Here is a 144,179-nt window from a genome sequence, read left to right as displayed (position 1 = left end):
CAGAGCTGAGATGAGGTCTTTCTGTAGGTTTATTAAAGATAAACAACCATCAACCATTTATATTTTGCTAGATTTTCATTGTCCCATTTCAGCCATTAATGCTCATGCACAGAAAATAACTAGAACAGAACGTGTAAAAATAGTACCAACAAATGTGTCAGCATCTCTTGCTGTGTTTAAAAAAATAAATAAAAACATTACCAGTTTGGAGAGTGCTGCAGAGACAGTGTAATCCTGAAAACACACTGAAGGCAGTCCAGAGAACAAGATCACAACAGCTTAGTTTATTTGTAGCCCTTTCCCTCTGATTTCATGCCTTGTCAACTACTTGTGGGGTTGCCCAAAACATAACAAAATCTGTATTTCTGTGTACACTTGGTCTGGTTCCTGCCTTCCTAGTGGCACACTGCCAATTCACACAGGCCATCAACAGAAGGCTTTTTCCGTTTCGATGTACGTCGCATTTTAGCCAGCTGTGTGTTGTCATTTTTTCTACTAATCACAGACACGTCTCCTCATTATTCCCCTCTCGCATCACATTTGGAGACCCGACATGATCCCTGGGTTAGCCCCGTGGACTGACTTTATCCAACAGTTAAACTTACAATTTAGTTTCTTCATGGGGTGATTGATTTACAACAATAACTGCAACCCCTTTGGTCTGATTTACCTCCTTTATTATGTTTTGGTGGATTTGGGGGTTTAACTCGAACTGTGTTTTGCTTTATAGAACAGGAACTGTAATCTGTACAATCGACAAAATCAGCTATATAGCAGTAATGAAAAGCAACAACAGATATAATATCAGACAGAACTGTTGTGTCGGCACATGCATCTGAACCAGCTTTATGTAGGATTAGATTTGTTAGCTGATTGGAAAGCCTATGGCAGCAGACGCAGGTTGCACCAAACAAAGAGAAGTGACACATGGAGCATACAAATTGACTAAACAGTCAACTTCAACTGATGCATGGTGAATAGCAAATGATATCCAGCAATGTATTTTACAGAGCAATGAACATTTACTTGGCACAGGCTCCTTCTCTCTGCCTCCCTTGATTTTTCAGACACATACATACACAACTTGTGCTCACAGCTTGGTTATGTATTACATTAATTGTGAAAGTTTTGTCTGCTGGGTGTTTATGCCAAAGTTTTGCAGCTTTAGCTTATACTGTTTGGTTTCTTAAATTATGACACAGAAGTGAAAGATGGTAACTATTGTTGAATAAAGTTGTATTTCTGTTCTTTTAAAATGGTTCACAATTATATTGTATTCTTCAGGGATGAACAAATTATGGAAGTTGATTATTGGCTTTTTTTAGATGACCTGTATCTGTATTTTTATTGATCAACTATTAATAAATTAAATGTGCTACTTCAGGTCTGATGCAGCCACCTCTCTCTGTCTGTCGTCTCAGAAATGTCTCTTAAGGAGAAACAAACATAGAAGCATAAGCCGTTGCCACAAACACAAATCAGGAAATTACCTTCTCTCACCGTGGCTAAGGCTATGCTAGTGGCTAAGGTAGCAGGCAGCCACAAATTACCATGAAACTGCATCTGGAAAATTTATCGATCTGGACCTTATTGAGCAATAAAAGTGACAGAACAGTGACAGATTAAGAAAATACCACATAAACAGAGGAATCACTCCTATTTTTATTTTACATATTCAGTTAAAGTCATTGTTATTAATGAAGAAACTGAGTTATGAGTGACAGGTTCTCTGCTATCACATGCTGATACAACATTATTTTTAATGTATAGTGGTTCCAAATAACAATTATTGGTCTTTCCTGATTCCCAATAGTCAAGGTTGGCCCACAAACCCCCAAATTGATCAATCCCTAATCTTTTCCCAGTAAATTCATTGGTGTAGTAGGTGTTCAATTTTGCTTGAATTTCACACTGATTGGATGTAAGGTGCAATTTAGGAGCGCCCCACATTTTGGGATATCTCATGAAATTTAAATACATTTGGTAATTTTCTGGAACCATCACCCAAGAGTTAACACATTCTTTTAGAATGTTTGAAGTCAGAAGCAGGTAATCATTTTTTTTTTGCTCCAAAACATCCATGTGAGACTCAAAAAGAAGAACTGAATCTATTACTCCCAGTCCTGCTGGAAGAAACAGCTCAGACTAGACTGAATGATAATATCTGTACTTACTGCGAATTGTATAACTTTGTTGAGGTATGAATTCTGGCTTTTTTTCCATTCAGGTGGAGTTATAACATGTGTGAAGAGTTGGTGTTTTTGTAATCTCTCTCCCTCAAAACTTTATTCTGCTCTTTTTTTTCCATATGAAATCACCCTAAACAAGGAATTTCCATCTGTTTGATGTGTGGCTTCTCCCTGTCTCCCTCCCACTTCTTGCATCTCCTTTCCATATTAACAGAGTTTCTCTCTCTTCAGTCTACCTATCTACATAGCGAGCTGTTCCTGAGGGAAAGCATGGCGCTCCAACACCTTGTGCTTTCTAAGTTAAAAATAGTGCTCTTCAGCAAACGAAAAGGTTATCCAATTAAAAGTAATTGCCTGAGAAGACGAATGGATGCACTGTTCTTCCAGGGAAAAATAAATAAATAATGACAACAAGAAGCCCGTGGTGTCTGTTACTGCATTATTCAGCGTGATGTCCCCTCAATCTACATCCCCCCTTGGTCCTTCATATCTTTCTTGCCTCACATTTTAGCATAAAAATCAACACATCAAAGATTTTTTTCAACTCTTAATTTAGAGAAAGATGATATGAAACAGGACAGAGAAGATAAGGGAGACTGTCAGATTTTTTTTTTTGGAAGATGGTGAATAGGCCCATAAAAAAAAAAAAAAAAACACAAGCAAGAAAGTTGATGGTAGATTGAGAATGAAAGTCTTGATTCCAGTCTGGTGCAACACACTGAATCACATGCATCACCTGTAGCTTCAAAGCCTCTCTTCTATGTGTTATTATAATAGCCTGCACCACTGGCATTCACTCAATGTGCCATCCCTGTAGGTATGGCTGTGATGACCTTAACATATGGCCATAGTTCTGCTATAAAGTTCTACTACTAAATTGAGTACAGGATAGGAGAAAACATTTGTCCATTTTGCATAAACCCAGTGACATTTTCTTAGGTAAGGACAAAAACCACATTAAACAGCAAACTTATTTTCACAACTCTCCATCTCATTTACTTTTTTACAGGTTGAGAACCTCATAATACCCTCTAACTGCATTAAGTGGATGACTAAGCCAGCTGCCCTGTTACCTACTTAGTTTTGCTGGCTGAATGATGCAATAAACAAGCTTTTCAGCCTGCCTGTGTAATTCTACACTAAGCTTAGCTGTTCTGGCAGTTTTCTGAACTTCTACACACTCTATATACATAAAACACTGTTTATAGGTCACAGTAAAAGGCTATAAAAATCCAACCACATGGACTTCTGGGTTTGGTCTACTTTCACTAACCATTTACCAGACTTCACTGAGTTTATGGTCATTAATGATAATTGCATATAATTTCTATTGCTGATCTCTTATGCTAATCACTAGCATTAAACCCCATCACATACGTTTGCCTGCAAAGTGCTGGTGCTAATCGCTGATGCTTCTAGCACATCCACCAAAGGCTGCAGGGGTGCCAACTCTCACATGTTTGGCACGAGAGGGCCGCTTTCAGGCTACATGTTGTGGTCTCACACCATCCAAAATAAATCTCAAACAGAAAGCACCAAAGCACCCTCTTCTACAAGTCAAAGATCAAACTTTTTCCCCAAGTTTAAAAGCCCATCATTTGTCCATAAATGGCTTAAAGTGTGCAGGACATATTAATGACAATCCTCAGCAAATCATACTCATCATTAGCTGGTGTTTTCTCTCACATGCACAGGCTTCAGGTCTTGTACTGGTCTCTGAATGTGGCTATAATACTCAGATAGTATTCCTACACTGACTTTTTTCATACTAGGATGGAGTCATGTACACTTGAAGAGCTCTACTTGTGAAAAGCATTTGTTTTGCCCTGTCAATATGTCCATATGGTGTTTTCTTATTTCTAGAGGAAAACATATCATGAGTGATATTAGCTGTGAATGTCAAAATGAAGCATTTCCACCCTGACGCTGCAGTGTACCAATGAAAGTTTATGTCTCAGACTTTCAGGATTTCGCAAACCTAAATAACCAATCTTGTCAACTGGTGGGGTGTGGTGACATTATCCTTCTTCAGAATCATTTTGTGGTTCTAATGTACATTTGTGAATTACTCTAATTTTGCAGCTTTATGTGTCACATTTAGTAATTAAATTAGTAATTTTAGAGTAGTACAGTAGCAGCGGCAGCAAATAGGGAGTGCTGTGGAGAGAGACGGAAATTTAATAGATCTGTGCATTCTAGAAGAAGCAACCATGTGGCGTTACATCTTAGTCATTTTAAAGCAGGTGGGGATTATTTTCATGGAGAAAATAAAAGTTGATCATGTAACTGTGATACACAGATGATTTTTATGGGTTGAATCAAGGGCCGGAGTGGGACTTCAAGAGTCTATGGTGCTATCATTGGCACAAGAAATACAGAAAAAAATGTCTTCTGATACACATTCAATTTTGTGCAATTGGTTTAGATCCATCATGCAACATTATCAGGGTATTGCAATCCTTTCTGCAAATTCCTCCTGCAGCATGACGACAACCTCCAAACATACAGCCAGAGTCGACGGCATAATAGGCAGACGGCGTAAATAATCATAAATAAAAGCGCAGCAACTTCTCCCATATGATTGGAACAATCTACTTGTCAGCTACCTTGAAAAACTGTGTAACGTCACTGCTACTTTATTTGTCACACTAGACTTTGTATGCGTTTCAATGTCCTCCATCCAACACTGTGTTTACTTTGTTATATTTCCATGGCTTCTGAAATATGATGGACGAATCAAAACAAACAACACAGTAGAAGGCACACAGACGCAGACGTGCACAGAGATGTGAGGAAATTCTCAGACACAGTCGCCAGCTATTATTTTCTTTCTCTGACATACACAGAGTTAATCAAAACACCACTTAAATGGTCAGCAGACACGCTAAATCAATAGGTCTGTCATTTTAGCCATCACTGCGTGGTCGCCAAACAAAACAATGCATGTGAGGATTAGGAATGCACTGCAGGATGAGAGGAGGCACTTAGAGGCAGAGGGGAAACGTGGAGTCAGCAAGGGCCAAAAGACGCCCCGCGAGATAAGAAATGCAAAACGCAGACCAGGGTATTGAAATAGGTGTGACTGAAAAGCCACAAACAATTGAAAAACCACAAAAAAAGCAAGACACATCAAGAATGACAACAAGCTGGGATAAGGAAAGAAGAAAACATGGCAGAGGAAAGGAATAGCAATGCTGTCCTCTGTTCATTCTCTGCTCTGCAGCCTTGTTGCCAAAAGTGGAACAGAGTTGTTGCCTCCTAGATGCTCTGTCTCCACTTCTTTCCTGCTTCCCTTTCCCACTTCCACTAAGTCTTGCTTTCTCAGTGTTCCTGTCATTTCTTCCATTTATCTTGCATTTTCAGCTCTGTGATCCCACCTTTCCTCTATCTCCTGTGTTTCTCCCATCCTCTCCCGCATTGCCTCTTATCTCTATTTCCATCCTCCTTTCTTTTCTCTGTCTGCCTCTCTGTTCTTTCTCACATTTGTCTCTGTAACCATGTGTTCAACTCTGCTACTCTTTATTGTTTTTGTTTTCATCTTTCTCCTTCCTCTGTCAATCATCTCTACATCTGCCTCTCCCTTTTCCTTCTTTCCGTTTGTTCCCCACTCCCGCTAGCCTGTTGCATTATTCAGATGTGCATCTTTTATTTGTTTTTCTCCCTCCACCTGCTTGAGATTTCTATAGGTTGCCAGAGGAGAGTGAATGGACGGTCCGAGGCTGCCGTCTATCCTGATTTGCTGTCAAAGATCTGTGTGCTGCCTATTCAGGATGATGGAGTGGGGTTGATGGGATTGGGGAGGGCGTATGAAAGGAGAGAGATGCGTCGGGTCATGGAGTCAGAGGACATCTTGTCTTTATCTCTCTCCACCAGATGTCTGTCTTTTGGCTTGCATGTCTTTTAAAAGCGTTAGAGTTGAACTGCAGTGCCATCAAGACATGGCGAAGGAGTGTGAGTGTACAGCAGAGAATGGGGGCAGTATATGACTTTCACATGGGGCACATGTGTTTTATCACCGTCATTTAGTTGCTTTGTGGAAAGGTTGGAAAAGTCCTCCTGTCTGAGAGATTATTCTCTTTCTAGTCTGAGTCTCTTTGAGTCTGGGATTGACAGACCCAAATACGCAAGCAATAGTGACCGGAATGGCACATACCTGTTACAAAAGCTAAAATGCTGGCTACACGCTGGACACACACGAGCGCACAAGCACACACCTTCCCACTTCAGCACCATGGCCAGTGGCAGCCTCAGTAATACAGCCAACGCCAAGAGAGCAGCTTAACTCTCAGCACCTTGGACAGCACTCACTCAAAAGCTTACAGGGCAAGAGCATGTTTGTGTGTGGATGTGTGCCTGCATATATGTGTGAGACCAAGCCATTTTCTTATAAGCTGCTATGACAGGCATGTATTGAAAAAAGACCTCTATGCTGCTGGTGCATACAGCTGCAGTAAGACATCAGCAAACTCATAATAGCTATAGATGGATAGATAAATAGATACACCCGGGAGAAAAGGTTTGCAAGATGGTTTTTGCTAGATATGAAGAGTAACAGTTTATTAAATTCTCCCTTTGCATGCTTGAAATCATAATCTCCTTCTGTTTTAGGGTTAACATTTTTCTGTATTGTATATCATTCAAATAAATATCTCTCCGTATGGTGTTTTTGTTGCTAGCAGCAGCATCCAAATTCCCCAAAAAGGATTCAGCCTCGCTGTCTGCTGTTTGCATTTATAACAGAGTTCATTAAGTTACTGCAAATTTAAATTCAACATTTCCTACTGTCACCGTGTCACATTTAAAGCCTTCAACTGGCAAAAAACACTGTGATGCAGCCTCAGGAAATGTTACGTCTGTCACTGCAGTTAACCGTAACCATGATGGTCATCTAAAATGCCTCTATAAAAAAAATAAAATAAAAACAGTTGTTTTCTGCACGTTTTGCTTAAATTCCTTTTTCTTTTTTTCTATTCTTTTTGCATAGGAAAAAAAACTGAATAAGACGCAGCGGCCACCGTAAGCTGTTCGGAGAGCGGCAGGAGAAAGACCACACACGTCCAAATGCTCAGCAAGGTAATCAGCTTTACTCTGTCCTGCTATTGTGGGGAAACTACTACACTGTGCACAGCATGAAATCAGATTGTGGTTGCAATTATTTTTGACTGACTTCTTCATTAACAATGTGAGTTTGTTTGGTTGCACTGTAAAGAGATACAGAATTTGCTTCTCCGCTGTAATTCTGGTGGGGTGGAGAAAAAAAATTGCCTCTTTGCTGTAGTGTTAAATTACTTTTGCTGTTATGGCAATAACCACAGCTATTGTCAGCTCAACAAGGACTGAAATCTTCTTACGAATTACAACTTGCATGTTGTCTTCATCATTAACAATCTCTTTCAGCTTTAAAAATTGTGTTGAAAAACAAGAGCAAGGCAATTACACTTTCTCCCAATCTCCAAATTTTTAGCTTCTAAATGTAAAGTTTTGAGGAGCTCAGAATTTAATTTGCAGTTTGACGTCAACTGAAGTAGATATGCATACTTCATACAAAACTGTATGTGAAATACAAATCCATTCACCCACAGTCCAACATTTCCATCTCTTATTCATGGACCCTGTGCACTAGCATTTGCTTTAGCTGTTTACCTCCACTCTGACATGCAATTACCATTACATGTTAGCTTTTATCTCACAAAAACCACAGCTGCATGCATGGCACCGTTTCAAGTAAGACTGCACGTGTCACATCCATTGTGCTTCCTCATGCTGAGTGCACATGATCACTTTGACACCCTGTTGCCAGTGAATGTTCCTTCCCAGTTCACCACTTGGTTCAGTCCAAATACGCATGCAAACATAAGCCTCTCTCAATTACAGTGTAAGTGCAGGAACATATGCTCATAATTCTTGTCGCATCAACAGTAATACACAACCCTTCACACCAGTTATTTTCCCCCTACAGCTGATTACTGCTCCATATAGCAACATATGCACTCAGTCAGTCTGAAAACATGAACTGAGTTCAGTGGATTCTCATGCTTCGTTTGCACTAGCAGACATCAAGAATGTTGGGCAGATGGTAAAAGCATGATGAGTAATATTAACACCAGACATGTAAACAGGGCAAAATAGACCGCAACACTTTAAAAATAGGACAAATATGCCGAATCATGAGTCAAAGACACAAAAACTCACTACACTCTTGTGATTGTACACACAAGGTACAAGAAGTAAAAAGAAAAAAAAAACGCTAATTACTTATCAGTGATTGATCAACTCTAAATTCACCTTTTCTGCTTGTTGTTAGCAAACCGATAATCAGAGTCTACTAGACCATGAATACTTTTGGCATCGGCTTGAAATATTTATCGAATATACTTTTTTGTCTTGTCTGATTTCTCGAGCTTAATAAAATTAATGTACACTCACACGCCCAAGCCAAAAACGCCTGAGTGATTTCTGATTTGTTAGTATTGGCAGGGTTTTTTGTTTATTTCAGTTTAAACACCATAAAATATTTTGTTGTTTTTGTATATAGACTTTGTGTTTTGAGCATATTATCACACCTCTAGAAGCTAAGACAAAAACGTGTTATATAGTCTTCTTATGTAACTATGATACAATTAGTGGAAAAAAGCTTTACTGTTTAGATGGGAGTTCTAAAGACGTCTCACACAATTATCACCCATATTACTTTATTCGTGTAATATTGTGTGATGTGTAAGCTTGTGCCCATTTGGAAGAGATTATATCTTGCAATCTGACATATGCTGGACTTTTTTTTTAAATATCACAGTCTTTATTTCTTTCAATTTAACAATTTTCCTTTCTGATTTTCCATTCCTTTTTATAAAAACTGTCTCTCACTCTTTTTGTCCTTCTTAATTCCACCTCCTTCCTCTATCCCAGCTGTCCCCAGCATTATGCTAACACATTTAAAGGCAGACTCCTGCTGTGCCAAGTAATCCTTCAGTGAAGCTGCATTTGCTTAATATGTTGGGGTTAGATTCTTTTGAAAACGATATCTGTCGGATGACCCCAGGCCCCAGTGTGAAACCAGGGTTGCACACACATGCTTTACATTTGTATTCAAGAGTGCACTCACACTGAATATATTTTCACACACATATTTCATAAAAATGTTGGTGTGTCTTTTTTTTTAATTGATTTTTGTCAGTTATGTGACAGAACTAAAAAGACATGTTTAACTGTAATTGTTATGTGGATCTAGCATAGGTTTAACCGTATACTCAAACAACGGCCTATAGAAACACTTGCATTGGGAACTATTCATGCATGAAATTATGCGTATGCATCCAGCCTCTATAAACACACAAATAAGACTTTTGTCATGAAGCCAAGCCTGTAACTCCGTAAAGACAAACATCGTTCTAGTGGTCAAACATCAACATTGGCTCATTGTGTCATACAGCATTATTCAGTTGCGTTACTTTCTCTCTTTCCCAATTAGAATTAACAGCCATTAACAGCCGTCATTGAACCTCCATCATTATAGTAAACAATAAAATATTGATTTGCAAAGTTTGAGCTGTATATCCACGGCCATTTCCACTTTATGATCCTTTGATGTCACAGTCACCTTTAGGAAAGACTCGGTCATCATCCACGTCTAAGATACTCCGGCTATTACTTCCATCAGGACCTGAGACAGCCAAGGTTTATGTGATGAGGATGTTATTGGACTGCCTGGTGGAAGGAACAGAGGTGTAGGACAGAAGATCCTGCAGGGGTTCAATTCCAGGAATAGCAGTGAAAGGCAAAGCTGTCTTGTAATGTACACACACAGGCAATAAAGGCAGCAAAGGGCACTTCTTCCTGTGCTTGATAGCATTCATGACTGGTGTGCAGTGATGGTGTTGTTGGCAGTGAGCGATGTTTTGAAGCTATTGTATTCCTGAACGCTTAAATAAACACATCTTCACATCTGTCATAGAAAAACATTGGTTTCAAATAGTAACAGCTGGATGTATCCAGCACCAGAAATTGAACCACAAGCAACAGCTGAAGTCCAAACAATAACCATCTCCAGCCACAGCTTCACCATGACAGCCAGACAGAGCAGCTGTGCTCAAAACCAGCAGCTGGATACTGTCGGATGTGGGCTTTCTGAATCATATAATAAGGAATAAATGCATCATGTAAAATGTCACAGCATCTCTCCCTTCTGTAGCATCTTCAGAGGGTTTCTCTAAACCAGCAATGTGTTATCACTTTACCTGACCAATATACTGACTGTTTCATGAATTAATGTAAAACTTATTATAAAGGAACTTAAAAGTAGTCCTCTTTTTTTTTTTTTTTTTGGCTGGGACTTCCAGAATGCCCTGCAGGGTTCCATATGACAAGTGCTTCTGATGTTGTGTAAAGGATGGAGGACTTCCATGCATAAGAAGCCATGCTGACCTCCTTTGCGGTTGCTGGGTTTCCCTATGCAGAACTTAAGGAGGCCTTGAGAGTCATTTCAGGAGTCTGGGATTATCTCTCTCCTCATACCTGATTCCAAAACAGCTCTGCATGAGGGGAATAGCAAATAACTTATTGACCAAATTTTCTTTGATTTCAGGTCTGATCATGTAAGAGAAGCCCTTGTGAGTCTGAACACTTGAATTTCCCTCAATTTGGGCTTCTTTAGAGCACATTAGGCAGCCAAGCCACAATCATTTGAAGTTAAGCGAAAAAAAACAGTCAAAGGTTTTAAGTTACCCAGTGTTCTTCTAATGTAAATGTTATATTTCCAGGTGCTAAATGTAGCCATGAATGACAGTGATTGAACTGAGTTCTTGGAACCCGAAGCTGCAGTTTCTGTTCTGTAACTTTTCGTGGTCACTCAGGCTTAAATCTGATGTCACGAATCTATGTCTGCACTCTTTCAAATATTGTAGACTGAATAGCATTAGCATTTGTTTATGCTTTCTCAGTCCTTCTGTATAAATTCATGCAAATATAACAGTGTTCATCTTCATGCGCATGAGTGTACACAAACTAGTCTCGTTTTCCACTTTTAATGTTGACTTGTGTGAGACTGACCATATGTGTGCACAGCGCCACTGCTCTTTTAGTTCACTATGTGTACCTCCTGTTAAACCTCTGGGTGCAGTTTTGAATCAAAGCTAAGCAGGTGTCACTCTGGCAACAGACAGATGGGAAACCTCATGCTGAAACCAGAATACTATCTACTCATCTATTTCTCTGATCTCTCTCTGTTTGCTTTCCTCTCAGGTTTTATCCTTGCATCAGTACAGGTTGGCTTTTCACTCTGGGCTTTTTTACACTGACATTTTTAAGTGAACCTGGATGACTTTCCCTGAACCTAAAATAATACATTTAGTGCCATAGTATGAATAATTTTTTGAGAAGAAATCCACAAAACTAAATGAATCTGTCTGAGATGAGAGAGAGAGGTTGCACAAGGCCCACATGTGCACGACATGGCAGCGTTAGCACTGGCATTCTTGCATGTGTCACTGTGTCACTGTTGTATGCCCTGTAATCTCCATCATACCTATAAGTGGTGAAAGGTTGTGGTTTGATGTTTTTTTAAGTGAAATGAGCTCTACTATACTGTAGAAATGTCCAGTTCATGCATTAAAAGGTACTATAATAAATGTGTTAGTAAACAGTTGCACATTCTGCAGACACAGAGCAACATATGGGAATATCAGGAGTTTTTCTGGCCATCTGGCATGCAACATTCACTCTTCTTTATGCTGTATCTTAGTCACCACCTAACTATGGAAAATTCTTGGTTTTTACCTCCTAAGTGCTTCACTTTGTTCATCAGCTCGTTGCTAACTGTGTCTCTCTGCCATCTGCTGCTGGGCAGGCAGTGATCAATGGATTTGTCAGAGTGGTTTAACTGAAAGCAGCTTTCTGCTTCAGGTTGATGAAAGCAGCAGGACTGGACCAGTAAAGTTGCAGTCATATACCCAAAACAATGAGTTGAAGGATGTTAGCAGGCTAAAAATTGGAGAAATTGATGGAAACTGCAGAGTTGAGTGTTAGTTATTTGACACCTTACACATAGTCCTATTTTTTCCCCGCTGTTCTATTGTTGGGGGAAAAAAACACTAGTGTAGTTTTAAGTAAAAGAGAAAGGATATCAAATAACCAGAAACAAACCACTGAAATTTTCAGTGTGATGTAGATATTTTCTTGAATGGACACTTTCAGGTTGATATATAGGTGTTATTATTGATGTTTTAATGCGTTTGCAACATTAGCTTGAGTGTCAGGTGATTTAACTATTGAATGGCCTATTAAAGTGGTCATACTAATTGTATATGAAATCCTAAAATGAAAAGTAATAACTACAGTTTGCACATCTCTGTAGCAGAGTAAAAAAGAATGTACTGGTGGAGCAGTTAAATGTGATAGAAAACAGAAATGCTCATGCGCACTCAGAAAAACGAAGGCGCTACCTGCAACCAAGAATGGTTCTTTGCAGAGATGCCATGAAGAAAATCTTTCTAGTTCCATAAAGAACCTTTTAGCAAGAGCTCTGTTAAAGAACCATCTCTTTAAAAAGAAACCTAAAGGTTCCTCAAAGAACTATTAAAAATTATCCATTTAGGTACCATTAAAGCTGCTCCAAATAAACTTTGACAAATATATGTTCTTTAAGGAGCCTTTTTTTCTGGATAGTACTTTACGCAACCAGCTGATTCAGTGACAACCTATTTTAACCCCTCAAGATAATTTTTTTTTTTAAGGTTTTAAATCAAATTATTTTGTTTAGGTTGAAAAGCAAGCACATGAACATAGTTGTTGGCCATTTACTGGCTTCTTGTTTGTGACTGACTTACTTGCCAACCACAAACATAAAATCAGTCACTATGTGTGGGAACAAAGACTCCTCAGGCTTTAATTTGACATGTGTATGCAAATTAAGAGTCAACCTAAATGCATTTGACAGCTGGAAACACAGTTTTTATAAACACTTGTAAATGAATTATAATTAATGGAATTTGCAGCATTTGGTGGTCTTCTATTATAATCCATTTAATATTTGGGGTTCTGGGTGGTTTGCCAGACAGAGCAATAATTCACAAGATGTCATGGTGGGATTTTGGAAATTGTGATGGGCATTTCTCACTGCTTTCTGATTATCAGTTGATCATTTGCAAATACATTCTACAGGTAAATCAATAATGCAACTAGCCAGTTATTCAGTTACAGCTCTGATTCCATGCTACAACCTGCCACCAAATAACTGTAATCAAAATGAGGAACCTTTAGTAGTTAAACCACATAAAGTACATGAAGAACCATCCCTAAGTAGAGGTTATCCAACTGGTGATGATGCTTTGAAGAAGCAGAGAGTCTTCTGATGCTGAAGAAACATTATTCTTTTTCTGAGAGCAAAGGGAATCCATGTCAATATTAAGGCAAGACTTAAACCAGGGGTCACCAACCTTTTTTAACCTGAGAGCAACTTCAAGAGTACTGAGTAGTATGAAGGGCAACTTGATACAAACTTCCTAAATAGCAAACTTGCATCAACACATTTTAATAAGAATAATGATAGTAATAATAATAATATGTAAAGAGACTGTCTGATCATGGAGGAGTCCCATCTGTCGTCGCTGAAACAAGCTTTTCTAACGGTACATTTTTCTCCACGAAGAAACTTTTCACCGCGTTGCAGATGTCAATTCCCCTCGTTGTTGTCTACAGGGGCAAAAGTGTCAGGAGTTCTTCTTTTGTGGAGAAATCATCAAACACCATTTGGATAAACATCATCAGCTGAGCTGTACTGCTGCTGTCCACGGACTCGTTGCACTGAATGCTAACCCACCTGCACTTAGCCAGATCCCGGCCCAGCTGCTCTGTCAAGTTTTCGGATATAGCCGACATTCGTCTAACCATCGTACTTGCCCCCAGTTGGACATCGGAGAGAGTAGAGATGGCATCTGGACCATTCTTCTCATCTTTGAACACTGTTTGCAACTATCATCATTGCTTCTTTCAAGACCTCCCCGTCCGAAAAGGCTTTCTTGTTCTTTATCAAAAAATCTGCAGCTCTAAACGAAGCCTCAGTTGCTTTGTGTGATTTTATCGCTGGCCTCGTGAAAATAGACTGTTGCTTGCCGAAGGCTGTCTTTAAGTCCCGGACTTTTCTGTCCGTAGAGCGCTACCAGGTGGCTAGTTACCATGGAAGCTTTGTGGCGGGTAAAGTAGCATCTCTCCACATTGTGCCACTTTGCCGTCGCAATAGTCGCCCCGCAAATGAGACCCACATTTATCTTTCACTGTCGTAACAAAGAACTCTTCCTCCCAGTCATCGTGAAAATAGTGTTTTCTCTTTCCCTTCCTTGCCATGTTTTTTGGGTTGAAAACCACATCTAGCTTCCCAAAGTGTCTGCTCCCGGAAGCATTAGCAGAGTGACCTGGTGGTTTGACATGCACAGTGAACTCTGACTTGGACAAGGTCAAAGTTCATTTACACCAAATTTTGTTTTAAAAAATGATATTTAATATTTTTCATTTAAAACCTGCATTAATGTAAGTATGTTTGATTCAAAGAGAACAGCGACTATAATTTTTTTTTAGGAGTATCATGGTGACTAGTGTTATTTTTAGAACGTGTTGCGGGCAACTCACATGGTCCCTGCAGGCGTCGTGTTGGCTACCCCTGGCTTAAAACATACCTTCCAATTCCAGAATAACTTCCTAGCAATGGTGATATATGACAGCAGTTTGATGAAGAGAGCATTCTGTAGCTTTTCACTAGCTCCATTAGGGAGGTTTATTGAACTCACGTTTGAACTGAGAGTGTCTCTCAGTCAGCTTCCCTCTTCCTCTCAATATTCCCCCTTGCTAGTCACAATTCCATCATTTTTTTTACACTCTGTTGCTTTCCTTGCTATGTAGAGTCTTGATGCTGCGTTAGTCAATTCCTCAAATTACTCTTTTTTACCCTTTCTCTCACTATGTTTTGTAAGATCCTTCCCATCTTTGTTTCGGTCCATTCCTTTATCTTCTGCAGTATGTCTATTTCTTTCTATTACTTCAGAGGTCTGTCTCTCCCATTCTCCTGTTCACCATATCCAGCTTACATTTTGTATGTGTCTTTCTATTTGGATTTTTTCTTTCTCTTGATATCTCTCTCTTTCTGTCTACCAGCACCGTCTCTCTCCTCTGCTTGATGAGGCCAGCCCCTCCATGGTGATGAGACCCGCAGAGGGTGATTAAAGTGGTGTCTCATCTGGTGGGAAAACTGACCTCAATCAGAACTATTCTACCAAGAAGACACTTCCCTCCTCTCCGTTTCCCTCCATCCAGGCCTCCCACTCAGTGTATTCCTGACTCTCATCCGCCATCCTTTATTCTTCCTGACCCGCTCCCTCACCATGTCAGTGCTCCCCATCTCTCATCTTCCCCCTCTGGTGCACTACTCTACTTTCTCATCTTCCCCCTATACACTCTCAGTGATCACGCTCAATTTGTCATCATCGGGCTGTATTGTTCTGTGATGGTAATCTGTCCTTCTGTGGAACTTTTAAAGTTTGCTATCATCAGCTGTGTGCGAAAAAGCTCATATTTACAAAAAAAAGGAAAAACAACGACTTTTTAGGAAGGAAAACTTCTGGATTGTCCTCAATTTGAGTGCAAACATTGGATTTGTTTTTTCATTGCATGCACACACACACGCCCATCTGTGAAATGTAATGTAACAACATTGTCTTATTTTTAAAAAAAGATTATACATGTTAAAACAGTGATTATTCCACTTCATGTTTATTGCTGACATCATAGTATGTGGTGGTTTTAATTACATTCAAAAGTGGTTATAATGTTTTGTCCATGCAATAGTAGGGCAAAATATTAGGAACATCCACCATGATCACTATAATAAACATAAAGTAGCATTTTCTGACATCAACAAAAATTGGAAATGAAAAACAGAACCTGTGTAAAAGTAGAATTCATTGTAGAACTGCTGCATCGGAATGCATTAGATTTTACAAGTGTACTTAAAGCGACCTACACATTGTACATGTGACTTCACTTGTCTTCAAAGTTGTTAACCTTGTCGAAGAATACTTGGAATGTAATAGCGCTATAAACACAGTGTGGTATTTATGGTGTTTATGTGTATGTACACTGCATGCGAGGCTTGAAAAATGAGGAGAGCAATCCAAGTGTGTCCTTTATAAATGTCACTCTGGTGTTGTCATGGCAACATTTACCCACAAACTAAATAAAACGCATTCCCGTTTTAGCTATGCAATTACTACCATGCATCATGACTGTCAGCCTTTTGCTACAGTCTTCTACTTGTCCTCTAAATGTAACATGTCTTTCCCACAAACATTCATTAGCCTGAGCCCACACAAGTGTGTGAAGTGTGTGTGAATGAATCATGTACGTGTCACTTTCTGTGGGTGATTGTAATCTACAGCAAAGCTAGAGGTGGTGCTTCAGACCCCTTCTTTCTATTGTGGTACTGTAGCTAATAATAATAATAAAATGCAAATAAACAGCACGAATTTACCACCCTCCCTGTGTATATGAGAAGAGATTATTCATTCATTTATTGGTCGTTTTTTTTCTTGTCCCCATTTTATCAGGTGACAGCGACAGGGAGCAGCTGAGATGAGGCAAGCTCAGTAAGAAAATTATAATTTAGAAGTTAAGGCCAGTACGTTTGACTCTTTCTATATTTCATTTGTAATTAGTCTGATGTTTTCATACAGCTTCAACCCTCAAGGGCAGAATGCATTTAGTAGAACTACATATATCCTTGACAGCACGACTGGATGAGCTTGATTTGAGTTTTTGGTGCGTGCCGGGTGATTTGTGACATTATGCATACTATCTGGAGTATCGAATTACTTGGCCACCAGAGGCATTTGACTAGCTCTGCTGAACCGGAAGTGATGCAATCACACTGGCCCCATTTCCAGTGATATTTAAATCCTTTTCTGCATGGATGCTCTGGCCAATTGGCAAATTGTTCCCCCTCCTTGCGTGCCCTATTTTTGATTTCATTTGTAAGGAACGTTTGTGTGAGTGTGTAAGTGCGTGGGTGTGCCGTTGTGCCATTTGAATTGATTTGTAAATTTGTGTGCATGTGGCCATCCGTTGGTGCTTAATCCACAATCTGCAGCAAGAAATACTTTTTTTTCCTCTCAGTGCTTCATCTGAAAAAAAAAAAATCTTTTTCAATTTGCACTGAATCATAAACTTGTAGTTTCACTGCCCTTTGGAGCAAAGCCTAACAGAAACATCTGATCCATTGTTATTCTTATGTGACTCCACCTAAGGCTTACAGTAATCTTTGTGCGTAATTGGTTGGTAAATGATTTCAAAGCAAACAGAAACAGTTGGTGTGTTGTTCACCCACCAGCTAGAGTTACAAACTGAACAGTATCACTGCTGTTGATGGCCTGACACTGCTTAGTTTTGGTGGAAAAATTATAATTTTAACTTTTAGCAAGTCAGACAAATGAAGCATAAACATGCATTTTAAGGAAGGGGTTACTGTGCACAATATCCATGTATTAGCCATAGGCCAAATTCAGGTTTTTTTTTGTACCATTTTATTCAAAACATCTTCTCCTTATTGTGTTTATTTGATGTGGCTCATGTGAAAGAGGTAATGTTTTTGTTCTCATACGAGGCATTTGAAGAATGCTAACAGTGGTGATCATGATCTTGATGGTAATGGTCGGAGTTATGATTGTCATGGCACCTGAAGGGCTAGCACAAGTGTCGACAGATGTCTTTTAATGGCATTTATTAATTATAGCCATCCACTAAAAAATAAAGTGGATGCTTTGTGCTGTCTGCAGTTTTTCCCTCTCACCTTTTGAAGACGAACCAAAAGAGAACATCTGCACTTCTATATTTACCTTGATTTCCTAAAAGGTCTCCTCAAATGGTTCACTGTCCTGTTTTTATTTAACCATCCTATTATGCTGAAAAAATTACGTCCATTATGTTTTCGGTCTGATTAAATGCATTTACTAGGAAATAAATAATGGATTCACTACAACAGCATTTGTGTTATGACTTGTTCAAAAAATTGGAAAGATGGAACATAATGATGATCTGTTATATGGACTTTATATTAACCCTCTGAACCCCAAAACCCAAGGGTCAGTTTAAAAAGCATGTTGCTTTCAAAACTGTCAAAATTACAGCATTTGACAAGACTACATAATGTTTTTCTGATGGTCCTTGTGGGCATAATTACCCAAGACTACTCCTAATATCGAGATTTGTCCTAAAAATCCCTTTATTCAATGTGTTTTATTGTAAAAATCATCAAAAAATAGACATTTGCACCAGATTATGTGAAAAAAATGAAAACAAATGTGAATGTTGATGTGTGGAGTAGCGTGAAAAATGTCGAGACTGTAGACAGTGTAGAAATCTAAGTCATAAAGTATAATTTTATTCATGTAGAACCATGTTTTTTCAGTGTTCATGTGTGGGAACAAAAATGCTGTACATGCTGATTGCAGGTTTTTTTTTGTAATTCTGTGAAATGGATAATATAGGACTTTATACTGCAGTAAAAAAAATGCCTACAATAAGTGAAAATGTGATAGAAGAAAAAAAACAAACAACAAACAAGCAAGACAAAATAAAAACAGAAAATGTCAAAACAAACTGATTGGAGTGAAGAGGGTTCATAAACATTCCATCCTTTACTATCTGTGGTGCTAGCTATGGGGTGGACATAATTCTGGGGTTTTCAGTTTCAGTTTCTATTCCGTCATCATACTGTCTAAATGTAAGTCAGGTAAGTCTGATGATAGCACTAGAGGAAACGTCAAAAGATCACTGAAGTGATTGTAATTCATGTTGAAGGGAACATGGAATGCTGGACCAAATTTTATGGCATGAATCCTAAAAGTCACAAATATGAACTTCACAATAGCACCAAAGGAAAAGTCACTAAATGAGCAGGAGATTTTTGTGGCAATCCTTCGGGTAGATGATTTTACAATAAGTGAAAAGTTTGACCTGCTGGTCAAATGTCAATGTCAGACGATCATCAAAGTCGGTATGATTCATAGCCTGAGTACTGCGGGCGTCACAACCATTTCAACCCTTGTAGTTTTACTGTTGATGTTTCAATCTGTATCATAGCAGTCAGCTAACAGGCCAACAGTGACCTGGACAAAGCCATGTGGGTAACATGGATGAAGCTAAACTGTGAAACACTGCGATACAAGAAAAGAAACCATGTCTGAATGGCCTTCTTTACAGGTTTGAGTTTAAGCAGAGACATGTTTCCACCTTCAGTCTTGTTTATGTGGAGTCTTCAGCACACTGTCTTGTTGCACAATAAAATACAGAACAGTGGCTTTTTACCTCAGCAATCCAAGCAAATCCACTGCATAGAATGAAATCAGTTATAGATTTCACTGTGTCTGTAGAACTATTACATGAAAGCTTTACAAAGTAACTGCATCCACATCACATGTAACGTCATGACTTTAAATGTGAAAAGGCCAAATAACTTCCGAAAGGAGGTAGCCAGTATTTCATGCAACTCAGGAGTGAGTCGGGTCATCTTGACCTGCAACATAATAGCAAGGTCAATTTCTTCTGTTTGGTTAATCCTTGTTGCTCTCAGTTAATACAGGCAGTCATATGATAAGTGTTGTGTTGAATAATTTATATACAGTATAATCCTACCACAACCTGTTAACAGGCTGCATATGTGAAGTATCATCAATCTCAATGTGACTTAACTAGACTCAAATTAAACAGCCAAGTGGAACAAGTGGAAATAAAAGTGCCGCAGGTGCTATCATTCTGTCATCAAGTTAACTTTACAAGACTTCCATCTGCAACCAGATTCTTTTTTATTAAAGGAGAAAAAAGGCATTTCAGCCAGAGATTTATGCAGCATATTGAAGGAACGGGCCAAAAACATTCTGTTTTCTTTAAGGATATGCTAAAAAAAATAAAATAAAAAATAACATTGGGGTAAAAAGAAAAAACAGGACGACGATGCCAAAAACTGGCAGATGCAAATCATCCAAGGTGAGTACAATACAAATATTTCATAGAAGATTTTTCCATTTCTTTCTTTCTATTTTCCTTTTCTTATTTTTTTTTACCCTTTATGCCAATGACCAATGCACACCAGCTGTTGAAGAAAGGTAGATTTCTTTTTGAATTGCCTCTCCTGAGGTTTCTTTTTGTATATTTTTTTTTCTTTCTACATTATTTTTGGAATGAGTTTCCTTTTTTCTTTGGTTGTTTTTTGGTGAGGGTCAGAAACCACTAATGCTCTTTTAATGCTGTGCAAAAACACTAATTAGCATAATAGGCTCTCACCGGGCAGGTGACTCGCTGGTGTGCATGACTGCCCTAAATAAGCGGCAGATTAGTGAAGGTGAAGGGAAAATTGCATAGCTGCAGTGTGGTGTCAAACACATGACATGGCTCCTGACAAGCAGGTGACACTTTTTACACGGCGTGTGTGTGTGTGTACATGTGTTAGCGAGACTGTGGGTGTCTGTCAGATGGTGAAACTGCTGTGAGGATCTGCTGCTAACTGGGCTGTCTGCACAATGACTCTTTACATGAAACGAAAAGATGACAGAGAAATGTGTGTGTTCATGGGTAAGAGAAAGAAAGAAAGAAAGAAAGAAAGAAAGAAAGAGATGTGGGACAAGGCCACTTGTAATATTCTATACTTGCATGAAATATGTATATTTTGTGTCTGAACATGTATGGCAGATGATCTTATATTATCCAAGCTGCAATCTCTCTTCCAAATGTGTGTGGATTAAAGAATTTAGAGCCAAGTGGCACCCAACACACATAGATTTTTTTTATTTTTATTTTTATTATATGACTGTTACATAAGCCAGAGCACAGCTGCACAGCTTTTATCATCTCTGTCAGCATTTGCAACCACTTAAAGGTGACTTTAATTTTGCAAAAGCTCCTCAAAGGTCCAATTCAGGGCACATGCACAAAGACATGGAAGAACGTGCACCAGCATCCAGCGACACGTTAAGAACACGTGTGTATGCGCCCACACACCTGTCCCATCTGACAGTCTTTGATGTTGTCAGTGTTTTCTCGCCGTCTTTCATGTTGTTTTATCTTTTTGTTTCCCCCCTTCATCTGTGACACACTTGTATCTGTCAGTCAACCCGGCAACAATGATGCATTGTTACTGCAACTCATTTAAAGGCATGTTGTCTGCTCAGATGGGTTCTCTTTCAAAAAGTCAGAGAAAAACACATTGATCCATGCATAATAAGATGTAAGTGAGACTTTCTGTGAAAAATGCCACATTATTTCTCGGTGCAGACAGAACTGCATTGAAGAATTGTAAAATCATGTGCAAATCAACCTCGCAAGATTGAATTGCAGCTGGACTTTCATACATTTTGAAGGCCAGCTGTATGTTCTGTATGCATTTAAATGCTTTGAAAGAACGTGTTTGAAAGAAAACACACTGTTGTTGTAGTTTTTCTCCAAAAGATACCTGTAGATATGCTCTATTTGTATAAATATTCCATATAACATAATGTTTACCTGTACTATTTGCCTTTTTTTTTTGGTTTAACCAAAATCTGCTTGACCATTTTTGCTGCCGTTGTCTATATCATTACTAACTTTTTAGTAACGTTTATTTGAGGTTGCAGACTACTCAAATAGATGGGATGAATATTGGGAAGTATAAAATTCACTAATCAGTGCATTAATAAAGTTAATAAAATTGAGCCAAAAAAATAATAATTAAATAAAGCAAAACATGTTAAAGCACCAACAGATCTAAGTGTTGCTTGATGTCTCAGAAAAAAGACCAAGCCCCTGGTGCTGTCGATTGAGGCAGTTTTTTTTTGTTGTTTTTTTTAACATATTTTTGACAGAAAACATTTTGAAAGAAACATGTAAAACACTTACACCAACAAATGATGGCAATATCAGGGGCCATTCATTATGAAATTTCTTTCTTTGGCAAGATTAAAGATGAAATGTTATTTTTTAGAGCAACTGATCAAACCAGAAACCACCCGGAATGTAGAAGAAAAAGATTAAAGGCCCGGTTGTTTCAGAGACGTCGCTCTTTGGTTTCCTCCAGCATTATGACTTCAGTATAAATCCAGGAAGGAAGGATGACTTGTCACATCACCAGCTCAATTAGTCCTGTTGGCACCCATGATTGAGGCTTTGTTGTGGAAGTCAAACAAATCTGACTTTTCTCTTCAAAACCACGTTTAACGAGGAGACAGGAACTGGAATTAATCAGCACCTATCTAACTTTTTGGACACAAGCAGATAAAACCCCCCCCCCAAAAAACAGATGCAGATCCACCGTTCTGCAGAAACCCCCTCTATATGTTTCTTTCCGTGGAGTGGCGATTAGAGTGGAAATCAATTTGTGGTGCCCATGGCTAAATTGATATCATTACATTTACTGCAGGCTGAATAATGGATGACTGTATCATTATATGGGGAGGTAATGGGATGAGACAAAGCACAGGTAGACAGCTTGCCGCAGGTGAGAGCTATAATTAGCATGTGGCACGCCCACACAGCCACATACGTACAGATGCACTGTGGAAGCGAACACGTGCCAGAACACACTACTAAATGACACAAAATGCAACAAAAAGCCTAACGTTAATAACACATTTTATTGTTGCTCTGAAAGCATATATCTCATGAATCAAAAAGTTTCCTCTTATTAAAAGCAGACTTCTTAATTTTGCACGTTTCCTTCCTCTGCTCATTAGTGTTATTTTATTATAAACACCTGTTCACTCATTTTGCACAGCTGCTGGTTGCCTGCTGATGCTTCTGTGATGTGAAATAAGGGCCAGGACCATTTTATAAAATTACAGTACTCACTCTGCATGTGTCGTGGACTCGAGCTAGTCTGACATTTCTTTTCCCCGTTATTAAATGAATCACATGGCAATAACTCAAATTTAGAACAATATTTTCGAACCTAAAATATAGTTTAGATTTAAAGAGCAATGTGCAGATTAGGTGACTCAATGAATTTACACATATATCTGGAGAAGAACGTATTTTTTTCGTGTGTACTTTATATTTATATGAAGAAATAAATGCATATCAAGTCAGAATTACTTAATAAATTGTACTTTGAGCCATTTACCCCAAAAGCTGTGGAGTCCAAATGGCAAGTCATAACTTTTATGTTACTTTCAGTTACAGCTGCTGAAAGTAACATTGTTTTATTCTAGTTATATCCACACACACAAAAAAAACAGCACGTGTATGGTTGCAAGAAACAACTTGATTTATAACAGTCGTTCTATTTTTACTCTCATCATTTGAAAGTGGATTTAATGTCGTGTGTAACACATCAAAGCAGCCATCATTGTTGTTGCAGCAAGACACATTTTATTAGGAGATTCAAAGACAAAATGAGAACATGTTGTTTCTTTTACATTTAACATAAAGGCACTGCAATTTACAAAAAAATTAAAAACACCTTTTGGATTAGATTGGTCAGCTCATCACATTAAGGTTTCAGGCTTCATAATTTATATTATACTATAAATATTAGATGTTAAATATATGTTATTTTCTTCATTAAGGCACCATTATTTACAGACACATTAGATGTTTAGCAGTGAAGCGCAGTGTTGCATTGCATTTAGACACCGGTCGTCCATGTGATGGTAAAACGCTGATTTATTATAAAAGACTTGGAAGTGGCATCCATAATCAGCTCCTATAGAAAGACAGAGAGAGAGAAGGGACAACTTAACACTTGTGGATATTGAACTTTGCCTGTACATCCAGCAGATCACAGTGCTGTATGTGCATAAATAATAACAGGTTCAAAAACAACCATTTTTAAAAAAATTTTTGCAAAGGCTTTAGTTCTCCATGACCATGCACAACATACGTGAGTTAACTGTAGATGATAATTTGCCCCAGGTTTTGTTAAGTCCACTAAAATTGACAAATGGACAGTGCATTCCTCCTGTTCTATATATCATTTAAGGGACAGTATTCCAATTTTGCTCATGTAATACAAACAGTGCGAGTCCTTGCTAAATTTTGACAAGCCAACTCTTATACATGTGAGGAGATACTGTAGAGGACAGTAAGAACAGGCCAATATGTCTTCAGGATAAAACATCTTGTCCTGCACCAGACAGAAATAACTCTCCCACCTCACTGTATTTAAATGGCACAGCACCAGCTGCTTACTGATTCTTTCAAGTTGTTACCCTATCAGACAATGCTTAAGAAGATGAATGGATCATCTCACGCTGAAACACCACTTATTACCATGCACACACTGTGTCACCCTCATTCCCTTTCTCTCGTTCCTCTCTGCCCTTTTCCTCCCTTCCGCCCATCTTTCATTCTTCCTGTTTATCTCCTTTACTCCTCTTTTCCTTTCTCGGTGATGCATTCTGCCTGTCCGCTGCACTGTCAGTCCTTCTCTCCTTCCTCAAGATGGACTGTCTTTCTGTCTTTTCATTATTCTCAAGCCATCCTTGCATCCCCAATGCACACACAAAATCCCTCTGTCATTCTGACTTTCTTCATCTGCAATTCTGGCCCTCTCGTCTTGCTTCTCTCTGTCCATCTTTTCCAAGAACAGTATAAATCTAACGCTTCTGGGCTTTTTCACCTATGATTATTTATGGAGGTGCTGCTGCTATCATTTTCATGCTCCTGATAAGTGCACTGAGTACTGTACACAACCTTGACAAGAATATTTAATCACAGGCCAAATGAGGAGAAGTAACATCCTCGTAAACTTGGCTTCGTCAATCCTTTTTCTTCACTCATCCTCCACTTCGATCCTACATTACCTCATCTCTTCTTTCATACTCCCATTTGTGTATTTGCCTTTTGGCAAACTTATTTCTTGTGTGTCATCAAGCTTTCGAAGAGCCATCCCCCAGCTCAAGCCATGTTTTACTAAACATCCTACAACTGAAGTGTTGTAAAAACGTTGAATCCCTTCTAGCTCCAGCTGAACCTTGGTGACCGTGACCCTCTGGCTTTAATACAGAGAACTACAGAGGAGGTTCATGAACAACCACTGTGGTATATGCCTTTGATGTAAAGAACTGAGAATAAACCAGCATTCCATTTTCACCGTGGCCACTAAAAATGAGAGCAATTGTGGCACTGCAAGGCACGCTGGACACAGGCAGAAGACTTGGCTTTGCATACAAAAGTTCTCATGATTCTCCGTCAGGTTCCTGTCTGCTCAGTCACTGGAGCAGATGATGGAGAGAGCAATACGAAATGACAGTCATTTCACATGAGTAGCTTTAAAATCACTGTCCTGAGTCAAGTCTTCAGCTCTGTGTTCATTACAAAACAACAGTGTCAGGGGGAATGCAGAGTTGATTACAGCTATTAGCGACAAAGTGCGGCACAGCAGGGGATGGGCTGTGAACCTGAGGTTTTTTAGTTTCAGTGACAGTTTCTGACTCACAGGGAAATGCTCAATCAACTCAAAAGCCGGGGTGTGTTTATGGAATGTGCGCAAGTAATTCTAATAAAAAAAGCTCACTGAGCTATGATATATACGCACAAAAGAGCTATTAATTGACTGAAAAGATTGTTTGCATGTCACACAATGATTAATATGGTTATTTTGAAGTTATTCAAGCAGAAATTTAGCTGAGTTTATGTGTGCAGCAGAAAATGTATGCTCGTAAACATACAGTTAGAATTGTTCCATTGCTATCGAAGTTTCTCATTTTTACCAGCAGACACCTTTGTTATTTGTGTTCCTAAAGATCACTCAATAAGGCTTTGGGGTAAAAAAAAAAAAGGAGAAGGAGAAGAAAAACACAACAGCTGTTATTGAATTGTGTGTACATTGAATTTCCCATCATTGCTGTGGGGGCAATGCACTGTGAATTGGAAAAAGTAAAATTTTCCATATTTTTTTGTTTGATTTGTTTTATTTTATGGCTTTAAAGCTGCAGCTTGGTATAGTTTGCTTAATGGTAAATTAAATTGAACACATAAATGAGTAATACCATTGATTTTTTTCTGTGTGTACAAAAATAACCCCTATTTGCCAGAAACTTGCAATTAATTTATGTTCAGAGCTTTTCCAGTCACTGCCCATTGTCTTTATTTGACAATATCAGTCTTCTGCAGTGAACTGTATTTATCATGTAAATCTTGTGCACAGCAGTGGAGAACATTAAGAACATGTGACAATTAGAAACCTTTGAAGGACTATGTCACTTTTCTACCAGTTTTGATTTAAACTGTGTTTGTATACTGTGTATTGTATTACCTGTAGCTGTACCTCTATTTAATTCAGATACACACAGTACTAAGACAACTACATTAATTTTATAATGACTGAATTACTACAGAAAGTGAATGAATAATGAACATTCCAAAACTCTTCTGACCTGATTTGTAATGTTGTGTTGTGGGGTAAGTGAATGACTCGTTCCAGTTGCGTCTTGTAGGGTTGCTCCTGTGATCTTAACGTTGCCTGCACCCCAAACCTTCACCACACCGAGGGTCAGCTGATCAGCCTGGACCAGACCATTGTGAACAATGTCACAGGACAAGGTGTTCTGAAAGAGAAAGTCATTACAGGGCCATTAGAAACAGAATAAACACAAAAGAGATCACATATTTGATTTGTATGAATGAATATTTACTACAACATGATTCATCCCTTTCATTTATTTTACAGTAGTACCTGTGCGCCAATGTTCAACTTTGCGTTTGTGTTCCAGTATGTTAAGCCACGTGATTCTACACCCATTTTATAGTCTTTTATCCAGTGCTTCATCACTGTACTGAGTGAATATTCTGCAGTGATTTTCTGATTGTCAGAATAGTTTCAAGTCTGTGCTCATATCATGAAAAACATGTGCCTTGGTACGCACATACATTGAAGGCCCCTGATTTTCCATTAGGCAATGTACTGAGGAGAATGAAAATGTTCTCGCTTTGTAGAAACGGCCTCGCTCTAAATGTCCAAAATGCATATAGAGCTGAAGGGACACACATAAACACAGACACACACACTTTTCTATGCTCAGATAGCCATCCAAAATGGCATACGATCTGCTAATCTGCCAGGCAGCACTGGCCTCATTGCCCAACTTATCCTCATCTTCTCACATCTGCCTGTGCACACATACACCCACAAGCGCACACACATTCACACACGCAAACGCACACACACTTACACTCTCTTCCCCTCTCTCTCTCCCTCTTTGGCTGTCAGACGCTGTGCCTGTTTTATCACTGTGTGAAATTGCTCTGGATTGAGCCTGATGGTAGGCAGAGGACAGCCACAGATGTTTGGCTATGGTAGCTGTATGTGTATAGTGTCGATGTGTGCATATATGGATGTTTATGTGTGTATGTTTGCGATTTAATGTGTTCATTAATGTGTGACTGTGGGCTTTTGCCTGGCAAAACGGCAAATGGAGCTGGGTTAGTCCCATTAGTCCCAGCGATTAGGGAGTTTCTGACATGTGTGTCTCAAACTGTGATCAAACTGTGGGCTCGTAAACACTTGGTTCTTCCTGAACTTAGCCGTAAGTCTTGTGAACACACAGCATGGACTCTTAGGGCTCCATGTTTGTTCTTGCACAGTGTCAGCAGCAGTATAAACACAGATACAACTATATATTTGTTGTTTTATGTGTATTATAGCTTGACCGGAAAAGTCAAACAAGGCATGTGTCCAAGGCCAGTGGAGTGACAGAACTGATGTATTGATCAGTTTACACAGTACACTTTTAGCATCTATTAACCCTCTGAACTCCAAAACCTGCTGGCAAGTATAAAAGGCACATTTTCTTTTTAAAAATGTGCCAAAAATGACAACATTTATTCGAGAAAAAAATCGTTAAAAACTGAAAGAATTGTCATATTTTTAGCTTTCTAATGAATACATCATGTGTGACGGACCTTTCTGTAAGCTCAAAATGAGCTTAAAATCATAGCATTTAAATAAAATCACTTTATTCCATTTGTCTGGTCCTAAAAATGACCAAAAACAACCCGTAAAAAACCCACCACCAACAACAAAAAAGCACACTCCATGGCACAGCTTAAAAGCCTTGAGTGGCTCAGATGCAACCAAGTCTCACCAAAAAAAAAAAAATAAATAAATAAAAAAATAATAAAATCTGTGACTCTTTAGCTAAGCTGCAGCTTGTATTTACTAGATATGCAGACACAACAACAGAGATTGGGAAGAAAATTCAACGCTAATCAACAAAATTAGTGAAGCATGGCTCAGAAATGGTTAACGGGAGCAAGTTGTTGGAAGATACATTCAGCATGGTGAAATATCTTTCTGGAGGTGTGTGAAAAAACATCCAGATTGTAGAGGTTGTCAACATATACATAGGACTGTCAAATAATCTATCTATTGCAGGCATAGCCCAAATATCGGTAACACCTGTCGGCAGTTGGAAAAACGTTGTACTATGGATCTCTTTTTTTGGATTTTTTCCTAAAACAAATACCCGAGTCAGCTGTGCCATACTGCCCAAATGACATCTGTGATGTATTTCCACTTCTAGTGGCTGTGCTGTTTCTGTAGAGGTGCAGAACATTATATTGCTCTAATAAAATAATGTTGTATTACATAGTTACATTTAACTAAATTGAGAAAAGAAGTGAGGAATACAAGAACAATGCCTTAATGATTGTTCTTGCTGAAACAGTAGTGTTGTGCTTGCCTTTAAAATAACATGTTCAAAATTAATGGAAGCTTCCGTGGAAATAGGAATTATATCAAATTACTTATTTGCTATTTTTCTGTGGCTTGCTGAAATGTCTGCTTTGGAAAAATAAAATTTTTTGCCATTAAATCAGCATTTTAAAATTTAGCCAGCAAAGCCTTTCTGATGCATGTATACAATGCATTATTACTAATGATCATGGACCACCACAGAGTGTACTTTACTCCCACTGGGAGTTGTATTCTCTCACACACCTAGGTATGTACTAGGTGAAAGAGGCAAGTCAGTATCAAGTACAGTGCAAGTGTTTGAGGCACTTTAGATGTTTCAACTCGCATCCATCAGGGAATTCTCTGATTGGTCCCAAAATGGTTCTGCAGAATGACAGTGACCCTAAGCATGTAGCCAGTCTAGGACTAGATCAGTCTTCAGTGACAAGAAGAAAAGAGGAGTTGTGCAACAGATGGTATGATCCCCACAGACTATACCATCTGTGATTTCAACATCACACAAGTTAGTCTGGGATTACATGAAAAGACAAAAGCAAATGAGACAGCCTAAATCCACAAAAGAACTCCATGCAACAACCTCCCACCCAGTTGTTTTAATTTAGGTTTAAAGGCTATAATATTCACAACACATGATGAGTTGAATACTGTTAGTGTTTACTGCACTTCTGCTACTGTATGAAATTAATTGATAATTAAAAGCTTTTATTACATTATTTTTGAAAGCCTTCTTACTTTAACACATGAAAGGGATTCTCTTTTTTGGCATTTTGAACTCAGTGTTTGTGCTTTTGCCAACTAAAGCCCTAAAATTGCACTTTGTTTGCGATGAAAGGTTGTCTGAGCAGGCACAAATGTAAGTGCAATTCTGTGCTAAAACAACTACCAGAAATGCTCTGTGATCTGCATACACAACCACAGTTGTTCCACTCGTCCTCTCCAGTCACCCTGTGTGAGCACGTTAGTTTTCAGCCACAAAAATACCAGACAGCTGCATGCACAAACCCCATCCCCCCAAAAAAACAGGCTTACACCTGATCAAAATTACATTGCGGCTTCATTAAGGCTGCTGGCTTGGTGATGGCACGGAACTGAGATTCTTTTGACTCTTTTTCACTCATAACATCTTTCAACTCAACAAACTGGCTCAGTAGTGCCCTACATTATTTATTTTTTCCCCTTTTGTTCCCTCTTAAAATAGTAAAATCATTTTATATTATTGTCACCTGACATGCGCTGCTAAATTGTACATGAAAAGCAACAAGGATAGGAAAACAGTAAAATAGTACACCATTAAAAATCTGTGCCATCTGTGTGTGTAAATCCTCTTTACTATTTAGGCTGCATTAAAGAAATAAATAGCTATTGTTTAAGATTTTTGCAAATTGTGGTTAACATTTAATCAAAAGCAACCTTCTCTCAGGTGACTGTAATGGTGCTAACACGTAAAATGATTTAACATGTGAAAGCACTTGTGTGTCATTATATTGATAGGGATGTCAAACAATTTTTTTTAAATGAGAAATTTGTCTCAGTGAAGGTGTTAAAAACTAAATTCAAATCAGCACCCCAGAATTATAGACAGATCCTTTGCTAATTTTTTCCGACAGCCTTTGACATCCGCCTACCACAGGCCTGTTGAATGGTAACGCACAGATGTAATTGTCAGTCTTGCTGCATAATAATAATAATGACGATATAGGAAAAAAAGGGACGTGGCATGTAGTTAGCCCTTGAACTCACCCCTGCTGCACTGAAGGAGGTCAGAAGATATTGGTTTTTCTCCACCGTATCTGAGGAGAGAAAATAAGGAGAGTCAAATTCATACAGAGCAGAGACATGGAGGGAAAGACAATGGTGTGTGACTACCTGAATGAATGACAGGCACAGAAAGATAGTGAGAAAGTCAATAAATAAGTTGATTGACCAAGAAATGTAGTTAATATTCCTATGACTGACAAATAATTCAACATCTGACGATGCATGAGTAAGTCATGTAACTGACTTATTAGTAGACCATTTATAAATTGCCTCATGGTTGATTTCATGAGAAAACAATCGAAAAAAGGGTAGTAAAATAAATCAACTAGCTTTGCTGCTTAACTGTATGAAAGGCTGAAGAATGAATTGGAATACAGAACAGGTTGACTGAATGTGGGAATAACTGACGAATGAGTAACGCACAGATGACTCAGCCTGACTGACAACAGAGTGAACATCTAACCCTCTGAAGTTCAACAAAAAAAATGTAGAATTCCAAAAAATATATATAATAAATAAATTCAGAAAGCAGATAATACAGGCAAGCAGGTGCGATGCTGAGAGGTAAAGCAAACAAGAAAGACACAGGGAGGCTACAGTACATGGCAGACAGACAGGGAGACGCAGAAGAGAGGAGCGAGGGAGCAGATAAAAGAGGAGTGATGGAGAGCATATCTCCAGGCAGCGACACGAGGAATTACTGTAATAGTTTCTGTCACTCCCCTTCTCTGCATTCCTCAATCGCTTCCTATCGCTCTCTCTTCCTCCTTTGTCCCAACACAAACTTGCCTTTCACAGAGGAGTGCATCTCCTCACAGAGGCACTTCAGAGACTGTGTGTGTGTGTGTGTGTGTGTGTGTGTGTGTGTGTGTGTGTGTGTGTGTGTGTGTGTGTGTGTGTGTGTGTGTGTGTGTGTGTTTGTGTGTGTCTAAGAATGAGTGAGAAAGTGGTGAAAGACTATGTTGCAGTCGACTATGTCTCCATAAAGTAATCCATATTCAGTGAATAATTCCACATGCTTCCTCATACTGTACTTGTGTATTGTACTGTACTGGGGTAAAAGGCAAAGCAACTTCTGTCAGATGCCATTTATACTTTATATTTATATTTATGCCTCCAGCTTCAACATAGATCCGTGCTGGTGACAGCTGTGCCTGGAGTATGTTTTTTTGTTTTCCGCATGTTCTTCCATACATTCATCTGTAAATTCATGCATCTCTTGTCAATGTGATATCTCACATCTCGAGGCCTTGAGGGGATTTCTTTAAATTTGGCACAGACATTCACTTGGATTCAAGGATAAACTGATTTGAATTTGGTGGTTAAAGATCACTGTGACCTCACAAAACTTTTTTTTAAAGTCATAACTTAATAATTCATACGTTAATTCTACAAAATTTTACACAAATGTCTTCCGGAAAAAATGAAGCTGTGGCATTTTTATTCCAAAGGCTTAGAGTCACCTTCACTGTGGCATAATAACATTCTGGAAAAACACTTTTCTGGCCATTATTTAATGCCACAACACAGAAACAGAAGGAGAAATTGTGATTGTATTTCACATTTGGTCAGGTACTGGATTGTTGACACTGATATTGGGTGTTCACATCGAAACTGTGGTTATTCTGTAGATCCTCTGTGCTCACAATGATAATGCCAACGTGCTGAGGTTTAGCCCCATTTAGCTAGCATTCACTCATTAGCACTAAACAAAAAGTACAGGTGATAGGAATGGGGTGTGTTGTTAGTCGTACAGGTGGTCATTAACTGAAGCAATGGGCAAATAAGGATTGAATTTTATACAATCATTGTTGGTGAGAAATTCATGTCTGTTCTGGACTTTATGTCAGTGCATCCAATAGTTGTAGAGCAACTCAGAACCATGAATGAAAACCACAGATGTCAGCATCATGGTATCGCTAGACGAAGGCAGAGAATCAGAGCTCAAATCTGAGGGACAATAAAAGTAAATTTCTTGTACCATCTAAATAAAATAACCTGTACTACCTCATGACTATTGTAAACAGTCACTCCATAGATACATGAACAAAGCATGACATACCGTGCTATTCTGTGCGTCTGTGTGAGGTGACGAGTTATCTTTTACTTACCTATACCTTCTCCGTCATCCCAGAAGAATGATCCTTCAGCGGTTCCACTTTCACTCATGGCGACGATCAGTCCTAAAGGATTCTTCCGACTGAAACAAAAGGGACAGAGAGTCTTATAGCAGATTGCTGAGGGCCAGTGTCTATTTATACCTGCTGCTGAGAACAAATAAATTAACATTCCTGCAGGGGGATCCACCTGATGTCAGTGTGGCTCAGACACAGATTACCACCTGATAGTCTCTCTCTCTCATTCTCACTGCCAACTTCCAGAGTGTGCAATGACGATCATATAGATGGCCCTTATTTTGATTAATGTTGGTCCTAAATGGCAATATATCTGCCATGATGGTCAATATCTATTTGACTTTCTCTTTGTAGAAAAGAAAAAAAAATCTGAAGCATTCATACGCAGCAGTGATACCATCCACTACCCTGTCCTCCAGGCATTGAGTGGCAAACAAATAAAATAAACATACACAGTTCACACAACACACGAGACCAATAACTTTGTCAGACAAGGTGTGTGTGCACCTACCTCAGTTGTGTATTTCTCTCTGGTTTCTGCCAGGGCAAGATGTATCCTCCTCTGATATGAAGGTTAATATGGTCAAGGGGTGCAGACAGTAAGTAAGTTCCACTCTGCACAGGGAGGAGTTCAGCCTGATGGAAGCAACAAGTACCTGCTATTAAACTGCTACAAATACTACAGGTAGTTAACTTTGCTTAATTTTCTTCAAGTCCTATGTAGGAACAATGTTAACAGTACAATTTGTGCTATTTGTAAAGACTGCATCTGAAAGATGTCAGAATCATTTGAAAACTCTGATCTAGTCCTAGGGTGGGGTGGGGATTTCAACGCTGTCTAACAGATGTGGAGTCCCCTAGCTAGAAGAAAGAGAACAAGTTTGTTTTTATCATTATGTGCCTTCTGCATTTGCTGGGCTGCAAATTCTTAATTATGTGGCTAAATACTTTTCTTGACAATATTGCTAGTATTGTTATTTTTTATTTGTATTCAGGACTTTTGCTTCAGACACAAAACATTTTCGATGCAGTGCTTTTCTTCAGCCCAATATGTGATGTACAAAATTAATGTGCATCTAATCAACCACTCAGATGTGTTTTCAGTGTTTGTCTTCATCTGCAGTATTTCTGCAATGCATTAGAAAAGACAGGGGATTTTTTGGGTTCAATGAAAACTTTGTCTTTCTAATTATTCCCTTGTTATCACAGACAGGGACTTACCGTGTAGTAGTCATACCAGCGTACTTTAGGAAAGTAGCCCAACACCATTGTGGATGTCTGTCAGTAAGAAAATTTGTTAAAAATAATGAGTCCCACCAAAAACAAGATAAATACAGGTAGAGCAGCGAGCTCACAACTCTTCTTGAAATGGTCAAAAAGTCAAAATTTTGATATCCTTGTTACTGAAAAATAATAAAAGAAAATGAAACAGTGTGTATATGCATACCGGATCGAGTACAGGGGTGATGAGTAGGGCAGGTCCCCAGAGGAATTGTTGGTATATATCCCATGTATTTCTGTCTTCCACAAACCTGTGACACACCAGCAAGGAGGCGATTAAGCCTGACTAAAAAAAAAAGACATTACTAACTCTCTCTCATGTGTCCTCAGCCCAGATGACTGCTCAAATACTCATTCAGAATTCAATGGCATGCAAGCCAAATAACCCTGCCAGACTCACCCTGCCAGCTCCTTTAATACCATCTGTGACTTTATATGAGTCTCTTAAAATGAATAAATATGTCTTTCTTTTTTTTACAATTTCACACATTCACATCTGGGAGCTGCCAAATGCAGCCACAGTCGTCTTACAATTGGCGTCTATACAGTCTCACTGGAATTGCAGTGCCTTGCTCAAGAGCTTTTTCATGGCAGCCGTTGGTGGCAGGGAAGACGCTTGTAATTTTCTTACCCTGTCAAGTTTTTCTATGAGCAAATCTGTCAAACTAGCCTACCTTACCTTGCTTAGCTGATAAGGTTGGTGCTGATATGATCTAGCCAAATGATAATTATACAGTTGGTCATCACAACAGAGTGGTGCTTAAAATGTGTCCAAGCACTCAAACAAAAGCTTCTCCTAAATTAATATGTGGTCCAGCAACTACCACATGTGATTTTCTGCACACTAATGAGAAGCAATGCGCTATAAAATCAGGTTATCTTGCCAGTGATCAGGATAAAAGATCCTCGCGGGTAATCACTAAATTATGTGATGAAGTGTCTTTATGAAATACTAGAGCCATGATTTTAGCGGAAAGGATAAGAACCGTGTGTGTTGTGCATCCGTGCTTACTCATGCAAGAGCGGTCTGATGACGGTGCTTCCTTTAGTATGTGACTCATACATCAGGGTGTACAGGTAGGGCAGGAGGGTGTAGCGGACGTTCAGGACGTCCCGGGATATCTCAGCGAAAATGGAATCCCAAGCAACAGGATCTTGTCGCTAACACAGAAAGAATGAAAAAAAATACTAGTTACTAAAGGGTAAAAATGAATTGTTTATAGTAATACTAGTAGTGTTTTTGTCTGTCAGTCTGACTTAAATCCTGTCAAGAACCTGTGGACTGGGATTAAGAAACAAGTATGTGTCAGAAAGGCAACAAATTTGGTTTTACTACATCAATTCTGTCAAGAGGAGTGGTCAAAGATACAACCAGAAGCTTGTAGATGGCTCCCAGAATTGCCTAGTTGAGTTGAAATGGCCAAACAACATAATTTCTGTATGTATATTTTTGACGCAGCAGATTTTTTCATATTTTCTCCTCCTCTGACAGAGGATGAAGCTGCATGTCCCTGGCCACCAGTGATCATCCGTGCAGACGATACAACTAAAGAAACAGCACTGTTCTTGCAGTTTGGTGTAAAGCCAGTTAGTCTCTGTCATGAGTATGAATGGACAAATTTGGACTATATTTAAGATTTATCTTCAAATATAGATATTTTATAGTTTGTTCCAACACAACCTTGTGTGGCTGGTGTTTTTAGGTTTCATTTTAACATCACAACAGAAAGAGAAGACTATGTTCGACAAATGCAACACTATCTTGTAGAACAATGGTTGGAGCTGCTAGAGTGTAGGCATCCCCCAAATCCAATAAAGGACCGTGAGAGCATTAACTACTCTCAAGGGACAGCTTTCACCCACTGAAAATGCTAGTAATAGGCTTTTTAAAAACACAAATGAGGGGCAATACCATCCCTCCTGTTGTCAAAATGACCAAAATGCATCTTCCATTAACTGCACATGTGTGTCTGTGTGTGTTGGTTTGTCTCCCACATGGATACACATAAATCACCCATTGCCACCAAGTAGTGTAATGTAGTTACAAAAAATTCCAATAATTGCATCTTAGGGTCGGGCAGATAAACACGGCATTTATTCCATTCCTTACACCTTCCTTTTGGGTTTTGCTTTTAATCAGGCAAAAATGCAAACTCTTTAACTCTCACTGGAGCACCCTGCACAATGCGTCTGCATGCGAAGAAGTCGAAAGCTTCACCAACCTGCAAATTAGCAGTGCACACTTGGTGATGAAGACTGAATTTTTCAAAACCTTTTATAGTGGTATTCCCTGAATCATTCAGTTTATCTGTTTGACATCTAGGTGAACCACCTTTTTCGAGGGGATGCTAAATGCAAAAAGTCAAAATAAAACATCCACTGACTGAGATTATTTATATGTATCTAGAGACAGGCACTCAGTGGAGTAAAACAATTTGCTCTTTCAGTAGATACACATTTCAAAACTGCTGGCGATTTCTCTCAGTTACAAGTGTAGTGCAGTGACAAGCAGGGCTCTGCAGAAAAAACTGCCAGTGGAGTATTAATGAGTTATACAAAAAGGCATTTTTCTTGTCATAGTGGTCACACTGTTGATCCCCTATTTAGATTTAACATGCTCGACATGAATAGCTTCAAAATGTTACCAGATATGAAGAGAGACTTGACAGTTTGTACTATGCAAGAAATACATTAACAACTTGTGGACTTAAACTGATAAATTACTGTTCTGTCACACTCTGTACTGACATTTACCTCATATTAATTGGCAATAAGTGTAACGCCTCCTTTAGAGACAAGGACAGAAAAAGAGGGCATGGTGTTCTGTCATCTTTTTTTTTGGTAAATGTGGGCCAATCTAAAAGTGTTAGCTCATTTTCAGGAACTGTAGTGAGAACAATAATCAGTCTAGGCAGCACACACACGCACGCACGCACGCACGCACGCACGCACACACACACACACACACACACACACACACACACACAGGATCATGAAGATTTTCAGCTGAAGCATGTCATCACCATATGCTCCTCCCTATGATGCTGTGTGTGTGTGTGTGTGTGTGTGTGTGTGTGTGTGTGTGTGTGTGTGTGTGTGTGTGTGTGTGTGTCTCTTGGTGTGCACTGCATTTGCAAATGACTGTGTGTATGCAGTAGCTCAGTGTGTTGCGTAGTTAAGCATGAATCTGTGCATATGAGCCTTCTGTCTTTTCGGCTTAAAAAATACATTTTTAAAAAGTCATACGATATAATGAACAAAATCGTCACACAGAGCAATAAAACGGCAGACATTTACTTCCCAGCTGCAGTTTAGCTGGGTCATATTTGATAATAGTTATTAACTGTAGCACAGTAGTTACTAAGTACAGGCCTAACAGCACATGATTGAACACTGAACATTTCCATTATCTTATGACCCAAGGAGTTTACCAGATTATCATTTAATTTTCCAAAGAAATTTACAAGATTGTAATTATCTGGAAACCCAGGAGTTCTACCTGCCTCCCTTTTTCTAGTAACCTTCCTTTTGCTCCCTCATGCCATACAATCAGATGTGTTCACTGGGAAGCAATTATCATACTAAGTTATGAGCGAGAATGAACGTGACAGAGAGGGACTGATGAAATGATTCCGACCAGATGGATATGAGCTTGTAATGCTTTAATAATTAGAACGAGGACGTGCAGAGTTAATACTGTGCAGATATTGTGAGGTTTGACAACCCAGTGTGAAGTCCAGACCAATCTTTGGGTTTTAGGGCCATATTTGGGCAGTTTAGTTGTGTAAAGTTTCAGAGTCTAGTTGGGTTTGGTTGTGTTATTAGTGTAAATTGTGGAAGTGGGAAGAAAGATAGACTGCAGTATTGGAATTTGTCTTTTGAATTTGTAGTCATTTATCAATTAAAATGGACAATGTACATAATGGAAACACTTTGAGAAATATTTCACTGGCTACATTCAGTGTGACCACAGATGTAGTATTGCATTGTGTGGATTTTGGCTGTCCTGATGAACAGGTTTGGTGCACCTAGCACAGTAATTTCTGAGCTCTCCATGGTTGTATCTGACTCATCCCCCATCTTCAGAAAAATGTCACAACCCCAAATAGGTGGAATTTCTACTCTCAGATGTATGTCACTTTGGATAAAAGTGTATGCCAAATGAAATTGTAGAACTGTAGCATTTAAATGGAGTTAAATTCTGATATAAATATGGAAATATTCACTAATTCCTATTAGGTCACATCAAGCTAAAGATTTACAAAAATATTTATGGTGTTATACCAACAGTTCATGTCTTTGCTGGGATTTGATGTCAGATGGTAACTGATCCAGGATCAAACATTATTCATGCTTTCACACTTTGTTGGTGTCTAGACTACAATGACGTCGTATAAACCTGGGCTCAGACATGCCTTAGAAAGTACTGAACTCAAAATGATGATCCTCAAAGATGCAGAAGCATCATTGGCTACTACTGCTACTGAGAAGCAAACAGGTCTAGTTAGACAGCTGACAAAAACAGTCTAACAAATAGCAGACACTGGCATTTTGTTTTATTCAAGCGATAATGCCTAGTGTTGTCAACAGCTAGGTCATCATGGGAAGATTTCGGGAACTGAGGTTGCATTGCCTTATATTTTGGATTTCCAGATGTAATTTCGTTATTCACTGACATGCAGTACATCTCAGAGATAACTTAAGATATCAATATCCTGCCCTCAAATGCCTTTATTTTGTGCTCTGTTCTCTTTTTCTCCAACAGCAAGGGAAACGTCTTTGCTTTCAACTTTTTAAATGGCTGTGTTTGCTGTTTTTTCTCAGTTCTATAATTTTTCAAAAAATATATTTAGGTCTTAAGCTGTGGCTTGGACAAAGCAAGTATTCTAAAAACATATGGGGCATTTTCTACAGTTTTTGGTGTTTTGTGGACTAACTGATTTATCAGTTCATCTAAATAATAATCTATAGATTAGCTGATAATTCAACTAACTACTAAATTGAGTTCTACAGTCTGTGACCGGTTATTCATGGGATGTGAACTGGAATAAATTTGAGATTTGGTGTCCAGACCACATAAAAATTCCCAATGTGCTAATTAATCCAAGTATTTGGATCGTAGATGGGATAATCTCCAAAAACTTGTACATTTTAACTTTCAGTCACACAAATCTTGGATGACTTGATAGCTATACCACCGTCTGTTGGGCCCTCCAGGTAGACTTTTCATCTGTATAAAACCCGATGATGGATTGATGAAGAGATATGAGAAGAGTGAGAAGGAGGCAGAGAATCCATCTTATGATTCATGTAATATATGGTCACGTTTAAAGTGGCAAAAGGCCTTGTGATACACACTGATTGTAGACAGATTTGTACGTACGTGTGCACATACTTACGCGCGCAGCTTCCAGGAAAAAAAAAAAAAGAGGTTATCTGGCTGTGTCAGCCTTTCTCATTTTTTCTCTCCTCTACTTCTCTTCATTTATCTGTCTGGAATCTACTCCCTCACCCCATCTAATAAACCTTTGAGCTTTGGTTTTGCATTGCAGAGCCTGCATCAGGAAAAGAAAATATATTTCGATGAACAATAATATGTCCCTTTGGGTGAATAACAATATACGTGACTCCAGTATGACTGCACTGCTGAAACCAGGCTCGGTGTGGATATATCTTGTTTAATTAATTTGTTCTGATATGACTGTGGACACTGCAGTATATTGCTGGTGCAGTGAAATTATCTCGAGGTCAACACCGAAAGTTGTCTGAGGGCAAAGAGACACTAGGTGTGACAGAGCTCTGGGAATGACTCTGCAAAAACGCTCCTCTCTTTTTCTCTCTCCACTGTCTCTGACCTTGTGTAGCCTCCAGTCTGGTTTGTGGTGTTAATATTTTGTTGTCAAATGCCTTGTTAAGCAGACTGGAGGTTACAGTCGCTAACTGTCGGATGATTAGGGATTTTATATGGCTGACTGATAAAAAAAATACAGTTTTTACAGTATAGACTACATGAATAGATGACCTTGGTTTTCTTTGCTCCCATCTCTCAGTGGTGGTTTGTGTATTTTGTTATCTTCTCACTGGGCCCCATTCCGCCAACATTGCTTTTCTAACGTGATTGTTTCAAAATTAGTAAATTGTTTATTCAGCCTTGTCCTGTCTCTCACATCCTTTTTACTACCCTGTGTCACCACTATTTAACTTGCTAAATTGCCATCTTGTTTTATTTTTACCCCTCATATTGTTTTTCTTTTTTTCAGTCTCACAGCCAACGAACTTCTCTTCATGTCCTGATTCCTTTATCAATGTTTGCTTGTCAGTATTTTGTTGCTCGATGATTCTGTTCTTCTTTATCATATTTGGTATAATTACCTGCACTGTTTTTCATTGGTTCTCTCTCTATTCCTTACTTTTCGTCTCCCTGACTTTACCTCTTCCTCTCAAACAATTTTGCGCTGCCCTCTCTTGCCGTGTGTGTATTTTTTCTGTCAGTTTTACACATGTTTAAACACCCATTTGCAAGCCATTATTAAATGATTGGAATCATGGGGCGTGTGTGTGTGTGGAGTGGAGGTTAGCTGGTGTGCAGTGGTGCCCGGATCACCTTGAGAATTCAATTATATCCCCACTCCATGTCGTTAAAAAGCACAGGCACCAACACACGCACAAACACACCTACATATGCACACACATACACACAAGTGTGTCCTGTCTAGTATTGCAGACTCCGGTGCGGAGAAATTTCGCCTCGTGGGATCGATCTCCGGACGGGTGTTATTGGATTTCTCAGATGTGTTCCAACGCTCTTAAAGGTCACCACTAGAGTGAATGCCACCGACACTACACCACCAAACAGGTCTATCTTTTTGTGTGCTTGTGTGAGTGTGTATGTATGTCAGACACAGATTAAGAGAGAGGTGGCAAAGGAAACAGAAAGAAACAGATTTTGATTTTTTTTTTTTGCAAACAATAGAAGTTGGTAGAAGGAGGGGGACAAAAGTTTTACAACTTGACATCATATTTTCTGTGCACAAGCACATGCTTGCTAAAGTAAATTTGAGATGTAGTGAGCACCAGAACTCTGTCTGTGTCATTTCAGGCCATGGGACTCAGCTCTTATACCTTTTGAAAGCAGTAAGCTTCTTTTGCAGAGTTGTAGCCAAAGTAGTTGATGTCTAAATGAGCAAAGCATGTTCACTGGATAAACTTGAGCTGAAGGAGAATAATTAATTCTTTGGAAAACACTGTAACACATTTTTTCCAGATGTATTAAATGAAAGCCACTTTAGTGAAATGATGGACCTTGATGGATCTTATTTTTGAGGTTATACTGTCTCAACTGGCATAAAGCCTGTAGAGTGATGCCATGTTGGTGTGCATTGTATCCTGTGGTTTGAGGAACTTAAATGTTGTATTGGTCCGAGTATTGTTACTTTATGAAACAGTCTCGCACCAAAATGTGAAATTGTTACTGTTTGTTGACCCACAGTGCAAAAATACATTTTCACAATAAAATAGGAAAACTGTAGAATGCCAATGTTTTTGTTTTTTTTTCTGACAATTGTTTTGTATTGTCTTGCATTCATGTCAGGTGACTTGAGATTTTCTTTCTTTTGAGCATAAAGCAAGCAACAAAGTGCCACAACCACAGTACTGTCAACTTCAAAACTGCAGTGCTGTGTTGGACTATTGTTTCTTTGTATTGTTTTCATCTGCTGTTATTACTGTTTTATATTGTTTTCAGCTGCTGTTTTCTGCCTTTTTCAGTTGTAGTTTTCTTTTGTTTACACAAATTAAACTACTTGGTTAAGTTTAGGCACCAGAAATGATAGAGCTTGGAAAAGATCATGGTTACTCCCATTACCAAGTTGTTTCCAAGGTTGCTAGGGTGATGGGTTTTGCCACAAGAATAGCCCCTAAAAACAGAAACATCTCACAGTTTTACATTTATACACAATAATATGTTTTGCACTGAAGACCAATATAGCTCCTTCTCATTTAATATGAAACTGGGTTGTGTTTTGTACCACTTCTATCTCGATGACAGTAACGGAATGAGGAATGGAAAAGTGAGCTGAACTTCTCTTTTTGGTTCATTTCACCTTTTATCCAAGAGAAAGAATTTTGGATGAGAAGTTTTGGTGTATAGCATGAAACAAACAACCTCAAATCAAGAACGAAAGCTGCTTTAAGAATTTAAATCTCTATGTGAGAGTTCTTTTTTTAACTCACTCACCGGGTTACCCTTGCCATTGTGGTTGCGTGAGTATGGATAGAAGGCACCGAGCTGCGTCCAGCGAAGACACAATTCATACTCAGATGGATTGAAGAACCCACATATGTCTGCCCCGGTCTGAAAAAGAGCCATTGACAAAGAGAATGAGTGTATGTATGTTTGTATGAGGAGACAGAGATGGACAGAAAGAGGAAACATGGACATCAGGGAGCAACCATAGCAACCCCGGGTCACTTTACTTGTGCTGCAAGCATCATGTTACTGAGGTGTCCTTGTGCATTTTGTATTTGACCCTGTGGCTAGGCTAGGGGCATGCAAATGACTCTCTATATAAGGATCAATAAGGTGTCAGATTGTAATTATTATTAGACTCACTGAGAAGATGAGAAATGACAGAAAGACGATATGTGCAGGAGAGTAAGAAACAGAAATAATTCCAAAGACAAAGGGACAAACAAGTAAAGACAAATTCTCTGTTTCATTGCTAGGAGAGCAATGTAGAAATGTAAGCTTCATTTGGAACTACACACTTAGTAACACATTTTATATGTCATGATGCACTTGCACAAGGCCTCTCGGTTGGGGTGAGGCTTGTAATGACAGGCTTCATATTGTATTTCAAGATGTCCTTTGATCAGAGGGTCAAGCAAACAAAATAACATCATTCAAGCCGATGTAATCTATTTAGAGAGGACAAGGTCACATCAATAAGATTACGTCTTGTCAAAACAAGGATGACATGATGATACTTACATAAGAGATGCCAAACAGACTGAACTCCAACATACCTGTAGCACAAAAAGGAAAATGAGAAGTCCAAGATTCATTTCTCTTTTCTCTGTTGCACAGATTACAAATGTGGGATATTTCATGCTGACAGATTATAATAACGATGAGTCTACATGTACCAATAATGGATTTGAATAGTTGGTCCCAGCTGCTGTTGTTGTCTCCCAGCCAATGTCCAACCCATTTTCCACTGGAGGGGTAAGTGGACCTGGTCACCACTATGCCTCTTTTACCTGTCACCTCCAACAGGGAGCTGCACAGAAAAGGCACTCAGGCATTACACATAGAATTAACATACATATATGTAACACAACAGCTAGTATAACGTGTCTTCCTTTGTTCAAATGTATTCATTGCTATTATAAAATCTCATCAGAAATCATTCTGAGCCACGGTGACAAAATAAGGAACTTTCCTAAGTTAAAGCAAATGAGCTCAAGGCCCAAGCATTTGCAGACTTTTCTGTGGCTAACTGCAGTCTAGTCTCTCTGTGGTGACAAGAACATTTAACCACAAGGATCAGTGTACTTACGCTGGCAGTTAAAGCCAGCGGTGAGTGATGCTAGATTTAAGCTTTGCACATTCACAGCATACATTTGCATTTGTGTTCTTAGAAAAAAATATATCACACCAGAATGATAGCAATTAAAAGTCTTCCATTCTTTTAACTTTTTATAATTATTTTTATGCAATAAATAATTTCTTTTATTATTGTATCTGTGTCCATTGCTGAGTGTGAACATCGCTCCATGCTATCTAAGTGGGACCCATGTCATTCTGTGCCATCAAACAGGGGACTTCTATCATTTTACAAAGTAGTAGTTTCCCATCATATACATCAACACACATTCTCAAATGTACTGATTGAGGACACAAGTATATTGTCAAATTAACCTACATTCTGTTTTTGTGAAAAATGATCAGAGTGTTTTAGGACTGAAAAATTTTAGATGTTTTATTAAAGTCTAACATATGTATGTTAGTGGTTAATTCAAAATGTAAAGACATTATCTCAGTCCTGGCAATTTTATGGTCAATATTGTCCTGGTTTCCTTTTACTTATTTTTCTTAAATTGTCTTTTTTTTTGTTGTGTTGTTTTTTTTTTTTTTTTGGATAGTTCTTTATTTTAGTGTAATTTAAAATTTGAAGCTAGTTAAGACTTCCATGAAAGTATATATTTCCTTACAAAAAAGAATCAAATCATGTCTTTAAAGACTGGTTCCTTCAGTAAGTAGTGTTTTTAAAAGTGCTTTTACAGCCTCAGAGCCTCTCTGGGGCAGCAAGCCATTGAAACAGCAGGAGTGTGTGAACGACGTGTGTGAATGGGTCATTGATATACCTGTTCCTGTCTACAGAGGCACTGCTGAATGCACATATTTACACATACCTACCTGCCGGTCCCCACTAGGAAAAAATTATAGAACTTCCCCAGAAGGTTTTCGACATGATTTTAGCATGATCTAAAGTATGACCAAGATTGACATTTCTTAGATGGTGTGGCCTGGTTGTTGCATGTAAAATATTACAAAAAGTACCTGCCCTCATATCACCTTTTACCACCCCAAAAATATAGAAGCTCACACAAAAGTAAGCATAACTGCACAACAGTACACATGTGAAGAAACAAAGACATACACAAACAGACACACACGTATAAGAATATTCACTTACTCATATGTGGGCTTGGAGTGGGACCAGCCGTAAAGACTGTGGACGTCATAGTGTTTGACTCTCTTTCCATCACTGAGTATCTGCTCGCTGTTCATGCACAGAGTCTTGTGGTTTAGGCCCATATGTTGAGACTCCAGGGCTTCAGGGTGCACAAACACACCGTTAAATGCATACCACTATTACAGATGAATGACCTATTCATGACACAAGGAGACAAACAAAAATTTTGTGTGTGTCTTACGTGGCATATATGGAGGATTCTCTAGAAGTGGATTACCAAGACATTTCCCTCCAACTGTTCCGTGGACAAAACTGGCAGGCTCATTCATGTCCTTCAGATCAAGAGAGTGAACGTGATGAAAGTGGAAAAAAAATCAGGCGGAATGAGAGGGGAATGCAAATTATGTCAGTTTATTAGAATTTTCTGCTTCAGAACACTCACAATCCAAATGCCATCAAACTTCATGGTTTTTTCATAGAATTCCTTGATTTCTTGATGCCACCATGCTGCTGTTTCATTGCGGAAGAAGTCTGGGAATGCAGCGTAAGACCTGTAGATCTAGAGATGGGACATTCAAACGATCAGGAAATGAAATACTAAAAACTTCAAGATTTTTATATATATGTTTTTGTAATGTTTAAACAAATGTTCCAATATGTTGAGCTGTATGATGGCGAGGTGAATATAGAAATTATTTCACCTCTACTTGGGTATCCCAGTCTAGTGACTCATCTACTGTGACATTTGGGTAATCGGGCCAGACCTGTAGAAAAAGGTTGCAAAACACATAGCACAAACCATGTAAAAGCCATGATTTTCTTTCTTGATTCAATTTTCTCCTCATCAATACATGCTTGGGTGTTGGTTGACTTTGTTTGGCCATCCATTCCGTCTTACCTTGCCCCACACAATTTCATCACTGAGTTCTTTGGGCCATTTGATAAAGACATCCGCTGCTTGTCCTCTCTCAAAGGCAGGGTAGTAACGTGTCTCATTGCCTGAGATTGCAGGATCCTGGAATTAAATGCACACACATCTTCTGTAAACCGTAGTGAAGACTGGCTAGTGATTTTCAGTAATTGGATTTTTTTTCTTTCTTACAGATATATGCTTTGTACATCTTCAAAATAATAATAATCATCATAATTACAGCAGTGTATATGCTCATATGACACTAATTAGTAATTTACAAAATAATGCCAGTACCAGAATGAAGATGAATCTCATGCCTTCTGCTCTCATTTTGTCAACCAGGGCAGGCAGTCCTTCAAAATCTGGGTCCAGAACAAAGTCCAGCTGACGCTCCATGTAGTCAATATCTGCATATTGCACATCCTGCAGCAGATGCCATTTAAAGCTCAGATTAACTGATGTTAAACATACTTTGAACAGTCTGCTTTATATTCACTTCCTGGAAGTTTGCAGAGCTAGAGTACATTATCAAAATTTATTAATAAATGGAGGACAACTGTTTCTAGGTCTTATTCATTCCAATGCGACCATCGCTTGTCTAGTATGTCGGTGTAAGTATAATGCAAAGCTACATGATGTATAGCCTTTTTAAGTAGCTGTATTTCCTGCTATCTTTCATTCCAGTTAATGGTGCAGGGTTCTTTTTTGGCTGGTGTCAGCTCCTTGCAGGTTTGGGATTTGTGAAAGCATATTCTGGGGATCACTTGATTATCGATGGAAATGCCTTTGCTCTGTTCTGCGTGATGAAAAGGATGGGATTCAGGTCATGTCCTCATGGGGCATCTTGCCGATGTTAGACATAAATGTTCCTATGTATCAGCAGTACTTTCTTTTTTGTTACAAACTAAGTCGTTTACACTCTTCACACAAAATGTTATCCAGGATTCCATTGTGAGAAAGAAAGTACCTGGTACAAACCAGAAAGACTGTACCTACAGTGGATTGGATTTCAAATGAGATTATAGGACACATCTGATTAGGTTAAACTAGATGTACTCCAACCTAATCCACAAAGGCAATGTCAACATTTTGCCTCATTGCAGTGGCAAATTTTATCTAGTTCAGTTACTGTGCACATACAAGAATTACATTATAAAATATGGATAGATAGTGTTTTGGATATAGCTTAGTCTATTTCACTGAGTGCACCTCTCTGTACTGCGCAACCTGTGGTGGACAAGGAGAAGCTTCAGATTGCATTTGTTCAGATCAGGACAATGAAATGATTCCTAGTGCCGAGACACTTATTGAATGAAATTGAAGTCTTAGGAAAGGCAGCCAAACATACTGGAATGTAATTGGACTGGATGTTTTTTGGCAGCGTTAGTATTGTGTCCTGTAATATTCTCTTACTGTAAAAATTCTGTTGGATACCTCCTTCTGTCTCTCCCTCTCTCTTATTTTTTCTATCCCACTATCTAGCTATATTTATATAATACACACAGATATATATAAGGTGTGGTACAAAAGTTTGACAACACATTGAAAATCCATCATATATTCATGTAAAACTGAAAATAAGAAATAACTTTTAAAAGTATGGTTTCTACAATTGAATGGCAAATGTTTGGCAATGGCATAACTCCTTCCCTCAAAAGGTCCGATTTCCATGAGTGTATCCCTTCTACTTAATATTCAGATGCCAATCAAATTAATGTGAACTGCTCACCAAAGGAAACAGTACATCAGATTGCAGCCATTGTTCACCTGTTCTAAATATTGCCATGCCTCATATTTACAAAATGTTTAAGTACAGTGTGAAACATAACATCAGAGTTAAGTGAGGTCAAACTGGAGATCAACACACCAAGCTTTTTTCACTGGGATATAGGAGAGCAAGTTTGTCACAGATACTGAATTTGCTAAATAAAGAATGCAAGACTCCTATCAGCAAAAGTCCTGTCAAAAGGAGTCTGTCAGCCAGTGATCTCAGAGGATGCCTAGTGGTCTCTATACTCTTTCTCAAGAGAAGAAGCAAGGCCAGATGGTTGGGATGGGCTAAGACATACCAGCAGTTCACAGTAGACTTGCTGGAAAAAATTTCCTTTTACCGATGAATCGTCATTTGAGAATATTGACACAAACTGAAGCGTGTATACCATTAGAAAAACAGGGGAGACAAAAATACTGTACTATATCAATCCTTTAGTGAAATGTGGTGGTGTCAGTATTTAAGTCTGGGGTGGTTTTACTACGCTTGAGTAGAACCCCTGTCCCAAATCAACTTCATATTACAGCCTCTTATTGAGCCCAAAAAACTACTCAAAACTTTGCAAGATTTATTTGAAGACCAAGGAATACTGATTATCACAGGCTTTCCTCCACATCAACTGACCTCAACCCCACTGGACATTTCTCCAACAAGATTATTTTCTGACACAGAACTGGAATCAGTACTGTTGCATGGTCCAGTTCTTATCTTAAATTCAGACATCTCAGAAAAGTATTTGTCCGCGAACTTACATAGGGTATTTCAGCTGCCCTCATGTCGTTGTATAGATTTTCAATTTCCGTGTCATTGGCATAACCATAGCGACAGAGCTGGAACCCGAGGGACCAATAGGCAGGTAGAACAGGTCGTCCAATCAGCTGTTAAGAAGAAAACAAACAAGGAAGTCAGACCAGTTCAGCACAGGAAAAAGTTGTTTTGCAGGAAAACGGGACAGCGTCCATAAAGTGTTTGTTTGATTGTTTCTGTGTGTGTTTGAGTGTTTAGATTGGCTAAATGAGAGAGCGCGGTGAAGCGAGGAACTCCCAGCTGCTGCAGTCCATCAACAGCGGCCCAGGGCCAGACACAAAACACACACGCACACACAGGCATGCATGCACATACACACACACACAGACAAGTCCAAGAAGACTTACTGCAGTGTACTCCTGCACCACCATCTCAGGCGTAGGTCCAAGGACCATGTAGAAATCCAGGATACCTCCCACAGTTCGGTAGGTTATAGATGGAGTGAGCTGGAAAGTCACATCTGGATACGAACAAATAAGGCATTTATGTTTCTTAAAGATTTATACGAAGTGGCATGTAAGGTCGTGTGTGTGGGCTCACTACATTTTAGCATCTAAAGCAAGTGGTGCAGGAAGGAAGAAAAATAACTACAAACAACTAAAACATTTTATTCTACAGAAGTACAGTGCTTAACTAGTGCAGTGTATGTAAGATACAGTACAGTCCTACTCATGAAATGGCACTTTCTGAAGATACTACATTTAAAACTGTCTGGAATCCATAAAAAGCTAGGTATTCTTTCAGTTTTCCAGACATACAGTTATATGCAATGTGACATTCAATATGCTAATATATAAAAGTGAGGATGAGTGAAGATGTTGGCTTTACATAAGACTCTCTGCCAAAGGTCATGTGCTCAAAACATGGAAAATCACTCATTAATTCATAAATGCCAACTGCATATACAATTGAGTGTGATTGTGTGTACATGTAAGGGTGCTTGACTGCACTTGCATTTGTTTCCTATGATATGTGTGTATGCGCAAGAATCCGTGCGACTTTGTGCATGTGTGCTTGTGTGTACATGTCTCTCACCCATGGCATTGCTGTTGAGCAGCAGCACACCATGAGCGTCAGCGGTGTTCTCAACGCCCATATAGAAGGGATGAACTCCATAGCAGTTCATCAGGTACTGTTGTAAAAAGACACACAGAGTGAGCATCAAATGGAAACTATAAAGTTGGTTAATTCTAAGGGTAGATTGCGTATCACTTTGTTTCATCATGCACCCTTCACACCTGACAGTACATTTGTCATTGTATTTATGAGTATGACTACAACACTACAATGATTTTGCTTCTAGCTCTGTTGGGATTCACAAACAGTTTTCCCCAAAGTAAGAAAAAAAAATATTCTTACAGCTATGTGCTATTCAACCAAGTGGGCAGACAGTGAACTAAGAGATTATTTGGACATTTGAGTTGCTGCGAGGGAATCTGTAAAAACCAAAAAAGTCTGAAATGCAACACAGACATCAAGTAATTTGAATGCTTACACATTCAACAAAACAGTTTGCCTTTGAGTTCATTGAGCCATGTACATACAGTAGTGTGCTTTAGCAATTATGCATATGGAACAATAAATTGGTCGTATGGGAATGAGTGCGGACTTTATGAGCTTTCCTCTCTTAACCACTGAGAAGGTCTCACTCGTCAGTGCTTAGATGAAGATGGAACTTGACAGAGGAACAGATAGGAAGGTGGCGGGGGACAGGAAACCCGCCACTTTCAGATGTCACCATCCTGCAATGAAAACTCATGAGCATGTCACACTCTATCAGGCTCCTGCACCTCTAGCACATAAGAAGTTGTTAAACACTAATATGATGGTTCTGAGGACTGGCATGTTCTCTGTCACATTTGTTTAGATGTGTGCTCTCCTTGCTAAATGGGTGTCCTTGTGGCCATGCTGCATGGTGTGATGGCCTCGACTCACCAAGGAGAAAGTTCATCTGTTTGCACACAGACAGTGAGTGGCAGCCAGTGTCGGTGTACTCTTGGTTTCGTGCACATAACAAACATGTATGGACACAGACTTTCATTCTGGAAAGAATTTGGATTCAGCAATTCAGCAAGTCAGGCTTTGGCATCCTATTTAAAGCAATAGTTGTCTAATTTAAAACTATATAACATGCCACATTATATTGATGAATGTGTAAATACAAAGTCCATATCATCATGTCTTGTCTGTTGTCTTTTTCTGTATTTTTTCTCACTTTTTCTTTTCCTTCTAGTTCCCGTCCCTGCCTTTGCTCTCTGAGGGAGCCTGTAACATTCGTCTGAACCCTGTGGAGCTGTCTTGACAGCTCAGCAATTATGCCTGATAATGCTGATACAGGTGGAAACCTCATCCTGTCTGGCCTTGACGGTGTTAGGGAAAACATGATGACACTCTATAACCGCCGCTCATATCAAAAGAGCCACATCAAAGTGACACGAACAAGAGAAAGGCAAGTTTACACACAGTGCAGGAAGGTTGTTTACAAGTCACCTCCAGTTTCTGGAGGGCGTGATGTTGAAGACATTCCATGCAGGGTGCTCTTTGACATGTCCCTTAACAGGCACAAAAATTGGTTTTGATGGAACAAGATGATTAAGAAAATGGCTGAAAATTGTGGACAATACTCTGACTCAGTGTCACACTGTCCAACTACATGGTACTGTGCACAAGTCAACTATGCAGCAGAAGTGAGAAATAAATAATCTAGTCAGCATGAGTGCTGTATTAATTTTGTGGCCATATACAGTTGCAGGAAAAAGTATGTGAACCCTTTGGGATTACTTGGATTTCTGCATAAATTGGTCATAAAATCTATTCTGATCTTCATCTCAAGTCACAACAATAAAACGACACAGTCCACTTAAACTAACACTGCACAAAAAATTATATATTTTTATTGAACACATCTTGTAAGCATTCACAGTGCAGGGTGGAAAAAGTATGTGAACCTTTGAATTTAATAACTGGTTGACCCTCCTTTGGCAGCAATAACCTCAGCCAAACATTTCCTGTAGTTGCACATCAGACCTGCACAACAGTCAGGAGGAATTGTAAACCATTCCTCTGTACAAAACTGTTTCAGTTCAGCAGTTTTCTTGGGATGTCTGGTGTGAATCGCTCTCTTGAGGTCATGCCACAGCATCTCAATCGGGTTGAGGTCAGGACTCTGACTGGGCCACTGCAGAAGGTGTATTTTCTTCTGTTGAAGCCATTCTGTTGTTGATTTACTTCTATGCTTTGGGTTGTTGTCCTGTTGCATCACCCACCCTTTGTTGAGTTTCAGTTGTAACCCTTTCTAGCTTAATGCAAGTCAACAATTCTTGATCGTAGGTCTTCTGAGACCTCTTTTTTGCGAGGCATGGTTCACATCAGGCAATGCTTCTTGACAACAGCAAGCTCAGAACTGATGTGTGTTTTATAGGGCAGGGTAGCTTTAACCAACACCTCCAATCTCATCACATTGATTGGACTCCAGGTAGGCTGACTCCTGGCTCCAATTAGCTCTTGAAGAAGTCATTAGCCTAGGGTTTCACATACTTTTTCCAGCCTGCACTGTGAATGTTTACATGTTGTGTTCAATAAAAACATGAAAACGTATAATTTTTTGGTGCAGTATTAGTTTAAGCTGACTGTGTTTGTCTATTGTTGTGACTTAGATGAAGATCAGAACACATTTTATGACCAATTTATGCAGAATATCCAAGTAATTCCAAAAGGTTTGCATACTTTTTCTTGCAACTGTGTGTGCAGATATATGATGTTGTGCTTTAGTGTGATACTTACACCAGGGGGTTGGTCCTTGGAAAACATGCCGTAAGTCACATAGTTGAGATCGTGTCTATAGGTTTTATGCTCTGTCTCCCCAAAGCCGTAGACATACTCAGATGGCAGTCGAGTCGACACTTGGATGAACATGTCTGAGAAGGTAAAACCTGGCAGACTGGAGTCCCAACTGAGATAAGTGACAGAGGATTAAATGGGCAAGAGAGAGAGAGAGAGAGAAAGAGGAGGAATTATTGTCAAACTGAGTTATTCACAATATTTTTGACACAAATAAGCATAATGACCCATAGGAACTGCAGGCATCTCTTCAACATACTTCATAAATTTTAATTAGTAAAATTTCAGCTGACACTTCTAAAACGCAGGGAAGGCTTAACTACAAAATAATGTCACCCTTGCTTTGAGATGTGCTTTGAATAGACTCCAGCACTCTCCTGCTTCATATGACATCATCATGACTGCTGAACAAGAGGAAACTACTTTAGGCACTCGTACGCAGGGCAGCTTTCCTGAGCATATCTGGTTGGATCAGAGGAGCTGACTCAGCATTGTTACTTTAATCTCACAGGGGGAAAAAAAAGAGTTTCTTGCCTTAAAAAAGACAAATAGAATTTTCTGCACCGTGTTGTACTTTATTGCTTGTTAATAGCAGCATCTATATTACCAAAATGGCCTGGTGAATTATCGCCCAGAAGGGGCCAGTTTAACATCACTTGTGAAAACAATGTATAGATTGGAATACATATTAATTTATGTTAATGATTGGGGGAGTATACACGGTTTATTTATTTATTAAAGCTGAAAAGATTAAAATCCTGTTTTTTCAATAGCTATATATATATATATATATATATATATATATATATATATATATATATATATATATATATATATATATATGGGTAATACAATGATGGAGCAGAGACTAAAGCTAGCAGGTGCTGCTGAATATTATTGACATAGAACAGAGCTGATGACATAAGCACCGGCACTGGTGAAATGATGAATTTTTGTAAAAGTTTTTGGTTTAATTCACATTCACAAAAGTTTCAGTTTCTAATACTAGGTACTGTAGTGGATGCTAGTTTGTCTTAGAAAGACATAAGCAATACCTTCCCCAAACAGTGTTTGATCGAAAACACATGAAGCTGATATCTTAAAAAAAAAAAAAAAAAAAATACTTCAACACACTCAAACAACTTGTACAACAGCAATACTCACATGATGGTGTTCGTGCTTTTCCTTATGACCTGGATGCCAAACGTGTTATTGGTAAATCTGACCTCGTAAAGCCTCTTGGTCGCATCAGTCTCAGGAGCAGCAGGAACTGAAAGTGGCACTGGTACTTCATAGCGATCTGTGGTTGGGTCCCAGATCTGGATTTGGAGGGATTGTTAGTGTCTTAATGCATGTGTGTGAAAAGCAGCACAGGGAGGATGATTGCACCACTACTGGCACAAAGTTTCAATAAACACGCACCTTGAACTGCAGCATGTCACTGCTGTGATAATAAACAGCGACACGGAGTTTGTCGATGTCTGGTGAGTCTGGACGACCACTGCTCCTGTACTTCATGTTCCGAGTGATATCAAGTGTCATGCCTGAATCTGTTTCTGTGACTGTTGAAACAGTGTATCCGTAGTCATCAGGATAGTAGCAAAATGGAACTTTGGGTTCATCACTTGGCTGAGTAGGGAAAGAGAGTGGGGAAGAGACATGTTTAAAATATAGAAATAATGTATGCACATGTGTATGTGAACAGTATCATAGTGAGCCTCTCTTCACCTTCCAGATGCAACCTCTGGCCGTGCACTTAGCCTCATTTGCATTTTCCTCTGGATGGCAGTCGATACGTTGGTATTCTAGTTTTGGCACTTGCCACTCTATCAGGTAGGTGTCTCCAAAGTTCAGGGAGAGGTTACGCAGGAACAGCACCTGTTTATGTGATGAAGTGCAAGGCAGGAAAACCATTGAAAGAGTGTTGTGAAGCCAGTCTGAGAACATTCCTCCAAAGCTGTCTCGAATAAACTATCTCCTTATGCAAGTACGCACAGATATGCTTCCTTAAGGCAGAATTTGGACTTGACATTGCACGTGCTATCATTTAAGAGGCAGCTGTTCATTTCCTTAATGCGCCATTCTCACAACACATCTTGGGGAGGCCCTTTCACTTTAGTCACTACAGTCACTATCTGATGTGTCCTTAACGAGTGAGTAGACTTCTGTGATCTTATTTTGTCTTTTCTCTGTGGATCCTTTTGTTCTTTTATTTCACTGGTTCGACTGTGTAAAATACAATCATGCAGGACACACACCCACACAGGAATTTATACTGAGAAAGAAGAAAAAAAGTAAAGAGACTGCAAAGGCAGGAATGGGCAGAAGAGTGAATGAGGAAAAGAGAGAGAGAGAGAGACAGAGAGAGAGAGAGACAGAGAGAGAGACAGAGAGAGAGAGAGAGAGAGAGAGAGAGAGACAGAGAGAGAGAGAGAGAGAGACAGAGAGAGAGAGAGAGACAGAGAGAGAGAGAGAGAAGATGAGGAAATGTGGGAAATAAGGAAGAAGAACAACCGAAAAAGAAAATCAAAAAGGGTGCATTGACTGCCAGAGAGGTCCTTTATGCATACAGTTTGAACAGTGTAGAAGGCAGTAAGGCTTTATAGTGAGCAAGAAATGGTTAAAATGCAATCAAGTCAAAAATGAAATAAAATACAGGCAGCCAGTGTGACTCATACATTGTAAAGTGCAGTTCTATTTGAGCATATATGGAACTAATGATGTTCAGCAGCTGTGAGCTATATTCAAGGCCCAGACTAGGCATACAAAGACTGATGGACATGACAAGCCAGAGTTTAGGTTTAACAGCACATTTACCCTTCACCCCCAGGATATGATTACCACTGAGAGTCATTTGATAAATGCACGTTCGTGTGTGTGTGACCAGGGAGACCTTGAGGAGCTGCACAAACGCAACTGCACTCAAATAAGCATGAACACTGGTGCACAAGCAAATGTACAGGAGCGCACAAAGCAAATCTCTATACTACTACTTAAATGAGCATCTTGACACTTTATAGACTGTTGCCTTTTGCTCATAGCCCTGGGCGCTTACGTAGTGTCATTGCTCTTAGTCATCCTTTCTCACTCCTTTTCTCTTTTCTCGCATGCGCAAACCCCCACACACACTCACAGAAAGCTTTTATGATCCTTACCTAATGTAAATTGTTATCATTTCTTACACTTAGAAGCTAACCTTGAAATGTACAGCAATGGTTTCACTCCTGGCCTTATTGAAACAAATGGTGCAAATGGAGCTGCTGGGGGAATCTTCTACCCTGTATCTGTCCCGCATTAGTGCAACAAGGTTTTCCTGACAAAATACTTGAAAATAACCCACAAAAAATTGACTGATTTTACTTTTACAAACTGACAATTCCAAATGCGATTATCTTAACACTAATACTTAATGCCATATTGCAAAATTGATACGACAAACTTGTTAGCAAACAGTTTCCTACTGCATCATTCAATATTTATTTTGAGTCATGTTCCTGGCTAACTGATGAATGTATGTCAGTCTCTATCAACCCCTGATAGAAATATTGGAGTCCCAAGCTATGTTTTGTTGTCTTCAATATAGTGACTAAGTTTGTTTCAGTGCGTTCTGGTGCTGCTAAGTGTACAGTGGATTTATCAGAACGTTTTCATTAAAGAACAACTGTAATGGAAGTCAGACAGAACCTTAATGAAATAGAATTAAAGGACAGAAAATCAAAACAGAAGGCTTAAAACTCACAAAATGCTTTGTACAGCCAAGGGAACCACAGAATCAAGTCATGTTTCTCTGTGATTCCATCACTACAAGCAAAAACCTTCACATTACACGTTATCATTTAATCCATTAAACAAACCTAAAAACCTAAAGACTGGCACGGCTTTAAAGAAAAAGGGCTACATGCATCCTTGAAAATGAAATTTTACATTGCTACAGTGTGTATTTTATGCAAAAACATTTAAATAACTTCTCTTTAATAGTTGTTTCACCTTTCATGAAAAAAGCTAATTCTTGCATTTGTGATTATGTGAATGACAATGTCTATGAATATGTGTGTGTGTGTCTGTGTGTGTGTGTGTTTACCTCTGTGTCGAAATCATGATCTATGTTGGCGGCCGGCAGTGTGGTGACAGTGTTTGCACCACCATCAGTAGGAACATGGGTCACATTGATGAACGATGGAGAGTAAGGAATCCCAAGGATAGTGATGTCCTCAAACTTAAGATTATTTGGGTCTTTGTATCCAGCATGGTTCACCTGTATTGTCAGCAAGCCCTGCAACGCAGTGGACACACAATCACATTCCTAATTTAACTGCATTAAAGGTATTGCAAGCTCTTAAGCTTTTAATAATAATGCTAAATTTACATTCTGCAAAATATATACAAATATATATATTTTTTTTCTTTTTCATCTTTGAACTAAATTGATTGAACATTTCTCTGTGCAACAATCACAGCTTACATCAAGCATACCGATGAGGCAACCAGCTTATAAACTCAGCAAACTCATTTCCATCAGTCAGACAACTGTTACGATAGATCTTGTGCTTGTAAACTTATCCCACCACCCCAGAGTAGTACAGGAAGACCATCACCCACATACATTAAACATGCGAGGCAACTCTCGATACAAGTAGGAACATGGGACACTTGATCCAACAAAGCTTTATTTGCCCAATATGGCTCAATCATGCTTGGTCATCTGGACTGGATAAGTCAAAAGTCTCAAGTGGTTTTGAACTTTGAACTTGAGCTCCGATCAAAGACAGTATGTGGGCTGGAATTGAAAACAATGTGATAGAGACTTGGAAGGGAAACTTACCTGGACAGCAGAGAAATAGTAGTGGATGTAGTTGCCGTTCTTAACTGTGTCTGTAAAAGAAAAAACGAAAATGCAGATGTTAATGTTTGTTGCAGCAGTTAAGCGTTGATACCCCTGACCTCCACTTGGTAATGAGTGCGAGCTAACGGAGAGTGTTTGAACACTTACAATGACTCTTGTGATTCTTTGTGCTCAAAAAGATAAATGCTTCCATTAGCTGATCATAAAAGCATGTCTGTAGTCAGTGGCAGTAACAAGATACTGTCTCGCACACACTGATGCATTTGCACACGCACAACAAGGCACAAAATGAGGAAAGCTACAATACCTCGGGAATCTCCATCATCCCAGAATAGCTCCCCAGCTGCCTCGTTGTTGTCATCAAGAGCAATGATCAAGCCCATGGGGTTACGCCGACTAGAGGAATATACATAAACACACACAAGTACAAACACCATATGCACATGTAATTGCAATTCAGTGAATCAATGGCTACTTAACATCTCCGTGTAAACAAATGCACGCAAATCAGAAGTTAGAGGAGTTACATGATGATTCATTTAGGATTGCGTGCACTTTTGTAAAAATATGCTTGTTCATGTGTGTGAGTATAGTACATCCCATGCAATGTAATGACTGTAATTACGTGTGTGTTTGTGTGTGTGTACCTGTACGTGAGGGTGACTTCAGGTCTCTGCGTTGGGAGGATAGCACCACCTCTGATGTGTAAACCAAGCTTCTCAGCTGGTACATGCATATTCACATGCTGTTTGCGTTCTGTTAGTGGCACCATCTGATTGGTAGGACACAGACTATTTTAGCTCACCTTGTGTGCGAGACAATCTCTTTAACGCACCTCAAGGTTGTGAGAGCATCCACGCTTTTGCACTAGCCTGGTCTGACTAGGTTTGCCTGAAACTGTAATCTGTACAAGGTAGTTTCAGTTTTTTTTCTAAAAGAAAACCTGGTGTTCGTACACAGACTTGGTTCTGTAAATGGGAAACAGAGTGGTTCTGACCAGTTCCACTACTGCAGCATCATGTGTATGTTTGTACTTATGCAGAAATGGGAATAAGCCTAACAGCAAATCTGACACGTTAGCAATTCAAATGTACTAACTAACTAAACTTTAAACCCTGCAGCTATGCGTGGTTTACCATTGGTGTAAATAACACAGTTATTTGTCTGTTGAGTGTTTATTGGATCTATACTATACCAACTCTAAAATGACAAAATACACCAATTATATCAAATTTTTAGTTACATTTTGAGTCATGTGCTCACTCTTGACTCTCCACACACCTCAGTGTAGACATTTTTAGTGTAGAAATAATTTTATTGAATAATGTAGAATATGAGAAAGTGCCGAAAAAAAACAAGCTAACTTTTAATCATAGGTTTTTTGGAACCATATTTGGCTCCAATATTCCCCTCAATTCTACATCCCTCTAGACTAAGTATCCAATTTTGTACAATGGGTTTTTATCACAGTTAAAATTATAATAATTTTTTTCTTTCTGAAAAAGGTTTGAAAAATAAAGTTGCTCACTCACTCAAGCAGGATGTTAAATGTGTTACCTTCCCCGTTACAATGATATAATTACCAGAGCTGTGCTTTTCTGGTAAGCATTTATTTTAAAAGAGCAGAGAAATTTTTCACAGTCTTTCTGTGTACCTCTTTGTCTTTCTTTCTCGGTGTCCCTACATTTAGTTCTCTGAGGGTCCAGACAGAACACAGTTAATTTGTGATCGTCTAAAGACTAAACCCCTTTGACCAGCCTAAAACTATTCAGATTCTCTCCTCTCCATCTCCTCTCATTCTCCTTCTACCATCTTCCTTCTCCACATCCTGCTATTCTCTCTTGTGGTGCTCTAATTCTTTTTTTATCCCATTTTCCTCCATTCCCACCGAGGGTGTGTGTATGTGTGTCTCTGTATCATTTTATGCAGTACAGTATGGGCGTGTGTGTGGGCTGGAGTTAGTGGAGCGTCTATAAGCAATTTCAGATCTTATCTCCCCCTCATTGTCTGCCTTAAGGAGGTCTTCTCTAGCCTTGTCTTCTCCTTCCCTCTTTAGTCTTGCTGCCCAATCCTTCCATCTACCTACCTTCCTACATACTGTAATTTCATTCCCGTTTTCTTTCTCCTCTCATCCTCTGTTTTGTCCCTGATTTATGCACTGTCCTTCCTTCCCCTACTTCCTTTTCATTCAACTCCCATCCCATCTGTTTTCTTTCCCTTATCTCTCTGTTTTTCCCGTATTTCTTCTCTCTGTAACTTGTGTTTTCATGGTCATTTTCACTACATCAGTACTCCCCCACCCTTCCATCCTCCTACCCAGATAATCACAGGGGACCAACCAGGACAAGGGGCCGGCGGCAAGACAGCCAATCTAATCGTTCATCTGATCAGTGGGCGCTTTACATCACCACTGTGATGCCCAAATAAGGTCCCAAAGGAACTTAACACCTCTTTTATCTCTCTGTCAGGGAGATAGTCTCTCTCCTCTCTTCCTTGTCCCCTCTTTCACTCTATCTTTGTCCTCACTCTCGCTCTGTCTTATCGCTCTCGTCTCAGTCGTAAACAAAGAACTTGAGGCAAAGACTTTCATGTGATACATGCTCTTTGTGTATGTGTTATTGTGACGACTGTAACGCGATACTGATAAGCCCCTTTGCAGCGATTTTATGTGAACAATTAATTAGGTACACCTGTATGATGTAGTGCACTCAAATATAACCATGAAATTAATCTTGTTTATCTTGATAGATCGCAGTAAAATATTTTTGACGTAAAACAATTTCCAGTGCACAAATGGCTCGTATTTTCTAAAAATCAAAATCTAAACTAACATATGCATATAAAAACATATGTATTAAAATAAACATAAATCATATATAATTTTTTAAAATACTGTCTCCCTAGACAGAATGTGGAATGCATAAGGAATACCTATAAAATATTAATAACTAAAGTGAAAATCTACTTTTCTTGCATTGCGTATTAGAAACAGTTTTATTACGACCATAAAATAGAAAATAATGCTGCCCATGAATGTGCACTTCCATCAAAAAACCTTCAGTTCATTTTCTTTTCACGCAAAGAAAATATCTCAGCAACACGTTTAACTTTAAGAGGTGAAGCTTTTGTAATAATTGTTGTAAGTGCATGAATTGATGTGTAACAATAGCAACTTTCTCCATATTGTGCTATAATAAATACATTAATCATTCATTTAGTGACACATGTCAATGGGAAGTGGTTATGTTTTGGCTGAAGAGAGAATATTCTTACCGTGTCATAGTCATACCACTTAGCATCTGGTATATATGCCCACACACTCTCCACACCCTGCAGAAAAAAAAGAGCAAAATGCTTTTGTCACATGAGCATATTTCAGAGATGAGCCATATGTTTGTTTTTACCACTGTGTGTAACATCATATGCATCTGATACGTGAAGCAGACATCAAAAAATATCCGCTTTTCGGTTTGTGTGAAAGCATGTCTGTGTTTGATTTGTGTTTGGAGTCAGTAATACTTCAGCTCACTGCACCAATCCTGACACTAATCTTACAAGGCTAAACACGAGGAGAGACGCTACAATACACCACAAAAGAAGTGGTGATAGTTCTTGCTACTATAAATCACTGCAACTTAGAGAAGAAGATAAAAATGTTCCCATCAAGGAAAGTTATTTTAAAACTGCCTATCATCTAATATAAAGTTTCCACAAAGCCCTTGTGACATTTTAGTCTGCAGCGCTATGATGCAACAGATGATGGGAGAGACAGCATCAAGCGACGACTGATAGATGACAGCCTTTGATGGCTTAAGGTGGTGGACAGACAGGGGCAATCAATAGATGAGCAGCAATCCTTTGATAGCGTTGTCACTTCCCTGCTCTTTCTGACAGTGCAGAACAGAGCCAATGAGAGAGATAAACACAGAGGGGACATGGAAAGAAAGAGCAAACTACAGGTCCTTCTCAAAAAATACCAAATTGTGAAATACACTATGTCAACTGCGTAGGCCACGGCCGTCGGTCAAAGGCACCGGCATCTACCGATTTTTCTTTCTCATCCAGCAGCATGTCCAATTTGTAGCCCCTTTAAGGCTTGTCATAGAGGAATAAAAAAAAAACAGCAGTGACAGGAAGACAGGAAAACAAATAAACCGGTGAGAGAACAAGGATGGAGGAATGATTAAACAGAAACAGAAGTTTGAGAAGTAAAACTCCATAAAAATAGGTGGTTAACGCTAAAATGAGTAAAATATGATAAAGATATATTGCCATAAAGGTCTGATAACCAAATTAAATGACTTAATGTCCCCTTTAGGGCCACATTCGCAGTTTGACGCAAATCACCTGTCACAACTGCTGCACAGCTTGCAGGATGACAGCCTGGGGAAATGGATGCTCCCCCTATACCTCGTTTTCTGGTGTCTGATTTGCTCGCGGCGCCTATCACTCACCCCGCTGACTAATGGGAAGGGACTGCAGGACTTAGCATGGCTGCTAACTGTGATTGAGAGGGACAAGGCATGAGGCCTGTATCCTCATTTGGAGTACTGAAGCTCAGTTAGCCATAAGGTAAGACTTGATCAGGTGGGCCAAAGATTCATACTGGCAGACTGATCAGATGGTAGCAGAGGTAGATGAGAGGGGCAGGAGTGAAGCCACAGACAGAGAGCAAGTGTGAGAGAGAGGGAAAGTGAAAGAGAGATGGGATGAAATGAAATGGGATCACAAGGGTGAGTTGACAGCAGCTGATTAAGAGAATGCAGATGAGATAAGGGAGCCAACATTTGATGAAAGGACGAGCTAAAAAGAGAAGGGAGTAATGGGCATGAGGAGGGAAAGTGGAAGTATGGATGAAGACCAGAGGGGATGAGAGAGAGAGAGAGAGAGAGAGAGAGAGAGAGAGAGAGAGAGAGAGCGAGAGAGAGAGAGAGAGAGAGAGCGAGAGAGAGAGAGAGAGAGAGAGAAGAAGATCTCCCTAGTTTATCACAGAGATCAAGGTTAAAGCATTCACTGATCTGAATGATAGAGCATCATTAGAGAAAGGAGAGGCAGGCGGACAGAGCGATAAATACAGAGACAGACAGAGATGAGAATTATGAAAAAGGAGAGTGAAGGTAGGATTTGAATGGTTGTTGACGATCGGCTTGTGACCGCACTCAAGTAGTTGACACTATCGCTTTATGTGGCCCTTCAGCAGCGAACACGACGCTGATCTCACCCTGCTTTAAACCACAACACCACCACTCAGCAGGTTCCTGCCCTCACAAAAGGTGAATTTTTGGCCCCATCATTTGGAAAGTAACCTTTTTCAAGGGGAACAGCACTGGGCAGAAATGCTCTTGTGTTACTCCTCTACAGCAGATTAATATAAGATAACGTAAGATAATCTTTTATTGCTCCCCATGCCAGGGGAAGTTCACATTGTTGCAGCAGCAAACATGAAAAATGACAGTTAATACATACAGTATTGACGCACTGTAGACAGCAGCTATATAAAGTGGCTTGTAAAATAATTGTGAAAGTGCAAAGATGCAGCAGTGCAAAAATTGCTGTGCAAATTTTATCATAGTTTGAGATGATGTTGATGATATGATATAGTCTGGTTTATGTTAACATCAGCCAGTGATGCTGATGTTGTACAGTCTTACAGCAGATAGTATGGATGACCTGCGATAGCGCTCCTTCTTGCAGGGTGGATCATATCATAATCATATCATAACACAACTGGCCATGCTGAATAATCTGCTGTTGCTGTTTGCATACATCCTGGAAATACAGATGTAACATATCACAAGAGAAGATATAGAAAAAAACATAAATTACAGTGTCATTTCCTTCAGATATGCTAACGTGCCCATTTGGAATTTTTCAGCCTGCTATAAACTTCAGTATGCACAAGCGAGATGGGGGAGGTTCAGTATGGACCCTTGCCAGTATTGATCAAGCAGCATGGTGCATGTTCAATGTTTTACTTGGATTTGGTCAAACCTTCAATCTGAAAACATGAAATTTGTAATTCAAAAGCTTACAACTCTGTGGATGTCGGCTGAATTGATTTTAAATTTGAACTCCTTCAAGCAACGACAACACACATGCAAAAAGTTAGAAATATTTTCATTCCAATGGTATATGTGATAGTGATGATTTGAATGACTAGTTTTGAGCTGTCACAATGTGCCATGGTGCAGGAAGTGAGAACTGCAGGGCTGAATTCATCCTCTGTGCATGTCAGGGGCTGGTGGATGCCCTGCTCTACCCAAACTGTTGCTCAGTTTTACACACAGACAAGGGCAACATGGCAAGCAAGTGTGGACTCCACTTCTGGAATACATTTATCTAATGTGCTGGAAATACATGCATTTTTTTCACCATCACAAGCAAGGTCATATTTTTTTTTTCTTTTTGGAAATGAACTTCCATTGCAGACTTTTCTCTCTATTCAATTATCAGGGCACTTTGATGGAAAGCACATTGCTTGTAAAGAGAAGGAAAATGAGTGGTTGGTCATAATTGATGCCAGTACCTAACACACCCTCTGATAATGGATTTCTTTTTATCCTATCCTGTTTCCAGCTACACCACGGCAGTAAAATTGTGTGTCTGGTGGCAAAACCATCCCAAGTAGGTGCATTTGTCTTGATTCACAAATATAACATTGTGCGCAGTCACCTTGTGGCTCTTCCCTTTTCAAATGCATTCAGTATTCCGTATGGCTCAAACTCTGCACTGCAAGCATAAACTCTCCATTTCTTGCATTAGAAACTTTTCCACAATTGCACTGATTGAAGTTACTTTATCCCCGGCCCCACAATGAATCCAATTCGCTTTCCACTATTCCGTAATTCACAAGAGGCCGTGCTAAATTGCTTATTATTCAGGCCACTTTGACATGACCGCAATCGCTGCCTATGCACACATACATATGCGCGCACAGGCACGCACATTTACATATGCACACAGCTACACACGCACACACACTGAAACAAACACGCACAAACACAAGCATACACACTTCTATCTACACTTCTAATCTGCTAGTAATGAGGTCAGTGCTCTCATTAGAGCTGAGAGAAAAGAGGGAGGATATGAAAGAGAGAAGAAAGGGGGATGAGAGGAGGGGAGGGGAACAAAGAAAATCCCATGTCATGTTTTCCCAGTGGAGGTCAGGGTGTGTGTGTGCGCTGCGTGGGCATATGAGGGAGTAGCTGATCAGTTCAGCCGCTCTGTGCAGTACATGCACATGTCTATATGTGCTACATACGGGATATCGTGTCTCTACATATGGTGCAGAACATGCAAGTGTGTTTTAGTGAGCATGTGTGTTTGAAGTTTGTTCGTGTGTATGTGTGTGTGTTTTGTTTTTGTGTTAGCTTACCGGGTCCAGGACAGGCGTGATGAGCAGGTATTTGCCCCAGAGGAACTGGCGATCCACTGTCCAAGTGTTTTCATCACCATAGAACCTTAGGAGTGACAAAGACGAGCATTAGAATCAATGATTTATAGTGATGTGGATGCAAACAGCATGTTTTAGGCAAAGTTTTGTGAAAGCACCATGTTCTGCTTTGCTCAGCCAGTTTGTAGAATGAATAAGCTAATATCATTATGCTCAACATGATGCTTTGCAGCTAATCATTTGTTATAAATTCAAGATTTTTCAACTTTAATAAAGTTTAAACACACGTGGCATCAACAGAAACAAAACACCACTATCAGACAATTTTCACTTCTTTTTTACCTCTTTCTTTTTTCTTTTTCAAATTACGCTCATGTCATACACTCTTTGGTGTCACAGCTGACCTGACACCGCCTGTGCCTCTTGTATTTGACAATTTAATTAAGAAGTAAATGATTGCAAGGTCAACAATCGAGGTCAGCTCATAGACAGTCTAAGGATCAGATGTACTGCCTGGACAGAGGGTAAACTTTCCCATGCCTGCCATCAGACTGAAACCACTCAGTCTGTAGTTTGTTCTCTAGATTTCAATGTTCCATTATTACAGAATCTAAGCAAATTATCTGCTGTCAGTTACATTGCTCCTAAACTCACTATAAGTTGGGTTTTAATGGCGATGCTGGTAAGTGAGGTGTAGCTACTTTTACCAGGTGTTTCTCTGTTCAGCTTTACTGCTCTGCTGTTGAAGATTCAAGCTTTGAGTTTGGGTTCATCGTGAATTATTAGCATGCTTTCAGGTGGCATTACTCTGTTCTCATTTCTTAGTTCATACATTGTTGATTCCTCTCCTTGTTAATCCCTCCCACCTGAAATGTGAGTAAATGAAGCACGGAGAAGGCACCCTTGGTTTAAAACAGTTTTTAAAACAATTAAATTTAACACAGCTGCATCATATATCAACTGTTTTGTTATAGCTTATTGCTGCATAGTATGATTTCTGTCAGGTGTATATCTGTCTATCTATGTATCTATCTACTATCTTTCAAGATGGTGTGCTAAGATCGATTTCAGGATCCCAGATGGGAGGATGGAGGACAGAGAGGACGAGGAGGCTCAAAATAGAAAAATGAGAGCCTATTGTGGGCCACCATTGGCTGTTTAGTTTGCTACTCTGCTGAATCTGTGTCTATTAACTGGAACATTATGTGCTTGTTTGAAAGAAATCAAACATTTGAATACTTGTATACTGTAAGTGTGTCATTTCATTGATCATCCAAGGATATTTAACTCAGACTTTCGTTCAATCTGCCCTGCCACTCAGTGCTAATTTGGTTTGCAAGGAGGAAGAGGCCTGACTTGAACAAGAGCAATGTGCATTGGTGTAAACAGTTAAGGTGCATTTTGCTAATAGGCCATTTTCCTTGTATCAAAGAGTCTTTTAGTCTCTGTAAATGTCCATGTGAGGTGTAAGATAAGATGGGTATTGGAAGCATCCCAGGTGGAATTTGTTTGCAATATTTGTCTTCAATTGGGATACAGTGTGTATTCTGCCACGTTTATCTGAGAACAACCAGCATGCTGTGTGAGTCCATTTCAGATGTTAAAGGCTTGGTAGCATTCAGTGCTTGTTGCTTGTGCTTATTCTGAATGGTGCATCACAGTGGCTCAGTTGGCTCAGTTATTTTAGGGGTTCTAATGCACTCCTTGCTAATACTTACTAAGCAGCCAGCAATCATTTAGATTTACGGGATTAGCTCTTTCAGGAGCTCTAGCCTTTCTGCAGAATCCTTGTTGCTGATTGGATTCTTTGACAGCTCCCTCAGAGCCAAATCTACCTGTAAAACCAGCTGCTGTAAATGGTCAGTTCTCTTGGTGCAAGCGTCAGTCCGAAATGAAACATTGCATCACTCCTGGAAGAGCACTGGATTGTTCTGGCATTCACTGACTGACATCCACTGTTTGCAATATCCTTTACAATTCACAGATGTGTAGCTGACAACATCCCATCATATTATGCCATTATGGTTGTACAGTATAGTCTTTATAGCAGGGATAGCCAACAGACCATGTGAGTTGCCAGCAACAGGTTCTAAAAATAACACTAGTCACCATGAAATTCCTTCTAAAAAAAATTTTAGTCGCTATTCTTTTTAAATCAAACATACTTACATTAATGCAGATTTTAAATGAAAAATATTAAATATAATTTTTAAAAACAAAAATGTCTTCGGTGTAAATGAACTTCGACCTTGTCCGAGTCAAAGTTCACTGCGCATGTCAAACCACCAGGTCACTCGCGCAGATACTTTGGGAAGCTAGATGTGGTTTTTACCCCAAAAACATGACAGAGAAGGGAAAGAGAAAACACTATTTTCACGATGACTGGGAGGAAGAGTTCTTTGTTACGGCAGTGAAAGATAAATGTGTGTCTCATTTGCTGGGCGACTATTGCAACGGCAAAGCGGCACAATGTGGAGAGACACTACTGGACCCGTCACTAAAGCTTCCATGCTAACTACCCACTTGGTAGCGCTCTACGGACAGAAAAAGCCCAGGACTAGGGTGACCAGATCTCAATAAACCAATTGTGGGACAAAGAACATATTTGTGTGGGACAATGTGGGACACCTTACCAAAGCTGAGAGGGGGGTCTCGCATGTACTGTGTCGCTTCACGTCGTATTCCCCACCGTGTGAAACGGAAAACGAACTCTGGCAAACTTCACAGAAAACTCTCTGAGAATCACCTTGCACCGGCTTCACCCAGTGATATGTAGTTTCTCAGTCTTTGTTGAAGCTGCATCTCCTCTTCTTTGCTGTACTTTCCATTATCTCCGCCAAAATCCACAGTTTAGTGTTTGTGTCTGCTTTGCGGTGTGTCGCGACCGGTCGCGACTGGCACAATTTACGGCAACTGACAACAAAGTGTGGCAGCAAGACACTGACAGGTTAATCTGGTCGTGATCGCACATCTGCGCTGTTTGACTAACATAGAAAAAAGCCAGATAAAGAACAAAACTCCTAGCATCTGTCCTTTAGAGTTTTAACTTTTGAAAATTATAGCTGCCACTCAAAATGCGGGACAGCGTCTCAATGGGTGGGACGTGGACAAAGGGATGAAAATGCTGTGCAGTTCCGCACAAAGCGGGACACTTGGTCACCCTACCCAGGGCTTAAATACAGCTTTGGGCAAGCAACAGTCTCTTTTCACGAGGCCAGCGGTAAAATAACACAAAGCAACTGAGGCTTCGTTTAGAGCTGCAGATTATTTGATAAAGAACAAGAAAGCCTTTTCGGACGGGGAGGTCTTGAAAGAAGCAATGATGATAGTTGCAAACAGTGTTCAAAGACGAGAAGAATGGTCCAGATGCCATCTCCACTCTCTCCGATGTCCAACTGGGGGCAAGTACGATGGTTAGACGAATGTCGGCTATATCCGAAAACTTGACAGAGCAGCTGGGCCGGGATCTGGCTAAGTGCAGGTGGGTTAGCATTCAGTGCAACGAGTCCGTGGACAGCAGCAGTACAGCTCAGCTGATGATGTTTATCCAAATGGTGTTTGATGATTTCTCCACAAAAGAAGAACTCCTGAGACTTTTGCCCCTGTAGACAACAACGAGGGGAATTGACATATGCACCGCGGTGAAAAGTTTCTTCGTGGAGAAAAATATACCGTTAGAAAAGCTTGTTTCAGTGACAACAGATGGGGCTCCTCCATGACGGGTCGGCATGCAGGTTTCATTGTACGATGCAGAGGTGATCCAGACTTTCCAACATTTCTACATTACCACTGCAGCATTCACCAGCAGGCCATATGTATGTACAAAAGTGGCCGGATCTGATCATGTGATGACTCCTGTCGTGAAGATCATAAATGGCTCCAAAACCAAACAACCAGGACATTGAAGGTGCTGCTGGAGGAGCTGTCAGCTGAACATGGTGATCTGTTACTACACACAGAAACCCCATGGATCAGCAGGGGACCAGTTTTGCAGCGTTTTTTGTCACTGTTGGCCGAAATCAAAGAGTTCATGCAATCCAAAGGGGAAGACACCTCGCTGCTTGAGGACACTGAGTGGATTCTTGACCTCGTATTTTTAACGGACATCACTGGGAAACTGAACCATCTGAACTGTGAGCTGCAAGGCCAAGGTAAGACATGATAAGCTCTGTAAACACATTTAAAGCTAAGATGAACATTTTCTCTGTGCATTTACAGAGGAAAGAAGTGCAGCACTTTCTCTCCATACAGTCATTGTTGAATGACAATGCTTGTGCATCTGGGGCTTTTGACAAAGCAGTGGAAAGGTACTCCTAAGTCATAAACATACTGGGAGAAGAGTTTGAGAACAGGTTTTATGACTTTGATCAGCTTGAGCCATGTGTGTCATTCATTTCAAATCATTTCATGCAAGTAGACATGACATGCATTGCTGAGCAACTAAGTGCTGTATTCAGCCTGGATGCTGAACAGGTGGAGATGGAAATCCCAACGTTGCAAAATGACCTTCACCTCAAAAGCCATCAGTCTGCACCAAACTTTTGGTGTGTTGTGGACACAGAAAGGTACAATGGTGTATGTACAGCAGCTATGAAAGTTGCCTGCCTTTTTGGTTGAACTTATCTCTGTGAATCAGCCTTTTCTCATATGAACTTCATCAAGAACAAACACACAACACGCCTTACTAATGCATTTCTAAGACTGTCTGAGAGTTGCAGTGTCAAATTATACACCAGATTACAATTCTTTGGTGAACACAATGCAATGCCAGGCTTTCCACTAACAGACATTTACAGACAAAGAAAGAGATGACATATGTTGTCATTCAAAACACTGAGCCATTATACAAAAATGTGAAAAATAATTTGTTGGAAACATTTAATGATTTGTTGTTATGATCTGTTAAAAATGCTACAGATTTGGTGATTAGTATGAATTTAATAGGATTCATTTCATTATGTGAAAGAGTTGGGTTTTTTTTCCTTCCATAACTGATAATTTGTACAAACAGGATAGAGTTCATGAATAGTTCAGAAATGCTACAAAGGTAGTGGTTTGCACAAATAAAGCATGATTTGAAGATATGACAGTTGATGATTTCCTAAAAATGTTTGAAGTGATAATTTGCACAAAAAATCTAACTGGTGTGATTTTGAACAAAATGCTGCAAATATGCTGATTCATTCAAAACTGCCAAGAAAAATATTTACAAAAATTTCAGAGATGGGATACCTCTGACTTTAAAATGTTGGAACAGATTAACAGTAATAAATAATGTTGTATGGTTATATATATCTGTTTCCTACCATCATTGTTAAGGAAATCATTGTCAATTGTTATTGCACGGAATAATTAACAGAAATGTGATCAGACAGTCTCTTTACATATTATTATTATTATTATCATTATTCTTATTAAAATGTGTTGATGCAAGTTTGCTATTTAGGAAGTTTGTATCAAGTTGCCCTTCGTACTACTCAGTACTCTTGAAGTTGCTCTCAGGTTAAAAAAGGTTGGTGACCCCTTGGTTTAGATTCTGTAAGGGCTGCACAGAGCCTTGTCAGACACACCTGACAGTGCAGAGAGCCAAAGTAAAACCATAACTGCCTGCTTGTATAAGTAAAACATCTTTATTCAAAATCCCACTGACATTTGTAGCAACCCTAGTAACAGAGGCTATATCAACAGTTTATTATTTGGTTCACTATATGTTTTTTTCATCTTTATTAGAACTCAGTTTTAAATTTAGTATAAAAATATTCAATATTTATCTTTTACCAACACCCATATTGTAATAAACTGATGGATTTCACATAAGCTCTTGATTTTTGTGGCCTGAGCATGACTCCTTGAGCGACTTGAAGCTGCTACAGATAGTTCAGACATGTTTGGGATAACAGGACAGAGAGGAGCAAACACTAACAGTTTTTCTTAGAGCACAGATTCCAGATTCCATCTAAGAAGCTAAAAACAAAAAACCCCCCAATCACTTTAAAGGACTCCGGTTCATGGATATTAATAAAATTTCACTGCAGTGACATAAGTGGCTGTGCTGATGCACTCGTAGATTTTTTTCTGTGTTTAGAAAGTGAAGCTGAAATCTATTAAATTTCCTAGAACACATTATAATATAGAAAAAAAAATATATGGATATGTTTAATAAATTGCAGTGACATGCTTTTACCAAGACATATGACAGAAATGCTAAATGAGATTGTATTGTGTTAAAGTAGAAGAGGAAGAGAGGCTACTGCAGGCATGATGTCATGACTTTGATTTTCTATAACCGTTTGCTCAAAAATGATCAATTCAGATTTGATTTAAAGCAGTAATATAAATGACTTACTCGTGCAAGACTGGACGAACAACAGTCTCCCCTGCGGTGTGGGCTTTGTAGAAGAGTGTGTAGAGGTAAGGCAGCAGTGTGTAACGTATCGTCAGGTAATGTTTGGAGCTCGCCACGAGCTTTGAGTTAGCACCGTAATAAGCTGGATCCTGAGGCTGGAGACAGAAAGACAGATTAAGGGGCTGTAGTTAATAGATGAAAGGAAATGGGGGAATAAAATGAAGATTTGTCTTTTATCTACTCGTGAACAAAAGGTGTGTAGATGGAAGGACAAAACAAGCCATGTTTCTATATAACTGTAAGGAAAGAGGGAAGCAAACTTTGGAAATGTAAAAAAATGTATTAATTTTTTGATAACTGGTTTGAACCGTACAAGCTAGATTTTGTGGTATTGCCAGAAGGTGGCGGTATGATTTAGAGGCAGGCCTGAAGCAGTGAAACAGTCATGTGAGCTAAATGTTCATTATGTCATTGCTTATCTGGAAAATGTACTTTCTTATCGACTTATACAAATTAAATTTTTGGGAGGATAAAAAATCGAAATCCACCTTATGGGAGCCCATTAGTTTTGTTTATTTGCTTGTTTTGTTTATTGACAAATTGGCTAGGTTTTTAATACATTTTGGCACTTCTGTTAACTTTTTCTTACTTCAAAATTTGCAAAACGTGCATTATTATAACACAGCTGGAGACAACTTGTTTGAATGACAGGAAAGGTGAAGAAGATGGATGAAAAACTGGGACAAAAAGACCAAAACCAAGGAGCTCTTTTCTTTAACATTACCAGTTTATTTTTGATAAATAAGTGGACATTAACCTCATTCATAATGAATAAAATAGAAATTACCTTTTATTGGAAAAATCTAAAAGTAGCTTTGGCAAAGACGATGAGCAAAAGAGAAATACATGAAGGGAAGAGAGAGCGAAAGAAACAGAGGTATGATTTAATTTCTATGATAGTGGCGAGTGAGAGGGGTGATTAGCTGCTAACAGGCCGTGCTCCTCTCATCTGGCTAATCATTTATGCCCTCGGCACCTCTGAGAGTCTGATGAGAACTCGTGTGTGTGTGTGTGTGTGTGTGTGTGTCTCTGTGTGTGTGTGTGCGCGTGTGTGTGTGTTTGGACTGGCCTGCATGGGCGTGTGATGAGTGCCATGATTAGGGCAAAGCAAAGGTCACACGTTAGCCGTCTCGTTTAGTGGAAATTGTACATCAAATTCATCATCATCATGTCCCTGTCCTCCAGCAAATACTACACCCCACGCCTCAACCCCTCACCCACCCACACACACACACACACACACACACACACACACACACACACACACACACACACACATACACCACATCTTACCTCCCTTTACCTCAGCTCTGCTATTTTTGCAGCAGTGATGTCACATAAGGAATGTTGTGAGAGCATCAATTTTCACGCTATTCAATGCCGGAGACTGACTTTTCTCCCAAGTTATTTGTGCTCATCTATGAAAATAGCTCAACAGCAACATAAACACTGTTTTTTTAGGCTCAGCGGCCACTTATTCCTGTGTCGCTCTGTGACATTAAGCCACGGACCTGACATGTGACATTCAGATTTATATTGTGCTTGTTAAGGATAAACATAAATGTCAATCTATCTTCATTATAATACAAAATGATTTTTAAACCTGTTGAATGGAGGTTGTCATTATGAATCGAGTCTGATCTGTGATCGAAAAGGTTTTAAATTACCTGACCTTATTGACCGTTCCCCTGAAGACTGATTGTCCAGTCATAGCTTAGCATCCGTTGCTATATACAGCAAGGCTGTTTGGACTCGTCCGCATTATGAATGGATGGGGCAAAACTGTCCTGGTCTCTGAGATTAGGCACCTTATAGTTGGACAGATCTGGTATGTTTGACCCTAAACCAGAGGATGTATTGCTTTTTTGGGTGGTTTGAACTTTGAGATTAGGATTTAATGAGGCCAAATTATTATTTATTAAAAACAATTATCATTTATCATCCTAAATCTCAGGAAAATCAAGACACCAAGACAAAAATTACTTTCTATATATATAACTAGACCCACAGCTGGAGTTGAGGAGACAGTAATACTACCCACCCTATGGGCACCACATGACTAAAGCCATGTTGATATGCTACGATGTGTTTATCCATGATCTGGAACATCAGATTATCTTCTTTTAACCTAATTTAGCATTAATGCTAAGTTTCACAAAATTCTCAACCTCTTTGAGTCGTGTGGCATTGAACTCCATAGCTACATTTAACTTCAGGCTCAGATGCTCCACTGCCCTCGACAGCTGTTATGACTTTCAACAGCTTACAATTCCAGTGTTAAACCCAAAATCTGAGGTGTCACTGCTCCCGTTTATCACACAGTTGTACTTGTGCTGGTGTAATGACAAACTCCATGGCTACCGAAAGAGGTTTATATTTTTAACCGATGCAGTTTACAGCACCTATACAGTGTTATGAAATGAAGGGTGCACCCTGCAGCACTTTAGACCAAACAGCGACCGTGTGATTCATAAATCTAAAGCTGACAGTCTAATATAAGAATTGTAGGATAAAATGCCTTTACAGTACCCTGTAGCCCTCGGCGTTGTGATTCCGACTGAAGGGATAGAAGGCCCCCACCTGCATCCAGCGACGACATAACTCTTCACTGGAGTCATCAAAGAAGCCACAGATGTCAGCGCCGATCTGAAAACACATGAGGAGATGACAGGTTGACATTTAGCCAGGACCGACAGCATATTTCCACCGGTGTCCTTAATGTTGTTTTATAGGAAACATAAACCTGCAATGCCATTTGAAAAAGTCGGGGGAACAGGGGGATGTTGTAGGGGCTTTATTTTTCATTTTATTGCTTTGTTTCTCTGGCGCTGCAATGATATGGGAAACACTGTCAGAGAACAGGGTATGTTGAGGAGTTCATTTGGCGATGTTGAGAATAAAATAAAGCATCTCTACATTAATAATGTCAATCCAGGGACCTTCACAGAGACGACACCTGAATTGGACATCAACACATGTCCAGGAGTAGTAAAAAACAAAAAAAAGAAAAGAAGAAAGGACACCAAAAGTGACAACTTGCCACTTATTTGTCTTTTAAAAAGTCTTTTCTTGATGTTGGTTCAATTCAGTCAAGATTTACTGGCAGGCAGTAGATGTGAGCAGTAATCTTTATTTACATTAATTGCACAATGGAGTGCAAGAAGGAGACTTCAGTCAAAGGCCAGTCCACAGAGAATGCTCGCTTTCTATTGTTTACTACTGGCCATATTTTACAACAGACTCAATGGGAGGGAATTGATCCAAATCCCATTTCTCCTGCTTTCTCTCTCTCTTTGTTTCTCTGTCCGTGTGAGTGTGTGTGTGTGTGTGTGTGTGTGTGTGTGTGTGTGTGTGTGTGTGTGTGTGTGTGTGTGTGTGTGTGTGTGTGTGTGTGTGTGTGTGTGTGTGTGTGTGTGTGTGTGTGTGTGTGTGTGTGTGTGTGTGTGTGTGTGTGGGTGTGTGTGCTAAAGAACCTAAAATATGCCTGACATAGTCCCACCTGGAGAAGTTGGCATCTATAAGACCACCTGACGTGCACAGCTGGAGGAGTGTGTGTGCATGTTTGTGTGTGTCTGTGTGCGTTTGCATGTGCGTTCGACCCCCTGTTGTTTTCTTACTACTGTTTGCACGCTAGAAATACACACATGCAAGTAAACAGTGCAGAGTGCACTTGGGTGCTGACTAGCTGCGTGTCTGTGTTTTTTCCAAGTCTGTTTTTGGATATGGTGATGTTCCTGCAAAGAGAACCGGTGTTCTTCCAGACATTTTAATGGATCTCATTCCAGAGACACTTTTTCTTGCCGGCCCCTCTGTCTTAATGCTTATGTCTGAACATAGATCTCAATTAGCAGCTGAATCCTCTTTTTAAAAAGGCAAAAGAGAGAACCATCCCAGTGCCAGAACGATGGAGTGAGATACCGATTCATTGCTGTGACTGCCTCTGGCTTTCTCAGACTTTTTTACAAGAGCTTCTCGCACTAGATCACACTTAGTGGTATTTTTGTCTCTTATATGTCAAATATATGATTTAGTATAACATAATACATTGGTTCCTTGGAGTTCTGTTAAGCCCTGCCATGGCAGCTGGTTAGCCGAATAGTTTTTCTTTTTCTCGTTTACTTCTAACATGATAAGAACAGTGTTTGCTCTTCTGTGAAGGTTTGCTACTCACATAGGGAACTCCAAAAAGCCCGAACTCTAACATGCCAGGGATGGCCCATTTTATGTCGTTCCAGTTGGCAGCATTGTCCCCCAGCCAGTGACCTGAATATTTTCCCACACCTGGAAAGGAGGAGCGGGTCAGCAGCAGGCTACGGCTTTTTCCAAATACGCGTTGCAGAGCTCTGTGGGATGGAGAGAAGACAGCAAGGAGAGCAAGAGGTCAGTACGATAAAAAGGTCATAGGGACAGAACAAAAGGAGAGAGCACAAGGGAGAAACGGATATCAAACACACATGCTGGCAGAGAAGGAGGAAGATAAAGGGATATTTCACGGGGACAGAGTCAGACTTGTAGTACTTTTCCCACCAAACTGTACATTATTATTTTGTTTGAGGGGAATCGAAGCAGCATTGATTTCCATGACAATACAAAGCCCTGATGATGTTTACAAAATGTGTCTCCTGCCAATAACACATTTTAATTAGTGGACGGAGGTAGAAAAAGAGGGAGAGTGTAAGAAAGGAGACAAACGAAAGATGAGCCAGCTCTTATACAGGGGCAGTGAGTCAGCAAATCAACTTCAGAGATTATTTCATGGTCTTGAGTGCAAATGTATGCGCCTGTGTGAGACTATGCATTAGCAAGTATTATGTTTTAATTTATCACACATTTTATGTACATCTTTGCAGTAAATGTGCACACTGTGGTTGTAAGAGGTAATAATGCACCTGAGAAATGAGCCACAAAAACAAAAAAGACAGCAGGGAATCTATGCTATGATATCATTTTGAAAGACACCATTATCCTTGTGCAGAAATAGTATTAAGGAACCTTGAGGCTACATTAAGAGAAAAAGTAACACCTTAAAGGTTAGAGTGGCCTTATGCATTGATTTTTTTTGCCCCTGAGGTACATCTGAAAGGCAGTAAGGATTCAGGACACAATAGCTGCAGAATATTACATTATGTGGCACATATTGTTGGATAAGTGAGGAAAACGGACATGAGAGACTATAAAATCTAATGGGAACCAAATATCTAGTCAACACTTTTTGATAATTTGATTGTCTGGCTAAGGGAGTGTGTTTGCAATTTTTTTTTTGAACTTCAACATATAAAACAGCATATCTCTGCATTACACTGATTTAGTTTTATGGGTTGTTGTTTTCCATCAGCTGAAAACCCACCAGTGCAGGTGTGTGCTGCTTTCTAATTGATGCAATTTCCTAACGCTTCACCATCAGTTCATATTAGTACACTGGCAACTGATATCACTTGAGCCTTGTTTGAAATAACAGGCCGAGAGCTTGGAGACGATAGCAATCCCATGACTGCAGCCTCCATACCTCTGTGACATTTAAGTGGTCTGTGTTTTGTGGAGAACTTACTCAAGTTCCAGGCTTGATTATGCTCTTTTGCTGTTTCCATCAGATTTGTTTTTGAAGGACAAATGTGATGTGCCTTTATGAACTGCCTCTGCTACTCTCATGTTGCTTTGTGCTGGTTTGCTTTGAACTTCAGTCAGACAAGACTTACTTCATTGTATTCTTTGTGAATGCAGACATGTGCATTGCATTCTTAGCAGGTATCACGTCCATCAGCATAACCTGAATATAGGATATGCAGAAATGTGCATTCCACCTGCATGCACAATGCACTTGGCATTATGTTTAAACCACAATGATTTGTAGGTATAATAGACCAATTGTAATCAAGCTCTGTGCACTCAACTCGCTTATATCCATGTATTCATGAGTTTCCCTATCTCATTCTTATCCTGGGCAACATAGCTGAAAAAAATATATATGAATAAAATGTTTAATTTTAGCCAATATCAGTTATTTTTTAATAACCCATTTTTTACTGAAAAATTATCTATTTTTACTTAAAAAAATGACCTATTTTCAATAAAGAATGGCCTAATTTTACTGACCTATTTTTTTGTAGTAAAGAAGACGTTTTATTTTTAATTTAACTACCTAACATTGAATTTAACCACTTTATTTATCAAGGGATGGAGGTAATAATTTATTTTTTAAAAGCAAAAAAGAAAACCACAAATTACTGAAAATATGTATAAAGCAAAAAGGAATGATTTTACTTTGATATCCATTATACAAAGTAAGCAAATAAAATCTACTTTGAAGTAAACTGACCTACGTGTAACATCAACACAATGCAATAAATAAACTGATGTTGAAGAAATTCTTTGTAAAGTGTTTCATAAATGTAAGGGTTTGTTCAGGCAATCGAACTTTGCAGTTTTGTAATGTGCTTTCATGACAAAATGCATCTAATACGTTTAAATGAAACTATCAGGCATTTAATTGAACAACTGTCCCTTTGTTATCGATAAAGTACTTATTGGTGGTACATATTGTTATTGTTTCGTTGCCTAGACCCTACCAGTACCTCTGTGATTATACTAAATGTTCGCACTGATGCACCTTTTTAGGCTTGTCTACAGATTGGACCCTTTAAGGACTAGTGTGTTGGATTTAGTGGCATCTAACAGTGAGGTTGCACATTGAAACCCTCCCTTTTCAAGCATGTAGGAGAACCCACGGTGGCTGCTTCTTCAAAGTAGTAAATACAAGAGACCCTCTCTAAAACCAGTGCTTGCTCTGTCTGTTCTGGGTTACTGTAGAAACAACATGACCAAACACAGTGGGCTCCATGACAGACAATCTGTTCCCTGAGTAGACATGAAGGGCTCATTCTAAACTAACAATCTGTAGTTACAGGTGACTGTGCACAGATGAAAACATAATTATAAGTGTTTTATTGCATTCCTGATAATAGTCCTTCTATTAGATCTGTACACACTGGTCCTTTAAACTGATTCAGTGCCAGCTCCTGATGAGAAATTCATTCAAGCACCCTGGGAACTGGGCTCATTACAACATATTTCTGCACATATCACATGGGATCCAACCTTCAATTGGTCTGCAGGAGTCACAGGCAATGATTTAGTGGAGGGCATAAGTCACTGCACTGCACTAAACTGACAGATTTTTCTGTTGCACTTTTGCATGTCAGCTCCATAATTCTGTTCCAGGGCCATTGCTCAATAACCTCTGATTTTACTGCACTTGATGTTGAAGATTGTGTGCGTTACACTGTTGGAGTGTATTTAGCATTTGCCAATGCCTCATTGCTCTGAAGGGGTGGCAGCAAGTTGGCCCCACCAAGCTGGCCAAACTGCTCCTGTCATTGATTATGGATGCACTCACTTTTCACTAGCCAGCACCATAGAATAGCCATACAGACTGTGGACATCATAGTGGTTCCCCCAGGCCTGCTTGGCATCCATACACAGAGTCTTACTGTACATCACCTCATCCAGAATTCCTGGGGGAGAGAAAAGATGAAGGAGGTGAAGAGATGGTGCAAGGTGAGACGAGGTATGAAGTGAATACAAAATATAGGCTGCAGTAAGGGAAGTAGAGCAATGACGGTGAAAAAAAAACGAGGAAGACGGGGATGGAAAGAACGAGAGAGACGTTGATATATACCGCAATAGGAAGTGGGAACAATGAGGAAATGAGAGAAGGTAGAGTGATGGAGGAAGAGGATGACTAAGGAGGAGTGCAATAAAAATGGTGGCATCAAGGGAGCATGCCTTTTCCAGTTATGATCACCCTGTCTGGGACACAGTCGGAATAAAAGACATGGCAGAAGAGTCATTTTCAAAATTCTCCACCAGGGACTCACTATTTTAGATGAGTTTTCCTCTACAGTTGAACTTACTTTATGAGCTATTGTGGATAATTTATCAACGCGTGCACAGCATTTAGGCCACAAGCTACACAGCTATGACAACCTCTGTTTCTTTGTATTAGGGTAACTGTAGAGTACTCTGTTCAGACTGTCAGAAACTATAGATTTGTTTTGTAAGCAAGGGCAAACTAACAGTGGGAAAAAAATGGTTTGAAATGCAGCCACATCCCCAAAGGAACACATGTTGTTGGTATTAAAACTGCATAAGAACAACAGATATTTCACACTGATTATGACTCTGAACACAGAAATTAAGGCGACTTACTTGGGGTGAAAGGAGGGTAGTTGAGGTTGTTATCAGCACAGCCTTTAATTGATCCTTTGACAAAACTAGCAATCTCGTTCATGTCCTGTAAGAGCATATGTTTGAGCATGAGGATAAGTTTGAGAAGACACATCTGTAAGTATAAAATTATCATTTTAATAAGTAATTACAGTTATCTAGGAGATGCTATGGCAGTGCTGTGAATCCAGGATTCTTCTAGTATATGATAACATGCTGATCATTCGCATTTTTTGTGTTTCAAGATAAGGTTTAGTAAAGTGATCTGGGTATTGAGATAAAGAATGGGAAACTGTGTGTACTGTAGCAAAGAGCTTAAATAATGAGAATCAAACCAGCTTTTCAGCTGAGGAATCATTTCCGTTCTTTATTTGTTAGACTATCTGGTTCTTCTTGTTGGCTTCAATATTCAACCCACAGCCAATGAAAAATTACAAAAATACAAGCTCACTGCCCTTCACTGTGTGCTACTGGATGCAGAATAATGCCCATCTCAGAATTTTTAGGTATGAAACTGCTCATCAGTGAATGCACACTGTCATTTCATGTATTTTAATACTGACTTACAATCCAGAGGGCATCGTGCTTGATCTCCGTGTAGAGTCTTTGGTACTCATCCACCCACCAGTCGATGCAGTTTTGGCTGGTGTAATCTGGAAATACCGTTTCTCCTGGCCACACCTGTGAGCGAGAGGATGTAAAAACGCTGTTTAGTTACAAGTACTTTTTATTAACTTAGAATAAAACATTGTATGAACTTTCCTGCTGACAGTTTTCACATTAGATTGAGTTTCTATGGGACAAAGCCACAAGCTAGTCTAAACAGTAATATACAGGCAAATAACATGCTGAGGCACGACAGGCTGAAATGTTTAGGAGCAGCGAGCCCCAATAAAACTGTTTCTTTGGAGGTGTTAGTGAAACAGTTCAGATATGTGGAAATGACATAAAAAAAGAACAGAGGAGAGATGAAGCAAAGGAGGGGGTGGGATTGATGAGGGAGAGATGGCAAAGGAGAAAGGGGATAAAGACACAGACGAGTTGAGGAAGAGAACAGAGAGAAGAAATCGATAATGCAATAGAAATCTCTAGACGTGACTGTGTGTTAGAAGTCATCCTTAATGACATGTATTGAGAAAAATGATTAATCCGCAGAGAAAGGCAGAGATTTTGTGTGTTTGCGTGTGTGTGTGTGTGTGTGTGTGTGCGTGTGCGCGTGCATTTCTGTGTGCGCACCCTTTCTGTAGAGCACAGTAGATATTAAATCTCAAGGTTGCTTCACTTGAGCTATCTTTTACCTTTACTTCCACCGGCAATAACTTTACAACCCTGTTTGTAGCGAAGACATGAATCACGCTCACGTACGCTCATGTGAGCACACACACACACATGCGCTCACACAGAGAGATTTATAGGCAGATGTTTTTGGCAGGTGGTCAGAACTCCAAGGTCAGAGCTTATTGATAGTCGCTCGCAGATGCCATCTTTCTTTTTTGAGCCATTCCTTCCTTTAACTCCAGATTTTGTCATCTCCAGCTGCGTACTAATACTGACAAGAGGGTAAACACTTTCAACAAATCTTTTGGCATTTGTAGCTGCATATCTCACTCTATCTCTGTTTTTGATGCTCTTTTGCCTGTCAGTCTGCCTATCTATGTCATTACTTGTCTCTCTTCTCTCCAACCTGTTTCTATCTGTCCCTCTTCTCCAAAAGTGTCTTTCTACCTTCCGTCGTGTCTACCCTCCTTTGTGGGTGTGTGTGTGTGGGTGTGTGTGTACCTGATAATCTGTCTTTTTGTCTCTTGTCTCTCACTCTGGCTGGCTCCCTATGTATGTCCCTGTCACTGTGCCACTCAGTAAGACAGCCAGTCTGTCTCCCTGCACATTCCCCTCTAATCTATTATTTGTGTCTGTCTGTCTGCCTGCACCTGCCTTTTTCTCTGCCCATGTTTCTGTCTGTCATGCCTGCCTTTAAACCCACACAGATTTCCCTTCTCTCACCCCGCTGCTTTGTTTACTCCCATCCATTTTTACCTCTGTGGTCTGAACAGAAATATTCATCTGTGTGAGTGAAGTCCTGCTATGATTTTACTCACACACTGAGACATATGGGCCACCAAGAAAAAAAAGCTTTCATCCTTATCTTTGGAGGCAATTAGCTGTCTTAAAAGCAGAATAAATACCAGCCTGTCACTGTATCTCCTTTACTACTGATACAGCAGCAGCAAAAGGTCTTTCTGCAAAGACCCCACTGTTTTCATAACCAGGACACATGCATTCATATGGAAATAAACTAGAATCAATTATAATCACACACATGCGTGCACAAACATAAAGCACAAAGAACTATGTATAGCTTTTCATTTAGGATATTCATAGATGAGCACACAGACTATGTGTTTTTTTTTTTATCCTCTCTCACACACACACGCTTGCACATCTAATCTGTGATGTGGCGATGCAGAACATTTTAAGATTAAACACTAATGCGGAATCAATGCATATGTTTGACCTGCAATAAACGGCATGAAAATGCGATTAGCAGTGGGACTGGGCTTAATCGTGTGCGTAATCAAACGCAACACTATAAAAGCATAGGAGCATCGTACTTCATTCCCCACCTCCACCGAGCTTTTAAAACATGTGCTTAGTGGGGAAAGGGATAATAAATAATAATAATAAAAAAAAAAAAAAAAATGAAAAAAACATCCTGGTACTACTATACTTCCATTATGGAATATTAGTAGGTTTAATGGGAGATGTGACCCAGTAACACATGCACATAGCAAATGGATATGTCCATGTTTATGTATTTCTATGTGGAGTTCTCGCTGTTGTTTGGTTTCCTCCCACAGTCCAAACATACATGGCGGGTTAATTAGTGAGACTAAATTGGCCCTTGGTGTGAATGTGAGCATACATGGTAGTCTGTCTCTTTGTGTTACCCCTGTGACAGACATGTCTAGGGTGTAACCTGCCTCTCGCCCAATGTCAGCTGGAATATACTCCAGCCAGGTAAAGCTAATCAATCAATGAATGGATGAATGGAAGACCTTCAGTACATTGAGCAGGTAACACTGAGAATAATTACTTTTCTCATGTTTAGGTTGTAGCCTAGGGTTATGAGAACTAATTGAGATGCCACTTAAAAGCATTTCTGTCTTTTTATACTGCAAATTCTAACTGGGTCATTCCAGTTTTTGATATTTTAGTATTTGAATAACTTTCAAAACTTGATCAGTAAGCGTCAATGGGATCGCTGATATGTTTGAGTGAATCTAGACAAAAAGAAGCAAATCTAAAAAAAAAATATTTGAACAGGGATAAAAAGCTAAAATTGTTATTTTGAAAAGCTTAAACTCTTTTTTTTTGGTAGACTTTTGTTAATTCAGTTTCACCAACACCTATTGACGCTTCAGTTGTAACTCTTCGTCACAATATTCAAGTTGAGTGCTACCTGCCTCATTTTACCCCCTTATTCAAAACCTTTTGCACACCAGATGTAGCTCACCTCTCCTAAAAGAGGAGTTTTCCCATCTGAATAAGTGACCCAAGCGTCCACCGCGGTTCCGCGATCATAGCTCTCATATGGAGCGTTCCCAACCCTCTTGCTGGTGGCTACTGCAGGATCCTGTGGATGACAGAATACACTCATAGGAATCTTTTTTTTTTTTTTTTTTTTTAAAGAGAGAACTGATGTTTCAAATGAGCTTTGAATCAAGAACATTTTCTCTGGTGTAAACTCTGAAAATATAAAATACAATTTGTGTTCACGTTTAAGCAACACATTATAACATAAGGTCCATGTCAGCAGTAATACGAAAGTAAATATGTAATGGTTTTGAACTCTGGGTAAGTTTATCATTTGTTGCTGAGAAACACTCTTCATTACAGCGGATATCTATCAATGTGACATTACAGCACCAACATGTGGCTTTTAGTACAAGAATTACAATTCTCCCAAACCCTGAAATGCTTTGTAAACTGTCAACAGTATTTTTTGTAGTAGCACTGGGATGTATAACTTCTTTGTTAATGTGTCAAATACACAAATTGCTTCATTAACAATGAAGCGCATCTTACCAGGATGAGGATGTATTTCTGTCCCTTCTCATTCAGGTAATCAGCGAACTGAGGCAGCTCCTTGAACTTTACTTTGTCATAGGTGAAGATTTTCTTGTCCTCCATGTAGTCTATGTCAGTGTACTGAACGTCCTGCGTAGGGAGAAGAAGAAAAACGACTGTTTGGGGTCCTTGGGCACATGCACAACATATTCATCTTTTGTAGTTCAGGAAGACAAAAAAAAAATCCAATCCACAAATGGTCTGTTTCCTAGTCTTGTTTGGGGATATGTGCTTTGTACGAATATCGTGATGCGTTTACCCAGAATAGGTTCAATGTCATTAGATATTCAAAGCCTAATTGGAAATGCTAAAATGCTGGCATGGCTTCCATCTATTAAAATCGCATTTACATCTTGCATGACTGTAATAAATTCCAAATCACTCTTAATACTTCTTAAATGCACCCACTCGTGTTTTCGCTTCTGCACATAAGGACATCCACTAAAATATCAGTATGACTTGAATGTGTCCTTCTCGCAGTATATTCCGGTTTCAGCATAGCTAATAAAAGCACTATTAAATATTTGCAGTTTGAGCCTCACTGGGAAGAAAAAAAATAGCTCCCAGCTTGTCTGTTGACCTGCCTTTGGTGGACTTTTGGAAACCTGATATGAGTGCAAACAACTTTGCTAATGTGCTGCTAAACCTTGGGAGGACAATGGGAATGTTAACACATTCTTCTTCTTTTGCCAGGGTGTGACTTTATGCTTGCTCTGTCTGTACTGCCTGCCAAAATCTACTTCATATCAATGGAGCAGATGGTTTGGAAGGCTCTGCCAGATCCTTCCTCTAATGGTAATCAGCTCCAGACATATTAAGGAGAATGTGATAATACCCTCTGTGGTCTATCTAGTGGTTATCAAACATGTCCCTGAGTACAGCAGGAGAGGAAGCAGCTGCATCCTAATGTCTTTGGATATGAAAGAGAGATTGGAGATTATTAGAGTGAAATATTGAGATGGGTGGGAAATTTGTTTGTATTTGATCTTTGGATAAGACTGAGTTCAAATCACATCCTTGATTGGTGCTGCTGAGTTGTGCTACAGTTGAAGTGTTTTGCAGGAATGCATGAAGATTAGGAGTTTACCTTGGTAATTAAAGAAGAAAAAGTACATCAAGCATGGGTGCTACGTATGGGAGGGACTTCTTACAGTTACTGTTCACAACACTGACAAAGATAAGCAGCAAGGCTCTTTCCCCAAGAAAATGTCAACCACAACTGGTATTTATCAAATGTCTCAGAAGGGAAGAGGTGTTGAAGTAGTTTTAACATTCAGATCAGGATAAATGAGATAATGAAAGGAACTCGGTCGATTGATCTTTGATCAGCACTAACATTCGGTGACGCCTGAAAAATAGTGGTCCTGGGATTGAACCTATAGAGCCCAGCAGACTCTCCATTATTTGACAGAAAGCTGGATTACCCCGTCTAAGCGAAAGGCCATCCCTATCACTCTGACTGTCTGCCGAACTCCCACTTCAACCTTCATATCACGTCTCCACAGATAGTGTAGTGGTTAAGGCTCTTGCCTCTGGAACCACACAGTGGTGCATGAGTGGTTCAAATTTAACAAGGGGTGCACAAGGTGAAGTATCGATTGCCTTCAGTCCCCCACCCCCACCCCCTAAAAGCTATACAGCTGTGGCAGCATCTATAAAAAAACATCCACCTTTGCACATACAATGCATTATCACGACATTTTTTCAGACCGTTGGCCTTTAAAATTCATATTTGTTTGAGGAAAAGAAGAATACTCCAAATGCCTCCCAGCATTTGACATCTGAGATCAAATTCAAAGACCTGCTCATGTTTTGTCCTCAATTGGCGTTTCCTGCTTTGCAAAAGAAAATAAACGTCTGTTAAGACAAACCAGTATCAATAAAATCGAGTCAAGTGGAGGATGTTGTCGTGGTTTGAAATTCCATCTAGTTTGATATGAGTTTATTATAAACTTTATATTGTATTGTAAAACAGTGCAGGCCAATGACTGACAAAAATGTACGTGTTTGAGATTTACGATATAGTTGAGATGCTGGTTGTGAAAGTGCAAAACAAATAAGAACATTTATGCAACTGAAATTCATCACATCAAAAGAATAATCCTAAAAGCAGGTAAAAGTTGTGAATGAAGTGGTTCCACAGTTTATCTTGAGAATATGAGGCAAAATCGCAGATATGAGTGGAGGCAGCGGTAGTAATAATAGATGAAATATTTCGTCGCACAGAATTACAAATGAACAGCAACAGAATGAAAAGCAAGAAGACTTACATATGGAAGGTTGATAGCACGGTTCCTGTCCACTGTTGCCTTGACCTCAGTCAGGTTGCCGTAGTTCCACCGAGAGAGCTGGAAACCCAGTGACCAGTAGGCAGGAATGACTGGCCTGCCAATGAGCTGGACAGCATAGTAGGGCATATTTTTTCCATGTGAATACAGTGACAAGGCAACTCACAAACCAATTTTGCTCATCAAAAAATCTGTCACACATATTTTAGAATTTAGAAAATCACCTCAAGGAACTCCGCCACCACTTGCTCTGGTGTGTATCCGAAGACAATGTAAAAGTCAAGGACTCCTCCAATAGTCCTGAAAGTCACCGCTGGGGCAGGCTGCAGAGTCACCTCTGGAAGAAAGATGCAGACACGGCAAGCTTAATCCAAATATGGTTCTTGATTCTTAATCGTAATGTTAGAATGACCTGTCAAGCTGTTGTGAGTTGCTGTTTTGACACATTTCCTTATCTGTTTTTGTTCTTTGGAGGAGTTTTTGTTTGGACATTATGTATCCATCAAGACAATCCATAAAGAAAACCTAAAGCTTTTGTATAAGGAGACTATAGACATGAGCAAGAGAAACATGTCAGTGGATATTCCCATTGCTTTCAGTCTTCTCCTTCATGGGATAAAACAGCCATGCAATATTCTCTTTGATTTGTCAGCACAATTCTTTGATTGAGGCAACAGTAGATCCATTTGTGTTAGGAGGATGAGGCATAACTGATGGTTCATCTGCCCTTGAACCATTCTGAAAAAGGGTTTTCTTCTCCGAGTGTTTCAGCTGCTGATGTATGCTTATTTGTGTGGGTTGTGTGAGTGTTACATCGTATGATTCTGTGGTTTCTAATTTTTTTGCATCCATATGGCAGTATATCAGTGCAACTGAATGCAGTGAGTACAGCTTCCACTTTTGTTAAACACACTGCTGCCTTTTCAAAACATGTGCTCTTGTCTCTTTGTGCACATTCCCGAGGACAACGTGTGCTGAAATATGAATGTGTTTTTGTGCATTCTAGTACCTCCATATACGGTACTCTTGCGTGTGTGTGTGTGTATATGTTTACCCATGGCGTTGCTGTTCATTAGGAAGACCCCGAATGACTGACCACTGTTGTCCTCCAGACAGAGGAAGAAAGGATAGTGTCCGTAGAGGTTATGTGTTCCCTGCAAGGAAGGTGGAGAGAGATGAGGGGGTATAGGGAGGAGATGAGAGATGCTGGAGGGGTGAAACTCACTGAAACTAAAGGGGTGACTTCACTGCCTAATCTGCTTACAAGACATTCAATTTGGAGCCCTTTGAGAGGGAGAATGCACATGTAGGGAGCACATGTAAGCATGCCACACTAGCAGATACACATAAAACCTAGTCAGGCTTCAGCTGATTTGATTTTGTGCGCACAATTTAACAGTGGATGTGTATGTGTGTGTCCTCCTTACCCCATTAGGGAAACTATCTCTGGTGAAAATGGGCCAGGTTTTCCAGTATGTGTCATGGCGATAGTTTTGATGGACATGCTCTCCCAGACCATAAATATTATGGGATGGAAGCCTTGCAGACAGCTGTAGGTACTGGTCTGCAAACACCAGTGGAGCCATTGTAGTGTCAAACCTGAATGCATTTAAAAAGAAAGAGAAAACAAAACAAAAACAGATCACCTCTTGGAAAACAGAAGACAGACTGATGTGAGTGAGATCATTGAGGTGTGGGAAAATAAAAGGGGTAGCAGGTGAGAGAGAAAGAGTGAGAGAGAGAAAATGTCAGAGACAAAGAAGTAAGAAAGAAAATGAGAGCGAGATGCAGCAAGTGGAGAAGAGAGTGGGAGTGGGAACGAGACAAGGACGTGTGGAGGAGTTGAGTTGTGGAAAGAAAAACCAAGGAGAAGACACACCATCCCATCAAGCTCTAATAAGCCTGTTGAGTAGCATTTCTCTAGTCTTCAAAACAAGACATACACTGGTAGCTGAAATACTCAGGCTGCTGAAGCTGCTGAAGCTGCAAGCAGCTGTCAAAACATACAAGTAAAGGATGTAAATGTAGTAAATACACTGCGTTATTGAATAGCCATGATAACAAATACCTCGAAAAATAGTATGTACATTAGTGGCTTCATTCAGTCATATGACACAGCCTTATGTAATGATGTCAGGGCAAACAAGGTGACTGTGAGGGGTTACATGAGCGTTTAATGAACATGTCTAGTCACAAGTCGATTTTAGTCAGAGTGAGAATCAGAATCACTACATTACGTTATTATTCTAAGTTATAGCTTTTTTATTGGCCATGTATGGCTCATGTTATTATTGGAATATTACCAAATAGTTATAAAAAATATCAAACAGTAAGTGCAATATCATGCTTAGTAATGATAACAGTTGCAAAGCACAAAGTTACTAATTCCAGACTGGCAGATTAGTATAACAAATGAATCCCCTACTACATATCACAAACTCTTGATGTAAATACGGTCTGTACTTTTACAGCTGCTCTTAACCATAGCTGAGTACTACACAGTTCTTTACAAGACATTCCCCATTCATGCAACAATGATGGCAATGGCTGTTATGCAAGATGCTATGCTGCCATTGAGAGCAACTTGGGGTTCAGTGTCTCAGCTGAGGATGATTAGACATATGGAGGGATCATGGATCAACCCTCTGCACCACCTCAGCCACAGTCTCCCTCTATGTGTCATGAAGATAGCATGTTCCTCAGCATTTCCCTATGGCTCTCCTTACTCATAATGTTATGATGGTTGTAATGCACAGGAGTAGTTTTGACTTTTGGAATTACTTAAGTTTAGTTTTAGCCAAAATAAAAGCTTTGGAAAAGCTGAGGTCTGAGTTTTCGTTTAAATGCGCCACTTAACAGTGATAGTGGTGGCTGACCTAAAGTAGCATGATAAGGACAAGGTTATTAAAGTTTAAGAAAGTTAGTGCAATTGGATTCATAAATAAAAAAAATAATCTTTATTAGGTGATCATAAAAGCCATTTCATGACTTTTGGCTAAAGGCCATGTGGAGTATCATGTGCAATACTGCTTGATCCAGCACCAAAGGTTGTCTTGATAGATAAGAGTGACTGTAGCTTTACTGTTAATGTGTGGCTGCCAGTGAAGAGATTCAAAGACAATGACTGTGTGGAAAAGTTTCACAGAATTCTTTCAGGTTACATTAAATATTTAGCCCTGTAGTACATGATAAGTATTGTACATTGAAAGAAGCATTGTTGCCACCAAAGATTTGTCCCTGTTTGGACAATGAGTTTCAATAAGAGATGATTACTGAGAATGGGTCTTAAATTTATGATGATTCCTGGTTTGCCAACTCCACAGTACAGATGAGGTACTGCCACTGTCCGAAAAATTATGATGTGTTCATTGTAGCATGATAGCATTATCGTTGTGTTCATATTTGCTGGACTGCACGGGACAGGTTAAATTCTAAGAGGAGAAACTGTAAGAAGCTGCAAAAAGAAAAAAACCCCGCAGCAAACAATACAAGAACAGCTTTGTGAAGAACTCATGAGACAATACACCATACATTAGCAGTGTTTTAAATGACTTGGTTCTCCACAGGCTCCACAGCACAAAATACTACTCATTATCAGATGAAATGATTATTACCTTTGGAATGTTACAGAGTTCATAAGTTCTTACATTAGATGTCTTGTCTGTTTTAAGGCATTTGAGCTGAGCTACTTGCGCACTTACAGTGACTAAATGGTTTTGACAGTTTCTGTCTGGATGTTGTTTTTCTTCTACCAGTTGCGCGTAAAATAAAACAGGCAGTTGTCTGTTGATCTCACACTAAATAAATCAGCAGGAACCTTCTACCCACTTTTAATTCACTCTTCTGCTCAGAGATTAATCATTAACGCAACGCCATGATCACTTTGCAGTTGTTAAAAATAAATGGGCAAAAGGTACACAATAACAGACGTGTCTAGCTATAAAGCTAAATTACATCAGTACACAGAAGACAGTTGATAAGCAGCACTACTATCATTTCTGGTATCAATATCATCCAAAAGATACCCATCCTTAGAGTCAATCAAAATTTAAAAATTAATATTTGACTGGTATTTACCTGTTTGTCACATCCTAGCATTAATATAAGCACTACTGCTTACATGTAATTTTTGCATTTATCAACATCAATGAATGTAATGGTTTAATCCCTTAAGGTGTTGTGTGTGAGACAGTTCTTCGGGGCCGTCCATCACCACGATGCCACCCAAGGCTCCCTAACTGTGCCCTGAATCAACATGAATATAATTACTTGTTGCCGTGGGAAACCAACATGCAACATGGGAGGGTGTCACATGTCATTATGTAGCAATAATGCATGACAATGAGATGATGCTGTGCACAGACTACCTTGGAGGATTTCTGTCATAATTCCATCAAATGAGATACACAGAATCAATGTTAATCTAATGGCAACTGTCAATTTTTCAATTTTCTAAGGCGACAGTGACAGTTCTGGGAAGAAAGAGTTGAGACACCGAATCAAATATTCAACAACACAGATTGTCTTATATTGTCTTTTAAGTATTTTGATGCTTATTTTGCCTCCAGAACTACACCTGTATAACCTCCTGCAAACACAGATTGTAGTCCCATCTTAATATTTACCACAACAATTCCACCACCGCTATACGTGTTTCGGCTAAGACCTGCCCCCATCCTTCTGTACAGGTACAGCCACAGTGTAAACTCAGTGTATTCACAGTCTGATGTTTTCTGTATTTCCTTCACTGTCCACATGGAAAACAACGTAATACTGTAGTTCTTATAAACAACCCTATCTTCTATCCAATACAGACCAGTACATATGATACACACACAAACACACAAAGAGCGAGCACTCACAGGACTTTTTCATCATCACTCCTTCTCACAGTAAGGCCAAAGGGTTCTCTTGTGATGCGCAATGCTTTGTGGAGAGGGGTGGATGGGTTACTGCTGACGGTCCTGACATGTTCATGAGGGACCTCAAACCTCTTGTTGTTGGCATCATAGATCTGAGGGAAAGGAAATAACCATTCAGGCCGGGTGAATGTAGCCTCCTATCTCATGGTAATGTTCGTACTTTGCTGAGTACATTGTTATTTTTGTCCTTGTTTTTTCTGCACGGTGCTCGTGTCAATGTCCTTTGATTAAAAAAAAATGCTTTTGGAAATTATTTTGACTTGACTAAAACTATCTCTCAATTTCTTCTGTTGTTGTTAATGTGTGGACGTGTGTTCACAAGCAAGAGCTGCGTTTAACAGGAAGGAAGCAAGAGAGAGTTGGTGGTGTGCACCTTAAAATGGAGTCGATTGCTTGTCTGCATTTCTGCCTGAAATACTAGCTCTTGTATGTCCCCACCAAATAAAGAAGGAGAGTCCATTCTCTTCAGTCGAGCTGTCAGTTCTGTAAAATAAAACACATGACAAAAGGATTGGCAATAGTTGTAATACAGTAAGAGATGTAATTTTTAAGAAATATATTCACTCCAAAAAATGTCTAAAATGACACAAAAATTATTCTATTATTGTGTGATAATATTGGTTCTGTTTCTAGTTGTTATGTTACAACTACTACTTAAATACACATTTAAAAAAACTTTTCTAATTATTATTCTAGATAACAGTAGTTTGATCAGCTGTGCACAAGTGGGAAACAAAAATGCATTAGAAAATAAAACAATTAAGCATCACATGACGAATGTATTCCTCTCTACAATAACATCTAAATTACCTAATTCCTTATCCTGAGCTCTTTATTAAACTCATTAGATGAACTGAGATGGGAATCCATTCAAACACAGATGCATTCCCAAGTTTTTCCTTTACCAGTATGATCAAAGGGTACAATATGCTTACAGAGCTTACAGAGTTCTCAGTTGCCTCTGAGGTAAATGTAGACAATTTGCATAGTAGCTGTGAACGATGTCATGGCTGAATGCGTAGAAAAATATTTGAAGACAGTTTAACTTATGTAGGAAGAAATGCTTTCATTTTATGTATTGGTTAAAGTCTCTCTGCCAACCCAAAACTGGCCAAGACAAATAATTGTTTTTTGATAGTGTTCCTGTCAGTCTAAGCAAAAGCAAATATCAGTATTTTTTCAATTCAACCATCTTTGTCCCACACAAAATGTTTTTTTTTTCAATAAATGTTTTTTTATGTTCCCAATGTGACTGAAAATGTTGTAGTTTAGACTTCATACAAAATGCCCAATGTTTCTCCCTGCTTTTACACAATAACTGAACTCACATAAGGCTGTGAGACCAAGCAGAAAATAGAAAAACCTGCCTGCTGCAAAGTCAATCATGTTTTCTGATATGCCATCCATGTCATATTTCACAGAAACCCATGCCTTAGGCAAAGTGAGTGGAAAACAGAAAGTCTTGTGATGTGAAAAAGGCTGACAGATTGAAGGAATGTGGAGCAGGTAGAATTTGAAAATAAGCTAAATGGAAAGCTAAATATTTTCTTCTGTGGATGAACACACCAGTTGGGAAGTGGGGTAGACAGGGGGGAAATTGGAATTTACCATAAGGATTTGAGGACCCCTCTGACACCACTGTGTATCCGTGGTTGGTTGGGAAGAAACACCAGGGAGCGTTTCGCTCATTCAATGGACTCCAGCAGCATCCACGCTGCACACATCCCTCCTGTTCAAGTAGGAAAGTTGATGTTGTTCTCAGTGTCCAAGTTTCTCTTATTGTCATTACAACTACCATAAACATTTCTATTATAATAAGTGCCATCTGTCTAGCAATCATTATAACCAGGCTAACTATTGTCACCACTATCAGTAACCACAGTTCAGTTGTGGCGGTACTAAGAGTAATAATTGAGCAGTATATATTGTTGGAATAACTCCTTTAACTCAGTAGCTTTGGAAAAACCTTCTTCACAAACATTACATTGTATTCTATGAGACACTGGTGACTCGTACCTTTGAGGCTCCAGCATCAGGGTAACAGTCTACTCTCTCAGCCACAGGGATGTTGGGACACTGAGGAACAAACGTTTCTAAAAGATAAAATGTTTGATTAAAGCAGAAGAGTTAAATCAGTATTTCTAAGTCTAAACAAAGTAACTTCACCATGACACATCAGTATGCAGTCTATTCAGTGGTTTGAGACTTAGATATGTGTGAATTGTATGTCATTAAATAATGATTTCCACCCTGTAAAGGGTGGATGAATAGGTCAGTGTGAGATAATTATTTGTTTGCCATTACCCAACGAGGAGTGTTGCTCAACCATAACCAGGTGGTTACATAGCTACTTGGTTATCTTTGTAACTATGACCACAGCCCTTTTACCTAACATGAGGTCTGAGCTCATTTGCCATCTCCAGTTAGACAGATTTATGTCTCCAGTGATTTGTGATAGTTTTGAAAGGCCACAAATGTGATGTATCTTGGCCAATAAGGATGTCATAAAATGTGTTGTTCTGAAGAGAAGAGAAATAACAAAAAAAACTATATATTTTGTAGTTTATTTTGAAGGGGTTATTGGCCTAATTATCATTAGACAATTAGGAAAGAAAAGTTTGGTGCCTGTCATCTTGAACTGTGATTCTTCTTTTTTTTTTTTTAGTTTACACCTACAATAGATCCAAACAACATGGAAATTGTTTATATGGGTTAAATGTTTAAGTTTGTAGTTTACGTGTTCACAAATAGAGTATATGCGTGTAGTTCACCTACCCTCTGATGGTTCCGTGGCAAACAGAATTATAAAAGTCAGGGCCGTCGCTGTCATCAATATGAAAAGGACTATGAGGGTCACCTCCAACCCTGAAAGCCGTCTTTTCCCCATCTATCACACACACAAACAAATGCACACACACACACACACACACACACATATACAGAGTGATTACAAAGGCCAACATCATTAACACCCTTTAATGACACCAAGTTTTACTGAAGGCAAGGTCTCAAAGGTCCAAAAACTTCCCTGCTTAATGAGGCCCACTGGCAAGATACACATACACACTAATGCACAAAAACTATATGTATGCAAACACATATCTGACATACATATATTTTCCTTGCGTTAACCTTGGATTCTGCAAAAGCCTTAGAAAGCTGAGAGAAGCACTGAACTCATAGAGCGAGGTAAAGAGGAGGGGAAAAAGAAACTTTGGAAAAGACTTTACAAAATTCTCCGACAGGTTGAGTCTACTATTTGCAAAGGCACCCATCGTATCACTCAAGCAATTAGGCTTCACTCCAGTATACTGCTGGAGACAAAAACAAGGTGAATGTCTGTATGACTGTGTGGGTATGTGTCTATTTGGGTGTGTGAGAAGCTTATAGCCATCCTGCCTAATGTGCTGTGAAGAGCAGGTGAGGGCATAGAGAGAGGCCGAGAGCCAAACGCATGCATGCCCCTGTGTGTTTGCAATCAGCTGCACATCGTAGAGAAGCACACAAAAACGCCGGCAAACATGCAGCGTAACACATGGAAAAAGACACACAAACATACGTATGGTACAAACCCTTCAGGCTCTCTACTCTTCCATTTAGCTCGCGATAAGCACCTAAAAATAATTTCCACACAGCGTATCATTTTACATCTCCAAAAACACACACGCACTCTCTGATACATGTAGAAGGACACACTCTAAACAACAAACACTTTGTGACTGAGGTTACCATAAATACAGGCAGTTTAGCACCAAATCTGATACCAAGTCTGATGTTTCTTGTGAACTTTTACCTATTATGTTTAGTAAATGGGTAACTGTGAGACATTTTGTTAAAAGTTAATGTCATACCAAGAGGCAGTTTGTTACCTTTAATTATATTTCAGACTGGCTTCAAAGGTGTGGATTAGTGTAGCAAGCAAGTGAGCAAAAGAATCAGTATGCACAGCTCTCCATAGACATCTGTTCCTCTGAGCTGCATTGCAATTTACAGTAGATTTTTTTACTCTACTGGCAAAGAGCTGGGCTACACATAACCAACATTATCATTAACGCAGTTACAGTCTGTCCACAGTAATTTGGATAGAACTGCATAATTCAAACATCTGCAAGCTACAAAATGCTGAAAGAAAAGATGGCTTTGAATATCCATTTCTCGCAGGTCTGTATCTATTACAAGAAGGACTATTGAATGCAATATTTATACATCATTATCATATGTTGATGTTGTAGTTATTAAAAATGAACCCCACTAGCATCTCAGCAATAATCATTATTCAGCATCATATTGTAAATCATTGTGTACCATCAACAAACACTATAATCTACACCGTAGAGATTTTTTTATTTGCTGTAGAGTGTAATTACTGTAATATGAGATAAAGATTATTAGTTTTTGAGTTGAACTGCTAGACAGCCATCTCTGCAGTCTTACCTCGGCTCTCTCCAGTGGTCGGGGCAAAGTGCTTTTGAGTTCAAGCGTGATTGCGACTTATAGTCCACAGGATGTTTTGTGGTCACATGGACTTGCCACTCCTTTACTGCTTAGTGTGTATGTGCCTGCATGTGAGTTTCACAGTCTCGACGTGCCTATCTCAAAGCCATAAAATGAGACAACAACTCCATCCTAAAATCCCCATATCAGCTTGTTTAAACTAACTCCACTATCACATTTGATTCCACAGCGCTAATGAGGGAGAGAGTGGGTGTGTTTATGATTATTTGGTTATAACTGACCGAAAGATATTATATCTTTGTTGTTTCATACAAGCACCTACACAGAATGACTAAGCTTTACCCTCTCATGACTACATCACTACTTATCTTGCACCGGCTTGGCAGTAGTTAGTTGAACAGTTGTTGCAGAAATAAGCAACTCACTACAATAAATGAGATTGGAGAGAATATAGATTCTAATCTTTTGGTACTTGCTCATGTGCTCATAATTACATTTTTTACTATAATAGTATTGCAGAACAGAAGTCACGACTGCTTAATGTGGTAGCTGTCAGTTCAGCATTGTAACTTCATATGTTTGACCACATGCAGATAATCCACTGGAGCTCTGTTGTTGATTTTACTCCACTCTGCACCAGCATGACAAACTAGATTGTTAAAGGAATGGTAAGAAGTTTTGGGAAAGACAGATGTGATCTCTTGTTGAAGCAGTTAGATTAAACAATATCATATTTAAACAAACAATACATAATGTGTTGCATAAAACTAAAGTTGGTGAAAGGCAACATTTTTAACCTTTGAATGGCTACAGAAACCTCAGACAAGAAAAAAAAAATTGTTTGAGGCCATTATGCAACAATAAGATAATCCACACCTGGCTCCAATTACATATTTACATACAGACATGAGAATTGTATCAACCTTCTTATCCAAGTCGTGGGAAGACAGCAAATACATATATTTCCCATAATGTTGAATTATTTTTTTTTAAAGCAACTAAGATCATGCATCACTGGGCTCTGCTTGTAATCGCAGAGCTGGAGTTACTAGAGTCACTGTGGGTACTCTAACAATCATTCATTTTTACACTGTCTTTGTCTTGTAAAAATGCACTCTGAGCTTTGTGGGATCAAGACAGATGGCTGCACTCTGTTCCGTGACACAAACAATGACACAGTCATCATCATGTAGCAGGTCAGCGGCAATGATGAACAACACTCACCTCTATTCTGGGAGTCAAAGAAATCGGGCAAAGCAGGCTGTTGGCAATCTGCCTTGAAACAAATAGTTCCACCATTTGCCATTTCAAACAGAAAGTAAATATGAGGTGATCCATCCATCTGTCCATAAGCTGTACCTGCTCTATCCTTCAGAAGGTCTATCCAAGCTGACATTTAGAGAGAGGGTTCACCCTGAAATCTTAGGACCAATACAAAGAGACAGATAGCAATGTATGCTCATACCCATGACAAATTTGGAAATACCAGTTCACCTACCAAGCATGGGAGGAAGCCAGAGCAAACCGGAGAAAACCCTTACTGGTGCAGAGAAAACATGCAAACTCCAGGTAGGCTCATTTGTTCAACAGCGGGTCTCTTTTAAACATGATATTATGAGAGTGAACTTTCCCCAAGAGATCTACAGTGGTCCAGTGCAACTTGTTGCGGATCACTCAAATGCAGAGAAAAATCGCTATTTAAACTCAGAATAACTACAAATCTCTGGTTTAAATTGTGTATAGTTGCTATGGCCAGACATCCATCAGTGCCAATACACTCTGTAGTTTGGCAATGGCTTCAGGCCATGCCATCCGACAAAGGAGAATGGAGAGGATCAACTGAATGAGCTCCTCACCCTCTAGAAACACAATCACCTGCTCTTCCAACATGGACCTTGATTGCCTTGAGCTAAACGATCGAAGGAGCCAAAATGAGCTTTGAGCGAGTGTGTGAGCGTTCATGTTGGTGAGGCATTGAAAGATAGGCGCACTTGTACCACTGTCTCTACAATTTGACTTGGACACCATGTGTTCACCGTAAGAACATCTTTAGGTGTCTGTGTACGTGCATGGAGATGCAGGCGTTCGAGTTCTTACGAGATCACCCTGCCCACTCTTCAGCCTTTTCTTTCTTTACAAATCCAATTCCACTCTGCCACTGCCAGTCTCAGGTGCTCTCCCTCTAGAACACAACGCAAGGCAATTTCAATAGAACAAACTGAAATTGGCAATTCACTCCCCGGTATCGATCCCTTTAAAACTAGGCACTCAGCATTGAGAGCTACCAACCTAGTAAGTTTATATGTGTGTTCATGCACACGTGTTTCATTTGTGTGCATGAAGGTGGATTTAAAAAGCTCCTCAGAATCTAAGAGAAGCAGTAACTGAATAACTAATATAAGATCTCCCTGTAGTAAAGTACAATAAAACTAGGCTAAGACAATCCTTTATTGCTCCCCACACCAGGGGAAATTTTCATTGGTACAGCAGCAACATCTTTCACAGCAGTACTAAACATTTGTATAGTAATAATCAGAGGTGAGTAGAGTATCCAAAAGTTGTACTCAAGTAAGAGTAACATTACTTCAAAATAATATCACTCAAGTAGAAGTAAAAAGTAGTCGTCCAAAAAAATCACTCAAGTAAGAGTAAAAAAGTACTTGGTGAAAAGACTACTCAAGTACTGAGTAACTGTTTGATTGTAATGTCCGATTTATTTTTTAGAAATGATGTGATCAGACAAAAATGTAAAATAATGTGCAAAATCTGGTGTTTCCAAATAATAAAATAAAAAATAGCAAAAATAAATAACATTTTTACATAATGACAAGTTAAGGCACAAGAAACACAAATTTCCAAATCTCAGTTTTTCACAACATAAAGCTTTTGAAACAAATACCTGTAGTAAGGTAACATTTGTATGCTTGAACAGTGCAAACTACTTCCGGTGACAAGATATACTGTATTTCACTTCCCTCCAAATGGCACAGGCTCAGTAGATAGAAAATAACATTAACAACTCGAGCTGGACCCAAATATCCGAATATTCGGTCGTTGTGGTGGTATCCGAATATTAATTTTGAGATCTGAATATTCGGGCATCTCTCTGGCAAAATAAAGCATATCTAATGTGGTAAATAAAAAAAGCAACGAGTCAAGTGTTTCCCAGTGTAATGGAGTAAGAGCAGCGTTTCTTCTTCACAAATCTACTCAAGTAAAAGTAAAAAGTATGGCAGAGTAAAGCTACTCTCAGAAGTAATTTTTTTTGGAAAGTTACTCAAGTAAATGTAACGGAGTAAATATAACTTGTTACTACCCACCTCTGGTAATAATAATAATAATAATAATAATAATAATAATAATAATAATAATAATAATAATAATAATAATAATAACAATAACATTAAAATGTACGATATATACAAGAATGACAGTGAAAAATAGGTTCATATTGATTACTATCTGTCATTAGTTCTCTATGTGTCTACACTAAATGGATGCCAACAATGATAAATGTCAGGCATATTAGTAATTTCCTGTTTGTAGGTGTGTTCACTCAGACTTATGTCTTATGTTTGAGATTTTTTCATGCTCTGATATATTTCTTTTGTGTTGTTGCCATTGTTGTTTTTCTCCTTTTGCTCATATAATCAGTCATGTCACTCTCGGCTTCTCCATATACATTTATCCAAACCTCTCCTCATGTTGTGACAAAATAATTACCAAAGTGGCTGTTGCTGGAATTTAGCACTCTTTCTGCTTCTCTGTCACATATAGGGGAATTATTTTTATTTTTTTTGGAATTATATGTTTGCACAAATGAGTGATTCTTAATGATGTACTGGTAAATTGCTGAAGCTGTTTTTGCAGTGGTAGTTTTTCAGTTCACAGACAATGCAAATTTCAGTTCCCAGAATTAGTAGTGTGAACTTACTGCAATCAATCCATTTGTCCTTGTCCCTTGGGCGCTCATACATTCTCATACATTTTGTGTTTGCAAACAGTGGCTGCTTCGTTCTCACAAGATGCTGTGCAAAAGCAACAGTAAAAAAGCACTGAGCATGTGAACAGTGCAGATGATGAGCCACAGTGAGGACGAGAACTGAGACACAGGATGTAGCGATATGTCAAGATGTGCACATAATCCCTGAATCGAATGCACAGGTGCAAAGAATTCACAGACATTTTATTGTTTATGAGGCTGAAAGTTCCGAATATGTGCACCCAGATGTCTGTTGCATTCTGATGTTGCCCAACGTTGTGCTTGTTGATTCACGTCTTCACAGCAGCGTTCCACTTGACATATTTCTTCCGCTGAGTCCGGTGCATGAAGAAATGTTCTAAGCAATGACCCAATATCACTGCATTCTTAGCCATTGCTGTTTTACATGAGTAGTTGTCATTTCTCAAAGAATGTTTAGCAGTGTTTGGAATTGTTGATACCAGGTAGGCAAGCAACAGTGCATAGTGGTCTTCATTACCACCTTGCAAGACCCATCTACTTACCATTAAAGTGTTCAGTCAGCAACATAAAACATCAATAAAACAATAACCACATCTTTCTGTTTTCAGTAAGTGCCCATGTGATACGGTGCATTTGCATCTATCTTAACCCCAGTGTCAAAGAGGCTCTTAAGGAAGCTGCGGTGTAGCAAGTTGTTTCTTTAAACACAGGTCTGCCTCCCTAACAAGCATCTATGTTCTGTTGGTAGCTTAATGGGGGGATGTAATTATAGTCCATGCAAACATGCTACTCGACACTCAGACAGCAGCACCACTAATTAACCTGGTGTCCTAGGCTTTTGCATGTGAAAATGAAAGCCTGTTAGTGGTATGTAAGGCTGGTAGAAGAGAGTGTGGATGAAATCCAGTGGAAAACCTTTCAAAACACAATTTCTGCCTTCCTCTAACAATCGTTTTTTTGTGATACAGCATTGTTCACTACCTCATTACTCAGTATCTATACACGCAAAGTGCTAGTCTCGTCTCTGCATTACTCTTCCAGTTGTAAGAATCTTTCTTTAGTTGCCATTTACAGGTTGTTTTTTTTCCACAGTGGTAATTATGTCATTTTAGGTTAAAGCCTTCAATTTTTTAGTGCTCAATCAAGGATCTCTATGCAGTCAATGTAGTATTAGCCAGAATAACAAGCAGTAAAAAGTTTACACACCCAGTTAATTAAATGGATTCAGCTGATAATGATGGTGCTGTCGGTTTCCATTGCTTTTTCCATGATGGAATAATTCCACTGTTGGATAACTGTTACACCTTTGGATGAAGTCAACTTTGTGGAAAATAATTATGATACTTCTGGTTAATGGAAACTCAACTGACGTGCTACAAAGTGGCAAAGGTCCAGCAGATCCGGTATACTGCTTATTTTTAAAATACTACTTAAATGCAAAATCTAAACGACAGCCTGAGCTATATGGCAGTTTTAAAATAATAGAGGATGCCAAAAAGGATGGTAATCTACACTTTTATTCCCATTTGATTCACATTAAAAATGTGTGTTTGGAGTTCCTGCTGCTTCAGCATTTACCCATACTGTCTTGTATTATGGTCTGTGATGGCAAAGGTAAAACTTCTTCCTGACATGGTCAAACTGCTGCCAAAAGATAAAGTTAGTTAAAGTGGTTGAAAGAAAGAACACTTCCTCCCAGAAATCACACCCAGTAAATGGTGACATAACAATGAATTGTCCATGTTGATACAGTTCTTCAACCTCCTAGGAGCCAAAATCATCAAGCAATTACACTGTGAGCAGTTTTTTTTTTTTTTTTCTGTGTGTGTGTATGCAGCTATTTTATCACCAATGGCTGCACAAGCCACAATATGCAGGTGGCCTATCTAAGTGTTCTCATTATGCAGTTTTCCCCCATAAGCATGGTGCAGATGTTACACCCCTATGGGGTAGAAACAGAATAGCAAGCGAAGAAGTGAATTGAAGAAGAAAGTGCATATGCACAATTTTAACAACGCACACATCCACACACCAAGCTTCTGCTGTGTCATTCCTAAGGGAAATGTCTTCCATCCTTGCTGTTACTCTCTGCATGTTTTGACAGCAACAGACTTCCACTCCTACTCATACACACTCACACTTGCATAAAATAATGAGTATGCTAACAACTGTCAGTGTTGAGCCTTGATAGCTACTTTAAATGCACTGTGTGTTAGATGCTGTATAATGATTAACCACCATTTATTTGTGCGTGTTTGTGTTGTTATTCATGCTCGGTTCGAGGCTTACCAGTTGCTACTATCTGCTGTAAGAAGGTCAAAGTTTAAATTAATTTATCTTCTTCTCTCTCTTGAAGCAGTCATGCTGTTTGGCATGATTTGTGAAATCCAGAAGGCCTGGATTGTAGAATATTACATTGGAAGTTGAAAAGTTAGGGGGGATAAAGACAGGAAATGTTCTTGTTCTCCACTGAGATCTATTTTCTACTGCTGCTGCGCTGCTTGCGGCCTGCAGAGTATCAGTGTTCCATAATTTCACAACTGTGTGTTGAGAAGAAGAGGAAAAAAACTAAAGTGCTCTGTGTGTGTTTGCGTGCATGTGTCCTGCACATTCTTTAGTTCTTGAACCATTCCCTCCTTTCCTCCTGCTGTTCTCTAAGATCGCATCCCAGATTTAAAAGCTAATATAATCTGACAGCTAATTATCTTAAATTGAACATGCTGAAGGAAGCAAAAGAGTCTTGCTATTAAAGAAAAAACATGACACCCCCCCTCCACACACACACACACACAAATCACAGTCAATTATATCATTATTTGTGTTATGTTTTTTCTTATTCACTTCCTCATATTCCCATTGACACATGTCATACATGTCAATTCCACATCAAACATAGAGATTTTTAGTTTGTAGACACGCTGAGATTGAGTATGTTGGCAGATCTGTGAAATAACATTTAAAAAGGTTCTATTTTATGCATGAATGCATCAGTGAATCAAATCAAAATTTGATGTGACCAGAAAAAAGACATCTACAGTGGCTAAAACTTTTGCACAGTAAGGGCATGTATTTTAGCAGGGCTACTGGTTGTCATGTCACTAACCTGGTGACCAGTAGCCATCAGGTGAACCCGAGTACAGTTCCTTTTACAATTACGTACATCCGTCCTGCTGAAGCGTTCCCTGCAGAGGTGCTGTTATGCAGCTGATCCTTTCCTTCAGCCTGCCTGGAAAGAGATGCAACAGTATCCTCCCCTGGTGATCAATAAAGCTTGTAATGATGTTTTTAAGACCTTATATGTAACAGAATATCATGTCTTCTTGCACGGAGCACCACACGGAGATTTATGCATGTAATACCATATGTGTGTGATCTTGTCAAGTATTGACAATCTTGTAGAACTGTTGCATTTGGCAGTTACAGCCCTATAAAACGCCCACAACAGCTTCCCTCACTCATCGTCTCAGCCTGCCAAACAAACTCAAAGAATAAAAGATGAAAATAACTCTAAACATCAAGACACTCGCTGACACTTCACTGAAACAGTATTTCTTGGTCTGTTTTTTTTTTTTTTTCAGAAGTTGAACCTGTTAGTTTTTATTGACCGCTGTCTACTTATATATGGAAAAATGAGAATACCACCTTGATGTTTTAGATTATTTATCATCTTTAACTGTGATATTGGCACTCAGGGAGTTCTGTATATCTGATTTTATTTAAAACATGAATATTTGCAGTAAAAATTTTGTTTTGTTATGTTTAAGTTTGCTATGCTTGCAACTCAAGGAATCTGTATTATGAATCTCTCTCTCACACACACAACTATAACGTCTTAGATATAGCATGATTAATACACTGCCCGGCCAAAAAAAGTGTTGCACACTCTAATATTTTGTTGGACTGCCTTTAGCTTTGAGTACGCCACTCATTAGCTGTGGCATCGTTCGATAAGCTTCTGCAATGTCACAGCATTTATTTCTGTCCCGAGATGCATTGATTTTTCACCAAGATCTTATACTGATGATGGGAGAGTCGGACCGCTGCACAAAGTCTCCAGAACATCCCAAAGATTCTCAGTGGAGCTGAGGTCTGGACTCTGTGGAGGACAATCCATGTGTGTAAATGATGTCTCATTCTCCCTGAACCACTCATTTTCAATGTGAGCCTCATGAATCCTGACATTGTCATCTCAGAACATGCCCGTGCCATGAGGGAAGACAAGAAAAGACCTGGTCATTCAGTATGTTCAGGTAGTCAGCTGACCTCATTCTTTGGTTACATAATGTTGCTGAACCTGGACCTGACCAACTGCAGCAAACCCAGATCATAACCCTAACCCCCACAGGCTTGTAGGAACTAGCCATGATGAGTGCATCACTTCATCCGCCTCTCTTCTTACCCTGATATGCCCATCACTTTGGAACAGGGTAAATCTGGACTCATCAGACCACATGACCGACAACATTTCTTCCTCAAAGATGATGGTTCCCCACTGTCCTTCCAGGTTCTAATAATGCGTTGGACGGTTCTTAACCTGATTTTGATAGTTTCAGAAATCTCCGTAGTTGTTTTCTTTGCTTGAAGCAGGCCAATAATTTCACCCTTCTGAAACAGATTAATATCCTTTCTGTAGCCACAGGATATGTCTTCCGACATGGTTGTTTAAGAAATGAGAAGCTCCTCACTGCATCAGCTAGGGTTAAATAAGTTGTTGGAGCTGAAACATATTCATCACTGCAGTAATTATCCAATGGAAGGCTCTTACCCATTGTTTAGCTAAATGCAGGTGGCGACTTTTTTTTTTTTGGCCAGGCAGTGTATATTAAAGCATCTTGAGCATTACTGATTATGACTGGAACCAGTGTCGATGGTTTATTATGATCAGAGGATGGATTACAATGGTGTGATCTCTGATTAAGCTGCACCTCAACAGAGTCCAATAAATAATAAATGCTTCTGCCAAAAAAAAAAGGCAGCGCATGCTTGATGTCCCCAAATAGCAACATGTTGGTCAAACACTAATTAAAACCCACTTAACAAAAAAATGTGGATTTTTTTTGTACCATGAGATTCCAATTTGCTCAGTTTTCTAATCAAATTAACATCCTCATTTAAAGTTCAATTAGCTATTTCATCTCCCTCCCCAGCCTCACCCCCCTCCCCTCCTTCTCTCTCTCTCTTTTTCACTCTCGCTCATCAGACTGGGAGTCAGGCTGTATGGGTAGCAACAGCGAATGTCCTCGTTGCCATGGCAACGTGAGCGGGTGAACTTTTGTCAGGTGCCAAGAGCTTGCTGCAATAGAAAAGTGTTGGTTATCTGTGTGTGTCGCGACGTGCACGCACACTAGCGCATGGTGTCGCCATGAGTTGTGTGTGGTTAGTGGGATAGAAAGAAAACAGTGTGCTTATCTTTGAGAAAGACTGCAAATTCCCCTTCGGTCTGTCACTCTCACTCCTCCTGCAGCGTGACTCTCTTTCTCTCTCAGCTCCTCTTTTTTTTTGTATCTTCCATTATCTCTCATTTAGAAACGCCCTTGCTGCGTGCTTCCTTCCTCCCCGAAGATGACATAAAGGGTCTCATCTTTCTCATCACCCCGTCTGCTCTCCCGTCTCTTCCTCACTGGTTCCCTCCCTGAACCCGAGAAAACAAAATGTGACATCTTAATGTGTTCTTTGCTGTTTTTCTACTCTCATCCCTCTCCCTTTCTCCATGATATGCAGATTCTCCACTCTCAAAGTACAGACTCTATTGATCTTCCCCATCCTCCCTCTGACTCACTCTCTGTCTCTGCTCCCTCTATCCATTATCCCACCTTCATTCGACTCTTTTCCCCTCCTTCCTCCTTCCACTTCTAATGACCTTTCTGCTGATTCAGAGACCATGAAGAGTTATGGCATATCTATGTTTCTATATGACTAAGAATAGTTAGAAAAACCTATTAGTCTCCATTGAAAGTTAAACAGCAGAGAGAATAGCTGAAAACAAAAATGTTCTTTCTGCAACACCATGTGCCGCAGTTTCTGCATGCAGCAATATCAGACACATTCTGAGGTGAAATGTGTGTGTGTGTGTGTGTGTGTGTGTGTGTGTGTGTCCGTGTCCTAAATTAGGTGAATGACTTGTTGTTACTGAGTGGCGCTGCCTGCCAACACAGAGGCCCTCTCTTCAACTTCGCTTAATCAGTATGCAGCTCCTCTCTGCATCACTGTCCTTGTGTTATAAAAACATACGCACACACACACTCACACCCACACACGCACACACAAAGGCAAATAAACACACACTTCATCAAAATTCCATTCCTGACTTCATCACTGTCCTTGTGGTATAAATATCATATATTAAAAAAAGGAGAAACTACAGAACTTGGACCGAGTCCAGAAAACCAAACACACGTGTATTCATATTCACACAAACTCACTCACTCCCCAACACCCCTCTCTCCCACACACATATATTGGGACACACAGATACTCTTGCTCCCAAATGTGAGAACACACACACACACACACACACACACACACACACACACAAACACACTCACTTCGGAGTGATAAATAAAGCAGTGCGAGCTCAGCAGTAGCCCTTTGCCATGTCAGGGTTTACTGATGTCTAGTTCAATCCAGGGGAGTGGTTCAAGCAGATCTTACAAGACCAATCTAATCTTAGATCCACAATGTGTTATGGGAGAGAATTTTTCATCCTTCTCCTTCATACAGAGCCTCTTCTGTTTGAAACAACTTTGGATAGAATAGTAGAAAAACAAATATATTTTTTTCAACTATTAAAAAAATGCTATTAGATACAGCAAGTTTTAGATTTCAATATATGTGACCAAACATGAATGGATGAATCAGAGTGCAGAAGAAAAAAAAAAGATTAGTGAAGTAAAACAGATGGATCATTGTTAGAACAGAATATAAATAGGGAAGATAATAATAGTGGGGTATGACAGGTGCTGTCTGTAACTCTGATGTTTATGTTTTCTCAATGAAGATGTTGGCAAAAGCAAAAAATTTGGAAAAGGAAACAGCCTCTTCAATTTCAAACGTCCTCTGAGAACACAGGCAACAATTTAGCCTCCTGAAGTGTACGCTGTCATACTGATGAGTGAAAACTCATCTCACATCACACTCACACACAATGACACACACCAACAAGATTCCAAATCAGGCCTTTGCTGAAACCCGAGGAACAGCCATATCCAATTACAAAGGTAGTCACATTTCACGAGTGAGTGGCTCACAGGCAGGCCCTGCATGATCTGGACTCCACACTTATCCTTCCAGTCCTTTACAGGTGGAGTCTGCAATTCTGCAGAAAAATTAACTAGTTAGTGTGTTCACATAGTTGGCATGAGGGCCAACGTGCACAAACGTGCACAAGACACTAAGGGATAGTGTTGTGTCAGTTGGTCTGACACAACACTAGGTTTCCTATTTCCAGAGCCAGAGCCGTACGAACACTAGATTTTTGCAGCACATACAGGCTGTGGGCAGCAAGTGGACCGTGAGGAGATTTTTGCTGAATTTGACAAAAAGGTAATTGGATTAAAATCACATACTTCACCTTTAATGCCAGATTTAGCTGAAGTGCACATACAATCAGGCTTGCTGGCACACTTAAGGAAATGTTCACCATTTTAAACATACTGCAAGTATTTTCGTACACGTTTATGCCCACACAGACTATTTGTTCTGGCGATTGTAACCCCTGAACAGTTGTGCACTGCTATAAAGGCATATACTGAAAAAACATTAAACCAGTTTGACCGTTTTAGGTCTGTTATTACTGTCACATCTTGAAAACTGAGACAATACTGGGAAATACAGACAATTGAATTTGACTAAGAGACCAAAGTGTGAACGCACCCATGTTGCTTTTCTCTGACTGCAATGATATTTTACAAATGTCATAAATGTAGAAATAACAAATACAAGACACATATTTCTCAAGAGTGCATAGCCCATCCTGTGACCCACTGCAGTATGGTTTGTATTATTTCTCACGGGCTACCACAAATGGAATACAGCCAGCCACAAACCTCAGTGTCAAGGACCCTAACCTCGTTTATGTCTGCTTGAGCATTCATTCATCTAGTTAAGACACAACTACAGGTTTATTGTTCATCCTGTGACTTTTGCCCTCTGCACTATCACCAAGTTAAGCATTGTGTAAACACTCTGGATGGGTTCACTCTTGTGTTACAGCACACGCTCACTAAGTGTTGGGTAACGTGAAGAAGAAAAAAATAAAGACCTTCAGCACAGCTTTTAATGGCTATTTTACGAAGTTAAAGAGCTATTTTATCTTTCAGACACAAAACACGATTTAAGTATCCCCGGAGGTAATCAATAGTTTTCTGCTCTGAGTTTTGACTCGCTAAAGATCACTGCAACATAAACGCTCGATCAAAAGCTCTTCAGTGGTTCATGTGAAGTCATGCACTGCTGAGACCACCACACCTCCATCTCATGCATTAGATTATATGTGTCAGAGGGTTAATTGTGTAAAGCAGGAAGCCCTAGGATTAAATTAAAGGTGGAATACATTTCTTGAAGGTAAAACACCGTAATGTGATTATGAGCAGTATCAGGTGGTTATGGTGGAGGGAAAGAAACCATTTTGCAAATGGGTGGTGTTTAATGGTGATACAATAGTTTCCAGGCACACATAAAGAGGAGAAGATGGGATGTATCCTGTTTTCAAAGAGGGATTATCCTATATGGAAAACTATCTATAAATACAGAATCTATGTAATAATTTTCTTTACCTCTGGACTCTTAAAAGAAATAGGATTTTGTAATTATTGAATTTTTAATAATGATTCTTATTTACACTCCTCACCCATGTTTGTTTCCACCAGCCCTGAGATTTGCATCAGCTGTCGCCTAGTTGCAGGTATTCTCCTATTGCCTTAAAGCTGCTGCTGCTGCTGTTCCCAAAACACCCTTGTGAAATCATGACGTAATACAGAAAGAGAAGGGAAAAGATGGAGGTGGGAGGGGGACCTGGATGGGGTCAAAGTATCAGCAGGTGCAAAGGATGGGGGCATGGAAGAAAGAGAGCGAACAAAATAAAAGAAACCAGGGAGGGCGAAGGAGAGGAGGAGGGTGGCCACCTCTCCCCGTTTCTCTTTCTTTCTTCCAGAAACACACACTCACATGCACACCATGCCTCCCCTTCTCTCTGTCTCTTACATCAACCTGCCTGTCAACCCTGCCGACCTGAACGATCCATCAGTTGCTGCTACTGCTGCTCCAAGAGATGGAGGGAGGGATAAGGATGTGAGGTGAAAGAAAGGAAGATGGGAGTGAATAAGAGTCTGTGGTCAGAAAGAGAGACACCGCTCTTTGTTGCTTTGAAGATGCAACAAAACAGTGGTCCGACTGAGGACGGAAAAGTTCATTTTTTTCCTCCCAAACCCTTGAGGCTGCAGCTGCTACCTGTGCATCTCTGTCACCCATCATTGTTGCTATTACCACTCCATCTCCTCTCCTTTTCCCAACTATTTATCATCCTCTATTTCTCTTCACACTCAGGGAACTGATGCTAGCAAAAATACTAAATGCTCCAATTAAATGAAGCAGCAATCTCTCTCAGTTTTTTTTTTTTTTTTTTTAACTAAATAATTTGGTGTAATGGCCAGGAAATGATTAATGGTGCTCAGTTTGCCTTCGGTGCTAGTCCAATTTGCATTGATAGAAGGCTCAGCTTTACATTTTACAGTTTATCCTCCTCACCTGCCTGTCCATCGCCTGCCCAGCTCTCCTCTTCACTGCTCCAACATTCCCCAAGTCAAATTATTCATGGATCCCAGAAAATTACTCAGTCGAAACAGTCAAGCACGCTCATATATCAGACATTTAAAAATAGTTCCTACCCTTAACGGTACCTCACTGTCTCCTCTCCTCCCACCCTCTCTCCCACTTCCATTCTTCAGTCTGGTGTCCATAATTTCACTTGTCTGCAGTGTCTACACTGTTTATCTCCCATCCTCTCTTCTCTTCTGCTCACCTTTCCATCTCATCATTCTCCCCTTGGTTCCTTATCACACCCTGCCCTCTCCTCTTCAGGCAAGATGGAGAGAAGGAGGGAAAAAAAAGAAGAAGCACAGACCAGAGTGGAGGAGGAGATAGTGGGGAGAAGAGTGACAGCAGCTTACTGAGAAGTGGGTGGGGGCTTTTCTTTCCTGTCTATTTTTCTGTCTCACCATCCAACTCTTTCTTTCTTCCAAACACACACTTGCTCAGTAACACACACACTGCAGGGGTCTATGTTCCTCTCTGTCTAGTTGTGTTACCCTAAGGGCTCTCAGCTTCACTAATACAAAGCAGAGATCTGGCCTCACTGCCCAGCGATGGCGATACATATACACACACTCAAACACACACGCATGGGTGGACACAGCCTACCGTCTACACACAATGGTTCACATAAATCTGCAGGAAATACGGGAATATACACTGACAAAAAATGTCTGCAAAAACACAGTATGCATTTGCAAACGAAGCAGACATGTAACACACACACACACACACACACACACACACACACACACACACACAGATTTGCAGAACCAGCATCCATACAACCATGCAAACACAGTGCTTTTGTCCTGCCTGTGACCGTGAATCAGCATTCTGCCTGAATTATAGGGCTGCATTATGGATTCTCTCCACAACCCACATACACCATAGACATTGTTAAAAAAAAAAATAAACACATGCACACGAGCGCACACGCACGCACGCACACACACACACACACACACAGCATCTAGTAGACCCACAGACATCAGTGAAACCTTTAAATAGCAAAAACGTGCTTACCTTCAATTCCCGCCTGTTGGTGAGACTGTTTTTACACTCGCCACAGAAATTATACAATCACTCAGCTGTGACAAGAAGAAACACATGCTCCTCCTACGTTCACACTTGCAGGCAGCTCTATAAATTCCAAACATGATAACAACCTTTTCCTTCACAAAATTAACACTTCTACAATTTTGGTCTCCTTTTCTGCCTGTGCTCTATCGACCTGCGCTTTGCGTGGCATCATGGATTTTGTGCCAACAGTCATGGGTTTATCTGTCGTTCTTGGCCTTTTGGAGAACTGAGCATGGAGAAGATGATTCATGCACATTCAAAAACATGGCCCGATGCTCAGTACATGTAGTCGGATAGGATGGATGAACAAGAGCAGCATTGATTATGTCAGATTGTTCCAAAGAATAAATATATGATCCTTAGCCCCTTCAGGTGTTTGCAGCATGCAATCCAAGAAAAGAACTAAGTTAGCAAAGATAGACTGTTGCAATTTAGGTTACATTAATAAATTGTACGAGCATCGCAGCATTCTTTTAACATGCCATCAACATAAGCAATTAAACATTTTCTCTTCCCATTAAAAAAGGCACTTTAAAGCAGTTTGTCATCTGAGAAGTTCATCCGTTGGGTTAGAAAACCCTCTAATAGCTGTGAATCTCACTATCAAGACACTTATGACCTATAGAAATGTGTAGGTGTGTGTGTGCATGCATCTGTGTAGGAGTGCTGATCCTCTCAAAGCTTTCAGAGCTTAATTAAGCTAACTCTTGTATTGTTGAGCTAACGTTAACAATGCAAGTGATCCCTGCTCATTAGGCAAAACGCTCCACAAATCTCTCTCCCCCTCTGCTGTAGTAGTTTCCACAGAGCACAGCAACAGCTACACACACACACACACACACACATACACACACACACACACACACACACACACACACACACACACACACACACACACACACACACACTCACAGAATTACAATTATGGCCATAGACTCACATAATATATGAGCATCACTACTCTCACTCACTAACTAAGCACAAATGTTTGGCTAAGATTAGACCAGTGGGCGAGATTCCTCCACTGGTCTGTCCTGGTGCATTGTAGGCAGCGACTACCTACACTCACGAGGAAACACACATGATATAATTCTTAAAGCTGGAATCGTGTTAACTAAAGCCATGTGCGGAGATCCAACAACCTGAATGTACCTGAAATTAAAAAGAAAATGTGGTTTGGGTCTTGAATCACCATGATTCTGGCTGTTCTGCACGTTTCTTCTTGCAATCAAATGCAAAGACCCGTTCTTCAGTTTGAAAAATCTCCTATAACTGAGTCTGAAACACACTTAAAACTAAATGTAAGTGAAGATCTTACCAAGACACATGGAAAGACATGAGATATTTGAGAAAAAAGCCAAAACACATATTCATTCTTCTACAAGAGCCCTGTTCAGAGTACCTCTGCCCTTTCTGTCTTTTGCAATATGTCCAAAATCGTTTTTTTCCCTCTCTTACTGCTTGCCTTGTTTTTGTGCTATTGCCGTAGCCTTGGACTAATGGAAGTCAGCAAGCTAATCGAACAGCTAAAGCCAGCGACACACTAACAGGGATGGTACACATTGTGTGTAATACAGTTCTATAAAAACATTTCAGTTAGCCCTGCACTGTCAAAAATCATCCTACGTATGTCTTGTAGGGCAGATGTGTGTGTGTGTGTGTGTGTGTGTGTGTGTGTGTGTGTGTGTGTGTGTGTGTGTGTGTGTGTGTGTGTGTGTGTGTGTGTGTGTGTGTGTGTGTGTGTGTTTTGAGCAAGCAAACAGCCATATACTTGATTCATATCCTTAACAATATATTAAAGCAATATTTATATAGCCTAAGGTATGATATGATATGACATTACACCTCACTTGACCTCATAAATTCTGCTGTGCATCATAGTGACCCTGTGAAAAACATGAATTATTTATATTGCATGCAAATGTGCCTTGCTTTAGTCTGCAGCAAATTTTTCAAAGCATTAGTGTGGGATGTTGCATCCACAACTACACAAGGTGTCTGAAGAGCAAACCAGCGCAGCACTAACTGCACCCACAAAGAGCAGAAGGAGAGACCCAGCTCTCTCCCTTCATCTCTACTTTCTCTCTTTTTTCTCTATATCTCATCTTTCTTCTTCACTCTTTACCTATAATTCGCTCTCACTTATTCTTTTCATTCACAAGTCCAGTGTCACTCAAATTTTTAGAGTTTGCTGGCACAGCAGTCTGCATTACACTATTCTAGGATTGGTTTTATTGGCGTAAATTTAACACACACTTTGATGTTTTTCTCTTTAATTCAGTAGCTAGATCTTGCTTTTACTAAATCTTTGAATACTATACTAAACATTCCTAAATCTGCAGCGACAATGAACCCCCTGAAGGCTGCTTTTGCATGAGAGGCATTATACACTTTAAACAACCAGGCACATCAGCTCTACCAGCAACCAGCAGGTAGCCTTGGCCAACCAAACCATTCACGATCTGAGCAGAGCAGCTGAATGTCAAGCTACTGCACACAAGCACAAAGGAGATGCTGGGGTCCTTTGTCTTTCCCTTAATTTCTTTAAAAATGGAAGAATTCAGGCTAATTTTAGATACTCACAGGAAAAATTTTGCTAAATGGTGTTAATTTGAATTTCAAATTAAAGCGTGGAATCAAATACACCAAAAGATTTGCGCTAAACTGCAGTGGATGAAGCAATTATGATATGCTGATCCTATGTGTGATAATAACTCTACTGTGATTCTGGTTTTTTTTCATTTTTGGCCAGCAGCACAACAAATGTCCTGCAAGCAAACAGCGTCCTTTTAACAGATGAGACTCAGTATTGGATGTGCAAAGCAAACTCTGGAAGCTGGCTTATTCTTTCTACTCCGTTATCAGACTTTTATTTCAACCAGTTTGGCCCATTCTCTCGGTTCACTTGTAGATGTGATGGAGCACTCTCTAAAAAACCAGTGCACCTGGCTAGAACACACAGATAGAAGATAGATGGATGCAAACACAAAAAGTCAGTCTCGTCCCTGGAGACTATCCGCAAAAGCAGTTGTACCATGTCAGCTAAAGCAAAGCACAGACCACATGACCGAACTCAGCGAGTGTCGGTGGAATATTACCCAGCCATACCATCCAGAACAGGCAGCTAGGTCAACAGGTCAACAGTTGGCTGTTTGTCCATGTACCAAGTAAGAGATACATGGATTGTTGGATGTACAGAGGGAGGGAAAGGTAGAATGATAGATGGAAAAAACAAACGGGTCTAAAGTGATGGAGAGGAAAAGAAAACAGCAAAAATGCACAAGCAGGTAACTGAAGAGAAAAATTTGAAACCACATGAAATGAGGAGTTATGGAGGGATACAGATGAGGGACTTTGTGCAAATGTCACCTCATTACAAGGAGCAGAAGAAGAAGGAGGAGAATGAGAAGATGACTGCAGCAGTCCATAAGAAATTCCCTATAGGCCATTCAAAAACAGGAAGTAGGCCCCACACTGCGGAACAAAAAGAGCGAGATGGACTGTTCAGAGCATCAGCCCGGGACACTATGCTCCGTATTTTATTTTATGAAATCATGCCTCCTGCTCTGCCCTCCCCATCCCTGAAATGAGTGATAATGACACAGATTTGTTAATCTTTCTTACATAAAAAAAAAAGCTAAGACGGTAGCACACTGCTGAGCTGCACAAATGACTGCAACTTTTCCCAAACTTGCAGTATTTTCAGACAGGAAAGAGGGCCACAGTCTCAAGGGACCCAAAATTCACAAGGCAAACAATACGAATGCAGAGCCTCACAGCACAGACGGCAGCAGAAGTAGCAGAGGGGTTGAGAATCACCCTCTCTCCCTTACTCTAGCGCTTTCTGCAACCCTTTCTTCTCCCTCTTCCTCTCCCTCTCACTCTCTCGCTCTCTTTCAACATACTGGGTCAGTCGAGCTCCTGCACTGCAGCATAGTTGAGTGATGTGTTAAAGGATTTTTCTTGATCTCAGGACCTAGGAAACTGCACCGAAAGATTGTTTTTTCCTCATTTTTGCCCTTGTTTGACTTCTGTGTTAATATAATATAGCCTACATTTATTTAATTTTTAAAAATAGGTTTAAGTGTAGCAGTTTTGATAACACATAGTTGGTCCTCTGCAGATTATTCCAGCTGATAGAATGTAGGTTGGTGCAGTATACTGTATAGTGCCAACGCTGACTGAAGTGCATCTACAGTAGCAGAAAATAAACTTTACATTCAAAGAGGTGCAGCTATAGCCAGGTTCACTGCACTGATTTGAACACTTTATGACACTGCAAAGAAACGCGGAAGTTAGTTGAACCATCAGCACAATCACAGAAAACTCAGATAAGCTCCTAGACAAACACCCACACAAGCAAGATATCGTTCCCGACATCTCCCGCCACACACAACCACACACGCATGCACAAAAAGTGAAATGTGCCTTTTTGTATGCAGCACCTGCAACATACTGCAGCTTCAGCACCATGGTCAGAGACAGATTGGCTTTTTCAGCAAACTGGAGATAATTCCCCACTTCCCAAATGGAGAAAGCATATCACACACCACGCACACAAACACACAAAATGCAAAGTAGAAGTGGTCACAGCTCTCAGTCCCTTCCGAACATGGTGCCTCTGCTTTGGACTCACCATTTGGTTAATTGGACAATTACAGCTTCTTTCAGGGACAAAAGAGGAAAGAAAGATTCCTACTTTGTCTAAGTGCCACATCCTTCACAATCCTCTACTGATGGCTCCATGTTCTCTCACCCTTCCCTAAGCCGCTCGTCTGTGCTCTGCCTCCCATCAATAGTGCTCTCAATCTGATCCCTTCCTTCCATTTTTTATTCCTCTCACTATTCATTGCCATTCCAAATCTAGGGCTGGGCTAATTAAGACTCTCAAACACCCATCAACAAACAAACACTGATGGAGCAGAAGGAAACAAGAGAAAAGTAGCACATAGCGAATGTGCTGCAACCACAATGACATGTCTATCTATCTATCTATCTATCTATCTATCTGTCTATCTACAACTGACATCACCCGTCTTCTTTCACTGTGCAGTCGAGGCACATTACAGCCAAACAACAACCAGAAGCCAAAACAAATCTTCAGCAAAAATGCCAGAGGAGAGGAGAGAAACTTAACACCACACCACAACCCTGGGGACCAGCCTAAAAAGTGTACCTGCAATCCACACTGTCACATTCAGGTTACCGGCTCCACTCAACACAAAAATTTCCACTTATATTTGCTGACAGCGAATGGCTACAGCGAATTCTGAGCTGCTGTGGGAGCCTGCTGAGGCTATTCCAACAGGCCTATGCTATCTGGTGTCTCTTAAATGGGTTCATGCATTACAGTGCAATAATAAATACCTGAAGTGGGTCTGTCAGGCATTCTCACAATTTACCTTAACTATACTGATAACAAAAAAGAAGAAAGAAAATAAACAGCAGAACATTTACAGGATAGCATCTTATTATTTGTGTGTAATCGCAATTGTTGTAGATAAGGGTTGTTGTTATTGTAACTAAGCCAGTGGATTTACCATCAGCTGTAATCAAAACTATAGTCTATGAAACTAAGATGTGGTATATGATTTACACCGGTAGATAAAGTATGTAGGCATAGTTCAGATAATACAAGAGCTAAGGGTGGGGGCAGAAGTGCAAGAGAGTCAAAGTATGCACATTTTTACACTTTTTGTTTTGAGAACAAACTGAAGAAGACAGACAAAACCTTAGGCCAACCTCTGCAAGTATGTTGATCTTTCAACATACTCATCAAATAGTCATAACCAAGGCATCAGAGGTTAAAGTGACCCCAGATCTCTACATAAAGGAGCAAAAGCCCGTGCCAGAAAAGAGGATCACAATACAACCATAGCATTAGCCTAGAAAGAAAGACAATACACAGAGGGGAAAAAAACAATAAATCAAAGAAGCTGTAGGGACACAGAAAGCAAAAAGCAAAGGACAGAAAGAAAGACACTTTGCATTTACCGTGCTGAAGTCTTGCCAACGTACAAATCTCGAGAGATGTTGATGGAAAGGTTAACTCCACTGCGAAATTTAAATATCACTGACATAATAGGAAGAGATTTAAAGAAGTAGAACCTGTTTACATTCCACGCAAAGAACGAAACATTTAGCCAACCTTCAGTCCCACAGTTGCCTTTATCTAACATTTCACCAAAGTATGAAATCACTTGGAGATATTAGTGCAGGATAACAAGAGGATTTATTGGGATAAAACCACTCAGCATGGGATAGTGGGACAAAGCCCAGCAGTCATTTGTGAAATATTATGGTAGGCGGGTGATGGGGGTGGAGGAAAAAAAGTTGCCAAGTTATGGGACTAAAGCAAAATTATCAGTGATCCCAAAACTTTATTTATTCATTTATTCGTTTGGGAGTGGGTGTGACGGTGAGGGTTGGGGTTAACAGAGTAATACATTATGTTTTTAATCAAACTGAGTGCACGCTAAAAATGCTGACCATATAGTCTGACCTCATGGTCAGGGAAAGGAAGGCTGCTTTATGTGTGTGTAAGTGTGTGCGCATATGTATCTGCATGTGTATAAGGAATAAAGCATAAAAGTAGCAGACAAATGAGGTGAGGCAGCGGAACATGAGGGTACAGCATTGTGAAACTTTCTGAAAGCAGAAAACAAAGAGCCTTGACGTAATGCAACCATGCTTCCAAAGGCTTTATATGAAGGTGATCTCCACTTATTTCAGCAACAATAATGGTCAAAATAAAGAAAAAAGAAACAATGGATACAACACAAGGTAAAATGTTCCGTATTAGGCAAACTTATAGACTGAATCACTGATGAGCAAAACTAGAGAAGACTGTTCTAGATGCTAAGGGCATCCCCAATTAACAGGAAAGTATGTGGTTTGCTACATATCTCTGACTTACTGTAAGTTGACACATATGACAAACTATAACACCCAGTTGCAAATGAGTATCACCACTCCTAGTGAACCTATTGAAATCAAAGCAAATTGCATATCATGCCCATTTTAAAACAAATTTGAAAATGCAGCTTCCTTCCATAGATATTCACAAATTTATCAACATCAAGAAGACATCATATTTCACCCAATATATAATTTCACCTTAGGAAAGAGGCAAAAAAACAAATAACGTCAGTGTACTTTAAAAGCACATTTACCTACAGCTGGTTCAAACATGTTTTCAGATATTTGTTTTCCGTTCTGTTGTATTTTGTCTGCCCTTGGTCCCAGAATGAATGAGGCTAAGATAGGGACATATGGCATTTTATGGAAAGCTAAATTAAAGCAAATGATGATTCCTTTGAAGGAGGCAATTGAGGGATATTTTACCCCATGAGATATCGGTGCAATAAAAAAGTCAGTAATCAACAATCTTGAACAAAAAAAAGTCCAATAAAACATTGCTTTAAAAAAAATCACTGCATTGAAACAATGCAAAAAAAACCCCAAAAACATCACGAGATGAAAAAGGGAAAAAAGTGAAACTTATGAAACTGCTGAAACTAACAAAAAATTAGCAAGCCACCTACTACTTTTGTATATAAATATTTAGAAAATAATTAATATGAATATTTACCTGAATATGAAACTTTATTACCTTTCAGGATAAACATTTTGTGCGTGACCTTGTAACTGCATCCAATCTGACAAATACCCAAATGAATGAGAACACCTTTTTATCGCCCTCCAGTGGACTGAATCCACACTGCTACTTTGGAGGGAGTCACAGGAATCAGATGTGAAAATTCAGAGCATCTTCCAATCACGTTTTCACTCACCCTCTCAATTACTGTTTATTAGCCTAGATCAGCAATACCTGTGTATCGCAGCATGCCTCACATGCCTCTCATTTCATCCACTTCAAAACCAGCAGCATTCTCTTGACTCGATCTGGCATTTTCCTTTAACTCCAGATTGCATCCAACTAGCACCAACAATGTAGTGTAACAAAAATAGTGCACTACTACCATTAAACAGAAGAGACTGTTCTTTTCAGGATTTTTTTTTTTTTAAAAAGCTCTGCCCCTTTTATCAACCTTGACTTAAATAAATTTGGTAGCACTCCAAAAATATCAAGAAGCTAAGCTGTGTTTAAATGTTATTGCCCTCCTCGACGTTCTCTGTCTCTATTATTTCATCTCCAGCAGCATTATCTCTGTGGCTGAACACAGCTTCAACAGGACACCAAAAATAAACACCCTGTTAGCAGCGCTCCACACACAGGTTACCGTGGCATCAACCCTTTCATCATTTGATTGAAGAGTTTGTTTTTATTAAGAAGGCTATACCAGACGCATAATCACTATACATTGATTTAACATTACCTTTACAATTAAATTCTTCACTGAAATTACAGAATAAATATATGCACATTTTTCTTCAAATCTTTGTGAGAGAGAAAACATTAAAAGTGCCTCCTACAAAGCCGTTAGTGGGTGGCGATGGGGAATCCAGAAGCAATGGAGGGGAGGGGTCTTAACAAAGTGTGTGGAAATATCCAGAAAACCTTCGGCATTGTCTTATAATAATATTCACAAATGTTTTACCATCCGTGCGTCAGCGCTTCTTTCTTACGAGAAGCATCCTGATATAGACAGAAGTCCTCATTGATAGTAATAACCATATTAATAAGATATAAAAATTAAATAGAACACTGAACTGTAAATGCGTTGCAGTATCTCTGTTCATAATGTGATGTGATAGTTCTGAGTAAATCCTCTCACTTCCTGCACTGAAGCGAGTGCATGCAGCAAACTGCAGTTCATTTTAATATATGTGTTTTTTTTTCCTCTCTTTCGATCTTTTCCTACAAACTTTATGTGCACGGCCTCCAGGTGTTTGTACATCCTAGTCAGGGGGTAAAAGAGACAGAAAGGAAAACCCCAAGTCAGGGAGACGTCCAGCTCCCGTGTGTCTTCATGGTAACTGGTAACGCATCACGGTAACTCCATAAAAACGGATTTTAGTGACAGATGTAGGATGGTTTATATGTTTTATTCCCCAGTGCCCCTCTTGTTCCTCTTTTGCTCTCTTGTGGGCATATAGAGATATTTATATATTATAAAAATAACGGCTGTTGACATTGCTGGCTACTCTGAAAAAAAGGCACTTAATTGAAATATCTGAGAATGGCCTCTCCTCCAAAGTGATTTGGGGGGGAAACATTGTTGTGACTGTAGTATAATATTTTTATTTTATATCATGCTGCTTTTTCAAGTTAATTTTTTAATATTGGATTTGGGTGATTTTGTTTTTGAGGGTGGCAAAGTGAATATGTTGACTTTGTGTTTTGTTTTTTCTTTTTCTCTCCATGGGTTAGAGATGCTAAAACCGGTAAGACTTTTCCAAGACTTCGAGGTAATCCGGCTTGGTTTGAAGTTTGGCCCTTAACTCGAGGTAATCGCTTTGGGACGGGTCGGGGTAGCAGCCTTTCCCCGCCGTGAAAAGCAATGTCTCTTTCAGCCGTGCATCCTGCTGCAAATCCGGATACTGCATGCCTGGTGGATGCGCATGCGCCACATGCATGTCCTTTAGTTTGGGCACTGTCCCATACAAACAGTCTACAAAACCCACTGTTGGCGTGGGCCTCTGACTGTCAATCACTGTAGGGCAGAGCCCTCCATTCTCATGAAATCCTGCCATGTCAGCTGTGGTGTGGTTGACTGTGACGATGGTGTTGAGTTGAGAGTTGGAGACAGCCAGGGTCCACTCTCTTTCTTTCTCTAACAAGGTTCTGTAGTTACTGTTGCTACTGCTGCCATTGTCTTTCTTCTCTGAAAACTGTGCTCGCTCCTCCTCTGCTATCTCCCCCTCTCTGGGCTTATAGATGGGGTTGTTACACATCTGAGTCACTGGGTGGGGGATGTAGTCATAAACGTGGCCATGAGCATGTGTGTGACTGGCGTGAGTGTGTGTGTGCATACTGGGTGGCGGTTTCTCTGGCGTGCCAATGTTCCCAGCACTGCTTTGCCTCGGCGGGTCCTCAAAAATCCTGCATTGCATTTGGATCCCTGTCAGATCGACCTCGGAGCGTTTCCGGAAGGGCAGTTTCTTCCTGCGGCGAAGAACAAAGGCAAAAAGCCCGGCAGCCACAAACACGGCAGAGATGAAGAGGATGAGGAGGCTGAGGATGAGGACAGACAGGGGGACAGCCCCTCTCCCACCTGCCTCCCCCATGTCAGAGCTCCCCGTGGTGAGATCATCTCTGCCGGGCAGAGCCGGGGAGGGGCCTGAAGAATACTTAAGCTCAGGACAGATGACCTCCACCTCAAGTGAACGCAGGTCCTTCCCAAAAGCGAACTCAGGTGTCTTGCAGAGGACATCTCCAACTACAATGACTGAGGAGAGTTTTTCCAGCCACTGCTTGAGAGGGATGATATCACAGGAGCACTCCCAGGGATTCTGATGGAGATCGATCTGGACTATGGAGTGCAGATGCTCCAGGACGCCACGCACAGGCATGGAGAGGAAGTAATTGTTGCGCAGGTTGAGACGTGCAAGGTTGGTGCCAGCAAAAGCATCAGTTGGGAGGGAGCGTAACAGGTTGTCATTGAGGAAAACCAGCTGGAGGTTGGGCATTAGGGAGAAGGAGTTAGGTTGTATCTCACGAATTACATTATACTCAAAGTAAAGATAACTCAACATTTGAAGCCCCCGAAACATCCCAGGGGTGAGTCTCTCAATGTCATTCCCATTGAGATATAAGCTTTTCAAGTTTGGTAGGTTGATAAAGGCGCCCTCCTGGACGTAGGATATCCGATTGTTCCCTAAATGTAATAAATCCAAACTTGAGAAGTTCCAGAAATCTGAACGATAGATTTTCTGTATTAGGTTCCCACTTAGATACAATTTCTTGGCATTGAGGGGTCGTGGCAAGAGCTCTGAGATGTTGTGAAAACCTTTGTCTTTACAGTTCACTGTTAACCCCAGGTCATTGATGTGGAGATTGCAAATACATCCAGCTGGACAAATGATTGGAATGGGAGGCCTTGTTTGGTAACCGGCAATGGGGGGCTGGTTGATGCCCGGATAGATGCTACGAGGAGTTGGGGGGTTCTTTGTGGGCCGAGGTCGTTTGGTCGGCTTGACAACTCTTTCCTTATATTCCACAGAAGAGGCTGTGTTGTGAAAGGAGGAGAGCATGGAGGAAGGTTTAGTAGGCCATGTGTTCTCATTGCTGAACGGAACCCGGGGAATTCCCAGTTTGGCCTCAATCTCTGCATCGGAGAGCAGAGGACAGAGCTCACTGCGCTTGATTTCCCGCAAGTCTTTCCCGTGTAAGTGGAACGGGTACTCACATGTGATCTCACCCACCAAAGCTGTGTAAGGGATTCTCTCCAGCCACGTTTTTAACTGGACAATCTCACACACACAGTTCCAGGGATTCTCTTCCAGCTGGATTTCCATCAAGCTCCTCCCCACATACTCCAGCATGCCCTTATACGGCAAAGTCTTTAGTCTGTTTCCTCTCAAGTCCAGATGTGTGAGTGATACAGACCGAAAAAGATAGTTTGGGAGCACTGGGATCAGATTGTCATTTAGTATGAGCACTCTCAATTTGTGAAGGTGCCTGAATGCACCACTTTCAATCCTTTTGATAACATTGTAGTCTGCCTGAAGATACTCTAAACTGTCCAACCCCAGGAAAGTGTCGTTTCGGAAAACTTCTAGTTTGTTTTCATGCAGGAACAGCCGTTTGAGTATTCCTAAGCCATTGAACGCTCCGGCGTGGATATCTTGCAAGGCGTTATTACCCAGATTAATGGATATGGCATTGTTAAGATGGAGGAAGCTGTTAAAATAAAGCTTCCTCATGGAGTTTCTCTGCAGGTTGAGCTTGAAGGGCCGACTCCATATCTGGGAGATCTGGCTGACATTTGTAAATCCTTTACTGTCACAGTGGACGTGGAAGATGCCCTCTTTGACCTCGCAGTAGCAGGGCTCGAAGCAGGGCTCGTCGATCTCCTCGGAGTCCTCTAGTAGTGGGATCGGGGTGGTCCATCCTAAGGCTATGGTGCTCAGCAAGGTAACCCACAGCATCCTCGCTGACACCAAGGGGATGAAGTCTTGGCTCCAGGGACAGAGCCACTTCACAACACTGCAACAGAGAACAGAGAGAGAGGGAGAGTGGAGGGGAGGTTGTTGGAGGGAGGGAATGGTACACACACACACACACACACACACACACACACACACACACACACACACACACACACACACACACACACACACACACACACACACACACACACAAAGTGAAGTTTGAGGTGAAAGATTCAGGCAGAGAGAAGACAGAGAGGAGGAGAGGACGGGTGCATTAGTTTCAGTAGAATGGAATGCAGCTTTGAAATGAATACCAATGAATAATAGAATGACGTTGGAGACTACTTTGGATTCTGCAATAACGCTGAGTATTTCAAACTAAATATAAGACGGGCACCCCTTTGGATGGATATGATACCCAGGAACACAAACAAATCTTCACACTCAGACAGTTAACTCCACTATAAGGGCGGACGTCCCATTTATTACACGGCAGATATGCTGGTAAGGTCGCAATAAATCACCTTAGAGATGCTTATCGCCGTGAATAAAAGGAGGCAACAGTAGGCGGATGAGGTTAGTGGTGAGGAGACACTGTCTCTCCGCTGTATTTATTGCATAACAGGGACCTCAATCCCTCTTTCGGTAAATGAAGAGTCCAGAAAAAAGCGTGGTGGAAATTGGAGGTGGTACGTCGTAGCTCTGACACGAGCAAAGGACGGGGACGGAATAGTTGTCTGTTTGGTTTCCATTAGTGGGTCAAAATGGGGATTGTTGAAGGACTTACTCATCACCTTTCTCGTTTAAAGTATTTAAAATCATATTACTGTATCTCAGTTTGTGAGTCATGTAAATGTGACAAAACAAATATGTGGGCCTAAATATTATGTAAACAACGCCTCTACTGCTACAGGTAACGCAAGGCCTGATTTTTCCAGTGTAAAGATCACACTTACACGCAGAAAATGTGTAAAAAAGGAAAGAAATAGTCCAATTAATCCAATAATTACGGTGTTCACAGCCCGAGCTATTTGCCTTCGGTGTGTTTTTTTTTTCTTCCTTGGGTTAAATGCCCTATGTCCAAACCAACTGAATAGGGAAACTGTCGACTTATTCGTTGTAATTGAGCCTGTCATTTGCCCAGAATACAATCAATACAACTTCTTGCTTGCCTGATTGCTGATGCCATTTGAGGATTAGAGGAGCAACGGCAAAAAAGAAAAGCGCAGCGGGCGAAGCTCCTGCTCCGAGAAGCGCAGTCATGAGGCAGTGTTTCAGTACATCCGAGCAGCCTAGAATAAAAATACCACCATATGTGAAGGAACGAGACGTGAAAAAGTAATAATAATTGTAATAGTGCCAACAAAGAATGCTAAAGGCTCCTAAAATTTCTCTCCGAAAAAAAGGGGAAAAAAGACGGGCTGGTCGAAGATTCAGTATCTCCATGGTGTTATGTGCGAAATATTTCCCTCCCTCCTTCTCTCTGTCCCTCTCTCTCTCTCTCTCTCTCACACACACACACTCACACATACACAGAGACACATACAGCCTCTGAAAATCTGCTCTGTAAGCTGTGACTTTTCATACATGTACACACTTCTATCCGTTCAAAGGAAAGGTTGAAAATCCAGAGTTGGTGCGCTGGAACTGTTTGCCGTAGCAGAGCCGCTGTCCAGGGTGCTGAAATCAAAATCCCAGCACCAGTGGAAAAAAGGCGAGGAGGGTACAGAAAATATAATCCCAAAAAAGACGTGACAAAACGCAGCATTAATGCAAAAAAAAAAAAAAAATGTGATTAAAAAAATCAGACATCCCTGCTCTCGGTCTCCTTGCTGCGAGATTCACGGTTTTCATCTCCCTCTCCATGCGTAATCCACCAGGATTTATCGATTCCGCTTCCATGTTGGAGATCAAAAAGAGCAGATGCGATTTTAAAAACAACCAAAAACAAAAACAAAAAAAAAAAAAAAAAAAGCAATAACGACATTGAAGGGAAGTGGAAAATATTGTGTGCCATGTTATATTCCCTCGGGGTGTATGGTTATACGTACTTAGTTTAGTGGGATTCCAACTTCACATATCCTCCTGCGATGTGTCCCGTTCTTGCCCGGTGCGTTCCGCTCACCGTCCGACGCCGGGCTGTGAGGGGAGAGAACAAGACGTATGATGTGGTGATCGAGTCGTTATAGAGAGGAAACAGAAAGTGGGAGAGATGGAAAGAAGAAGAGAGAGCAGGGCATTGGGGAAAGGGGAAAGACGAGAGAGAAGATGTGAATGAGCCACGGATGAATTAAAAGTGTTGTTTATCATGAATGCCAATTCTAACACATCAACAGATTTAAACCCCCAGTTTTTATCATACTAAGTTACTGACAGATTGTGATATTTAATAAGTTCCAGTCTGACTGAAAACGGTCGAGAATCCCGCAGATACCCCCCCCCCCCCAAAAAAAAAATAACCTTGCTGTCAATACAGCGAAGAGAGCAGAGCGCTTAGTGAAATACATGCCAAGCATAATGCAGTAGCCTTCCGTCGTGACATTGGCACGAAAAATGGTGAATAAAGAACTGATGGCTATTGATCAGTCGACTGGATCCATGCGATCCGTTATCCCCGATATGCTTGTTGTCCTCTTTTGAAGTCCATGGCTATGCAGGCATCACACACACAGACACACACACACACATCCGCGCGCACATCTACATAAGATCCTCCTATTTGATGCACATGCACAGTGAAACAGCCCAGAACCACTCACCTTAGTTTCGCACTGCAATTGGAAAGCATCGGGAAAAAAGACCACTAGTTTGAATCTTGTTAGATCTCTCTCTTGCTCGTTCTCTCTTTCCCCCCACTCTCTCTCTTTCTCTCTCCCTCTCTCTCCTTCTACTTCTCTCACCCTCTCTCAGTGACTGAGGCAAAAGAGAGGAGAAATTAAGACGTGATAGGAATGCAATCTCTCCCACTCTCACTCTCCGGTGACTCTCTCCCCTTCTTCTCGTCTCCGTTTCTTTCCTCTCTCTCTCTCTCCAGAGCAGTTTGCTTAAAATGCAAGTCCTCGACTTGTGCCCGTCCACTTCCTCCTCTTCCACCCCTTTCCTCCTCCTCCTCCTTCTTCTGCTTCTCCTCCGCCGCCTCCCGGGCGAGCGCTCAACAGCAGTGCAGCCGGGTGAGAGTGTTCTCCCCCTCGGCTTCGGGAGCCTACTTCTGTCGGGCGCAGCAGGAGTAGGAGAGTCCGTGGATCACATCGACGTTTGTTGGGTCAGCTGCTGCTTCTCCTTTTCTTTTTTTCTCTCTTTTTTCCCCGTCTTTCTTTCCTCGGGTCCGTTTCTCTGTCGTGCGTCAGAGGAGTGAGAGGGACCAGCCAGGGAGGTTTGAGAGGGGGGTGGAGGGGGAGGTGGTGAGGTGGGGGGGAGGCGAAAGGGATGAGAGACGCAGAGGAGAGAGATCTGGCAGAGAGAGAGAGAGAGAGAGAGAGAGAGGAGGGGAGGAAAACGAGTGATGGGGACGGCTGCGCTATAGTTCTGGATGCTGTCGAGAGGAGGAGAGGAAGCGAAGTGAGGAGAGGAGAGAGCGGGGGAGCGCTCTGGTTTACGCAGCGGGGGCGCGCGTCGTGGAGAAATAAATAAATTAAGAGGAGTCAGGGAGCGCGCCGTGCGGGCTGGGTGAGACCAGCAGACCTGTGGATGACTGTCAGGATGCAAGACGCCTCTCTCTGCGTGATCATTTATTATCGAGACTTATCTAATAATAAGTCTAATCACATTGAAAGTCAATCCTTTTACTGGGGGCAATTTACGCTGGCCAAGTTGAAACGCGCCACTCCTCGCCCTGCCAGAAACTCATCTCTCTTATGCTGCGGAGAACGAACTGGGGTGGCAGCGACTATCTCCAGCAAGGAGAGACAGGCAACGCTTCATCTTTCTGTTCCGTTTGCGTGTCTTTCCCCCGCCTCGCCTCCAGCGGGCAACACAAGCCCGTGTTGTGAACAGCAAGCCCAGCCAGAGCTCACAAGCACGACTGTGACACCATCACGATTTCCAGTTTCTTGCAGCTCTGCAAGGAGGGGGGCTGATTGCAGTGGAAAGTCGAAAATCTCCTTACAGTAGCTGTGGTTATAACACAATCTGAACTGTTGCCACTATAAGATATCATTAAATTAAGCCATGGTATTAGGGTAACTCCTATATCTTTTATTTTTTTGTCCTTTTATAGAGATTTCACTGACCTTTAGATCTCTGGATTATTTCTAAAACTGATCATGTTGTAAACCTTTATCCTATTTGGAACCCCGTGTTGGCATTTACCACTTTACATGTCACGATGGATTAATAAGAGGTTAAATGACTGAGCTCTAGGGACACTCATCTACTGGGCATATAGGAAGTAAATGATCTACACTTTTGTTGTCATCATAAATGTCTCCAAATTTTATGGAGCTAATGACACCTATTAATACGAAAAATGTATTTCTGAATTACTTAAATTCAGCATAAAATCTGTCCCAATGCATCATGTCTCCGATCATATCCAAATTAGTCAGTTGTACAAACATGCACTCACACAAGCTGAAAATAAATGAAAATGAATGAATACATCTGTAAACAAATACTTTGGGTCATGGTAATTACAAATGGCTGTTTTTAGTGTGATATTATGTAGATGATTTGCTTTGGCAGTTGATTTGAATCCGTCCTTCTCTTTTGCCAATAAAAAAAAAAAAAATACACCTAAGCCTTAGTAGATGCACACAAGCATAATGATACATACACAGCATGGATGGGAGGCTAGAGAGGAGTATTTGGGAGCAGCTGGTGGTCTGTAAAACTGCCATTCTTCTTCATGAATAGCCATCATTCACTCCTTCAGCCTGTCAGCTACTGTCAGGCAGACTGACATAAGGCCACCACAAACCCTTCATTCAGCTCACAGGACATGGACTGGCCAGAATTTTTCACAGTGAAGCGGTGCTAACCTACGAATTACAGGTCAGGTATAATGAGATCACTAGTTAGAATTTCCATTTTGAGTGACAGAGCAAAAAATAGATATTGGTGAACATCCAGGGTTTGGACATTGACATGGTGGACACATACAAATACCTGGGTGTTCACCTCAACAACAAACTGGACTGGACACACAATACAGAGGTCCTGTACAAGAAGGGCCAAAGTCGTCTCCACCTGCTGAGGAGACTGAGGTCCTTTGGAGTGTGCAGGACTCTGCTCAGGACATTTTATGACTCTGTGGTAGCGTCTGCTATTTTCTATGCAGTGGTCTGCTGGGGAGCAGGGAGCACTGAAAGGGACAGAAAGAGACTAAACAGACTGGTCAGGAGGGCTGGTTCTGTCCTGGACTGTTCCCTGGACTCCATAGAGGAGGTGGGTGAGAGGAGGATGTTGTCAAAGCTCACATCCATCATGGACAATCCCTCTCACCCACTGCATGACACTGTGGGGTCTTTAAGCAGCTCCTTCAGCAGCAGACTGAGACATCCACCCTGCAAGAAAGAGCGCTATCGCAGGTCCTTCATCCCATCTGCTATAAGACTTTACAACATCAGCATCACTGGCTGATGTTAACATAAACTGGACTATATCATTACCACCCCAAACCATAAAATTTGCACAGACATTCTTGCACTGCACATCTTTGCACTTTTAAACTTTATTTTTATTTTTTCTGTTAAAAATTTTGCCACCCTTGTATATATTGTAAATAAAACTGCTGTAACAATGTAAATTTCCCCTGGAGTGGGGAGAAATAAAGAACTTTATCTTTATCTTTATCTTGATCAGTTTGGGTTTGGTGACTATCAATGCCATATGCAATTGCTCTAAAATGACAAAGATTGAAGTGAATAACGAAACTGAGCATAATGCATTTCACAAAGGAGTTAATTTGCATAGCTGATAAAGTTACTGTTTTACAGAGTGTTACTGCATCAATGGCATTTATCAGTTGATCTTATAAAGACCGTGTCCACCAGGGAATCCTGTAGGGAGCCATCCAGTCCTTCTACACCAATGTGTTCGTGAAGTCAAACATGTGTATGGTGGTTGCTGGGCTCCACTGAGACTGCCCCTTGTCTCAGTCTTGTTAGTGATATTGATGGACAGAATCTCAAGACACAGTCAGTTAGAGGAGAGTGTCCAACCTCAAAATCCCGTCTTTTAGCTTTTTGCAGATGGCATAGTTCTGTTGCTGCATCAGACTTCAAGCACACACTGGAGGGTGTTTGCCAGTTGAAAGCGAAGAAACCTGGTTGAGAGTCACCACCTCCAAAGCAAAGGTCATGGTTCTCTGTTGGAAGCCAGTAAATTGCTCGCTTTTGATTTGAGTTGCTGCCCCTAGTGAAGGAGCCTAAATAGCTCAGAATCTTCTTCATGAGTGACTAGAAAGTGGAGCATGAGTTGAACAGATGGATCAGTGCAGTGTTCGCAGTGATGCAGGTGTTGTATCAGACTGTCGTGGTGAAGAAGAGCTGACCCAGAGGGTGAAGCTAACAATTTACCAGTTGGTCTTCATTCTAACCCTCACATATAGTCATGAACTCCAGACAGTGATTTAAAGAAGAAGATCGCTTATTTATGCAGCCCAAATTAGCTTCCTGCTTGAATTGGCTTGGCTCAGACTTAGAGATAGGGCAGAGCTTGAACATCCAGAGGAATTTTGGAGCAGAGTTGCTGCCCCTCTAAGAGCCAGCTAAGGTAGTTCGGGCATCTGATAAGGAGGTCTCCTGGGTTCCTTCCTTTGGAGGTTTTCCAGGACTGTCCAACTGGCAAGAGACACCAGGGGAGACCCAGAACATGTTCATGAAACTTTAAGTAATACATACCTCATTTGTCCAGGAACACCTTGGGAACTCCAATAGGAGTGGGGAATGTCACTGAGGACAGGATTGTGTGAAATGCCCTCTTTAACCTGCTGTCACTGCAACCAGACCCCAGATGAGTGGAGGAAAATGGCTGGATGGATAAATTGTTTGGAAAACAAGACAAATCTGCAGTGGTCCAGATTTTGCTTGATTTATTTCACTGTTATCTGTAATGTCATAGCTTTCTCTTAGTATAAAGGTAGTGTAGAGTTAGTAGATCACAAAAAGGAAAAAGAATTTATCAAATCATATTTCTAAAGACTTTTTGTGCACTTTGGTGGGACAGAAAGCACAAATGGGGTCTGATTTGAGGGTCTAAATTAGAGTGAGGAACAGGAAAGACGTTAATGGTGTGCAATAATGCAAGATTTGGTATCAATCCGATACCAAGTAAATACAGGGCCAGTATCGCCAATACTGATACCCCAGGCTAACTTTTCAGTAGTCAGTAGGTTTAGAACAAAGGTTTGGGGCTGTATATGGTCCAGATCTGGAATGCAGATGGGGTTGTAAATGCTCACAGGGTCTAAGAATCAGTCTAATTCTGTGGGTCAGGAGGAAGAATCTGGGTTGCTGATGAAATCACAATGTGAGGGATAACCTCCTTAAACAGTATTCATTTTTGACAATTTAATCAGTGTTTGTGCAATATTTCTGTCATTGAAATAGAAAATCCTCTTTTAAGATGCATTTTTTGTAAATTTTTTGCCCAAACTTACTTTTGTAATATTGAATACAATCTTTTAAAAATTTTTTTACCCGTTCTGGTTATTATCTTTGATGATCAAGTGTGACAGACATTGTCAGTTTGTCGTGCCCACCTGGTCCCACCTGGTTACAGGTGAAACACCTCACTAGCTGAACATTTGCTTACTGACAGACACTACATTTACCAATGTTCCCTAAACGCCTCACAGTGCAGACTGCTAGACGCTGCTCAGCGGCTGCGGTGCTCAGAGAGGTGTGTGAGCAAAAACTATTTTGAAAAGAGTGAGATAAAGTGTCCTCATTTCAGATTTGTACAAGATGAAAGTGGTTGATTTTATCCACGTGTTGTTTTCTATGAGCGAGGAAACAGCGCATGTCTTTTTAGAGTGGAGGCCGCAGTCAATCGTTCTATTATAATGGTTAGAAGCTAAAAATCATGATTGTGATTAATGATTATTTAATTTCTTAGCCCTACTAAGGCACTATTCTTTGTAACTGGCTCACCGGTTCAGCATTTTCCTGCCTGCTGTCTGATCATCAGGTGTGTCTCAGTCAGACTTCTCCCTCTCTGCTTCCTCTTTCCTCAGTTTTGGTTGAGGAATGCACAACAGCTGAACAGCTCATTTTACACATCAGGGAGGAGTAGACTGACATAGACACGGAAGAAATTTAAGTTATACCACTAGGCTATATGATTTAGCTGGTTGACTTGAGCCTGTTTGCTTCTTTTTCTGGCGCCGCTGAGTCACGTGATGTACAACATCCAATCACAGGAGGAGCCAAGGCCATTTTTTAATACCAGCAAAGTATGGACAAGTAGGCATATTGAGAAATGGCCCTAGTGTGCTGCTCCATTCTGTGACAGCAGGATGCAGGGATACTGATGAGAAACTGAAACCAAAGTATCGATCTCATTACACTGGTATCATTTGATATCAACACCAACGCTGGTATCGATAATACCGATATTTGGATCGAGCCGCCCACCTCTAGAAGACGGTCAAATGTGCTGTTGACATGTTGATGTCACAAAGGAAAGGAAAAGAAAAGCACAGCCAAAATGTTTGACTACGTTGTCTGGACAAGACAATAGACATGCAAGTCAACTGAGTCATCACTGACATTTTAAGGCCATCACTGCAATGATAAAGGGACATCAGTGACAGCTCTGTCATCGGAGACAGCAAATAGCACTGTAACCATGAGGGAGGAAATGGCTGCCAATACTGCTCAACCACACAGCATCAACTTGAAATGACGAGACAGAAAACTGCACCCAAACAGGCAATACAACTGGGTGATGTCCATCTATTTATTTCAATATGCTGCACAACTACAAATATGCAAAGTATTTGTCAGAAAGGTATTTCATATTGTTGCAATTATGGTTACATATAACACATTCCTGTGTAAAGTTCAGGAGTAATTAAATTGCGAAGAGAGGACTGTAAATTGGATAATTGTTTTTATGATTATAGTAGTAATGATTGGGCTTTAAATTGATAAATTATTCTGAGAGTTGTTTTCTGTAGGCTATGGCATTATGACAAAAGCAAAAGTTAAAGGGTGAGAAAAGTTCAGGCTCTATTAGAAAACTTTCCCCCCTTTTTTTGACTGTCACCTTTTGAAACTTTCCATTACGGCTTCTCTGCCTGTCATCGGGGGTTTTGGTGACATACCTCATGCCAACTGCCCAAGTCCTTTGTGGAATACAAGGGACGGTGAAAGGCATAGTCAAATAATTCCCTATCTATCTCTCTGTCTATCTCTCTGTCTCTCCTGCTGTCAGTCTGCCTGACTGCTTGGGAGTCTGTATGACCAATATGTCACTGGCCTGCCTTTCTTGCTGTCCACTTACATCCCCACCTTGCTGTCTGCTATAAGGACCACCTACATGCCAGTCTATCTACCTGACGACCTGCCTGTTTTTTGCTGACTTGCTCCCTGCTTCCATGTCTGTCTGTCTCTCTCTCTGTGTGTCTGTCTGTTTGTCTGTGTGCTGCCCTACCTACCGGCCCATGAGCCTGTTACTGTGACTGCCTGTTTGACAGAGTTCCTCTCAGCACACACAGGGTTGCGTCCTGGTCTTATATTACATTCCAAAGAGAAGCAAGGGAAGGCATTTACTCCTGAAACAAACAGCTGTGAAAGCTTTGATGTGACCCGTGTTTCTGTGTTTTCAACCCAACTCCCGGTATGTTTTTAAGCTGTTGAAGCATGTTTTCCACTGCAGGAGATTGTAGGCTGTTTTAGGGTGAACCGAACCTTTGAGCAGCAGGTACAGGACCTGTACAACTTCTTTTCAAATATATGAGAGAATATATATATATATATATATATATATATATATATATATATATATATATATATATATATATATATATATATATATATATATATATATATACATAATTGTCCTATTCCAGTCTAGTGCTTTTGCAGATAGTTAAACACTGACAGAACATTTAGTGCCATTTTTCTCATTTGTTTCTGGCTGTTCTCTTTTATGTCACCATCAACAAATGCTCCACATATTTTAACATAATAAACACCCATTGTTCAGTCTCCATAGATGCAAATGTTACACTTTTTAGCAAATTTTGCTGCTTTTAGATCAAAATAAGTCACCCACGCCAACCCCTTTCTGCTATCTCCCACCCCCTCTTCCCAACCATAACCCCAACCGGTCGAGGCAGATGGCTGCCTTCCCTGAGTATGGTTTCTTCACCAACTGCCTGCTCATAGGGAATCCAAAGGAAATTTCGGATTGTTGGGTTCGCTGTTCTCTCTTTAAATTTGATAAAATCTTTACCATACTATATCAGGTATTATGAGATGACATATGTCATGAATTGGTGCTATACAAATAAAATTGAATTGAACTAAATATTGATAGAAACCAACAAAGATTGTATGATTCAAGAATACAAATGAGGATTTAGGGAAGAAAACAATTCAATATGAATGGACAATTGTTTATACTGTGTGATTAAATTCCAGCTTTGTGAAATCGGAGCATGTTCTATCTTTTTTGGTTACATGGGAATGTGTTGGACTCTCAAAAACATATTCAGTGTTGATGTTTATCATAGTCAATGGAAAGACCACAAAGTTTGAAGAACCCAATGGACTGAAAAAACACGTCAAAACAAAATCAACATATTGGATATTAAACCTTAAGGACCAATATTTAAAATTAGTATACCTAATTATGCATGGGACTGTAATGAAAGCAGCGACCTTGCAAAGCAAACTGACAAAGTGTCTCATATGAGGTTTTTTTTTCTTTTTTGTAATATATTCAGTGGATTGTGCATTGACTGAATATATTATGAGGACTGTATAAGGGTGCTGACTGACAGCCTATAGTAAGAAGCTATAGATAAGGCGATAAAGGAGATTGCCTGAAAATAATGAATCTGCAGCTGCATGCGCTTTTAAAGTTTTCTTTGTAGTTCAGGGCCTGGCCTTGTTTGAAATTTCAATGTGTTTCCAGAGTGAATATTTACCCTGGCCTAGGCTTTAAGAAGCGGTGGCTGGGGAGAACTTTGACTTTTAAAACAGAACAGAAACAGATTCTAAGAAGAGATCAATTTATGTTCGTATTCATTTTAAACAATACTCATTTTCAACACTGCGGAAGATTTTTCTCATGTTTTTTTTTTTTCCCACGGAAGCCGACAAAAAAATAATTCTTAGTGGAAATTAAGCTAAACCCCAATGTGCTCCTTTTGATATCAAGTATTCTAAGTTTCTTTTGTAAAAGCAAACTCTCACAGGATTAGTCAGTGCAAATATACTGGGCTATAAAAGAAGTTAAATGTCACAGTGGGGTTTGCTTTGGTGAATTTTTCCTAAGTGTATGCACTCTCTCATTCAGTGTGTGTGTGTGTGTGTGTGTGTGTGTGTGTGTGTGTGTGTGTGTGTGTGTGTGTGTGTGTGTGTGTGTGTGTGTGTGTGTGTGTGTGTGTGTGTGTGTGTGTGTGTGTGTGTGTGTGTGTGTGTGTGTGTGTGTGTGTGTGTTGGCCACTGAGCAGCACTTTAATGTGGTCACGTCTGAGTGATTGGCCCGACAGTGTGAATGAAGTTCAGGACAAAAGAGCATCCAAATATAAAACATAGACAAGTACGCACACATTCACTCTTTTTCTCACTCACTCATTCACTCAAACACACACACTCACACACACACACTATCTGACATTGAGACAGAGAAAGTCAGCGTAGGAGTCATTGTCTCAGGAGAACATTGCATTGTAAGGACAGCGTCATAGTGTCTCTGTTGTGACCTGAGATAACATCACAGAGCTTTTCACCATAAATTTCAGCAACGATATTGTTGCTGTTACTGGAGTTTCTGACATTGTTACAGTGCACAATGAGAGATCAGTGAAGAGTAGCTAACATAATGCAAGGTTTATTGTCAGTTGTGTGCACTATTTAAAAGTGGAGTTTGAGTTTCTGGACAAGGACTGTTGATGTTTAGCTTTTAAGCATGTGCCATATTTACTGTCACTCGCGCCTACTGCTCCCTTTTTCCCCTCCATCTATCCACCCCTTCCCTTTCTGCCTGCCCTATGCACAAACATACACAGGACAAGCTGGAATAGTGCTGTGTGGATCAGTCACTCAGTCACTTTGCTTCCCATTTACAGAGTCAGGGAACAGCAGAGCTTTTTCAGTGCACACACTGAACAGAAAGCTAGCAGTGAAAATAGTCTGAATTTGACAAAAAGTGTTACATACTCCGCTTTTAATGGAGCACAATCTACTCTGTTTGACGCTGTCACTGCATTCCATCAGTCTCTGCCTTTGCATCTTTGATGTCCCTAGGTAGGCTACATGACCCAATTTCCCCTTGAGGATGAATAAAGCATTCAGAAATTCATCACAAATCATACTACTCACGACATGCAAATTCACCACTTTGACCACCACACCCTGATTTTGTTCTGGCCATATGAACAGCACATATATTTTGGTACAATATGTTAATCAAGAGAATAATAACTGTCCATTATGAACTTAATTCCCAGAGACAGCTGATGTTGTCCCTTTAATTATGCCTCAGATCACAAGATCAATGGCCCATGCCATTGTCTGCACCAGTGCATTGTTAATTTTGCTTTGCAGGCACTTCAATTAGATATTATTTCACAGTCGAACAATACAAGACTAACTACATACAAAAGTTTCCCAAATCCAATTTCATAAGCAGGTACTTCCATTCAGAACGTGTTGCACAAACCTTTACTGACCTCAATCAGATCATTGACTTCAAGAGACAGAAAACACTGATTATTTTGTAAGCGTATGTGCATCTATGGATGTGTGTATCTGTATACACCTTTTTGTTTGTCTTCTAGCAGTCAGGCTGGATGAGTTTTTGAGCCCGTGACCAGATGGTGTCCTTTCCAAAAGCTTGTGGTGTGGCACACTCACTCACTCTCCCCTCTCTTTCTGACGGAGGCGCACACAGACACACAAGTGTAGAGTCTACAAGCCTACCATCCCGTCCACTATCTCTCTCTGCTTGCTGTAGCCTCAAACTGTCGAAGCAAAAATACCCACAACACGTCTGCTGAGAGACCTAATTCTCACACATTGCTCTCCCTGGAGAACTCGAGAGAGAGAGAGAGACACACTGAGAGAGAACATTAGTTGCTGCCTCAACGAGTTTTTTGGGGTAAATTACAATGGCAAAAGGAGAAGGAGAATGATGGAGACGGATCTAGTGACGATGTGGTGAAATCTGAAAGAAATTGCTCTCCTCAGAGCAAGCAAAGAGAGTAATGATTTAAGGGGGTGCATTGTACTCCACCTCTCGATTTTTTTTTCTGGAGTTCCAGTAGAGTCGTTCAACATGATTCACAGGGCAAAAAAAAATAATTTAAAAATCCTTATTTGACTTACAATGGCCCTCAAACAGCCCCTTAGTTCATCCACTGTGTGAAACAAGTATTTTCAGGTCTTTAAGGCACCCCCTTCTTAAAAGCCCACTTTCGTCTACCTGGTAGGCTTTGTGGAAGCCTTTGCTTGCAAACACTGCCTTAACTGCTTACCAGTATGAAAGATTAAAAAGCAAACTGTAAAGCTAGAAAGTAAAATGCAGCAAACTTTAGTTCTTGATTGGTCACAGCAACACTAAAGTCCATCTATTGAAGCCCGAATCCAATCCGAATATGATGTCTCGTTTCCACATAGCTCTGTGTGCACACATGAGTCAAAGGAACTCCATTCATTGCTATGGGAACCTCCATGATCTCTGATGTGTTAGCTAAACTCCTCCTTCATTTTTCAGAATTTGGTTTGAGTGTGTCGTATAACTTTAAAAAAAACTTTTTAAACCTTTTGCAGTGCCTCACAGAGAAACTGCACTTTGTGTGCCAGTAAGTTTGAAAATTAGCTAACAAAAAACCTAAATGGGCTATTCTGTTGCTTAATTATGTTGTAACGGAAATTATATAAATCTGTAGTTCTATCTAAGAAACTTGTTTAGGTAGTTTAACACTTGTTAGCTGTGTAACATACAGCCAAACATATTGTTAAGGTTTGTACATCCTCCAACAAAATCTTTCACAAAACTTCCTACCTTATGTCTCACCATGATGTACATTCCCCTGTTGATAGATGTTCATGAGGGAAATATGCTAAAATGCGAAAATGAAGTGAAAAACTGTTGAGGAATGCTCATGGTAACACATCTAGTATAATGTTATTCTGCTGTCACCAGAAGACTGCAGTGTACCCTCGGCACCATTGGTTATTTGTATGCTGGTGTACGTTAAATGCCTACAATAGCATAGAAGACCGTAGTTTGACTTGGACGACGTGCCTTGCCTGGAGCAGATGACAGTGTAAAGAAATCTATGAGGAGCTGATGTCAGCTCACTGCTAAAGTAGCAAAAAAAAAAAGTTGTTCAAAGCAGTGTGAGGCCTGAGTTTTTTCTCACAGGGCAGGGGTTACTTTTACATATGTTTATTACATTATTTCAAACTTCTGCCATGTTTAATATGAACATCTGACAGTGATGTTTAATATGAACATCTGACAGTGTAATGTTACACACTATATATATATATATATATATATATATATATATATATATATATATATATATATATATATATATATATATATATATATATATATATGAATATGATAGCAAATAAGGATATGCATAATTGATCAGCCTTAAATTGTACCCTTGTGTGCATAAATGGCAACAACTTCATCTATGTAGGGTCCCAGCTCAGCTTCAGTCTATGAAAAGAAAGCAGAGTGAAGTGAGAAAATCAGGGAGAAAATGTGGGAAGAGGGCAAAAAACTTATTGGAGCCTCATGAGAGCTGGCATTGGAATTCACAAGAGCTGCTATTTGTACTTTATCTTTCTCTTTTCTTTCTTCCTTAATTCATTTTCATTAGCCTTGAACATCTTTCCCTAGAGTTTTGCATATGAGATAGAAGGCAAGACAGGACAAAGCAGGAAACACTAACTGGAATATTCAGAGCTACATGTACTTAAACTATAATTATTCAGTTGCAGTGATCTTGTCTGGATGACCCTGCTGCCTATAGAATTTGTCCCATAAGCAAAAGGGTTACACTCCAGCAATGTATTTTTACAGCTGGGAAAGACAATGATAAGTGTCAGTACTTTTACCTTAAATGTAAACCCAAAGGCATCTGCGATTTTTCCCTCTCTCCACCATGCTTCAAGTGAAATTGCTTAAATGCCGTGTCATGGTGGGGCTCACAGGAGAAGGGATATTATAGGATATCAGAGACAGTCACATGGCTGGAGTTAGCAAGTACTCTGGTGGTCCCTGTGTAAATATGGATTAAACTGGCCTACATCCAGATGTGTCACAGCTGCAGCAGGCATTTTGGGGGGTATCATGAAATCAAAACAAGGCAGTAATTCTCTTTTGTACTTTATTGGGTGATACATGTACTCACGGTGATCAGATTGTTTGTGCCAGAGGAAGATGTAAGGCATTGTTTTTCTCCCTGTGAGTGCCACTCAGACATGTTTTCCACTTCATCCCAGTTTATGACAGAGGGGATGAACCCAAAAAGAAGAACTAGGTCATCTCTCAGACATCTCTGTCACAAGATTAGTTCTAGGTTGTGGCCAGTTTTTGTCAGTTTGACCGAGATAGAGAGGCGCGACTGGCAGAGATGTGAGCTGTGACAGTTATGATAATCATGCACCACATAAATGTTTGGTGCACCATTTGAAACTCATGACACCTAACAGTTGAAACTCCTTTCAAATGAACATGAGGTTTGCACCATAAGAGCCCCAGAAGCTCCATCTGTTCTAGAATGAACACCACCTGGTTGTTTAGGATCCAAATAGTGCCAAAATAACCATTACATTTTCCTCCAGAGCTTTTAGTGTTTTGTAATTTAAAAGCTGGTATATAACATTTTGTCCCGCATTTTTTACCTTGTATTCACAATTTTTTTCTTTTTTTGCACTAAATAGAGTTGCATGCGTCATCCTACACAGCTTTGTTGGAATACTCTGCATAGTTACTCCCCGTGCCATCAATAAAGCTGCAAGTGGTGAAATGAGTCATATTTATTATTTGCTTAACAATGTTATCAGACCAATAAATGGAAAAATTTGAATAATGAATTGATTCTTAAGATTTCCTATTGAATGGTGAATGTAATCTTGATTTGGGACTATGTGTACGAAGTTTTAATTAGATAAAACCTTGGTGGTATTCACTGAAAGCACGCTACAAGAAGTGAGTAAATGACTGAAGGCCAATGTCTGTGGTGCTTGTGCTATTCAGATTGTGAGGCAACTATTATACTTTCCAAGTTGAAGATGTAATGCAATAAATTTAACTGTAGCAGCATGGGGGAGGTAAAAGGTTGTGGATGACAAACCAAATAGAAGGTCCAAATTGATGGTCTGGGATAAGCATTATGGACAGGACTTGTACTCTCCATAGTAATACCACAATTTACTGATATGTCCATTGTTACCATAAGTCACTTTAATACGAGGTTAAATATTTAGCTAGAACAAAAAATCTTGTCCCTACTTTGATGGTGATACATGTATTCCTGAATAGACGGTAATAACATTGTCTTCTTCCTTTCAGTGCCTCTCTGACAAATTTCCCCCAGCATGGCAGTTTTTGGCAGAGGGAACAAACCCAGATACCGGGAGAACTGGGTCAACTCTCTGACCTCTATGTGGCAAGAGTAGTTTTGGGCTTCAGCCAGGTTTTGAATGTTTGACTGAGATAAAGAGGATACACTCAAAGAGGAGGTCATAAACACTAGTGGAATGTCCACTAGTGCATTACGGCACAGCACAGCAAGATACAACAGAACTCAAATTCAAGTATATTTGAGAAGTTTTTCCTAAATGGTCTCATCAGGGGACTTTGAGATAGTAAGTTTATTCAAGATGTGGCGTATTTCTATATTAAACTGGCCACTGCAGTTTTGTCAACAATATAAACTACATGTGTATATGGAAATTAGTTTTTCTTCTAGATGAAAAAACATGTCAGGTGGTTCTTAACTTAACAAACATACTAACATGCTTCTTTTTCAGTAGTGTTTCAAGTTACTGATACAAACAAACCGAGCACCATCAAAAAATAATATTCAGTTGTAGTTTTTTATCCCCCAATTATGGATAATTTATGCATGACTAACAACACAGTCTATGTTACAAAATAATCCCTTCAAGTAATCACAAAGTTGCAAAAACATTTACTTTTATAATTGTATAAGTAGATGCTTTGTCCATCCATGTCATTAGAAACTAGCAGCTCCACCACATGTGAAAATATTTCATTAGAAAATTCATGGCCAAGTCTAAGGGCAGAGGGTATGAAGCTCTCGTACCCAACTTTGGCTTTTGTTGCCACCAGCCAGTTCCACCATCTGGCCAAAGGATGTTGAAGTTGAAAGGGCCATCGTGGGCCTCATCCAGTGATGTGACGGTGGCATTGTTTGTACTTTGTGGGGATGCATCTAACTCTGGGGCCAGTTTAAACAGAGGAAAGTGTCAGTTGACAGATGTCTGATTGGCATTCTGTAGGATTAGTGAGACAACCTATGAGGAGAAGTGGCAGGATCTCTCTGTGGCTGCACCCCCACCTCACCATGGACGGTTGCTGGCCAGATGACTAGTGTAGTCATCTGTATCGAAACGGTGGGATTTGGTCTCCACTGAGCTCGAAGTCCAGAGACCACATTCGGATTGGAAACAATAATTAAATAGGTTGTCTGACAAAGTTATCCGTGTGTGGAGACGTAGTGATGGGTGGGTAGGACAATGTTGTGCTATAAGGAAAGGAAAGCAGTGAATATATATATATATATATGCAACTTCAATTGGTTGACATTGTCACAGATGGTTAGTTGTCTGCTGCATTTATATTTGAATCACGGACTGTGCCTTTAAGGTTAAAGAAGGACGCAATAACAATAATTTGACTGAAAAAAAAATAAAGCAAAAGGTCAGACATTAAGAATCAAAGACATCAGCTGTAGCAGGGATCTCTGTTGTGATGTCTACACTGTCACTCACACTGTAGCATATGAAATTACAAAGACTTTCTGCTTTACTCACTAAAGAGATTAAGCGCTTAAAATGACATACAAGGGCAGATGTATGTCAAAGCTTGCATTGTAATGTGTGTCTGTGGGGAAATTCCTTTATGCTTGTTTTTTTGTTCGTTTGTTTGTCTGCCTGTGGTATGCAGCTTTTTCTTCTTTTTCAACCAGTGATATTTACAGTAAATGCTTATTGCAAGTGGGTTCTTAAGATGTAGTAAAATCTAATTGTCTGAGAACCAAAGACATTGCAAGGAGTACAAAATGAAAAAGATATATATAAACCATTAAATCTTTTTGTTTCGAATCAGAAGTAAACCAGTTTCTACAAAGATAGCTCTTTATTGCTTGTGTTTACTGGCAAAGCTTCCTCAAATGCATTAGTGATTTCTTTCTTTTTGTTTGTTTTTACTACAGTATAATTTCCACAAATTAGGGCTTCTACATCAAAATGAAACTGGAGAACCTGTTGAAGAGTTCTTAAATAGACCCCCAGGTAGGAGTTGTGATCGATATTGGTTGGAAAGTCATACATTTTGAGAAGTATTGATGTGTCTTAAATGTTTTTGGTACCAAACGTATTGCTTATCTTAAAGACCCAGCTGCATAATGGATGTTTTGCAGCAGTTCCAGACATTTTACAACAAGGTCAGTGGTGTAGTTGAACCTGTTTACTACACAAGAGGGGAAAGCAATCCAAAAGCACCTTACAAGTAAACAAAAGTTAAAGAAAGGAACATGTAGAACTTTAATAGATAAACCCACTATGTTAGAACAGTAAAACTGCTGATGCACAGACTGTTACTAGCAGAGGCCTTGTGCAAAGTTCTGTTTATCCGATAGTACACACAGACAGATAATCTCTGCCTCTTTTTCTCTCTGCATATTTTGTGCTGCATATATCAGTGTTGAATGTCACTCCTCTTCCTGACTGACATCATTTTCATGAGTAACACTGACTGCTTGCAGGAGCTACGTTTCCTCGATGGGGTATTATTAGAGTGACTGACCTTAGGCCACCCTTTAGGCCAACCCCACCCCTCACCACTCCCACTTACAGGGAGTCGGTGTTTGGGTCATGCCCAGATTCATAACTTGTGACTTGCTGTCATGTCTGTTCTATCTACTGCTCAGATTCGTTGTTGCTTTGTGTTTGCTTTTTATACTGAATGACTGTCAAGTTCAACACTTTCACTCCTTCTGTTTTTTCCCCTTTGCATGACTTTTGTATGACACCTTTCTGTGTTTATGGTTTTACCACATTTTCATGTTGCATGGCATTTGGCAATACTATGCACACACATACAGTATAAATATGATTTATATTTTCTTAATCATACACTGTGAGTTTATCTGCAGTATGAAAGAAAATATAGCAATTTATATGAACCCACATTGTAAACATGGCTTGATCTTACATTATTTTGCTTTTACTTCTACAATAGGAGTGACCTTTATATTGTTGTATTGTATATTTTTGGCAATGCACATTCCTCATGATTAAAACGTCTGCAAAACTTACAAGCACTTTGAAAAAAGAAATTATGACAGTATTTATATTTGTAAAACATTATTACATGTCAATAGTAGAAACACAGAGTGTAAATAATACCATAAATTGCATTTAATCTAGCTGCTTCAATTCCAGGGTCCTTGTATTGCAGGTTGGCACACTGTCAGACCACCGGAACTTACTAGGATTTCCTCACTAATGTAATTTTTAACACTTGTGCTTTTCCTTCTATGATGTGTCAGAATGTTTTATGTGAAAAGGGCACCTACATAGCATAGCATATTATTTGGTATTTAGATTTCAGTATTCATTAATTAATTAGTCATTGAGAATAAGGTATCGAAGAATGAATTTACTGCATTTTACACGTTTAACTTGTGTGTAAAATGCAGGATCATAATACAGGATATTATGGAAATGGTCGATGGAAGGACAGAATGCATAGTCCTCAACTTTTTTTGTACTAGTTCCCGACTTGGCATCTGAAAGAAAAACAAGGAATTAGCGGTTCCACTATCTTGACACAATCTGGTGTCTAAACTGCTGTGTGTGATGCTCCAAGCTAGTATTACCAGATGTCACATTACAAATACAAAGTACAGAAATCAGAAAACATGTCAGCAAAGCAGCATATGAGCATGATACTGTATGTGGACTTTAAGATGGTGGTAATGGGATGGCAGTAGCGATTGTTCCTAAAGTTCTAAGACGTTCTCTGTTTATCCTTCCATCATTTACTGTCACATTTACCATTAATGACCCAGTTAATGCTACATTTACTGCAGCAATTACTGTAGCAAACCAAGATATTCACTTATTTTGGAATTCGTCACATGCTGCTAACTCATCACCCCCGATTTCAATGAAAGAGTTGACTGGGTCAGCTGAAGCATGACTCACACAGCCATTGGGACGAGTACAGAGTAGAGTATATGGCGAAGTTAGACTGGTCATTACCTGAAATCAATACGGGGAGAGCCTGTGTGGATTTGGCCTGAGGAATGTATTGTAGCATTTGTTTCCCGGTAGGTGCTGTACTTTCTACAGTCATGAGAGCCAGTAATTGCCATTCTAAGCACTCTTCCAGCTCTTGCACTCTTGAACACAAGGCTAAAAACCCAATCTCCGGGGACTACGAAAGTAAATGGCAATTTGAGCCCCAGCACTTTGCCAGCGCTTTGCCAGTAGATTGTGTGGATTATAGTGTTCTTTCTGCATTGTTGCGGTTTGGTATGAGCCAAAGAGACAGAAAGATAGACAGAAATATGGGCAAACTGGCAGGCTGACCAGATGAAACACTGCTGTAGTTACTTGGCTGGCCAAGTGGAGGGAACTCCAGCTAGCTGTTGGAGGGAATGAACAGCAGACCAAAGAAGGTGTTTTCCTGACTAACCTGATAAAGAAAACCCAGATACAACAGATGTTGCTGTAAATTTCTAATTGTGTCATTTTCCTGTGTCAGGAGGCAACTACTGATAGTAGCTATTGTGAGAGCAAGTGGAGTAAGTGACATGGCAGAAAAATAAGACAAAGGGAAGCACTTAGAACAGAATGTCCTCTGATTGACTTGGCAGCTTCACGCTCCTTGTTTCACAATGTGCCTCCTGTACCTGCCTCGACATATTCGCTTTTCTCTCTCTCTCTAAAAATTAAGGACACATATTTTAGGAAGCAAAGCCGGGGACTTCAGCACTTTTGTCTTTGTATAATTGCCCCCATTTTGTCAATCTTTTTTTTCCCTTAAACTTTTTGTCCTTGTTGTTTCCTTACCGCTCTTATCCTTGTTAAATATTTCTGTCAGTCTCTTAAATAGGTTAATTTACTTGAGTTCTCGCAGCAGTGTGTTGTATATCAAGTTCACACATACACAAATTCACGCTATCATATATTTACTCCTCCACATGTTCTGCTTGGGCAAGCACATTGACAAACTGCGCCACTGATCTCCAGTGTCCTTCAGCATTTACATATTCCCTGAGTGATGTGACTCCAGTTCACTCTCTTGTTACTCTTTCTTGCAGTGCACCAAATCATGCTGCCAGATTAATCGTTTCTGCACTATTTTTCCTTTCATTCTTTTACTTTTCCCTGCCTTTTTCCCCCCATCATTACTGTTCCTCAGAGTTTTTCTTTTACTTCCCGTGAGCTTCTCTATATTGTCTTTTGTTGTCTTTGTACCTTAACCCCTCGTGACTTTGTTTGCTTGTCCTTGCCTCAGACTTTTGTGCTTTTGATTCTCTCTTTCTCATATACACCTATTTTTTCCCCTTTGCTCACAGTTTCTCTCCATTTCATTCGCCTTCTCACTTTCTGTACATTAACTCCAAATCCTTTGTTCTTTTCAACATGCAGAGCATACAGAAGCCAAACTAAGATCTCAGGACATTAAGTTCATTTATGGAAAAGTCGGTTTTCATTTACTGTATGTGTACAACAGAGCTTAAAAAATAGTGTTGGTAGAAATGTTTCAGTTGCATGAGTACGTGCCTGTCTACGCAGTTTGTGTATATAAAGTGCAAAAACACAAATTTGTGTGTTTCGGTCAAAAAAAAAAAGATTGATTTTCAAGTTCAAGTTCACTTTATTGTCTCCTGCGGTAGAAATTTGTCTTAGACAAGGCAAGACGTCGAGCTGCATTGCAACAATGAAACAGAACACATGCTATTAAAAATACATAATAAATACATGACATATAATAAATAAGTTAAGTTAAAATAATATAAGAACAAACTAAAATACACACATTCCCCCATATATAGCAAGGGAAATTGTGATAGTCATTATTTTGAACTGAAAAATAAACTAACCCATGCCCCTTAAAAAAACA

The 144,179-nt window shown here is 39.9% G+C and overlaps 2 protein-coding genes across 4 annotated transcripts; both read right to left on the bottom strand.

The window, feature by feature from the left end:
- Window positions 1-23,538: 23,538 nt before the first annotated feature.
- si (sucrase-isomaltase (alpha-glucosidase)) lies at window positions 23,539-94,757 on the bottom strand. Of its 2 annotated transcripts, none has more exons than XM_023287206.3 (48): window positions 94,727-94,757; window positions 93,068-93,179; window positions 92,309-92,385; window positions 91,901-92,021; window positions 90,666-90,775; window positions 90,233-90,384; window positions 86,798-86,969; window positions 86,425-86,524; window positions 85,595-85,707; window positions 85,353-85,478; window positions 83,041-83,172; window positions 82,469-82,588; window positions 79,525-79,638; window positions 78,940-79,024; window positions 78,128-78,245; window positions 74,906-75,077; window positions 73,264-73,380; window positions 70,675-70,829; window positions 64,311-64,395; window positions 60,206-60,262; window positions 57,580-57,704; window positions 57,240-57,328; window positions 56,912-56,961; window positions 56,171-56,362; window positions 53,818-53,967; window positions 53,512-53,718; window positions 53,254-53,408; window positions 52,033-52,201; window positions 49,285-49,381; window positions 48,597-48,709; window positions 48,195-48,320; window positions 45,966-46,094; window positions 45,657-45,773; window positions 45,460-45,522; window positions 45,201-45,317; window positions 45,000-45,090; window positions 44,759-44,897; window positions 43,206-43,339; window positions 43,051-43,085; window positions 42,298-42,414; window positions 35,074-35,222; window positions 34,228-34,312; window positions 34,002-34,058; window positions 33,292-33,416; window positions 32,757-32,845; window positions 30,628-30,677; window positions 26,570-26,740; window positions 23,539-23,895 (listed from the first exon to the last, which is right to left on the bottom strand). In XM_023287206.3, exons 2-48 carry the CDS (start codon window positions 93,177-93,179, stop codon window positions 23,818-23,820), a joined length of 5,457 nt encoding a protein of 1,818 aa, XP_023142974.2. In that variant the 5' UTR covers window positions 94,727-94,757; the 3' UTR covers window positions 23,539-23,817. The 2 variants fall into 2 exon arrangements, with proteins under 2 accessions (XP_023142974.2, XP_054868276.1); XM_055012301.1 differs by lacking the exon at window positions 94,727-94,757 and adding an exon at window positions 93,865-93,889.
- Window positions 94,758-115,814: 21,057 nt separating this feature from the next.
- Window positions 115,815-125,214, bottom strand: slitrk3a (SLIT and NTRK-like family, member 3a). Of its 2 annotated transcripts, XM_055012364.1 has the most exons (4): window positions 124,418-125,214; window positions 123,710-123,797; window positions 122,831-123,553; window positions 115,815-121,713 (listed from the first exon to the last, which is right to left on the bottom strand). In XM_055012364.1, exons 3-4 carry the CDS (start codon window positions 122,845-122,847, stop codon window positions 118,941-118,943), a joined length of 2,790 nt encoding a protein of 929 aa, XP_054868339.1. In that variant the 5' UTR covers window positions 122,848-123,553; window positions 123,710-123,797; window positions 124,418-125,214; the 3' UTR covers window positions 115,815-118,940. The 2 variants fall into 2 exon arrangements, with proteins under 2 accessions (XP_054868339.1, XP_023142976.1); XM_023287208.3 differs by lacking the exon at window positions 122,831-123,553 and having other exon boundaries at window positions 124,418-125,213.
- Window positions 125,215-144,179: the final 18,965 nt, after the last annotated feature.

This window comes from Amphiprion ocellaris, chromosome 7 (genome assembly GCF_022539595.1).
Source record: "Amphiprion ocellaris isolate individual 3 ecotype Okinawa chromosome 7, ASM2253959v1, whole genome shotgun sequence".
NCBI lineage: Eukaryota > Metazoa > Chordata > Actinopteri > Pomacentridae > Amphiprion > Amphiprion ocellaris.
The sequence above is the reverse complement of the archived record's forward strand: the minus strand, read 5'-3'. Positions and strand labels throughout refer to the sequence as shown.

Excerpts from the sequence above, each read along its gene's own strand:
- si (XM_023287206.3), bottom strand. The coding sequence starts at position 93,179 with ATGGGGAAAAGACGGCTTTCAGGGTTGGAGGTGACCCTCATAGTCCTT. Across the intron at positions 64,396-70,674 it reads GTTCGTCCAGTCTTGCACGA|GTTCTATGGTGATGAAAACA; the intron begins GTAAGTCATTTA and ends GTCACTCCTAAG. Across the intron at positions 23,896-26,569 it reads AACACAACATTACAAATCAG|GAGCTGATTATGGATGCCAC; the intron begins GTCAGAAGAGTT and ends GTCTTTCTATAG.